General features: G+C 34.0%; 6 protein-coding genes across 7 annotated transcripts in view; 5 read left to right on the top strand and 1 right to left on the bottom strand.

Annotated features, from left to right (window-relative positions):
• Positions 1 to 1,804, top strand: part of LOC146994898 (uncharacterized) — a 7,141-nt gene extending 5,337 nt beyond the window's left edge. Inside the window, exon 4 of the mRNA XM_085824625.1 lies at positions 613 to 1,804. Coding sequence (XP_085680751.1) covers positions 613 to 1,032 — 420 coding nt within the window. The 3' untranslated portion in view covers positions 1,033 to 1,804. The remainder of the gene's footprint in view (positions 1 to 612) is intronic.
• Positions 1,805 to 20,509: 18,705 nt separating this feature from the next.
• On the bottom strand, positions 20,510 to 27,843 carry LOC118192502 (uncharacterized). Its single transcript, XM_035363497.2, has 4 exons — positions 27,801 to 27,843; positions 23,307 to 23,381; positions 23,157 to 23,194; positions 20,510 to 21,354 (listed from the first exon to the last, which is right to left on the bottom strand). Exons 2-4 carry the CDS (start codon positions 23,323 to 23,325, stop codon positions 20,959 to 20,961), a joined length of 453 nt encoding a protein of 150 aa, XP_035219388.1. The 5' UTR covers positions 23,326 to 23,381; positions 27,801 to 27,843; the 3' UTR covers positions 20,510 to 20,958.
• Positions 27,844 to 39,297: 11,454 nt separating this feature from the next.
• Positions 39,298 to 46,111, top strand: LOC118192503 (uncharacterized). Its single transcript, XM_035363498.2, has 4 exons — positions 39,298 to 39,345; positions 43,018 to 43,107; positions 43,225 to 43,262; positions 45,329 to 46,111. Exons 2-4 carry the CDS (start codon positions 43,089 to 43,091, stop codon positions 45,746 to 45,748), a joined length of 477 nt encoding a protein of 158 aa, XP_035219389.2. The 5' UTR covers positions 39,298 to 39,345; positions 43,018 to 43,088; the 3' UTR covers positions 45,749 to 46,111.
• Positions 46,112 to 70,126: 24,015 nt separating this feature from the next.
• Positions 70,127 to 77,852, top strand: LOC118197504 (uncharacterized). Its single transcript, XM_035369018.2, has 4 exons — positions 70,127 to 70,169; positions 73,708 to 73,756; positions 73,867 to 73,904; positions 75,976 to 77,852. Exons 2-4 carry the CDS (start codon positions 73,738 to 73,740, stop codon positions 76,375 to 76,377), a joined length of 459 nt encoding a protein of 152 aa, XP_035224909.1. The 5' UTR covers positions 70,127 to 70,169; positions 73,708 to 73,737; the 3' UTR covers positions 76,378 to 77,852.
• Positions 77,853 to 80,020: 2,168 nt separating this feature from the next.
• Positions 80,021 to 124,764, top strand: LOC118197505 (uncharacterized). The gene is made up of 4 exons (XM_085826098.1): positions 80,021 to 80,029; positions 97,432 to 97,555; positions 100,900 to 100,937; positions 121,532 to 124,764. The coding sequence occupies exons 1-4, from the start codon at positions 80,021 to 80,023 to the stop codon at positions 121,928 to 121,930; spliced, it is 570 nt and encodes a 189-aa protein (XP_085682224.1). The 3' UTR covers positions 121,931 to 124,764.
• A 3,307-nt stretch (positions 124,765 to 128,071) lies between these two features.
• On the top strand, positions 128,072 to 139,372 carry LOC118197503 (uncharacterized). 2 transcript variants are annotated; one of them, XM_035369015.2, is made up of 4 exons: positions 128,072 to 128,129; positions 134,873 to 134,924; positions 135,067 to 135,104; positions 138,295 to 139,372. In XM_035369015.2, the coding sequence occupies exons 2-4, from the start codon at positions 134,906 to 134,908 to the stop codon at positions 138,679 to 138,681; spliced, it is 444 nt and encodes a 147-aa protein (XP_035224906.1). In that variant the 5' UTR covers positions 128,072 to 128,129; positions 134,873 to 134,905; the 3' UTR covers positions 138,682 to 139,372. The 2 variants fall into 2 exon arrangements, with proteins under 2 accessions (XP_035224906.1, XP_035224908.1); XM_035369017.1 differs by lacking the exon at positions 128,072 to 128,129 and adding an exon at positions 128,319 to 128,342.
• The last annotated feature ends 4,807 nt before the right edge of the window (positions 139,373 to 144,179 follow it).

The raw sequence follows: 144,179 nt of genomic DNA, 5'->3' as shown, positions 1-144,179 counted from the left end.
GTTACTCGCTTTGAAATCGTTGAGTTTTAAATCAAAAATTCGTCAAACATTTACAAAATTTGAAATAGATAATAACAAAAATTCGAAATTAAAAATTTAGGCTTCCAAGTGCCCGTGTTCGGTTGGAAGACTTTTCAAAATTTGAAGGCTCGAGGTACCGTCGTTTTTTCAGAACCTGAGCCACAATTTTTATACAATCCGCATTCATACAGATTTTTCATTATTTAATTTCTTTAAATATAACACATGGCGAAAATATTTGGTTGCAACAGTTTGAAAAATGAACGGACGCGAAATGCCGTTTTGAAATTGATAGCCCTTCGGGAAAAACAAATGGAACGCAGAAGATCTAAAATACGGCAACAAGTTAATTTTTTATATACATTCAATTATAAGAGTCAATCTAATCAAAATATTTCAGTGTAATCTCTTTTAGAAAATTTAAAGGATCCTTCGGACTTTTGCAGGATTTTAAAGAATATCAGCACATAACTTATTAGTTTTCAGTCATTCATTTCAATTTGTAATAAAAATTATAATACTTAGGAAATTTATAGTTCCATATAATTAGTAGTCTTGCCAAGTAATGAGAATTTAACTCTTCTTTTCCAGAGAGCAAAGCGTGAGGCATATGCCCTCCCTGATGGTGCAGATATTTTGGTAGGCCCAATTAAAACAACATTCTATTGCTCCAACGATGGCTATTACGCCGATGTAGACAACAACTGCCAAGTCTTCCACGTCTGCCACACTGTCGAGAGAGATGATGGTTCAAGGGACATTCAGCAATGGTCCTTCCTTTGCGGCAACCAAACCCTCTTCAACCAGCTCACATTAACTTGCGCTGATCCTGAAGATTCCGTGCCCTGTCCGGATGCTCCAAGCTTTTATAACATCAACGATAGGATTAACGCTGGAGATCCCAAACTCTACTTCTTGCACGAAGAAGATATTCAAAGAGCAGCACCTTTGTTGTACAGGAACAGAGGAGGTGACGTCAGTTCAATTGGCCGACCAGCCCTAAGAGGTTAAGGATATTACGGTACTCCATCGGAAATGACAGTAATAAACGGACGGACTGTACTTTTGCCTTGAGTGATGAGAAGAATAATTAAATAGTGAAAATCAAAACTATCTGGTATGGAATAAGAGTATATGGTGAATACTTCTGCAGCTACTCTAGGGGACTCATTGGATATATTTAATTTTTTCCTTTACTTGGAACATTGCATCTTAGATGAAATGCAGCCCATCCAGACCTCTGGCTGGTGTTTCTAGGCTTAGGTTTGTGTTTCGTGTACTCTTTCGTTGGGTTACTTATCTTAGGTACATCGTACTTGCAATTTTCGTTAGGGACAGGACTAATGCATATTCTGCTGCATTCCATTACTAACTTATTATGCTTCTAGAACTCTTTGTGATGGTATCTAACACTTTTTTGAACGTGAGTTATTTTCTTCATGCCAATTCTTCAAAGCCCACACCTGTGGCATTCTGGGGACTATTGCTTATTCACGAATGAAACAGATTTGGGACTTAAATTATGACAGCTTTACGAAGTTTTTTTTTTTTTTCACAACATGTGTTTTTCTCGCCACTTACTGAAATGAATTAGAGAAAATCACATTACTGCTGTTACGTGCTGTAAATGTTGGGTGCTATATGTGTTGTAGGAGGTGTGGGTGCTAGAACAAGACTGTTTAGAGTGTTACATTTGTATAGTAGTACCTGTGATACCTGAATATTCTTGTCAGAGCTTCCACCCTGTGTTATATTGTATAAATAAAACCAATTTTGCAATTTATACCTGTCGTTTTTATTACAAATGTGTTAAACTCTTATTCAATTTGCTTCACATTACCCATAAAATATTGAATGTAAAATGTTCTTAAGAACCGCTTGTCTTTTAAATTCTAAAATTTTTAAGGCAATGAATAATTAAAGGAAAAAAACTTATACACCATTTTCCACTTAAAGAAAATTAAAACACAATTAGAATTTATGGGAAAAGTTAAAAAGTAAATTAAAATAGAATTTTTAAAAAAGAAATCCAAAGAAGAAAATGTTTATTACAAAAAAAAAATGAAAAGGACAACAGTTATGACAACGTGTTAGGTTTAACCATATTTATATGTACGTTCTAGAATTGTAAATTTGGATTATTTCTAGATATATTTAAAATTATCTTGAGAAATTTTATTTTAACAGATCTAGCAACTTCGATTTTAAATATGAATTACACAGTTTGGTTTTCTTTGGTAGTGTAATTTAGTTTCAAATAATAACAGACGTTATACGAATTATCGCTATGTTTGAAAAGAACACTCACTTGAAGAGGTTTGAAACTAACCTTTTATTTAAGCATAATTTTTAACCTAGAGGCACTTGTGCTTCCACACATCAATCACCGCTTGTAGCAATATAACTATAGTAACTTTCATATTCACATTTTAAACGTATTCTAAACGTCATAGACTACATAATTAAATTTAAATCGAAGTTGGAGCTCACAAACGAAATCATTGCTGCCCAAAGATCCTGCATCTAACAGTGGATACCAACTCATGTAAATATTTTTGGTAATGAGAATGCCGATGAGCTTGGAAAGGCATCCCGTGATTTTCCTCAGCCATCCAACTGCCTAACCCTCGTTGATGCCAATGCAGTTGCCAGTCAAAGACTAATCGGTCAAGTTAAAGGAAACTCCATCCCGGCATTGAAATGTGACAGAGCCTTATCGACTATCATAACCAGACTTAGGACAAATCTCTTAAAAGATGATGAGATTAAAAGATGGATGAGGATTTCTGCAGACGGACAGCGTAGTTACACCAACATTTGTCCTCATTGCCCAGATGACATCCCACTGTCTCGCCATCCCATCTTCAGCTGCCAGCAATCCAGACCAGACTGTTTAACATCGGCATTGAAGATCCAGTGGACCTACTTTATACTGATAGAGCTGCCGAGTTTGCAAAATCTGTCTTTGACAGCTTCGGAGTTATATGATTGCACTTTGTCATAATCACGACATCATCATCATCGAAGTTGGACCAAAATTCTAACCGGCGTAACGATTTAAATGTTGGCAGCAAATAACGAAAAGCCGAATAATTGAAACCTTAACAAGAATGGCAGAACTAAAATAATGTGAGCTCGATAGACGTATTCTCTGATTGTTTACATTTATGGTGAGAAAACGGAAAGGATAAATTACAGTAAAGGCTGAAATTATAAATAACTAGTTAATGTGGACTAATAGTAACTTTACAAATTTACTCACGCAGTGAAATTAGATTCGCAATAAAAAAAATATTTCAACAAAATATTTGATATTTTTAAAATGTAACGTAAATCATTGAATATATTGTACATGCTTGCGTGAATGTACTGTAGAATTACTGAACATGTTGCAGACGCTCAATTATTGTGTGAGCAAATTCATCAAACATATTTTTCAACGATGTATTAATGTTTACAGCAAAGCCAGTAGATGGTCGTCAGTTATTTGTACATCTTTGTCTTCTCAACGACTAAATTAATATCGGCATCTTCGCAATGGCTTATTTGACAAATACTTCATCAGGTGGTCTGGTGAGAGAAAAAACGTTTAGACAGTACAGTTCGATTTTTTTCTCTAACTGCACTAAACCTGCCAACTAAGCATTTAATAAAAAGGAGATGCATAACACTATGTTTATGAGAATCCGCCGACATTTGCATCCGAAAATAATGAAAATACAACAAAACTCAACATCCTGAGCCGAGATCTAGGCCAGATACCGCTATAATCCTTTCCTATCTGCAAATGAACGGAGCAATATTTGGCAGTAAATCAGCAAAATCAAATTGTCTAAAGTACAAAAAGATATTTAACCTCAACATGTTAAAATACTGAACCTCTATGAGCTAATGCTCTGCTCAGTACAGACTACTAAGTTATTGATATAATCACAAACATTTATATCCATTAATCCCATAATATTCTAAATAAGACTAAATACATAACAAAATTATAGATCCAAAAATCAAATAATGCATAATGTGTGTGAAATAATGTGTATGCGTTCTGTCATTTATTTCTTTATATTTTTATTTGGTATATACTATATACTATATTGCTAAACAGTTATTGTTGTGTATTGTATTTGGTTTGGTTTGGTTTATTTAATTATGTGGTGTATTTAATTACGGCAAAGCACACTAGGCCTATCTGCCTAAAGGAAGGTTTGCCTTCGTGGAGGACTGTCTAAGGGAAACTGGCTCGTATACATGGGGAAAACCACGAAAACGCCCATGCAGCCAAAACGTTCGCGGAATTTGAACCTCGGACTGAACTAACAGTGTTCAGCGACGTTATCGCTCGGCCTCTGGTGGGCCCTAGTTGTGTATTGTAATCGTGTTTGTTAAATACTTTATTATTTGCTCATACAGCATTGTTCTATTCTATGCTTTATTACACCCTAAATTTATGGAAGTAATTTCAGTATTGTGTGTGCAAATTCCAAAATAAAATCTAGATATCAGGGAGCCAGTCTCATCTGCTTGATCAAATATATCCTATATAATCATCCTAAGGTACTACTCTTAACCGATAACTACCAACTACCACTACCAGATAAAAACACACACTCGGAAGGAATTGCAGATGATTAGTGTGCTAGGATAATACATTTAGGCTCTGTAGTGAAGTATGTGTGCCATTTTCAGAGATATCTGTGTCTGGTTAAGCTTTCGTTAAGAATTATGACTAAAGCATCGCTCATTCAGTTGTCTTATCACAAAAACCTTGCCTAGAGTGCACCGCAGGGTCCATTTTACACCCATAAGGAACGGAAAGCTTCGTCTAAACAATTTAGAAGGAGAAAATACTAGAGGACGGATCCCAGGGTGTTTTCCTTCCACTTTCTCCTATTACCAACATTTCTACGGGAGATTGCCTCACCAGTATCTTAATTTTCCGATGACAAAAAGCAATTGCATTTAAAAACATCCATATCTTCTTCGATATTTAAGCTGGACCCAGAGCTTTGTGCAATGCCAGCAGAACATTTGTTGAAGTGCAGTTAAACACATGCAATGGCTAACGTTGTTGCCTGTCGTATCCGTTGTTGCCGTCGTGTGTTTCTTCCTGTTCTGTTAAGCATATTTTCGTCACCCTGATAGATGTAATGGTAGCGAATGCATCTGAATGATGCGTGACATCTGTATGTAAGAACAGAATAAAATACACTTTTTTTTTTTTTTTTTCTTTTCTTTTTTTTTTTTTTTTTTTTTTTTTTTTTTGTTTTGTTTTGTTTTAAAACTGATTGCAAAATAAATTTAAAATGGATTCAAAGAAAGATTTTTTCGTGCCGTCTGTACATGCGTACGTATGTATCTCGCATACCTCAAAAACGAATTGCCATAGAACGTTGAAATTTTCCTTTCCAATTTTTTTTTTATGTGGTCACTATTTGATGCATAGTGTTTAAAGAATGTGAATGTATGTGAATTCCATTTCAATATCTGGTACGCTTAAATACCACATAGCTTTGCACTTTGCAGTTTTGAAACTGATGTATAATAAAAAGTATCTTCTTCGAAAATCAGGATATTTCATATTTTTTTAAAGCATAACATTGTTACAGGAAATGTCAAATATCTTTCGTGAACCAAAACCAGAAACGTATGTGAGCAATGGAGTAGATGCGGCACTGAAAGAGTTACGGGAAAATATTCAAGACTCTGGTCCTGGATGTTATTTGTTACATTATGCGTCCATAATCTAATTTTATTCACGTACCGATTCATATAAATGTGAGGATATTAAATGAAAGAAAAGGGAAAAGAATCCGAAGGCTTTCCGATCTTATATTACGCTCAAAGGGGCTTTTTTTAACGTTTTGTGTCTATTACTTTATTTATTAAATATCATGTTCTTCGCACTTAAACCATAAAATTCAATTCAATAGCAATATCACAAAATAATTTAAGAAGAACATATCTGCAGTATTTCCGATACACAGTCTCCCGCGCTAGAGATAAAAATGTTTTTTTTTTCGTACAGTTTTTCCATTGCTCGCTTTGAAATTTTTGAGTTTGTTAATCAAAAAGTTGTTAAATTTTTACAAAATTTGAAACAGATAATAAAACAAATTAAAAATTAAAAATACGGGCTTCCAGATGCCCATGTTCGGGTGGAAGACTACGTTATTCAAAATTGGACGGTTCTAGGTACCGTTGTTTCTTCACAATGCGAGAAACATACATACAGTCATGCATAAAAAATAAAAATACAAGAGCACGCGCATTTAATAAACATATATCTCGTAATTTATATTTAAATTGAAATAATGCAATTGTGTGTTAGCTGTAACTGTAATTCTACTCGTTTTGTTTTCCAGAAACCACGAGAAATTACGAGAAGCTTCTTGGGACCGATCAAAAAGCTTATTAAAGCCAGAGAAAAACACCTCAGTTCAGTTGTTTAGATATATGTTGTTGTTGTCTTTAGCGAATTTGTGGTAAGATCGGATTAGATTTCTCTGAGCTTTGAATTGTCTTCTATTTAACGGTTTAGTAGCTTAAAATATAACTACTGTGTTACAAAGTGATATTGTACGAATATTTGCAGAAAAGATTTCAGCATTTTGTTTTATTTCTTGTTACAAGAATATAAATTTTATTAACTTTTCATGAAACTTGTGCATTCAATCTATTACGAACCCTTACGCAACAATATCTACAATTTAAACTTAAGTTATTAAGCAAAAGTTTCTTCGCACTTATGCCTCACAAAATTTAACAACAGCAAAGTCACAAAGTTCCTAAATGCAGGATATCTTTAGATTTCCGAATTGAGATTTTGTGCCAATAATTTAGATAATAACGAAAGCATATATTCAACAAAAACAGACTCAATCAATCACAATATACGTTTCCTCTGCTTTATTTTACAGTCATTAATTTCATAATTGCTTAGACACGGTAAATAGCGAACGTTATTAATCATAATAATTTCCATAACTGACACAAATACGAGTCTATTTAACGAATGAATTAGTAACGCACTACCATTTCAAAGGAATTAGTATCTGAATTACCAGTTCATTACAAACTACACTGATTAAACTAACACGCATGTTAGAGAGACAGAAAGAGTATATTAAAACATAGATTAAAAAATATTAACACAGATTCGTTATTATTATGTTGATATTTTGAATTATTCAGAAATATCAAAATTAAAATTATACAATACCATGAAAAATCAGTGAATGAAGCATATTCTCAAAGAGTTACCTGAAATATTTTATTTCCAATGGTTAGGCAAAGGCTTTAAAGAACTAAAATCTTATAAACAGTGATTGCAAACAATAGAGCTAAGAACAAAAAGACCGAAGTCATTGCCTAAAGAGTGTCCTGGCGTCCCAGTATCTCGACTCGTCTTTAAGACCACGAAGAGCCATTTCGGAGCAGATGGTTCCCTGTTCATTTTTTCTCCAGAATCACACAGAATTATAGGAATTGTTTTATTTCCAATGGCTAGTTAAAAAGCTAGAAAGGACTAAAATCTTATAAACAGAGGTTACAAATAATAGAATTGTTACGAAATGTACAGGGGCGGTGAGATGGCTTCCCCACAAAGCAGTTTTAGGGTTGCCATAAAATGGAGAGGGAAGACAGGGTTGCCACATTTGGTGAGAAATCGTGCATTTGGCGACAAAATTGGCGATATCCCATGGACGGATGGAGAAAATTCTGGAACATATTCTTACTATTAGCCCAGAATGTTCTCGAACACAAGCCGAAAGCTATATAAACTTAGCTGGTCCGCAGTCAGTTAGTGTGCCTCGTCGAGAGGGCGAGTATGTTCTCCTCGTCTAGAGTGCGAGCTAGTTAGTATCGAGTGCGTGTTTCGTCTAGCGAGTCAGTCCGTGGGGAGTCGACTGAGTTGATAGCTGGGCAGCGAGTGCCGAGAGGGTCGTCGAGTGCACAGAAGGAGTCTGTTAGTGTATCGCGGTTAGTGTATCGCCAAAAGAACGTGTTGAGCTCCGGGAAAGACTGAACCGAATAGTCGGGAGCTACTCTGGTGCTTTGCAGGAAGCTGTCTCCACCGTAATTGCCTGACAGTGTGAAGGCTGTGTCGCTGATTGTTCCAGCGTGTTAAAGTAGATCTTCGACGACTATAAAAAGTGTTATTGGAGCTGTCTTGACAAATAAATAAATACTGTATACTTGACAAATAAATAAACTGGCAAATAAAGTGTGTTTCGATACTTCATCAAGTATTCTCGTCATTATTCACTCCAAATCCATACTAAAGTGAAGGAAGAAAATAACGTAACAACTGGTGTCAGAAGAAGAAAAACACAACAGAACTAAGAACAAAAAGACCTTTGCCTAAAGAACGTTCTTGGCTCCCAGTATCTCGACCTCTTCTGTAAGTCCACGAAGAGCCTCAAATCGGAGCTGGTGGTTACCTGTCCATTTCTTCTTCAGAATCACAAAGTGGGCAAATAGGATCGCTTAAAGTGCCTGTGCGGTGCAGGAATGTGACAGGGCAATCATATCCTGAAGACAGACGGAAAGCCGCAACTGCGTTGCGTCTTGGATTATCGGGAATAAGAGGAGAATGAAATTCAAAACAATGAGGTCCAGCATACACTGACTTGTTAGTAAGATACCTTTATAGAGAATAGCCGCTACGCGGCCAGCCTTCGTCTGGCTTTTAAATTTACCGGAAAAATGCCTGAGGGAAACACCAAACATTAAATTTAAAAACTTCCCAGAATATTAGTCTGCAGGACAACTTTATCAAAAAAAATCAATAAAAATGTATTATATAGATATAAAAATGACAATGAAATATGTCAATCTCTTAAAAACATTGACAAGAAATTCGATGGAGAATTGTTGGCAAACCCATATTTCTAAAAGAATGAAACTATTCAAAATGATGCAATTTCATCAAGTTCGCAAAATAGCTAACTGCCTACGTTTCATGACGATGTGAAAATGGAGTGTGTAGAGTAAAATCTCGCTTTCCTATAGCCTATTATTTCTCAAAATGACGCGATTTCGTCACAAAACATAAATTTAAAAAAATTATAATTCGAATTTCGAAAAAATCGCTTCGAGGTGCACTGGCTTTTTTCTACATGCACCTATATACCAAATTTCGTTGCCGTGGGTCTATTAGCTTACGCGCAGCGCGAACGAAAGACGCACGCACACACACACACACACACAGACAGACAGACACTTTCTTTTATTATATATAGAGGTAACATTTTTAATGAGAAAAGATTTAAGATATAAAAAACCGTACATACTAAATTTTATACAAAAATAAAATTTCTCTTTGGATTCCAAACTTTTACCTTTAATAATACATCATCAAAACCATTTACTTACAAGTTTGCGCTAAAGTTCTAGCTCTGTCTCAACTGAGGAATCTGCATATATGTATGTATATTTCTCGAACTGTTGAAAATGACAGCACTGCACGAGCCTTCACACTTGGAATACACATTATCCTCTCTTCGAAGTTTTGCAGCTCGAAGCCCCAACTTTGAATTCCGAATCTGCCTTTTATACATTTTGTGCGCATTTTGTGCGAATTTAATGAATGTTTAATCAATTATAGTGTTTCTCCCTTTTATTCTACTAAACTAAGTGTTGAGGAACTTAGTGAACAGCTAAGCGAATACTGTCTTAAATCCAAGAACAGAAATGTAAACTCAAGAACGGTTATTACCTTTATTTGCTCCAAATAAAAATTCACGGTCAGCAACTTTCTCAGTGAGTACAACAAGGCCTCCACTTCGGCTTAACTTAAAATGTAAGAATAAGAACTAACTGATGACTAACTAAAGATATTTAGACGTCTAACCTAGTTGGCATGTAATATTAAACTAGCCAGCGAAGATATCAAAAGCCACTTAATACGGCCGAGAGTACTAAAAGGTAGAGAGACGTAGCCAAAAGGGAACGCGCGCTATTCAGGAATTCTAACTCTCTCGAAGTCAGTGGAACTTTGACTTAAATACTTTCTACAGCTCATTTGCATTTCTAAAATCTCATCGATTCTAAAAACTCATTATGGTAAGAAATTGTAAGAAGCTAGATGAGATAGGAAAGGTTCATAAATTTCAAAAATCTGTTATCAAATTAGGGTATGCTTTACACAATAAACTCCGCTTTATGAAGTTGACCAATATCAATACTGCTGAAAATTAAACATTTTTATCTCCAACTCGCCAGACTATTGCCACTCGGTAAAATATAAGATAGTTAGTTATTTTTGAATTTAAATCAAAAATTTGTACATTTAAAAAAATTTTCTCTTACTGCCTGTAGTAAAATACTTTCAACTTCTATATGCCAGCGTGTTGCCATTAAGCATAAAATATTTAATTTTCAGATTGAATTCCCCTCATACTGCGTGAAAAACAAGCGATTTAAAATCAAGAAACCGAATTTCTTAAAAATACTGTTCCCATTTTTATTATCAGAGTGATTTAAATAAAAACGCATTTAAATCATGAGATGTCTATTTAGAAACAGTGAACATTTTTATGAAATGACACTACATGGACTCATTAGAATCATTATTAGCCCAGAAGTGTTATAAATTTCGATTTGGCATTTCTTGGCGTTTTCAATATAAAAGGCGTTTCACTTTTCAAGTTGCTGCCACTAAACATTATCGCCTTGTATTATATTTAAAGAAATTAAATAACAAAAAATCTGCATAAATTGTATGTATGTTTCTCGCACTGTGATGAAACAACGATACCTAGATTTTGAATGAAGAATTTTGAAAACATACGTCTCCAACCGAATACGGGCATCTGGAAGCGCAAACTTGAAATTTGGAATACTTTTTTTCTTACCTATTTAATATTTTGTAAAACATTAACGAATTTTTGATGAAAAAACTCAACGATTTTAAAGCGAGCAATGGCAAAACTGTACGAAAAAAAAAATATCTCCAGTGCGTAAGACTGCGTATCGTAAAGTCTAATGATATCCTCTTTTTAAATTACTTTGTGCTATTGCAGTTAAATAAAATTTCAGGGTTTATGTACGAAGACGACAATATTTAACAAATAAAGCTAACACAAAAGACGTTAAAAAGTGCCCCTTTGGGCTTAATATAAAATATGAAAGCTTTCTGATTTTTTTTTAATATTTTTTTTCCATTTTATAATCATTTGTTTAAGCGACTGGCTACACATGCGACTAGTCATATACGTAGGAAAAGGGACACATGCAACCTATGTCCGCACAACGTAATTTGTAATAAATTGCTAATTTCTCTCTTAAGCAGTTATGATTCTGATAATAAACGCTAGATAGACAGAAGTATAATTTTTCAGTTTTCGCTCATCTTAATTTAGACTTAAAATTGAGACATTAGGATTTTCTTTGAAAGCCAAAAAATATGAAAAATAGCAAACGCCTTCGCCGGGAGTCGAACTACGGACCTCTGGAATACCGGCCCAGCGTGCTACCGTTACACCACGAAGGCACGTTAGGGAAGTGGGAGAAATACCTTATAATGTTACTCTTTAGGAATGCATTCTGATCTTCCTTCTTTTATTGTAATATTAATGTCTTTGTTTGCATATTCAATACAAGTTATATCATAAAAATAATTGTAAATATGCACTATTTCATACGCATCAAAACATTACATGTTTCTGATGATAAATTGCGCACATAGACCGTTTATTTAATAAATTACAAAAATCGAACTGTGAGTAAAAGGAACAAGTTAATAAACAAATACACCTCCAATTGGATTTCAGGTCTGCTTTAATTAAGCCCTTGACTACAAATTGAAAATAAAAACACTTATCCCGTTTTTTATCCGTTAAATATTTTTGGTAATGAGAATGCCGATGAGCTTGGAAAGGCATCCCGTGATTTTCCTCAGCCATCCAACTGCCTAACCCTCGTTGATGCCAATGCAGTTGCCAGCCAAAGACTAATCGGTCAAGTTAAAGGAAACTCCATCCCGGCATTGAAATGTGACAGAGCCTTATCGACTATCATAACCAGACTTAGGACAAATCTCTTAAAAGGGATGAGGATTTCTGCAGACGGACAGCGTAGTTACACCAACATTTGTCCTCATTGCCCAGATGACATCCCACTGTCTCGCCATCTCATCTTCAGCTGCCAGCAATCCAGGCCAGACTGTTTAACATCGGCATTGAAGATCCAGTGGACCTACTTTATACTGATAGAGCTGCCGAGTTTGCAAAATCTGTCTTTGACAGCTTCGGAGTTATATGATTGCACTTTGTCATAATCACGACATCATCATCATCGAAGTTGGACCAAAATTCTAACCGGCGTAACGATTTAAATGTTGGCAGCAAATAACGAAAAGCCGAATAATTGAAACCTTAACAAGAATGGCAGAACTAAAATAATGTGAGCTCGATAGACGTATTCTCTGATTGTTTACATTTATGGTGAGAAAACGGAAAGGATAAATTACAGTAAAGGCTGAAATTATAAATAATTAGTTAATGTAGACTAATAGTAACTTTACAAATTTACTCACGCAGTGAAATTAGATTCGCAATAAAAAAATATTTCAACAAAATATTTGATATTTTTTAAATGTAACGTAAATCATTGAATATATTGTACATGCTTGCGTGAATGTATAGAATTACTGAACATGTTGCAGACGCTCACATATTGTGTGAGCAAATTCATCAAACATATTCTTCAACGATGTATTAATGTTTACAGCAAAGCCAGTAGATGGTCGGCAGTTATTTGTACATCTTTGTAATGATGACAGTCTTCTCAATGACTAAATTAATATCGGCATCTTCGCAATGGCTAAATTGACCAATACTTCATCAGGTAGTCTGGTGAGAGAAAAAACGTTTAGACAGTACAGTTCGATTTTTTTCTCTAACTGCACTAAACTTGCCAACTAAGCATTTAATTAAAGGAGATGCATAACACTATGTTTATGAGAATCCGCCGACATTTGCATCCTAAAATAATGAAAATACAACAAAACTCAACATCCTGAGCCGAGATCTAGGCCAGATGCCGCTATAATCCTTTCTTATCTGCAAACGAACGGAGCAATATTTGGCAGTAAATCAGCAAAATCAAATTGTCTAAAGTACAAAAAGATATTTAACCTCAACATGTTAAAATACTCAACTGAACCTTTATGCGCTAGTGCTCTGCTCAGTACAAACTACTAAGTTATTGATATAATCACAAACATTTATATCCATTAATCCCATAATATTCTAAATAAGACTAAATACATAACAAAATTATAGATCCAAAAATTAAATAATGTATAATGTGTATGTACACTGTCATTTATATCTTTATGTTTTTATTAGGTATATACTATATACTATATTGCTAAACAGTTATTGTTGTATATTGTATTTGGTTTGGTTTGGTTTGGTTTATTTAATTATGGCAAAGCACACTAGGGCTATCTGCCTAAGGGAAGGGATGCCTTCATGGAAGACGAAGGGAAAACTAAGTGAAACTGGCTTGTATACACGTTACACATGGGGAAAACCACGAAAACGTCCATTAAGCGAACCCGTTCGCGGAATTTGAACCTCCGACCGAACTACCAGTGTTCAGCGACTTTACCGCTCGGCCGCTGGTGGGCCCTAGTTGTGTATTGTAATCGTGTTTTTAAATACATTATTATTTGCTCATACAGTATTGTTCTATTCTGTGCTGTGTTATACCCTAAATTTATGGAAGTAATTTCAGTATTCTGTGTTCAAGTTCCCAAATGAAATCTAGGTATCAGAGAAACAGACTTCTCTGGTTGATCAAATATATCCTATATAGTCATCCCAAGGTACTACTCTTAACCGATAAACACCAAATACCACTACCAGATAAAAACACACACTCGGAATCAATTCCAGACGATTAGTGTGCTAGGATTATACTTTTAGGCTCTGTAGCCAGTATCTGTGCCATTTTCAGAAATATTTGTGTCTGGTTAAGATTTCGTTAAGAATTATGACTAAAGCATCGCTCATTTAGTTGTCTTATCACAAAAACCTTGCCTAGAGTGCACCGCAGGACCGACCCATTTTAACCCATAAGAAACGGAATGTTTCGTCTATACAATTTAGAAGGAGAAAATACTGGATGACGGATTTCAGGGTGTTTTTCTTCCACTTTCTCCTATTACAACTTCTCTACAGGAGATTGCCTCAACATTATCTTAATTTTCCGATGACAAAAAGGAATTGCATTTAAAAACATCCATATCTTCTTCGATATTTATGCTGGACCCAGAGCTTCGTGCAATGCCAGCAGAACATTTGTTCAAGTGCAGTTAAACACATGCATTGGCTAACGTTGTTGCCTGTCGTATCCGTTGTTGCCGTCGTGTGTTTCTTCCTTCTCTGTTAAGCATATGTTCGTCACCCTGATAAATGTAATGGTAGCGAATGCGTCTGAATGATGTTTTTGCGTGACATCTGTATGTAAAGACAGAATAAAGGACACTTCGTTTCTTGGTTTCAAAACGGATTGCAAAATAGATTTAAAATGGATTAAAAAAAATCTGATGTGTACACCACATGACTTCCTTGTACGGAATATTAAATTATACCGGCCGTAGGTTTTAATTGCGAAATGCATATGTCCCACACGTAGCGGTCCACATACCATAAGTACAACTATTATTCTGGAAAACTTTTTTATATGAAATTGATTTTGCATCGTATGATACAGGACAAAACATTGTTTGAATAACACAGCATAGCATATTGGACAACTCATAGTTGTTCTTTTACCTTTGTTCATTTGTTTACAACGAGCACAGCGGCATCTTGATTTTCCTACTATTGGATGATGATCCCCAACATTCAGGAGATTCTAAGGACTTTTTAACACAGCAGTGATTTTTGAACTTTAAGTGGGACACATATGTCCCATTAGTAGTCAAAGGGTTAAGGTGCATTATTGAAATAATTCAGACTGGCAGCAACGTTTGACACTCTTTCACCAAATAGCATTTTGAAAGGCCTCAAGAACTCACAATTATACGTTTGGTGTTATAGACGTATAAACGCACTTCATTATTAAAATCGCTCCAAAGGTGGTGTCCTTTCAACAGTCAATATAGATATACTTTCATCAAATATATATCATCAATATTTCATCAATATTTTGCATTTGAAAAGCCATGTTTCTCAGCTTGATAATGAATACATATTACTAACGTTCTTAGGGACTACGAAATTTCATTAGAAAAGGCAAATGCACCGCTCGAAGAAAATCACGTAATCCCTTTATAATATATATTTTAATTTTCCATTGACGCAGTTCTTTCTCCAAATTCTCTTACAGCATATTTTATTTATCTAATGAAAAAATTCTCGATAAAACTTCTGTTCTTGTTGCCCTCAATTTTAGTTATTTGTTTAAAAGGTCATATTACTTTAGAAAGAAATTTCAAATTACGTAAAACAGAAAGAGTACACCTGACTTTTATTCGTGCAAATATTTACTGTTTCATACCTAGTTAGGAATTTTATTTTTAATGCCAGCTTGTTTCCAATATGATTGTTTCTCTTTCTCGCCGTTAGATGGCGATACAAGTGACAATGTTTACGTTTTTGATTTGTGTTGCAATCATAGGACCTACCTACACTGCTATTTGTCAAAAAAACACGTCGTAGAACTGATACCACCAAACAATGGACATTAGTTATAGGCATACGATAAGAACGATTATACGCACATTTTGATAATTATATAATAATGAATTTAGAGAATTAAAACCCATTTTTTCCCGACAGACCACAGACTCTGGGTAGACGTGAAATGACAAGGCATGCAATAGACATTGCATTGTATAACTAAAGATCTCGAATATCCGGATTATCCATGCGTAGCGGCGACTCTCTGGGTAAGAGTGTGTAAAAAACTAACGCGTGCAACTTAAGCTGCTCTTAAAATTGCTACAACCAAACTTAAAAAAGCGAATTCTATCTTTAAGTTTAGTTTCAATGATTACCTCCTACAATTCTGCATGTGCAGAGTCGAAGGCATCGTTTCAGTTGATCACGATTTTTTTTTTTTTTTTTTTTTTTTTTAACGGACGTATTTTGGTGCATGTTTTCTTCTTATTCATTTAAAAAAAATGATTTAAACTTTTAGAACTAAAAATGAATAAATAACATTCTGCATGTATTAAGCACAAAAGCTCGTTTTAACAGTAAAACAAGAACTTAATGAGTCGAAAAATTTAACGGTGACGAATCGATAAAAAAGCTCGCCAAAGAATATGGAATTTGCGTGCAAATTTTTCGTCAAATTATAATAATAATAAAAGAAGCTAGAGGCTTTTCACAAGAGAGCGGGATTACGCAGTAGATCTTTCTAGCTGAAAAGGTATGATGTGGTGTGTATTTAATTATGGCAAAGCACACTAGGGCTATCTGCCTAAGGGAAGGGATGCCTTCATGGAGGACTTTCTAAGGAAAACTGGCTCTTATACACGTTACACATGAGGAAATCCACGAAAACACCCATGCAGCCATCCCGTTCGCGGGATTCGAACCTCTGACCGAACTCCCAGTGTTCAGCGACTTTACCGCTCGGCCGCTGGTGGGCTGAAATGGTATGAAATGTTTAGGTAAAACTCGAAAATTTTTATTCAGCTGTTTTGACAGAGTTAACCAGAAGTGAGCAAAATCGCCAATCAGCGGTCAAATCTGCATGGAAAAATCTAATTTTTACTTTCTTGCACAAACCAAAGGAAGTACTGCAATCGGGAAAATTTTGGGGTACCACGTTTTAATGGAAATATCTATTTTGAAAGTTCCCGAACCCATTTTTGACAATTTTTCTGATTGACATCTGTATGTACGGACAAAATAAAGCAGGTTTGGTTTTAAACAGATTGGAAAATTTGGTTTTAAACAGATTGGAAAATTGGTTTGTTTTTAAACAGATTGGAATTTTTCGTGACGATCCTACGTATGTATCTCTCATAACTAAAAAACGATTAGCCGTACAACATTCGAATTTGGTATATGAGACTGATGTAACATCTAGTTGTACAATTCCTTTTTTTTTTTTTTTTTTTCTTTTTGCAATCGGCAGTACCAAACGACAATGTAATACGTAAGATAAAAAAATACGTAAACATACATATAATTTAAATTAGCAATAGCCCCTTAATGCTTAATGTTAATTTACTTATTTCCTCTCCCTGTTCTACAAATAGTACACTTTTTTACACTGCATCACTTCAAGACTGATGTCATGACTCTGACGTAACGCAGGTGATGTAAATGGAACTAAAACAACCAATAATAATTTTTCAGCAGTATTTATGATCCAATCAAATGCATCGAGAACAAAACTAGCTCATTTTGAATTAAGATTTTCCCCGAACACAAGTTATATGCTTTCTACACTTCGGTCAAACTAGACTGCCGCTTGCTGCTCGTTTCTTACAGCAAAACTATCAAAAATATAAACGTTTAGAAATAGGCACGAGTAATGCGCAAGCTGTTCATGGCCGCAATATGTTTCTTAAAATAAAGATGAATATTTAATCTGCCTTGGCTATCCAATTTGCTCATCATAATGGATCAACAACATTTTTTTTTCTAAGCCCCTTGCTTTCATCACACACACACGTATGTATATATCCATATATCCATATGGGAAAAGAACTGAATTTTATATTTTATCAGACTTTTAAAATAAATTCTGTTTGAAAATAAGTTGGATTAATGTTAAGTGGTTTAAAGTCTCAGGGAATTCAATGGAACGAAACATTTTTTCGTCACTCACTAATCAACTTGGTTTAAGGGGGCTCATACACCTTAAACCCCTTATGTGCTTCGCATTATGTGACTGTTGCAAGAATTGAGATAGTTTATTTATTTTAAAAGTAATTACCTCCAACTTTTTACAGCTGACTACATAATATAGCTGCTTTGGAAACTAGTAACCAGAAAGTTTGTGTTGCCACAAATATTTTTTTTAAATTTAATCAGCTTTGTGATAAAATTTTTCGTCATGTTTCCACCTTGCGCGCATGGTATTTTAGAAATGGCTAATGGTACATACTTGAAATTGGATGGAATTCTTTATATGGGCACTATTTTCTAACTGAAGCAAAAATCTGACGAACATTTTAATATTAAAAAAATTTATGCACGAAAACATTACAGATTTTTTTATTAAAATACATTTTACAAACTCTACTCCAAATAAAATAAAACTTTAACATGAAATTCTCAGTTTTTTGGTTTACAGTAGTTTCCAAATGTTATAAACCTATATATAAACTATGGAATTAAATAATGCAACAGATAATTTTAAACTGTGCGCGCAAGGTGGAAACATGACGAAAATTTTTGTCACAAAGCGGATTAAATTATAAAACTATTTGTGGCAACACAAACTTTCTAATAACGATTTCAGAAAGCAGCTATATTATGTAGTCAGCCATAAAAAGTTGGAAGTAATTTCTTTTAAAATAAATAAGTTATCCCAATTCTTGCAACAGTCACATATTCGAAGATCATAAGGGGTTTAACGTGTATGGAGCCCACTTAAGGCTTCAAAACACTTTCCCCTTGACAAGTTCTGTTTGAAGCGTTAAACAAAAAGAGGATAAACATTTGTTTTTGTTGTTTTATATACAAATTTTATGTTTCTATATAAAATTCCTCCTTGAAGTGAACATTTTTTTATTACAATTTCGTAATTTTCTTTAATTTGCCTTTTAACAGTTTATAATGTAACTCGGAGAATTTAGGAAGTACCTTCAAAATATTTAATAAATAATTTTATTCTTTTTCTTTCCAATTTTTTTGAATTATTTTTATATACATGTACAGACACACGCTGGTGTATCATGTTTTTTTCTGCCATTTGAAATAAAAAAAAGACATGTGCACAACTAGATGTTATGGTTATAACAGTCCCATATACAAAATTTCAACGTTATGCGATTAATCGTTTTTGAATTATGCGAGATATATAAATACATACGTACGAGAACGGATGTCATGAAAAATAAATCCCTTTTGAATCCATTTTAAATTCATTTTACAATCTGTTTTGGTTTTTACATTTGAAAACTCTCAGTTGAATTCTTGTATTTTTGGTCACTTTGAGCGTTAACTTTCAAATTTGTGAATGGAAAATTTTGTTTTTTTTACTCGCTGGACAAATTGCTTGCGTTTGTGTAGAAATTTTAATTGTAAAAGATTTTAACTGCATTTAGTGCTTTAGAGTTTTCTGTATTTTACAATTTTTATCGAAGTTGTTTGGAGATTTTATGACTATTTGCCTTGCCACGAAGTGAGAACTGATTTGATTGAATGAAAAATATGAAGGGCAACAAAAAATGTGTATAATTTATTAGGCCGCACAGATGGTGTTCACATCAGATATTTTATACAATCTTCAAGATCAACCCATGCTTTCTTACACCTTTTACAATAAACATTTTGTTCTGCCTTTAGACTGTGTCGGGACAAAGGTATAAAAAATAGCATGAAGCAGTAGAACTATGAACGCTTGAACCTTGAGTTGTGAAATATTTGCTTCGGTTTTCATAGCCCCTGGTTAAAGCAGAAATTACTAAAAACATGTTAAGTGCCGTTCATAAAATTTTGTTTTGTTCTGTTAATTTTCTTGGATTATACTTTACATTAATGATCATTCCCATCAATTTGAGTGTTCTATGAAAGTTGGATTCGCTCTCCCAATTGAACCATGAAATCTCTTGAACCACCAAATCATCATACAGATTTCTTTTTCCATATTTCCGCTCACCAGGGGACGAGCGGTAAAGTCGCTGAACACTGCTAGTTCGGTCCGAAATTCGAATCCCGCGTATAATATTTGATTTCCATTATTACAACTCGGAATATAAAATAAACAGAAAGAAAATTTCATGAAAAATGTTGTATGCTTTAACAATAGATTGTTAAATTATTAAGAATATTATTACGAATTTCGAATTTTACTGAATCTAAATTTTTGTTTAATGTCTCTATCAAAAGCTTTAAACCCACCAGCGGATCGAGCGGTAAAGTCGCTGAACACTGGTAGTTAGGTCTGCGGCTCGAATCCCGCGATTATGTTGGCTGCATGGGCGTTTTCGTGGTTTTTCCCATGTGTAACGTGTATACGAGCCAATTTCCCTTAGAAAGTCCTCCAGAAATTCAACCCTCCCCTTAGGCAGATAGCCTTCGAGGCTTTTCCATAATCCCACACACATACATTTTCCATGTTTCCTTTTCTATGCATTATATCATTAATTTTCTTAATAACTTTTCTTTGAGTTACAGCTTTACTTTTATGCCAAGAAACTGGCAATGCTCTACAAATGTTAAAATTTCTTACAATTTTGTAATTATTGAAAAAGCTGCAATTTTCAAGCATATTTCACCTAAGAGACTTAATAATAGTAATTAAGAGATGGTTGAATCATAAACTTTAGAAGAGACAAAACAAATAGTAATTGCAAATATAGTTTTATTTATAGACTATAACATAGGATGGAAGGACTGACAAGAATGCTTAATTATCAAAAGCACTGTAACAATGAATGTAACAGTACAAATGAAACAGTACAAATGTATGTAATGTCAAAAGTATAAATGTAGCAGTAAAAACAATCTTGTTGTAGCACCCACGTCTTCCACAACACATATAGGTGACAAACCTTCTATGGATAATACAAATTTGATATTTAAAATTACAAATAAACGAGTAACAGAAACGTAACAAAAAAGTTCTTCAGATAACTGTAGAAAGATGCACAAGATCATACAATACAATATTCATGTATCTCTGCTTTTCAAGCACCCTTCTGCTCAACATTTAGTTCCAAAGTACAGTCCGTCCGTCTATTACTAGGATAAGCACCCCACAGTTCCTTTAACCCCTTAGTACTTGAAGTTCCTAAACCACTCGGACGTCAGCTGTGTTCCTGTACAATAAAGGTGCTGCTCTTTCAATGTCTTCTTCTGTCAAAAAGTTGAGTTTGGGATCTCCAGCGTAGATTCTTTCATTGATGCTATAGAAGCTAGTAGCCTGTGGACAGGGCACGGCATCTTCGGGATCAGAGCAAGATAATGTTAGCTGGTTGAAGACAGTCTGATTGCTGCAGAGGAAAGACCATTGCTGAGTATTCCTTGAACCATCCTCCGTCTCGACAGAATGGCAGACGTGGAAGATTTGGCAGTTGTTGTCTACATCGGCATAATAGCCATCGTTGAAGCAAGAGAATGTTGTTTTAACTGGCCCAATTAAGAGGTCGGCACCGTCAGGGAGAGCATATGCCTCACGTTTTGCTCGCTGGAAAAGAAGAGTCCAATTCCCATTACTTTGCAAGAGTACTTACTCATTGCACGGAATTACAAATTTTGTAAATCCTTTCATTTTTGTAGAATATTTTTAATAACTAAATGAGAAATAATAGTTTCTATGCCTATTTTATTCAATTTTATGCCGAAGCTGAAGCATATTTACCCCAAAGGGCGTTAGCCCAGAAGGGCTATTAATTTCAAAACGTCATTTTGCGTTCCATTCACTTTTCAAACTGTTGCCAACAAATTTTATCGAAATAATAAAGAAATTATTAATAATCGATTAATAACTAAATAGTAATGGAATCGGAAATATTTAACGTATGTTTAACACAAAACGTTGCAAGTACAAAATAAAACTGTCTACAAAAGTTCTTAAAATTCGGGAAATGTTTGAAACAAACTTAGTTTCAGTTACAAATTTAGAATATATGTGCATGAACATGTAATAAATATATGTATATAGCATATATAATATATATAAATATATGTAATAAATTGAAAAAGAACGCAGATAAATGTGGAATACATAGATCCATGATGAGGAAAAACTGTCAGCCTTGTCACAGACATAAAACACAGACGTTGTAGATTTAAACAGTATTTATCCCAAAGGGTGTTAGCCCAGAAAGGCTATTAATTTCGTTTTGGGATTTTGTGGGGTTTCGCTATAAACAGCATTTCACTTTTCAAATTGTTGCCACCAAATATTAGAACCATGTAATTATATTTAAAAGAATTAAATAATGAATCTGCATGAATGTATGTATGTTTCTCGCACTGTGAAAACACAACGGTACCTAGAGACATCTAATTTTGAATAACGTTCGAATAATACATTCGAATAAGGGCATCTGGAAGCGCTAATGTGGAATTTTAAACTTGTTTTATTATCGATTTCATATTTTGTAACACTTTAAAGAATTTTTGATTAACAAACTCAACGATTTCAAAGCGAGCAATTCCAACACTGTACTAAAAAAAAAACATTTTTATCGCCAGCGCGCGAGACTGTGTATCGGAAATTCTAAAGCTATGCTGCTTTTAAATATTTTGTGATATTGCAGATGAATTGAACTTTATGTGGTTTAAGTGCGATATTTTACGTGGTTTAAGAGCATGGTATTTAATAAAAAAGAGGTTACACACAAAACGTTAAAAAACGTCCTGTTGTGCATAATATAAAATCTGAAAGCTTTGAGATTTTCGCTTTTTATGTATTATTGCATTATTTTATTTTTCTTTTATTTTAGTCAAACATTTGTGGCCACATATAACTTTGCACACTAACTGCGACTGCTTCAAACGTTTATTGGTTAATAATTTTGGAAGCAATGCGGTAAGAATAGAAGCAGCAGACTAACTTGGCCGTGGAGCAGAAACGAAATGCGTTGTATTAAAGGGCAAATTTCAAATGCCTTAATTTCGATATAATTTTTATCGGCTAATTAATAAAGCTCCGAAATTATTATTCGTTGTTCTAGTTTTAGTTCGCAAACCCATTTACAACACCAAAGCTATGAATTAAATGATGCAGTCCAGAAACGTTTATTATAAGCAATTACTATTTTTAGAATAGAAAGAGGAAATACATAAATTAAAATGACTAGCTAAGGAACTATTTCAAATTTAAGTTGAATTCTAATTTACGTATTTTTTAACTTACTATATAATATTTTTAATGATTAAATTTGTTAAATGACTATATTCCAATAGTCTTTTCGTTATGTTAATGATTTTTGAGATATTTTCAAACTATACTTGACCTGTATTTTAAGGTATACACCTTACCTTGGGGGCTGCATATGATGCAGCTAGGATCATAGCACCTGTAACAAAACGAAATAATCATTTAATTCATTCAAACATAATTCTAAATCTGTGTCTGCTAGCCTACTCGTTATAAATCAAAATAATGTTGTGCATAAATAATCAACTTACTTAAAACAAGAAGCTTCATGATAATGCCTTTTGTCTAAAATTGAGAGAGCTGTAACGTAAAAGAAGATTCTGGAACTGCAGAGAAATATGATTTATTTGTTAATATTTTTAGTATTTATTTAATTAAGGTTAATACAGTTTCAAATTTTAGATCATGGGTAATGTCTAATATGGTGCAAAAAATATAACAAATTGTAATAGCCTATTATTTGTAATTTAATTATGCTAAACAGAACTAAATAGAAATATGAGCAAATGGAAATTAAAATACATAGGCAAACTGAAATTCTTTGCTTCCCGTTTTCGGAAACATAAGGTAAAAGGCAGCGGATACGTCTTCAAGAATGTCAATTATATATTGAAATTTGAAGTTCAAAATTCCAACCAAATTTCTTTTGAATAATACTAATTTTATTTTTCCGAAATGCCCAGCTGCGAGAAGATAACTTCTCTGCAAAGCGAAGATAGGGTTGCCAGATGTGGCAGAAAATTGCCCATTTGGCGGCAAAATCGGCGATCTGCCATAGACGAAGCGAGAACATTCTAGAATGAATTCTTACTGGTTTTCCCGAGAATGTTCTCGAAGGCAGGTCAAAAGCTATAAATACCCTGCCGGTACGCGGAATACAGTATGTTACTTTAGTAGTAGTATCTCGTGTGCAGAGATTAGGTCTAGAGTAATCGACCGAGTCGGAAGCTGTACTTTCGTGCTTTGCCGTAAAGCTGTCTTCACCGTTACAACCTGATAGCTGAAAGCTGTGTTGCTGATTGTTTCAGCGTGTTTACTGTAGTTTTTCGACGGCTGTAAACGTGTCTTTGGAAATGGCGTGTGTAATACTGACGAATAAATTGCGTTTTGATTTTTCATCAAGTGTTGTCATCAATCACTATAAATCCACGAACCCGTAGAATGCAGCAATATTAAGCCTTTTTTCACTATTTCCTTGCATAATTTCGAATGAATGTAAAAACAAAATTCAAAAACAATTTAAACTCACACTAACTCCTTACGTAATGATAATGCAATGCGTTATGCTTGATCATAAGTTTTGTTGGAAAAATCATATTATGTATTTATCCAATAAGTGTGAAAATACACTTAGAGGACTTAATGTCTCCTGCAATACTTTTGGCTTAAAATCTAATGTTATTGATATGATTTATAAGCAGGGTATTGTCCCCTTTATTTGTTATGCTTCTAGTGTGTGGGAAACAGCTTTAGAAAAGAAGATTAATTCTCGTATACTTCGCAGAATTCAAAGAAAAATTTTACTAAGAGTTGTGCGTGGCTACAGAACAATTAGTTATGAAGCCTGTTTCGCAATTTCAGGATTTCCTCCGATTGACCTTCATGTTTTAAATGACAAAAAGTTTAAGGATACCATCAGCAAATTTATGTTCGATACCAAGGTGTTGTTTGAAGATCTTCCTCATCCTGCCAATCGTTTGCTAATTCGAACTATCATTTATGACAGTTCTGTTGATGATAATTTCCCTGTTGTGTGTTATACAGATGGCAGTAAAATTAATAATCGAGTTGGATTAGCTCATGTCGTTTTTCATCATGGTTCTAAACTGGAATACAAACTCTTTAGAATTCCCAAAGAATGCAGTGTTTTCCAAGCCAAATTACTGTGCATTAGTGAGTCAATTAAGTGAATATCTAAAAACTGTTCGCTAAGTGCTAAATTTCTTATTCGCACTGATTCTCTTTCATCCTTATATTCTCTTAGGAATATCTTCTCATACAATAAATTAATTGTCACTTCCCATGCCCTTCTTAAAGACCTTAACAATAAAGGTTTTGATGTTATCTTTTCTCATGTACGTGGCCACACTGGCAATCTAGGAAATGAAAGGGCTGATTGGTTGGGAAAACAAGCTACACATCTTCAAGTAATTACTCCAATGATACTTCCCAAGTCATTTTACGAGAACAAAAATAGGTATGATACAATACTCAAGTAAAATGAACTATACAGGAATTCTACTACTGCCTCTTTGGCTAAACTATTTTTTCCTTTCATTCCTCACACACCGAATAATAAACGCTTTTTCTGCAATTTTGAAGTTACTCAATTTCTAACTGGACATAGTAAATTCAATTCATATCTCAAGAGATTTAGATTATCTAGTACAGACTTGTGTTCATGCAGTTTCGGGGGAGGGTGCAAAATGTCGAGCATTTGTTGTTCTATTGTTCAAAGCTCAAGGAAGGACGAAAGGAACTCATTTCTAGGTTAAACTCTGTGAATATTATATTTCCTCCCCCTCTTCACGTATTTGTCTAACATAAAATGGCTTTGTCTTTCTTTCTTCTGTAAATTTATCTCTTACGTGTCATCTCTGAATTTGTAAGTTTATTTTATTTTGTCTTGTGTTTTTGTATTTTTTTTTTACTTATCTCTGTAAGCCTTGTGTAATACTATGTGGTGCAAAAGGATTTAAAATTTTCAGTTAAAAAAATGCATATTTATTAATTTGAAAAGCGAATATTTTAATTTGAGAATTTTCTTATACTTCACAAACTTTGTTTTCGCTCTTTTCGACTCGAGGTTTATGAGATATAGCTAATAATCTACAACTTCGAGATACTCAGAAGCGAATAAACATTGGAAGAATAACCAGCAGTGTAAAAATCAAAACTGCGGCAGATGTATTTGTAAAAAGTACTTGCATTTTTTATCCAGTGCGTATTTTTACAGCAGAACATAATAAACCTTTTAGATTCCTTGCACGCTGTGATGATGTGATAATTTCATGAAATATGCGTTGTTTTATAAGCAGGCGAATAAACGTGCGCGGCTTTTTAAGCAGCATATTTATGTGAATATCTCTTTTTGTGCAAAGATATCCACATCTTGTCTAGCAGATTCTAAAACTGTTTTAAGATTATTTACGATCAAATACTAATCTACAATAAAAATTGCAGAAATAAATATATTTTTTTAAAAGAAGAAAGTAATGAAAGGAAAGTACAATCAAAACAACAGATTAAATTCTCTAATGATAATTGTCTTAATATCACCTTAAAGATGTTTTTGTGTTCATTATAAAAACACATCAAAAATTCTGATCCAAGGTTATTCGTGAGCAAACTAGTATTTTTTGTCACAGAAAAGATGGTAGTTAAGTAAGAAGATAGAAATCGATAAAAGGATACAGTGTTGCTCTTTTAAATAGTAGAAGGTTATAAACATTTAATTAACCAACATAACGTAACAGAATACATTATAGTACAAAATTAAACTAAAAAAAACTTTATAACTCAATATATAAAGAAGGGTTTACATAAGCTGTGACCACATTCACACAAATATTACAAAATACGAGAAAGTTTTATTTCAGGCATATATGCTAGTAAAACAGATCGTATAAATCCCACAGAAATACGCTACGGAATTAAAATCCATTTCTAATCGATTAACCAACAAATGAAATCAACTGTATTTCTGATATATTTGCGTAATTCTTCTTTCTCAGCGAATTCAGAGAAAGAGCTATCCTTAATTTTAAAAAATGGAAATGTTCACGTAGTGATTGTTTTAGGCTTATTAGCAAAGAACCTGCGAGGTTCCCGTCGAAATTTTTTCTTCTAATTGTTGAACGTTACGCCCACCTAACACGACAACAGACCCATCACAGCGACGCAAACGCGAACTGATTTCGCTGTACTATTTTGTCGAGTCAGATGCGCATTTACGTTATCTAATTATTTATACATGATTTGAGGCCTAAAGAGTAGCAGAGACAACAATAAAATGGGCAAGATTCGAGTAAAAGGAAGCAGAAATTTAGATATTGTAATGTTAATATGACTATGTCTTCTTATCGGAATGTAAATTTCTTTTAAAGAAATAATATTGTGATAGTTACTGATAGTTTATGCATGACCATTTTTCATTCGTTATATTCTTCTTGCGTTCTTCGGAAATTCAGTTATTCACGTAAATTCCTTCTACCAATTTCTGAACGATAAAATTAGGAAAAAAAAGACGAAAATTACGTGAGTTAATACGCTACTTGTGATATCATTGTTAAGTTATTTTTTCCCTTCTTTCTGCATGCCTTCGTGGTGTAACGGTAGCACCCTCCGAGGGCATTCAAGAGCTCCAGGTTCGAGTCCCGACGAGGACATTGCTCAGTTTTCCTGTTTTCTACTTCAAAAATAATCTAAAGTCTTTACAATATTGGTAAGAAATCTCTAGGTTAAACACACTACAGATAAAATGGCACTCATAAATCGAAAAACTAAGTTTATATTAACAATTGCGCAAAACAAAGAACTTTTCAAAACGTACGTGCTGGTTGAATGTTGTGAAAACCACAATCGTTCTTCAGAAGATTAAACTACGGTATTCAGTTAATGTTTTCCGATTAACGTTTCTATGATATGAGAACTACCAACTCTGTTAGAAATTGAGTAGCTGAAGCAAATCTACAACAGAAATGCTGAAGACTACAACATTTCAAACAATAGGAAAGATATCTTACCTTAACTCTGCTTCTTGAGAGTGAGAATGGATTGTTGGTGCAGAACTTACTTCGTTTATATACCTTCCTCAGCTGCTTTTCTTCACGTACCGCACATGAAGGTCAAGGACGGTGAATCGTAAATTTTTTCTTCACTGTTGTGACAGGAATTAGAAAAAAATGTGTGGAAACCCCTAATTAATATGCAAATATGTCGGAATGTAAGCTTGTCATGTAAAGCAACCTTTGAGTCTCATCAAAAGTATGACAGATTAAAGATGCGTTGCGACATTTGGCATTGCTGTAAAATCACGTTTCCTTTTCAGCGAAAAATCTCCAGTTCGATAGAAAATTATGCTACCTAAAACAAAATCTCATGTGATGAAAAATAAATGTGTATTAATTTTCATCATTAATGTATTAATAATTGTGAACACTTTTAGAATTATAACAGATTTTTTTATTGATTGATTCTAAATTTTAAATTTTAAATTGATTTTAAATGATTTTGAATTGATTTTTATTTGATTTGATTTTTTCATTCATCAATTTTATTTCCTTTGATTTTTTTTATTCATTGATTTTACAACTTATTTTTATTTAATTTGATTTTTATTGATTTATTTTATAATTTATTTGATTTGATTTTTTATTGATTTATTTTATAATTCATTTGATTTGAATTTTTATTTTTTGATTTTACAATAGATTTTTATTAGTCCAAAGAAGCTTTGTCCCTGAAGGTCAATTGTTTTCGTTTTGCGATTTTGCACTATAAATGTCCGTTTCACTTTTCAAACTGTTGCCACAGAGTCCTGCATTATATTTCAAGAAATTAAATAATGAAAAATCTGCATAAATATATTTCTCGAATTGTGATAAAACAACGGTACATAGAGCCATCAAAATTTGAATAACGTAATCTTCCATATAATATGGGTAGGTGGAAACCCTAATTTAAATATGAAATATAATATGAATATTTTATGGTTTAAGTGCGAAGAACGTGATATTTCATAAATAAAAGTAACAGACAAGATCTTAAAACAAAAGCCTCTTTGGACGTAATTTAAAATCTGAAACCTTTCAGATTTTTTTTTTTTCTTTTTTTAAAATTCATTTTGAAAATAATTTTTAATTTAAACCCTATAATTACATTGTCATTTTATATTTACACATTTATTACGAGTTAGGTGGAAAAACTATTATCAATCTTAATCACTGGTGGGAAAATATTTTTAACCGCAGGCCAAAAAGGTCTTTTTAACGATCTTGGAAGTGACAATCATCTGCGATGCTTCTATTGTTTTTAGCACGCGATGAGAGTGGAAACACGCCTCCTCGTTAGAATTATTTTAAAAATTTGCTATTATAACTAAAAAAAATCTTATGTGGACACCACATGACTTCCTGATACGGCCTATTAGATTATGCACACTACGTTACATTTAAGCCTATTTCCTCGAATTTAGTTGGATATATATTTCTCATTTATTGAATTCATTTCTCATTTCGCGGCAAGGGAAAATACATCTGAATATCTAAAACCTCAAAATGTCTTCATTAAAATTTGAAAAATATAGAAAAATATAAAACACCAAGTACAGTTAAAACAATTAAAAAAAAAAAAAAACAATTTTTACAATTCAAGTTTCTATGCAAAAACAAGCAATTCAGCCAACGGGCAAGAAGTCGAATTATTCGGTGAACAAAATTGAAAGTTTACTTTTGGTCCCACTCGGCAAAAAGACACTAAAAGTGCAGAAACCGACGTAATTCACTCTTTAGCTAAGAGTCAGATGAAAATTTAATAGTATGGATGACTCGTACACAATTTCATTTTCAAATAAAAATTTAGAGTTGAATTGTTTCCTTGTTAAAAATATTCATACTCTATGTTTAATTTCTGAATTACAGCTGCTAAAAATGAAAGGCATATATTTTTCGACGAATGCACATGCTTTCCAGCACATCTAGTATTCTCAATTTAAATTGATCGCTTATTTAAATCAGGCGTATACAAGCGCACGTACACTGTAACAGTAAATACGCATTCGATGCTGTTGAACTCGGTAGTTTGTCGGCACATTCGGCTAAGAAATACACGTAACCGTCCTTACACATTTCATTAAGGAGAGATTTTGCGATCAAGTCTTCATTCGCTCCCCGTGCCATCCTTTACCCCCCCCCCCCGATATTGACCAAAGGTTCCCAAAATAATTAAATTTAATTTTACTGTTTTGAAACTATAGTGCACTGTCGGCCTAAATTTAAAAATAATATAAAATATCTCCATGGCTTCCTTGTTCAGCAATACATTCTTTGTAGCACTTTATTCAAACTTATTTCCTCGGATAATTGTAACTGACTTAACCGATCCCTTTTGGCAAGTTCAGAGTGTCGTCAAAAATTGCAAAATCTAAAAATGAAGTATCCCGGTCAATTTCTGTCATACGGAAGTTAAGAAGCTTATAATTTATTTTTTCATAACGAGTTTCATCTTTTTCAAATAAGTACAGGAACCAGGAGATCGCATTTAAAGTTAGATTTCGTTAATTGTCCAAATTAACTTCAAAAAAATTAGAATAACCCAAACGTGAATATTTTCGTCATTTAAAAGAAATTAAACATTCTATAATGGGTGTACGTGATTACCACCAAGATTGTGAAAGGTTAGGTTAGGTTATTTATTTACGGCAAAGCCTCGAGAGCTATCTGCCTAAGGGGAGGGATGCCTTCGTGGAGGACTTTCTAAAGGAAACTGGCTCGTATACACGTTACACATGGGGAAAACCACGAAAACACCCATGCAGTCAGCCCGTTCGCGGAATTCGAACCTCGGACCGAACTACCAGGGTTCAGCCACTTTACCGCTCGGCCGCTGCTGGGCCCAAGATTGTGAAAACAAAGGCCGGGTAAATTTCGGTATACTCCCACACTTTTATCCGGTTTAAAAGTCCTTATATGTGTACATATATGAGTCTTACCCAGATATATATATATGTTTCGAATTGCATATTGTAATAAAAGAAAGAGGGGTACTTTTCCGTTTCGCCGGCGCAAATCTCGCCAAGCAGACTTTGTTGGCGACAACATAGAATATACAGATAAAAAATGTTAACAAATATTAGTTCTAAAAATTTTTTATTTTGAGGGCATAAACATTCTAATATGGTTTATAATTTTGTAAAAAGCCAATAAATAAAGACAACAAAGACATTAATTAAGACAGTAAATAAAGACAATAAAAGACATTAAGAATTTACTATGCTATCATGGTTCAATATCCTGATTCGCCGGTTCGTATCACGTGACCCTAAGTGATCTCATCTCACGTAAACTACGCTACAAAAATCTAATTCTCTCAGTAATTATCTACATTAATTTCAAGTTAAATCTTAATTTGGAATATAAGTTTAAATGCAAGAATTATTTCAATTCGTACGAATAATTATGCCAAACCGTAGTGCTTTACTTCGCTAGTGCATTCTCATTAGAATTCATGAATTTAACCCTTGATTTTTGCCTTTTCTATATTTTCGTCTTCGGGTGAGCGGTGTGATTGCATCCTAATTTACTTAATTACCGCGAATGATCTTGAGGCATAAAATTTAATTATCTTTGTAAATATTCTATGTAATTGTATGCCAGTATTGAAAGAAACAATCAATCCGGTTAGAAATGGCTGCGACTTGTTTTGAAAACGAGGCATAAAAGGTTATCAGAGAAGAATATTCCGTTTGGCATCAGTTGTACCATTATTGGCGACTTTATCGTTTGCGCCGGCAAAACGGAAAAGTACCGAAAGAGGTTCAAAACTACATGTTAAACAGTCCTATATATAAAATTTCAAAATTTATCAGACATTTGAACCCCATTGACCAGAAAGACTTTAAAACTGGTGCACCAAATTTACTTAAACTACCTTAATACGAATTCATTCAATTGTAAATAAACGGCATCCATTAGGCTTAACGCCTCACTGTGAATTTTTCAAAGTTAAAATCTCATAAAATATTCAGTAAATCTTAAAACAAGCAGCAAAATTATAAATCGGAATACAAACTAAAGCTTATTCATATAAAATACAGCAGAAAACAAGTCTTAAAACCATTTAAAAAGAATAAAAACTTACATATCGTATGCAAATGAGCACGACCAAGCATGAAAATCCTAAGTTTCCTTACATCTTCAAAAATAAAGCACATTACTTGAAAATAAGCACCAATATCTTGACCGGAACTTTCAAAGATCACAAATAACACACTTGCACACACAATAAACCAATATTTACAATAGCATAAGCATATTTTCAGAGAGCCGAATCGCTACCACACAACATAGATGCCTGCATGCATTAACCATTAACCAGTATTAAAGCCACTTATATGTTACATGTCGTCGAACTGTATTAACCAGTATTAAAGCCACTTATATGTTACATGTCGATTGCTTACCAATTTATTTTATTACAGTATTTTCAAAATAAAGAAATTATCTCGATCTACGTACGATTCTATGGGAGTTTTTCGGAAAAATGAAGGATTGCGTCTCTGCAGACTGTTTGCACATTTTTAAACGACTTGCATTGTAATTACAAAAATATTTTATGCTTTAAATATTCTATTTATTTATTCGGTACTATTCGGTTTTGAGGACCGTAAAAAATCGCCAAACTATTGATGTAAGTGCTGCCAAAAATAATTGCGGCAACCCTAACGCAAGAAAAGAAGTCTAATAGTAAATAACTAAGATTGATGTTTTAATTTAGATGAAAGGTTAATTTCATATAATACTTTTTTATTATTATAATTTATATGAAAAAAGCTAAACGTGACTGAATGGAAGCATAAGAGTAAATAACTATTTCAAATCATTATTATAATTTATATAAAAATTGCTAAACATAACTCAATGGATGCCTGCATCGCTATTTCGCTACCGAGTTATCGCTAAAGCATAGTTTCATCTCATTGGTTGTTGAAACATAATTTTCTATAATGAATGATGCCTTTTCTATGGAAAAAATTGTCGGTAAAGTGCAGAATCGTCCACGTATTTGTTTCCGCTTTTTACAAGGGTAAAAACAATTGGATTTTTGTCAATTTTCTTTTATTTTTGAGTGAAAATAGGTCGATGTGTACATAGATAAAGCCAAGGGTGTGCGCAGTGCCATTTTTGTGAAATGCTGGGATTTTTTTCAAAGTGAAAATAGGTCGATGTGCACTTGGATACGGAGTATGTGCAATTCTTAAAAACGCGTCAAGCAGTGGGTGATTCTGCACTTTATCCAAAATTCTATTGCCGACCTTTCGTCATGGGCAATTCCCAAATTGTTAAATACATAGGATATTATAAAAAGAAAGGATTTAAAATCAAAAAAGGATTTAAAAATTAAACTAGTATTTCAATGGCGTCCTTAGAAATATAGAACTATATGAACTGAAACAATCTGAAATCAGCGTGAACGCGAGATTTGGCGCGCTGTTAAATGGGTAACGTTAGCTAGCTTAGTTTGGCGCTTTTGCCCGTACATTTTCGCTGAAATTTTTTACAGTCCTCAAAACGGAATAGTACCATTTATTCGTATTATTCGCTATCTTTATGTGCCTTAATCTGCAAGGAAATAAAACCTCCTGTACCATTAGCAAGACGTATTTTATCCCATTGCTCCCGAACAGCTTTCCGAAGTGTAAGAAAGTTGTAGGTCGAAGTTTGATCAACCCGCTTTTTAAAGTCCAAAAGCAGAAAAATACATTGATGATAGGTCAGGAGATTGCCCGTTGTTGTTGTTGCGTATATGCTCACATGTCTGACGTAGTCAGCCCAAGCCCACATAATTCCTCGTGGCAAGGAGCGCAAAATTACGCCTGCCGTTGACAACAGCCATTTTTGTTAAATTGGCCATTTTCGATGTACTTTTTCTCAAAATCTGCTGTAGATACGAGCTTGAAATTTTTTCTGTAATTAAAGTATACCTATCTGATTATACTGAAATGAGCTTTTAAAACATTTTGAATTTTAGAGTAAATTACAGAATATTTTGTTAGGCATAGTAAAATTTAGCACTTCTCTCACACACAAAAAAAATATTTTTTTCTAAGTTTATTACAAAAAGCCCATTTCAGTAGATATTAGGGAACCTAATAAATACGCCATAAAAAGTTTAGATACCTGTGAACAGTAGTTCCTGAGAAAAGGTACATCGAGTATAAAAAATCACGTTTGGAGAAAAACGCGTTTTTATGTAAAAATCCTCATTGATCAAAGCAGTAAATGGCAAATTAAAACTATATTTTTTTACAGTTCTAATTTTCATATATATTAAAGAATGGTATTTTTAGAAAGGTAAATGTGTAGAGAATTTGAAAATGCAAAAATCCGAAATCACAATTTTTTGAAGATTTTGGGGTTCCAACACCCCCTTAATTTCCTGGAAAAAAAATGGAACAAGAAACGGGTATCAAGGGCATACCTTTCTCTCATATTCCATATAAAACTCCTGCCTTCCGATCGGTATAGTGGTTAGCGTCGCTGACTGCTGTGCCGAAGTGCCCGGGAAGTGCACATATCAGGTGCGATTTGGCTAAGTTTCGCCCCCTCTCAAATTTGATGGAGAGCACTCCGGGAGGTTACGGGTCCGAGGGTATCCCATCCCTCTCCCCTTCCAACAAAACCACACAAAAAAGCTTTCAGCTCACCGCATATCTTAAGTGCCACAATGCCGCACCGACACTACATACATTTACAAACATCCATGCCTTCTCCGGGATTCAAACCCGGGCCCTTCGGCACGGCAGTCAGCGACGCTAACCACTATACCGATTGGAAGGCAAGAGTTTGTTCACAGGTATCTAAACTTTTTATGGCGTATTTATTAGGTTCCCTAATATCTACTGAAATGAGCTTTTTGTAATAAACTTAGAAATTTTTTTTTTTTTTTTTTTTTTTTTGTGTGAGAGAAGTGCTAAATTTTACTATGCCTAACAAAATATTCTGTAATTTACTCTAAAATTCAAAATGTTTCAAAAGCTCATTTCAGTATAATCAGATAGGTATACTTTAATTACAGAAAAAATTTCAAGCTCGTATCTACAGCAGATTTTGAGAAAACGTACATCGAAAATGGCTAATTTAACATTGTCGGTATAGGGGTTTCTGATACCCCTTAACAGTAGATTTAGATGTGTCGCTTCTCGCTTTGTCTTGATGCAGTTTTACTGATTGGTCTCACTGTATGTAAAGCAAAGTTATTTCATATTTAAAAACTGGATATAAAATATGTTTTAGATAATATGTGGAGTTGATCTTAACATTTTTCTCCCCTGTGTTTATTTTTAATTTGCCGTTATATAAAAAACTAGCAACAGTCATAAATAGGTTAGAAAAGCTTTCTTTCAATTTCTTGATCATTTTGTTTTAAGATCATTTTCTCCTTTTTGATGGTAATAAATGGATCCATTTTTATTGCAGTCATTTAAGTGCACCCAAGATTCGTCTATTGTGATAATATTTTTCTATTTTGGTCCGGATAAATGATTCTCATAAAGAATTCTGCAGCGCATTCTGAGTTCGGCGATATATCATGGAGAAGGACGATGCACATTATGTTTTTTAGTCTTTCTAAGGTTCAAATCGGCATTAATCACTTTGTCAGTTGACACTGAACACTTTATTGATTATGCAACTGTCCTTTGATTTGGCGGATGTTTGTTTAACATTACAACCCTTACTTTTGCAACATTCGAAACATTCTGTTTTTCCCTTGGATACGTATGTGGAACAATGTTTCCACTTGGAGCTAAATTTTGACGTTATTTTCCTTTGTTGTTGACAACATTACTTATCGTAGCTTTAGATATCGAAAAACTAACGTTTTTTAGTAACTAGATACGAATAAATTTCTTCGGAAAGAACGCAAAGATACCCTTCCATCCACTGCTTCTTTAAAAGCGCAATTTTGCATTAAAACAAAACTAGCAAGTAGCTGACAATATTTTACACTTTCAAAAACATAGCTAACATATATATGCTTATATGTTTATATGTCACACATATTAACATACACATATTCACTTTTTTATCTTATGCATTATTTTTGCATACTTCTCCTTTATCTTACATATTCGCCTTTCATACGTCATAAACATATATATTAATTTAGAAGTCAAACAACAAAAATCAGCGTAATATTTTTCAAATTTTCACAGGACTAGTTTCGATGGTTTTACAGAACCATCATCTTCAGCTGCAAAAGCGCAAATGAACGAGATAAGATATAATGTTTAGATAAGATAAGAAAGCCTGGACAGGAGAAAAGCTACTGGCGCCATCTGTTGATGAAACCAGAACTAAAACATAATTTATTTGAAGGCTGAATGCAAAGATGGATTGGAATTAGGGTCGTTAAGTAGAACAGAAAGATTTTTTTAATGTGAAATGCCTCTATAAAATCCAGTTTATCAATGGAAGGTGTTTTTTGAATAATTTTGGCAACAGAAAAATTGAAAGTGTGATTTTCGGACCAACAATGTTGGACAACAGAAGACTTCTGTGTTTCCTTTTTTCTAACATATGTCTCATGTACATTAACGAGAAATTTTAAGGCCTAGTTTGCCAATGTAAATTAAGCCACACTGGCAAGGAATCCTGTAAATACCCCAGGAATTCATATCCGGAATGGGGGTCTTTGTGTATGGAACTCGGAATTTTATTGATGGGAGAATAAACGACCCGAAAGTTAAATTTCTGCAAAATACATGCAAATTTATAGCTAATTGATGGAAAAAAGGGATTGACAACAGAATTTTTATAATCTCCTAAAACAAGAGTGTGTCTTTTGGTGTGTTGAGATGAGAATTTTTAACTGCTTTATTAAAAATGTTGGGTGAAATGCCCCTGTCAATAGCTATTGCTTTTAAATAATTTAGTACTTCATCAAGGGATAGTTTGGAGAAGCAAACTTGAAGAGCACGGAAAACATAGGAATAAAATGAAGCTAACTTTTGTTTAGTCGGATGACATGATTTGAAGAGTGGTGAAAGGCAAACCGATGAAAATTTACGGTAAACCGTAGTACTGAAGTTGGATGTGTTACGTGTGACCAGAATGTCGAGAAACGGAAGAGAATTGCAAGTCTCAAGTTCAAACGTGAACCGAATAGCAGGATCAATGGAATTCACTGTCGAAAGAACTTTACCCAAATCATCTTTATTATCTTCAAACGGGGTAAAAGTATCGTCTACGTAGCGGAACCATACCGGGAAGTATCAAACAATTTAGATTCATAATAATGCATGTAGATATCAGTCAGAATGGGACTGAGGAGGCTTCCCATGGCTAATCCCTCTATTTGCTTGTAATATGTATTTTGGAAAACAAAATGCGTTTGTTTCAGAGTTGAGTGAGAGAAATTAACTCATTAATTTCGATGCAAAAAAAATGAAATTCACGAAGTCTGGTTTCTAGACATATATATGTAAGATAAAAAAATATGCAAATCAACTTTATAATTTAATTTAGTAATAATTCCTCATTTTTAGTTTGTGTAATTCCTTTCTGTATTCTAAAAATAGTAATACCTTTTCTGGACCGTCCATTTTTAGATTAATCTATGTCACATAGCTTGCGTAAACTAATAACGTAGCTAATTCGGAACTTGAACTCTAAGTTTTGAGAACTAAAACCTTTTTAACCTAAACCAAGACCTTCTGTTGGCGAGCTTCCATACTGAATAATTGCGTACTTAGCCTCTGCCTCTCTTCCTGTAATGACGCTGTTTCGCTGTGCTCACTTCCTACCGCAACGCTTTCAAAAATATAAATGTTCTTGAATAGGCACCATTAGAGTGTCAAGTAAATTGTGGCCGCAAATGTCAATTGAAATAAAAATGAATATTTAATCTCACACGGCTGCCAAGTTTTTTAGTCATTACAGATTCAATATTTTAGTATTCTGCACAATCAGAATTCCTCTTCTTCAGTATGGATCTACGTTCTACGCCATTACCATTGGTACGTACTTTTCTCTTTTCATTACACATATTAATTTTTTATCTTATATACTTATTTTGTATACTTCATGTGTAAAGGTATATAGCCTTCTTCCCACCAATGCCACTACCAAAAGAAAAACAAGTTCATAAGCAATTGCAAAAGTCTAGTATAAATAAATTTTCTTTAAGTTGGTATCTGACAGTAAATTTATGCAGTCAAATTACATCTTCATAAATAGGTATGATGTCAAATTAAAACATAATAGCAGTTATACTAAAATACCATTGATTTTCTTTAGATATATTCGAATGCAACTCAAAATTTATTCTAAAGTTCATCTGATGAAATTATATATTTTCATTCTTTAATCATGGTAGAATTACAGAGTATATGCAGTTGTTATTCCTAATGATTTTCCTTCAGTTCTTCACAACTTAAATGTGATCTCGAATGTGTGTGTGTGTGATTATAGCAAAGCCTCGAGAGCTATCTGCCTGGGCTAATTAAGGGGAGGGATGCCTTCGTGGAGGACTTTCTAAGGAAAACTGGCTCGTATACACGTTACACATGGGGAAACCCACGAAAACGCCCATGCAGGAAGCCCGTTCGAACCTCGGACCAAACTACTAGTGTTCAGCGACTTTACCGCTCGGCCGCTAGTGGGCTCTGTGATCTCGAATCTCGAATTGCGAATTTCAATTCGTAAAACACTGATTTTAGTGCTTTAGAGTTATTCTTTTTGTGGCAACAATTATACCCACAAATATAATCCATCTAAGCCTATATTTCGAATTCAAAGTTTCCTGAAATTTAGTGTTCTTTCATTCAGTTTTGGGTTATACAATACAAGGCAGAACGAGTTGAGATTTTCGCACGCGGCTCACGAGCAGTGACTGGTTTCTGCTGTACGTTCCATAGCCACACAAGAGCTGTTTTGACAAAATTGCTTCAAATGTATTTGTGATCTTTGATTTTGAATCATTTTGTCTGAATTCAAATAAAATCTGATTATTCAACTGCATCATGTTCTTATAAACCAAAAATTTAACATTGTATTAATCATACCCATAAAAGAAAAAAAATATGGAAATTAATGTTAAAAGCTCAAAAATAACATTCCAAGAAATCATACGAAGGTCAATTGTAATTCCAGAAGCTTCAGCTACAATTAATGCATCATCACCGAAACTGACGTACATTTCCTGTTCTTTATCCGAGATTCTGTTTTAGATATCGTAATCCTGAATTTTTTTTTTCCACTGGATACAAAACGTGATTTTTTTAGCATATGCTGCAAATGTCGTAACTTATCTTTAATCTGTCACACGTTTGATGAGGGTCAAAGTTTATTTTGCGCGACAAGGTTACGTTCCGACGCATGCACCCACTTGATTGCATTGTAATTAGCTGGCTTACCACTATTCCCCTTTATACACATTTGAGGAAAAATTTATGGTTTGACCTCGCTGACCCTCTTGTGCAGCTGGTGAGGAATTAAAGCAGCTGCTGGAGATATAAAAGGCCGGGACATCTCTGACTATTCATCCAAACCCTCAACAAGAAGAGTAAAGGTAAGTAACATCTTCCATTCTCATAGATATTGCAGTATTAGAATATACTAACTTAAACCAAGCCATTCTAGTATACTAACTTCAGAACTTCTTGTCGTTTTGCTTTAAAGACTGTCAAGTTCTATCAGACTTCAAAGATCATAAATATATTATTCCGAATGATTTTACTGAATATTAAATTTAATATCTTAAAATCATATTGCAGTTTCAGTCAGTGAAGTCTAGGCAGCATTTATATATGGTAGCTTTAAAGATTATTTAATTTCTAATCTAAACAATATAATCAGTTTCTTTCATGGTAACGTTGCTGTATTTGCCAATGCCACTTAGCAATTTCTAACTGAATAATATAAGGCCCAACAGCAGCCGAACGGTAAACTCGCTGAACACTGGTAGTTCCAACGGCCTGAATTCTATTTCAGACGAAGGAGCTGGTCGCATGGTCATTTTTGTGATGTGTAACATGCATACGAGCATTCCACGAGGTCTTTCACGAGGGTATCTCTGCCCCTTAGGCAAATAGCTCTAGTTTGCTTTAACGTAATCTCAATAAGTCCAACCAAAACCGAATAATTAATAAATAATATGGAGCAATCATTTGCCAGACTCTGTTATTGTGAACTATGCTTTAATTTCATAATGTAGCATTCTTTTTCTATAAGGGAGATTCTTGTTGGCGAATCGAATAGGTCTGCCATTAAGATAGTTTTGCAATATCTACACAAGAGCGGCTGCATGTTTTGCAAAATTCTTTCCTTAAAATTTGGCAATATAAAATGCATTTAATTATCTTTATTAACAATCTCAAATTCTATGAGGCTGTGTTGGTTAACCAGAAGTATTATGTATTTAAATCTTTGACTGCTAACGGGGCATACATGTCGCATTAAAAGTTTAAAAATTACTGCTGGGTTAAAAAGTCCTTAGAATCTCCTGAATGTTGCAGATCCTCTTCCAATAGCTGGAAAATCAAGACGCCGTTGTACACAAACGAACATTTGAAAAGAACAAATGTGAGTTGTCCAATGTTGAACGTAGGGGTATGCAAAGAATACTTTACCCTGTACCGTACGATGTAAATCTATTTCATATTAATAAAGTTTGTCAGAATAAAATAGGTGTGCTTCTAGCAAGTCGATCGCTACGCGTGGGAAATATGTATCCTACCATTAGCTACTGCTTGAAAACCATTTGTCAAAGATATTCCAAATGCTAAATTTATCTTTTTTATGATACATTTTTTTTTCATTTGGATAGAAAGAGGGGTAATGTTTCTTAAATTCGCAGTCAAAGTGTTAAGAAACAGGTTCAACACTCACATGGTCACCGGTTTAGCTTTCATAGCATTATACTTTTTTCTTCCTTTTCATAGCAAAGAATGTTAGTTAGAGATGAATAAGCATGTATCCTAATTGCCTTTGAATATTTTATGCATATAAAGAACATCTTTGGATTTAATGCAATTTGAGGGGTACCTTAAAATACTGTTAAATCTTATTAACCTTTATAGATTTTAATTGTCATTAAGAATGGAATGGTGTGTGAATAGTGCTATTATTCTGGACGCAAAACTAAGTTGCGTATTGTAATATGAAAAATATAATTATTTGCTTACTATTATTTAAAATAAATCTACTTAATGGTGGGGCTATACCTCTTGACCATTAGTAACGATGATGTGTGCCCATAGATCGTCAACTGAATTGAACTGCCAAAGGCTCTTTACATAAGCCATTCAAAATTCTCAATTCGGTCACTCTCAATTCATTTATTTCCTCGAGAAATAGGAATATAGGTTCGAATAAATAAAAGTGCGTTAATTAACATAAAATACCTTATAAACTGCTATACATTTCGATGCCACAGCATTCTGTTAGGGTTTGTGGGATTAATTTTACAGATTTTGAGGATTACAGATTTTACAGATGTATGTTTCTTGCATAGCGAAAAACAACGTACCTAAAGCCATCCAAATTTAAATAACGTAATCCTATACCCGAATGTAGGCACCTGAAAGCCCAAATTTTGAATTTAGAATTTGTTTTATTACCTATTTCATATTTTGTCATCAAACTTTAACGAATTTTCTATTAATAAACTCAAAGATTTCAAAGCGAGCATTGGCAGCACTGTACCGGGCTAAAATTCCATAAGCGGGGTAAGTTGGCGCCAAACTATTTTGGCCTTCAAAATTTGGCGAATTTTTTAAGCAAACTAAATGAAAGCACTAAAATGTGATTTTTAAACGTAAAAAGAATAGTAACTTTTAAGTTTTGCAGTAGTGAAACGCCGTTATTTTATGTAAATAGAATAAATACTAGATGAGTAAAATGAGATGATAAAATACTAGATGAGTAAAACAAAGTCCAACAGCTTTGCAAGTAAAAGCATAGTCCTATATATATGTAATTCATCATAAAATAGTAGAATGGACAATTCTTGTAAATAATTATTGAGTAAATAAATGTATACACTTATCAGATAAGAGCACTGCGAAATCAGTTTTAAACGTAAACATAATAGCAAATTATGCGTATTCAGCATCATAAACTAACTAAAATATTCAAGTTACTATCGTCGTGGAATTCAACACAATAAACAACTTTCGTTCAAAGCTTTAGATATTTCACATCTTTCGATTGCCACATGCAAGAAACAAAACTAAAAAAAAAGTTAACTAAATAAAATTAAATGAAAACATTCATAAATTAGAAACTTCATGTCATATGAAATCCAACATTCTCCCACCAACAACAGCTTAACCTTCTGCAAATATTCATATAAATATAATATTAAACATATATATAACAATAATATTAAACAATAAAACTTTAAAAAACAAAACATAGTATTTCAAAATTAAATTTAAAAAAAAATCTGGCTGCACTAAATTCGCGCTCTTACAGTTACCGAAATAAAGCTCTAGGTTTGCCACAAGAAAACATACAGCCGGAAAACACAACCAATTAAAATCGCGCCAAATAAAAAACTCTCGCCAAGCTTGGCGGTCTCTCCGATTATGGAATTTTAACCCTGTACCGCATAAAACATTTTTATCTCCACTACGCGAGACTGTCTATCGGAAATTCTAAAGAATACGGTTTTTAAAATATTTTATGATTTTGCCGCTGAATAGAAGTTTATGTGGCGTTAGCTTCAAGAACATGATATTTAATAAGTAAAGTAAAGCTACAAAACGTTAATAATATAAAGACAAAAAAAGTTTTGAAAGAAAACTGAACATTGATAAGATGAAATGAGAAAAGACTCAGAAAATGTGTGCGAACATTTAACGCTGCAACGGGAATGCTAAGCGTATACTGCTATGCTTTGTAATACCTTAAAAACGTTTATAATTTTGATGTTGAATTGTATACTGTGTAAGTGCGAAGAAAATTATTCTTAATAATAAAGCTAAGTGGTAGAATGCAAGCTCAGGGACAGCGTAAGAAACCTTAACAAACCCTTTTGGGCGAAAGTTAAAATCTGAAACTTTTCAGATTTTTTTTCATTTTATTATTTTATCTTTTACCATATAATAATTTATTTTGAAATTATATCATTTCGTTCTTTTATAGCGTTTTTCAAAACTCCAGTTATGAACTAGCATGGTAATAAATTGTTTTTCTTCCTAAAAAATAAAATCTTTTTTTTTTTTTTTTTCGTTTTCAGTACCTTTCAGTACCTTTCGTTTTCAGTTTCTTCACTACAGCATTTTCCCTTTTTGGATAAAAGGCATAATCATGAAAGTCCTTATTTTAAGTAAGTTAATTATTCATATTTCATAGATATAAAAGAATTGCTTTCCTTTATACAATATAAGGTAACAAGTGTAAATTCAAAATTATTTTTAATGAAATGTTTATTTTCCTGTTATAGGTGTTATGATCCTGGCTGTAACATATGCAGTTGCAAAGGTAAATCTATTTAAATTCCCACTTCAAATATAGTTTATAATTAAATTGTTATTAAGTATAGTGAAGCGTGTATTATTTTGACATAATCACTTAATTGTGCTTATAAAGTTTAGAAATATAATCTTTATTTAATTCTTTGACTATTAATAGGACCTATATCTCCCACTAAAAGTTTAAAAATTACTGCTAGGTTAAAAAGTCTCTTTAGAATCTCCTAAATGTGAGCGATCATCTTCCAATAGTTGGAAAATCCTCACGCCGCTGTACTGAAAAGAACAAATATGAATTGCATTATGTTGCAATGTTGGGTCATGCAAAGTATGCTTTACCGTGTATCATACGATGTACAATCTATTTCATATAAACAAGTTTTCCAGAATAATAGATATGCTTATAGTAAGCCAATCGCTACGTGTGGGACACACGTATTTTACTATTAACTACGGATGGGACATATGTGTCTCAACCTTTGGCTTGAGAACCGTTTGTCAAAAAAACTCCCAAATGCTAAATTTACCTTATTTATGACATATTTCTTTCCCATGGATAGAAAACGAGGTAATGTTTTTTAATTCGTAGTCAAAGGTTATAATAAATATAGCAAAAATATTAATCGTAGTTCAATTGTGCATGTATTTTATATTTTTGATTGAAAATTGTCGCTCCAGAAGCTTTGAGACTGAGCAATTTTAATTTATTTTTGCTCTACGAAGCGGAGTCGTTATAAATATGTAAACGCAATTTACGCATTATTTTCCAAAAGATATTTTTTATTTACGAATTTTAGAAGCATTAGTTTTCGACAATTTCTCCGTAAATCCTTTTTAGAAACTTCATTTTATTGGAGATCACTGCAGTAACTTAGTGTACATGTGTGATCAAATGCGAAGGTAGGTATTTTGTATCTGAGCACAAATACTATATAAAGAACATCAAATTCTAGAATATCAATTACTGGAGGTCAATTGCAATATATTAATTACAGTAGATCAATTATATTATATCAACTATAGTAGATCAATTATATTATATCAATTACAGTAGATCAATTATATTATATCAATTACAGTAGATCAATTATAATATATCAATTATAGTAGAGCAATTATAATATATCAATTACAGTAGATCAATTATAATATATCAATTACAGTAGATCAATTATAATATATCAATTATAGTAGAGCAATTATAATATATCAATTACAGTAGATCAATTATAATATATCAATTATAGTAGAGCAATTATAATATATCAATTACAGTAGATCAATTATAATATATCAATTACAGTAGATCAATTATATTATATCAATTACAATAGATCAATTATAATATATCAATTACAGAAGATCAATTGCAATATATCAATTACAGTAGATCAATTGCAATATATCAGTTACAGTAGATCAATTGCAATATATCAATTACAGTGGATCAATTGCAAGTATATCAATTACAGTTGATCAATTATAATATATGAATTACAATACATCAATTTCAGTATCACAATAATAGAACATCAATTACTGCATAACAAACACTAGTTTCTGAAATATAATAGAACAATTTCGTTCAAAGCAATTACCCGCGAGGTAAATCGATTAGCAAACCGTAACTGCTTCTGCTTTTTCTGAGTTTTTATACGAAATTTAGTTTTAATGAATATAAATGGCTTATACTCGTATAATAGATACAGCATTTTTTCCTAACATTAGAAATTTATTTAAATACTATGGTACTAACAATTTAATTTACAGTGTTTGCAACCTGTAATTGTACACAAAATTAAAAAATGTGTAAGACTAATATAAAGCAGGAATATTATGAAAGAAAGAGGAGAAATAAAGTTTTTTTCACAGACTTAGATTTTTGGTCGTCAATATTTCTCGGTCATTTATCTAGAAAATTTCTTAAATGTGCTCGGCTTTTGCAAGATATTTAAGTACCTCATCCTAGAATTTATTACTTTTCACTTATGCGTTAAAAATTTCTGTCAAAATTACAGTTTTTAAAAAAATGTGTAAAACTATTAGTGTTGCAATTAAAGGAATTTCTTTTTTCAGAGGGCAAAACGTGAGGCATATGCCCTCCCTGATGGTGCTGACCTTTTAGTAGGTCCCGTAAAAACAACATTTTCTTGCTTCAACGACGGTTACTACGCCGACGTAGACAATAACTGCCAAATTTTCCACGTCTGCCATTCTATTGAGACAGAGGACGGTTCTAGGGAGACTCAACAATGGTCTTTCCTCTGCGGAAATCAAACTGTCTTCAACCAGCTCACATTATCTTGCGCCGATCCTGACGATGTTGTACCCTGTGCACAAGCTCCTGAATTCTTCGGTATCAATGACAGGATTAACTCCGATGACCCCAAACTTGAATTTTTAACCGATGAAGACATTGCAAAAGCAGAACCTCTGCTGTACAGGAACAGAGGAGAGGATGTCCTTCAGCTCGGCCATCAAGGACAAAGGGGTTAAATAATACGGTACTTCATCGAGAACAAAGGTGATGGATGGACGAACTGTGCTTTGGACTTGATTGAAAGGAAGCCTAGGAGCAGAGACACTGCATTTCGATCTAGATTATCTTGTGTATGCTTCTGCAATGATCTCAGGAACTTCTTTTTTTTTAATATTTTACTTATTTGTTTACTAGTAACTTTGAATATCGAAATTTCGTTGTACGTTGTAATGCTTGACAGCTATATGTGTTGTGTGAAATGTAATTGAAGGCAAGATTGTTTATGTCGTAACATTTGTGAAGTACTTCTGCTACCTGAACATTCTTGTCAGTTTTCACTCAGTGCCGCATGCTAAAAATAAATCTATATTTGCAATATATATATGTTTTCTTTTTGATACATTTTAAGAAACACATTTCTTACACATACTGTTGTTAAATTTACATGAATTGCATTTATTTACGGTTTTTAGCCCAAAGAGGCAATTTGCCCAGAAGATCTATTAATTTAGTTTTAGCATTGTGCGTCGGTTCACTATAAATGTCGGTTCACTTTTCAACTTGTTGCCACCAAATATTATACCCCGCATTATATTTAAAGAAATTAAATAATAAAGAATCTGCATAAATGTATGTATGTTTCTCGCATTGCGATAAAACAACGGTACATAGAGCCATCCAATTTTGAATAACGTATTTTTCCACCCGAATATGGGCATCTGGAAGCCAAAATTTGGAATTTGTTTTATTATCTATTTCATATTTTGTAAAACTTTAACGAATTTTGAATTAGTAAACTGAACGATTTCAAAGCGAGTCATGGCAACACTGTACGAAAAAAAAAAACAACATTTTTATCTCCAGCGCGCGAGACTGTGTATCGGAAATTCTAAAGATATGCTCTTTTTAAATTATTTTGCGATATTGCTGTTAAATCGAATTTTATGGTTTAAGTGAGAAGAACATAATACTTAATAAATAAAGTTAACACACAAAACGTTAAAAAAAATGCCCCTTTGGGTGTAATATAAAATCTGAAATCTTTCGGGTTTTTTATTTTATTTTATTATTTTTATTTTAAATATTTTTAAAAACTGTATTTTGCGCTAATTTTAAGATATTTGAGAAATTCAAATTACTAACTAAGTAAACGACCAGACATTACATAGCATTTTCAGTTCGCGGAAAAAGAAAATACTATTAGTGTTCATAGAAAAGCAAAGAATAATTCTTGTGTAAAATTACCGACAAATCTATGGCAGATCCCGAGGACTAAAATAAATGATATAACAAATGAATTTCAATCATTTCATTTATGTTAGGTGTTTTAGATGAGATATGTTAAATGATATATCAGATGTTATGATATGTTAGATAAGAATATGAAACGACTCTGTATATTTGAAACTCATATAAGCTGAAAAAAAGGAGCTAACTGTTATCAGAGAAACATTTTCGTAAAATATAATAATAATGATAACAAACATATTAGAGATGAATGGAAAACATAAGTTAATATTTTTACGCTAATGTTACATGTCTGTTTTAAAAAATTATTAAATTGCATTCTGTAGGATATTAATCCCCAAAGAAATTTTTTTTTATAATAAAAGCTTATTTGTTATCCTAAAGTATTTAAAAAATTTGCTTATTATTGCTAAAAAAACATAAGATGTTTTAATTTCCATTGTGCAATATCATAACATTCGAGATTTTAGAAAATGGCGAAACACAGATCATCGACTTCTATATAATAAAGACATACTGGGACGCGTGTTAGCACAGCTACCAATATAGCATTCATTGTCTAATCACATTCAAACTTAGATTCTTGAATAAAAAAAAAATCTGATGTGTACACCACATGACTTCCTTGCACGGTATATTAAAATATAAGCATTTTTTCCTGCATTTAATTAAAGCTTAATTCCTTGAATTTCGTTAGAGATATATTTCTCATTCAATTAATTCGGTTCTCACTTTGCGGCAAGGCAAAAACACATAAAAACTCACAATATTTTCAAAAAAATTGAAAGATATAGAAAAATATAAAACATCAAATACAGTTAAAAGAATTTTTGCAATTAAAATTTCAGTTTCTACTCAAAAAAAGCAATTCGGCCAGGTACATTTTTTGGTGCACAAAACTAAGTTTCCTTTTGGTCCTATTCGGCAAATGATACTGAGGATCCAGAAAGACTTAATTCACTATTCTGTTTAGGTTTCAAATGTCAACAAACATATCTGATATGGTAAAAAAAATTAAGCTTAGACGCACTTAAACAATTGTTAAGTTGGGGATAATTCTACAACTATTGCATGCAGATTCACTAAACGCATAAAACCGCTAACCGAAAGATAAGAACAACATAATTCAAGGCAAAAAATGCACAATTTACAATATGTAAAAATAAAAAAAATTGAGCTCACAGAGCTGAGTAACAGAGTGGGTATGTATATGTGTATATATATATTTTATTTACTAAAATATTGATTATATTATCTCCTAATATAAATTTAGTAGAATGTATCAAAATGAGGGATATGTTATAACAGTCCTATATACAAAATTTCAACCTTCTGAGGCTACACGTTTTTGAGTTATGCTAGATACATACTTACATACGTATAGCCGTCAGGAGAGAAACTCTTCTGAATCCATTTTAAATCAATTTTATAATTCATTTGTGGAAAAAGAGTCCTCTATTCTGTCCTTACGTACAGATGTCAAGCGAAAACATCGCTAAATTACATTCGATAGCGGTCAAATGACCATTTTCGTTGAAATATGCTATGCGAAAATTTTCGCGATTACAATAGTTCCTTTACTTCGTACAAGGATGTAATAAGATTTATTTCAAGATTTATTTCAAGCTGGCGGGTTACAGCCAAAGCAAAATTTATACGTTCTTTGTACACATGAAAGAAAATATATAAAAGCATTTCAATATGAATGAAATCAGGTCATTCTTTCTTAGCAACAACCAATTTGCAAATAGTATTTTGTTGCCCAACCAGGAAACAAAACTTTTGACAGTTCCGGTTAATACGTATACGTATGACGTCATGATTTTAATTTAAACTCATATAATAACATTTTTTCAATATAGATAAAAGAATTAACGTGACAATAACGTATCGTGTCAGTTATCCTAACCTGAAATAAAAAAGTTTCCAACAGCAACTAATAGGGGGACCGGAACGTAATGTCGTTTCTGCGCATGTCGACAACAACATGCTAAGGGCAGAAGTGGAAGCAAATCCATGTCAAACACTCTTAACCAACCTTGGTCGACCATCCAAGAACATTTAAAGGGTGTTGGAACCCCAAAATCTTTAAAAAAATTGTGATTTCGGATTTTTGCATTTTCAAATTCTCTATACTTTTATCTTTCTAAAAAGTCCATTCTTTAATCTCTATGACAATTAGAACTGTAAAAAAAATCTAGTTTTAATTTGTCATTTACTGCTTTGATCAATGAGGATTTTTACATTAAAACGCGTTTTTCTCCAAACGTGATTTTTTTATACTCGATGTACCTTTTCTCAGGAACTACTGCTCACAGGTATCTATAAACTTTTTATTTAGCACTTTTCTCTTATTTATTAGGTTCCCTAATATTTACTAAAATGAGCTTTTTGTAATAAACTTAGAAAAAAAATTAATTTTTTAGTGTGAGAAAAGTGCTAAATTTTACTGTGCCTAACAAAATATTCTGTAATTTACTCTAAAATTCAAAATGCTTCAAAAGCTCATTTCATTATAATCAGATAGGTATACTTTAATTACAGAAACAATTTCAAGCTTGTATCTACAGCAGATTTTGAGAAAAGGTACATCGAAAATGGCCAATTTAACATTGTCGGTATAGGGGTTTCTGATACCCCTTAAAGCAGAATGGAAAAATAAGCAAAGCAGGTGTTTGAGTCTCCCATAATCTGTCCGAAGAGAGAAGAAAGCCAACCGTTCTATTACTTGCAACGTATTGCTTCAACGGAACCGTTTTTTGATTGTTTGATGAGTGGAGACTAAAAAAATAAGTCTTATATGATAATCCAAAACTCAAAAGGCAGTTTTAATAGGGGTTACAAAGGGTTTACATCCCGAAAAGGCGCTTCTGGGTGTTCGATGGAGTATTCGCGGAATTGTTCATTTTGAATTGCTGAAACCTGGACAAACTGTTAATGCAGACCTTTATTGTGAACAATTGGATGGAGTGAACAAATCTTGAATCGAAAAATATCAATTGTCAACAGAAAGGACGTCATTATGCAACACGACAATGCAAGACCGCACTGTGCAAGACGAACACTGTAAAAAATTAATGAATCGGGGTAGGAGGTATTGCCATACTCACCCACCATACTCGGCCGATATCGCAGCATTGGATTTCCATTTATTCGGATCCCTACATCATTTTATTAGTGGCAAAAAAAAAAAAAAATTGAAAATATGGATGATGTCCAAAATGTCCTCTCGAGATATTTTCCTCAAAAACCAATTGATTTTTATCGATCCGGGATTGAAAATCTGCACATTAGATGGCAAAAGGTTGTTGATAACGAGGGTGATTATATTATTGATTAAAAATAAAAACTTGTTAAAAATGTATTCGTTTGAATTTAATGTAAGAAAGCGACATTACTTTCAGGTCACCCTATTATTTATTTAAAATGCTGACACTAACGAAACATTTTGAACATGCAACGATGTCACATACAAAAGCGTGTTTTCTTCGACGTCAGAATATAACTTATATAATAATAACATATTTAATGTTTCGCAATTCTATTTTTAGTCAAAAGGGAACATTTGCCCAGAAGGACAATTAATTTCGTTTTGGCATTTTGCGTTGATTCAATATAAATGTCGTTTCCCTTTTTAAATTGTTGCCACCAAATGTTAGAGCCCTGTATTATATTTAAAGAAATTAAACAATGAAGAATCTGTATAAATGCATGTATGTTTCTCGCATTGTGATAAAACAAAGGTACCCAGAGCCATCCAATTTTCAATAACGAATGTTTCCACCCGAATATGGGCACCTGGAAGTCCAAATTTAGAATTTGTTTTATTATCTATTTCATATTTTGTATAACGTTAAAGAAATTTTTATTAACAACTCAACGATTGCAACTGTATGGGGAAAAAATATCACCGGTACGCGAGACTGCGTATCGAAAATTTTAAACATATGCTCATAATAATGTGCTTTTTATTTGGCATTGCTACTTTTAGTTCATGTTTGATCAACAAACTCTACGAGCGCGCAGTAGCAAAACTTTTCGAAAATAAAGCATTTTTTATATCCAACGCGTGAGATTGTTACCACTAGGAAAGTGAGGGCGAAAATTAGTGTTTTCAGAGTTTTTAATTCCTATATCGGCTGATTAAAGTCGTACGACGATGGGAAGAACCGAAATGGCTGCCCACGAATTTTTTTGGAATCGGAAATAATATATTTAAATGTTTGAGAATGCTATTTTTATTTCATATCTTGTAAAACTTAGAAATTTTTTATTTACAAACTCTACAATTTTAAATCGAGCTGTGGCAAAACGTTTCGAAATAAAGCATTTTTATCTCCAACACGCGAGAGTGTTGCCGCTCGGAAAAATGAGTCCGAAAATTAGTGTTTTCAGAGCTTTTAACTGATATCTCGGCTGATTCAAGTCAAATATGGGAACAATCGAAATATCTTCCCACGGATTCGTTAAATCCGGGAATACCTGTCTCGAAATTCAACTCCCTGCCATTCCGGAGGAGATAATGCCACAAACAGACAAATGCGGGGAGATTTTAATAGTACAGATCAGCGATTGTTAACCCTTACCCTTAGAACTTCACGAACCACTATACATATATAATTTTATATTTGGCGGACCATTAATATTAATTATTAAAAAAATAAATTAATAAAAAAATAAAAATCTGAAAGGTTTCAAATTTTAAATTACGTCCAAGGGACGTTTTTTAAAATTTTGTCTGTTACCTTTATTTATTAAATATCACGTTCTTCGCACTTAAACGATAAAATTCAGTTCAAGAGCAATATCTCAAAATAGTTTTAAATTGAGCATATCTTTAGAATTTCTGATACAGAGTCTCGCGCGCTGGAGATTAAACTGTTTTTTTCTGTACAACCTTACCATAGCTCGCTTTGAAATCGTTGAGTTTGTTAATCAAAAATTCATTAAAGTTTTGAAAAATAGAAAAACGATCATAAACAAATTCCAAATTTCAAATTTGGGCTTCCACATGCCCATATTCGCAGTAGGATGACGCCATTCAAAATCCGATGGCTCTAGGTATCGTTGTTTTATCACAATGCGAGAAATATACATACATTTATGCAGATTTTTCAATCTTTAATTTCTTTAAATATAATGCAAGGCTCTAACATCTGGTGGCAACAGTATGAAAAGTGAAACGGATATTTGTAGTGAACCAACGCAAAATCTCAAAACGAAAACAATAGTTCTTCAGGAACAAAGCCCCTTTGGACTAAAAAAGAACTTAAATCACACCTTAAAAACAACATTTTATCAAGCAAAAACAATATTCAGCTTTCAAATGCAAGTAATTCTAATTTTCCTTTGTTAATATACTTTTCGAAGTATTTGGTGTTCAGCAGCATGCCTTTAAGGAAATTCAGGCTACGCCCCTGATTATGAGTAACTATTAAAACACTATTAACATCTCATACACATATTTCGTTCACATTGAAAATTTACATAAAAAGTATCTTCTTGTAAAGAAAGCTTCACATTTTCATATCACTGAAAAGGAACTTCACGAAAAGCAAGAACCAGCAAGCGTAAAGCAATACCAATAAACTGAAAGTGTTATGCCGCCAATTTTACTTCCCTATACGAAGTAAAAAGGAAATACTGTAATCGCGAAAAGTTTCAGGCAGCATATTCCAACGAAAATATCCATTTTGACTGATTTCGAATGCAATTTAACGATGTTTTTGCGTGATATCTGTACGTAAAGACAGAATAAAAGACAAGTTTCCTCCAAAAAAATTATAAAACTGCTTTAAAATTAATTCTGAAGAGAATTTTTCATGGCGTCTGTACGAACGTATGTACGTACCTCGCATAACTCAAAAACGAATAGCTTTAGAACGTTGAAATTTTGTATATAGGATTACTATAACCTGTAGATGTGCGTATTTTGGTTGCAATCGGCCGCACCAAACGTATATAAATATATTTATATACACTGACTACCAATAAGTATTTGAACACCTGTGATAGAAAGGAAAAACTAACTTTATTCAAAATCAATAGTAGGTAGAGCCCCCACGAGAGGTAATTACAGCGTGGACCCTCCGGGGCATACTTTCCACAAGTCTTCCACAGCTAGTGGTATTTTATTCCACTCGGCTTGGAGAAGAACATAGATGTTCCTTCACCGATTTTGCACGGGTAGTGCACCCATGAATTCGGCGATGCAACTCGTGCCAGGGGTTCTCGATAGGGTTCAGGTCTGGACTCTGGGCAGGTCAGTCCATTCGATGAACTCCATTGGCACCATACCAAGCCTTGGTTAACGTCGAAACATGACAACTGGCATTGTCGTTCTGAAAGTAACAGGGATCCAACCTGTAAAACTGCCACAACGTAGGAAGAACATTACCATCCAAAATAGTACAGCAGGCATCGAAGTGGAGCTTACCATGAATGGGGACCAAGGGTCCCAGCCCATACTAGGAGAAACACCCCCAGACAACCTCAGCCGAACTTGACTGTTGGCACAATGCATTCTGGCAGAAGACCTTCTCCAGGTAGACGCCAGACCCAGACACTGCCATCCGAACGTTAAAGGGTGGACCTTGATTCGTCACTCCAAAGAACCCGTTTCCACTGATCTACGGTCCAATTTCGAGGTGCTTTGCACCACATTAACCGAGCAGCGTGGTTAGACTTTCTGATCAAAGGCTTATGGGCAGCAGCACGACCATGAAAACCAAGCAGATGTGCTTCCTTACGGATGGTATTCATTGAAACAATACTCTCGGATGCCTGTTGAAACTCCTCGCGGATGAGGGCCATCGGTTGGGTGCGGTTCTTCCGAATTTCTCTGGACAGCACTCGTCGGTCTCTATTTCCCAGTTTCGCTGGTCTGCCGACTCGGGGCACATTCCGACAATCACCGCTCACCTTCCACTTCTTAATCACATAGGCCACTGTCGATTTTCGGTACTTCAGATTGTTAGATATGTCCCTTAAGGATCGGCCACATTTGTGATACCCGATAATTATACCTTTCTCGAAATCAGAGAGCTCCGAACTGCGAGGCATCTTGCATGCGACTAAAGCCGATGCTGTTTCCTACACGATATATACCGATGGAGTCCGTGACGTACCTTAAGACCGCAGATATCGTCATTTGCATAGGTGTCCAAATACTTATTGGTAGTCAGTGTATATATCCACTCTGTTACCCGGCTCAATGATTTCAGTTTCTTTACTCTTATATGCTTGTAAATTCTACATTTTTTGCTTTAAAAATGATTGAATTATGTTGTTCTTATCTTCCGGTTAAGGTTTTTATGCCTTTAGTAAATCTGTATGCAATATTTTTAGAATTATCAACAATTTTAAAGTTGTTTAAGTGCCGCTAAGCCTAATAATTTTTTTGATGGCGGCCACTGCTTGTTTTCATTTGAAACAGCAGAGTAGTGGACTTGTTGCCAATCTAGAGAAACGTAGCTTCGCAACAACAAAAATAAAGCCTTCATTTATTATTGCGAATTAAATCATGCTTAATCCTTTCTGGAATTTTTCGAGGAAATAAGTGTTTAAGATCTACTTCGTAATTTTTAATACAGATATTTTGAGTTTTTATGTATTTTTGCCTTGTCGCAATGTCAGAACTGAATTAATTGAATGAGAAATACTCAATCGTCTGTGAAAAACTGTTTCTTTTTTGTTTTGTTTTCTTAATTTCTTTTATACATCATTCTAGCTTTATTATAGTATTTGAATAGAACATGTGGCAACGATTAGATAATTCTATTCTTTAAATGATAGAAATTTTGTACATTCTGAGTTTTAATATGAACGATATATAATACTGTTAAGTGAACCTAGCGCCAGAGTGTCGCTATGGTAAACAAATAGAGTGAATTTTAAAGAATGTATTTATTATATTGTGGTTTATGCGCTGTGGGCGAAGTAGATTTAATTCAATCCAGTAAGTTTCCCAATCCAGTGTCCCAATGTTTCTGCGGACAATCAAAAAGTTTTTACGGACCACCAGTGGTCCATGGACCACGGTTGGCGACCGCTGATATAGATTATCTTTGCAAATATTTCGTCAGATCAAACATCATTGAAGTTATGTATACATTTATACACACATTAAATTCCATGTACATTTTAAACAGATTTTCCATAAATGGATGTGTTTCCTTGAAATTTAACATAAGTATTAATTTAGCGTATTGAAAGTGCTTATGAAAAGGAATAACTTCGAATAATTTTCCTATGATGATATTAAAGTTTTGTAATGATCCTCATTTTTTTTATGGAATTTCAGTTTTAATTTAGAGGACTTACTGTTCTCATGAGAACTAATCAACAAGTGTCCACTAAATGACCGGAAGGCAATTAACAAAGGAAACAAAACGATGAGTTAAACAGTAGGTGCATAAAACGAGTTACGCATAAATATATAAAGTAGCGAATCTTTCTCTGGTTATATTATTTTATATTCATTACGTTTTTATACAAACACACCGAGTGGTAGGAAAAGCACTAATATTAAACGAAACCAATTTAGAAAAATAATGCAAGCAGAATTGTTTTAAATATGGTGAAATGAAGTGTGAAAACATACACATTATAACCGCACTGCTTTCAACTTGTTCAATGTCTTTCTGTTCTTAGAAAATTTCTAAATGAGATATTACTAGCTGCACGCAAACGTAACATTAAACAACATCTACTCGTTTTATGATCTTCTTAAATATTAGTATTGTCTCTTGGGAGAGGGAGTATCCTTAGTTAAGGACTTTCTAAAAGAAAACCGTTGATATTCCAGTTACACTTGAGAAAAGGTAGAGAATATGTAAGCTCTTGTAGCCATTGCCATCAACAATCATGATCCAAAACGAAGAGAGGAGCATCGTTATTGCTTTACGGCTTTAACACCGGCTTTATCATCGAATGCTTTGATGAATGAGGATTTTTACATAAAAATGTGTTTTTCTCCAAATGTGATTTTTTATACTCTGTGTACCTTTTCTCAGGAACTGCCTCTCATAGGTACGTAATTTTTTATGGCTTATTTATTATGTTTCCTAATACATACTTAAATAAGCTTTTCGTGGTGGAGAGTCTTAAATTTTACTATACCTAACACAATGTTCTATAAATTACTGCAAAACTCAAAATGTTCCATTTCAGTATAATCAGATAGGTGTACTTTAATTACACAAAAAACTTCAATCTTGTATCTACAATAGATTTTGATAAAAGGTACATCGAAAATGACCAATTTAACGTTGTCGGTGGCTATCATCATAGCAACTTTCAATACCAGCTTCTTCTACACTTTAAGGGGAATCATACACCTTAAAACCCATAAGATCTTCGAATATGTGACTGTTGCAAGAATTGGGATAACTTATTTATTTTAAAAGCAATTACTTCCAAATTTTTACAGCTGACTGCATAATATAGCTGCTTTCTGAAATAGTAATCTGGAAGTTTGTGTTGCCAAAAATATTTTTATAATTTAATCCGCTATGTGACAAAATGTTTCGTCAAGTTTCCACCTTGCGCGCACAGTTTAAAACATTTTGTTGCATAATTTAATTTCATATTTAATATATAGCTTTTATAACATTTGGAAACTACCGTGAACCTAAAATTCTAAGAATTTCATGTTAATTTTTTATTTTATTTGGAGTTGAGATTATAAAATGTATTTTATTAAAAAAATCTGTAATGTTTCCATGCATAACTTTTTTTAATACTACAATATTCATCAAAGTTTTGGTTCAGTTAGAAAATAGTGCCCATATAAAGACTTCCATTGAATTTTAAGTATGTACCGTTAGCCATTTTTAAAATATCATGCACGCAAAGTTGGAAACATGACGAAAACTTTTGTCCCAAAGCGGATTAAATTACAAAACTATATGTGGCAACACAAACTTTCTGGTTACTAGTTTCTAAAGCAGCTATATTATGTAGTCAGCTGTAAAAAGTTGGAAGTAACTGCTTTTAAAATAAATGAATTATCCCAATTCTTGCAACAGTCACATATTAGAAGATCGTAAGGTGTTTAAGGTGTATGAGCCTCCTTAAGCTACGCATCAATTCTGTTCCGCTGTTCAGTTAGGCATTTAAGTTATCACGTTCAGATTCGCGATACACTATATGTCTTAACCATATTCAAATGAAAAGGTTCATAATTTTTAAAAGTATGTAAGTATGTTTGAGCATAATAAAGAATTACAGTAGCCTTCTGCATGAAATCATGGACACAACCTCTTCTGACTTCCTTTATCTTCATTGAGTAGGTTCATCCTATTGACCTTCATAATTGCGACTGCGTTGTGAAAACACAAGAGAATGCGTTGATTTCGGATTCCGTATTCCTGTCAGTTTACGCTTTTAGAATAAAATATTTCATTATCGCCTTTCTTATCACGTTCTGATCCATCTGCAAAAGGATGTGTGTATAGAAGAAATTAGTCATTCGTGAGTGAGTGAGTGAGTGAGTGATTATGGCGCAAAAACCAGAGATGATTATGACGCGCCAAACAAAAGATGAGATGATTACAATTGATGACATTAAAATTCAATAAATAAAAACAAGTAGATAAATGTACCAAATCCAGAGGATGAAGTCATATAAAAACAAGTTAAAAGCACATGTTAACATTCAAGACACAGTCTTCAAAACAAATTACATTTGGTAATAAAAGCCAATCTCTTTTAAATAATAAAATAAATTAGAATTGACCTCTCTTCCGATTAAACGGTCGAGAGGTAAGTCACAGCTATTAAAATATTTCTGGCGAAGACTATTAAAACATTGACACTCAATTAAAATATGACGAACAGATAAACAAACATTACAATTAAAACAAACAGGCTCATTTTCAGCTTTAAGAAGATAGCTATGTGTGACTCTGGTATGACCAATTCTGAGTCGAGTCAAAAGAACGTCCTCTTTACGATTTCCAGCAAAATCCCAATGCTCAATTCTAGGTTTGATGTTTCTCAACTTGTTGTGATGCTGAACATCCCAAATTTGCTGCCATTTTTTTCGTATCTTTCCCTTGATGACACAGCAGATGTCTCTAAAAGGGATAAGGCGATTGGACAGTTCGACAGCAGATTTTGCCGCGATGTCTGCAAGCTCGTTTCCCTTTATTCCCGTATGCCCGGGAACCCAGCAGTACAGGATTTCATATCCTCGTATCATTAAATTTCTATGAATTTTGAGAACATCCACTACCACAGGATTCTGAGCGTTGGGAAAAGCTTCCAAGGATTTAAGAGCACTATACGAGTCTGTGTAAACTATGAACTTTTTGTGGCAGAGCTTTGAGATGTACAAAAGAGCATAATATATTGCAGTTAGTTCAGATGTTAGGACAGAGAAAGCATGGTGCAGGCATCTGCCCTCTATGTAATTTTCAAATACAAAAGCCATCCCGACATGATCATTTGACTTTGATCCATCTGTGTATATCGGATAATAACTGCTATATTTGTGCCTGTGCTCAGCGAAAATTTGTCTGTAAACGATCTCGTTAGTGCTCGCCTTTACGTGATGTTTAAAAACATCAAGAAGCTGGATCCGTGAATTTTCCCAAGGTGGAATTTCAAAATTCTGTACTGCTTGGGGGTGCATATCAGAGAGGGAGAGTTCCTCAATGACAGGGCGAACTCTTAAAGGGAAAGTAGGAACACAGGATGGACGTGTTTCAAATAATGTGTTACACTCATTATCAAGTAAGCACAGCTTATTGGGATGTTCAGGTTGTGATAGAGTATTAAAATATTGCAAAAGGGACAATTGCTCACGCCTCAGATAAAGTGATGGTTCGTTACAGTCAACATATAGGCTCTGCACAGGAGAAGTCCTGAAAGCTCCTGAACAAATCCGCAGACCTTGATGGTGAACAGGATCCAGTTTTAACAAAACAGATGACCGAGCGGATCCATAAACAACTGAGCCATAGTCCAGTTTAGAGCGGATAAGCGCTCTGTAAATGCGAAGCATGGAGCAACGCTCTGCACCCCAGGAGGTGTTCGCCAACACTTTTAAAATATTTAGTGTTTTTAGACACTTCTTTCTCAGGTTTAAAACATGAGAAAGGAAAGTCAATTTTCGGTCGAAAGTCACTCCTAAAAATTTTACTTCAGGCGCAACTGGAATAATTGTACCATTCAAATATAACTCAGGTTCAGGATGGAGACCTCGCTTCCTACAAAAGTGCACGCACACAGTTTTCTGTTTCGAAAATGTAAATCCCTGTTTGTCTGACCATTCTTGGATCTTATTCAGAGCCATCTGCAGTTGCCTCTCTACATATCTCATGTCTGCTCCTCGACAGCTAATCTGCAGATCATCAACATATAGAGATCCCAAGATGGTGGGAGGAAGTTCTTTTAGTACAGAATTTATTTTTAAACTAAACAGGGTTACACTGAGCACACAGCCTTGAGGCACACCCTCTTCCTGTTTAAAAACATCCGAAAAAACAGAGCCAATTCTTACTTGAAAAGTTCTAGTGTTCAAGAAATTTTGAATGAAAATTGGTAGGTTGCCGCGCAAGCCACTCTCGTGAAGATCCCGGAGTATACCGTATCTCCATGCCTTATCATAAGCTTTTTCAATGTCGAAGAATATCGAGACAAGGTGGCTTCTTCTTACAAATGCTTTTCGAATAGATGTCTCTAAGAGGAGCATGTTATCTACAGTTGTTCTTCCCTTTCGAAAACCACTCTGATAAGGCGATATAATATCATTCTTTTCCAAGAAGTAGACTAGGCGGCTGTTTACCATCTTTTCAAACAGTTTGCAGAGGCAACTCGTAAGGGCAATTGGCCGATAGTTGGAGGGATTCCTTGGATCTTTCCCTGGCTTAGGAATAGGAATGACAATAGCTCTCCTCCATGCACTGGGAAAGGCATGCTCCTTCCACACCCTATTGTAAAGAGTGAGAAGGGCATTCAGTGACTTACAGGACAGATGCTTTAGCATTTCATAATTCACTCCATCAAGACCCGGAGAAGACCTATGTGTCTGCAATAAAGCACTCCTTAATTCAAGCATAGTAAAGTCTCTATTGTAAGGCTCAGATTTGGAAGAGTTGAATGCGATGGGATTTATTTCAGAGTGCTGCTTCATAGAAAGAAATGCAGGTGTATAGTTTCTGCTGGAAGAAACGGAAGCAAATGTCTCACCGATAGTATTCGCAATTTCTTCTATGGAGCTAATCACTCGGCCATCTTTTTCCAAAAAGGAAAGTGAGTGGTCTTTATATATGCCGCATGCTTTTCGAACTCTTTCCCAAACCCGCTTGCTAGGCGTGGAGGATGTTATTGACGACACATATGAAATCCAGGAATCCCTCTGGCTCTGCCTTCTTACTTTTCGTGCATTTGCTTTGGCTCTTTTAAAGGCTATGAGGTTTCGCAGAGTAGGATATCTACGAAAAATACCCCATGCTTTTTTCTGTTTTTTCAGTGCTTCATGACAGTCGCGATTCCACCATGGTTTTGAATATTTTAGTAGTTTTCCTGATGTTCTAGGAATGGAGAGCATAGCTGCCTGAATAATAGTATTAGTAACAGCTTCAACAGCGTCATCGATATGCGCATCTTCTACCATTTCATCTGTGAGCTCTGCAATGGAAGAGAAGAGTTCCCAGTCTGCCCTGTCCAGTATGAATCGAGGGGATCTCGACATGGGGTTTGCTCCTCTTCGTGCAAGAGACACAAGAATGGGATAATGATCACTGTTGTAAAGATCTTTACCCACATTAAAAGTGCAAAAAGGCAACAGAGATGGTGAACAGATGGCAAGGTCGAGAGCATGGAATGTTTTTGAAGGCTCATGGAAGTAAGTATCTTGCCCATTATTGAGGAGACAAAGGCTATGATCTTCGATCATCTGCTCAATTTGTCTTCCTCGGCAATTAGTATCCTTACTACCCCAGAGCGGACTATGGCCGTTAAAATCTCCTATTATGATGAAAGGCTCAGGCAGCTGCTCTAAAAGACCATTTAAATCTTGCTGATCAATATGCTCATTTGGAGGCAAATACAGAGAAACGACTGTAGCAACAAAATCAAAATTTGTTTGAGTAGCGACAACTTGGAGGGATGTCGTCAAAGAAAGCACATTTGAGGGATAATCCAGTGAGGTGAGGAGACCTACACCTCCACTGGCACGCTCACCTGCAATGTTGTCTTTCCTGACGAAAGAAAACCTCCGAAGTTTTGCTTGTTGTTCCGGTTTTAGATTTGTTTCCTGTATTGCGAAGCATAAAGGTTGATGAACATTGATTATAGCTTTGATGTCGAGCAGATTTCGGTGGAAACCACGACAGTTCCATGATACGAGGGTGGCCATTATGAATAGTTTTTGTTCTTTCTGTGCTCTTGTTTGGTTTTTCGTGGAAGTAGATGCTTGGGAACTTCCAGACCCTCTTCTACTTCCATACCGTCTGAATCCGCAGATTCAGAAACCATTCCATCAAGAGAGCTATTGCTGGAACTTCTATTTTTATTTGTTTCTTTTCGTGTGGTAGTTTTGGGTTTGCTTTGAATTACTATTTCTTTATTTTGTACTGTATGGGTTGGGTTTTCTTTCTTCTTGTTGTTTGTAGTCTGTTGAGTTTTGTTTGGTGGCGTCTGCATACTAACTGATGTTTGGGTAGCAACTGAGCGAGATTTTTTAAGAGCATTGGCGTAAGATGTATTTGGTCGTAGCTGTGTGCTTTGGACTAATCTTCTGGCTTCGGCATATGAGATGTTCCTCGTAACCTTTGCAGTCTGCACTTCTTTTTCCAATTTCCATTTTGGACAGAGGCGTGAAAATGCTGGGTGCTCACCCTTGCAATTTATACAAAGAGGCGCAGCGGTACAATTTTCAGAATCGTGGCCAATCTGTGAGCATCGGGCGCATGTGAGGCTGCCACGACAAGACGTCTTAGAATGCCCGAAACGCTGGCATTGGAAGCATCGCATAGGGTTGGGAATATAGGGTCTTACGGGACAATTTAAATATCCGGCCTTAATATTCTTAGGCAGATCAGGCGTGTTGAAGGTAAGGATCACGTGTTTCGTATCGATCAACTTACCTTCCTTACGCATCTTGATCCGCCTAGCACCGCAGACATTTTGGTCGGATAGCTCGGAAGCGATCTCTTCTTCAGGAACATACAGAAGGTCGAATTCCGATATAACGCCACGACAATAATTCAGTGTCTTATGTGCTGTTACATTGACATTCGCTTGCCCAAGTTTAGTTATTTGAAGTAAAGAAGCAGACTGGGTGGCTGAGATTGTATCAATAAGGAAGTCTCCGGAGCGGAGACGCTTTATATTTCTCGGCTCACCAATACAAGACTGGATGTATTTGTTAATCACGAAAGGAGACATCTTATGCATTTCGCCAGAAGGACTAGAGATGACTAGGAAACGGGGACTATTGTTATGATTTTTTTTATTTGCATCTGTCCGTAATTTTTTTGCAGAATTTTCAGAACTAGATTGAGTGACTGGTTTAGTAGTAGACTTTTCAGAACTAGGTTGAATGATTGGTTTATTAGTAGGTGGTTCAGAGCTAGGTTGAGTGACTGGTTTAGTAGTGGACGTTTCAGAACTAGGTTGAGAGACTGGAGTGACTTCGAAGTCTTTGATGAGAAAAATTTGAGAATTAGCCATATTGAAATAAGAAAAGATTCGGGTCCGACGGCCCCGCCCACCACGGAGCCCAACAAGGGAACACAGATTCCTGTGTTAGGGCTAGCCGGACCTATACGCAAACTGAAGCCCCACAGTCGGCTTTCCCGAAAGCAGGTACTCCCGAGAGCTTGACCCCAAGCCACTGACACAAGGACTAGTGACCAGCCGATTGACACCCGTGAGGACGACTAAGGTGCCTCCCGTTTAGCTGAAGCAGAGGCCAAAGTAGTGTGTTGGGGACAGTACCTCGCCCCTCAACTACCAGGACCCTCCTTTCCAGCGACACGGGTCTCCACGCACGGCAAACACGTGGGCAGTTTTCTCGCCACTCGAAGACTAGAGACAAGGGCTGTTCCAGTCTCTCGTGACGAGCCCCAAACTCCGTAGAGAGAAACCACGAGGGAGAAGAGAAGGGAAAAAGTTCCAGCAAAGAGGAGAGGAGACGGAAAAGAGGATAGATCACTGGGGCTCCAGGATCGTGACGCCCGTCTCATCAAGAAGATGATCCCCTGAAGGGCTAGGGTACCTCGGGATTGCCACACCCGTACTCACAGAAGTGAGCCCCCTGAGGGGAATTAGTCATTCGTACTGTTCTTATTATTGCTGTTTTCCGTACCTTTATCTACGATATGCTTCTTGCCAAAGCAAAATTTGTAAGTCGTGTGTACCCATGAAAAAGCAAATGTGAGACAACGTTGCAGCATCAAAGAAATTACTTCATTAATTTCCAAGCAACAACCAATTTGTGCATAATTTTTTTGTTGCCGAACCAGTGAACAAAAAGGTTTGATTCCTCAAGTTTACACGCGTGACGTCTTGATATAAATTTAATGTAATATAACAATATTTTCTCAATATTAATTAAAGAATTACCCCAGAAATAATACATTGTGTCAATTGTACTAACCTGAAACAAAAATGTTGCCAACAGCAGCTATTTACTAATTCAGAAGTCAAACAACAAAAATCAGCGTTATATTTTCCAAATTTTCACAGGACTAGTTTCGATGGTTTTGCCGAACCACCATCCTCAGCTGCAAAACCGCAAATGAACAAGATAGGAAATAATGATTAGATAAGATAAGAAAGCCTGGACAAGGCTAAGCAAGTGGCGCCATCTGTTGATGAAACCAGAACTAAAACATAATTTCTTTAAAGGCCGAAGGCAAAGATGGATTGGAATTAGGATCGTTAACTAGAACAGAAAGAATTAGGATCGTTAACTAGAACAGAATTCCAATCCATCTTTGCCTTCGGCCTTTAAAGAAATTATGTTTTAAGTTCCGGTTTCATCAACAGATGGCGACACTTGCTTATTCTTGTCCAGGCTTTCTTATCTTAACTAATAATTATTTCCTATCTGGTTCATTAGCGGTTTTGCAGCTGAGGATGGTGGTTCGGTAAAGCCATCGAAACTAGTCCTGTGAAAATTTTGAAAATATAAAGCTGATTTTTGTTGTTTGACTTCTGAATTAGTATTTATTCGGCGTGTTATTGTGTCTTAAGCAGTTATTTATTTAGAATGCTGACATGAACGAACAATTTTCGACATACAATAACGTCACACGCAAGCGCGTGCTTATTTCAACGTCAGGATGTGACTTTATATATTAACAATATGTTTATTTCATATTTTGTAAAACTTACCAATTTTTGATTAACAAACTCTACGGATCAAAAGTGAGCAGTAGCAAGACTTTTCGAAAATATAGCATTTTTTTTTATTTCAAACGCGCGAGAGTGTTACCACTAGGAAAGTGAGGAGGGAACTAACAAATTTTACGATTTGAAAGCGAGGAGTGGCAACACTTTTCGAAATAAAGCACATTATTTTTATCTCTAGTGTTCAAGACTGTAGCCACTCGGAAAAAGGAGGATGAAAATTAGTTTAAAATTATTATTAAAAATTAATATTAATTAAAAATATTAATTAAAAAATTAAAAAAGTTTTAAATAATATACGTACAAGTACAATAATATAGGTATTAATATACGTACAAGTTAATTAAAAAATTTAAAAAGTTTTTAATTAATATCTCTGTTGATTAAAGTCGTACGAAGACGAGAATGGTCGAAATGCCTTTCCACGAATTTTTGGAATCTGGGGGTGTACCTCTCTCGAAACTCAACTCCCTACTTCTCCAGAGGAGATAATGTTACAAACAAACAATCAAACGCGAACAGATTTTAATTGTAGAGATACCGCTGAATAATATTAGTTTTCTGAAAACATGTCATTACAAATACGGAATTTGTGCAAAGTTTCGTGATTTTGTGTATTAGAAAAGTAGTCAATTAATAATATCTTATTGTATTCTACTTCTCTGACCTATTATTTGTATTAGCTACTAAAGTACCTTTATGGCTTTTCGTGTATACCAGTTATACTTTCACCATTTCACATTTCCTCTAACTTTCTAAAACTCTGTCTCCTTTATATTAATATACGTACAAGCCAGTAAAATTAAAGCTATATACCTGTTCAGGTGGCGATGTTGAACTGTCACCGACTGCCATGTTGGAGCTTCATAACAACTATGGTTTAAACTGGCTTATTATATGTAACTATTATAAGGTATTTCTCCTACTTCCCTAGCGTGCCTTCGTGGTGTAACGGTAGAACGTTCGGCCGGTATTCCAGAGGTCCGTGGTTCGATTCCCGACGAAGGTGATTGCTTTTTTTTTCATCTTGTCGGCTTCCAATTAATCTAATGTCTCTACAAGTGGCACCCGAACTAAACGGGTTGTGATGATGAGGATTTGGCCACTAGGTCCCCTAAGAACACTAGTCGACCTTTAAAAAGGGGAGTATATAAGGCATTTCTCCCACTTCCCTAGCGTGCCTTCGTGGTGTAACAGTAGCACGCAGGGCCGGTATTCCAGAGGTCCGTGGTTCGATTCCCGACGAAGGTGATTGCTTTTTTTTTCATCTTGTTCGCTTCCAATTAATCTAATGTATCTACAAGTGGCGCCCGAACTAAAAGGGTTGTGATGATGAGGATTTGGCGACTAGGTCTCCTAAGAACACTAGTCGACCTTTAAAAAGGGGAGTATATAAGGTATTTCTCCCAGTTTCCTAGCGTCCGTCGCGGTGTAGTGGTTCAGCACGCTGGGCCGGTATTCCAGAGAGCTCCGTGGTTCGATTCTCGGCGAAGGCGGTTGCATATTTTTCATCTCTCCGGTCTCAAAAAAAAAAAAAAAAAAAAAAAAAAAAAAACCCTAATTAATGACTCTACAAGTGGCGCCCGAACTAAAAAGGGTTGTGGATGATGATTCTCCGCACCCAGGGTTTGGCGACTAGGTCCCCTAAAACCCTAGTCGCCCTTTAAAAAGGGGAGTATATAAGGTATTTCTCCCCTTCCCTAGCGTGCCTTCGTGGTGTAACGGTAGCACGCTGGGCCGGTATTCCAGAGGTCCGTGCTTCCATTCGCGGAGAAGGCGGTTGCATATTTTTCATCTTTCCTGCTTCCAATTAGCCTAATGAATCTATACTATATATTTCTTACTGTAAAACTTTATAGTTGAAAATACTATCTTACAGTCATAATAAGTATTTTACTATTTGATAAGGAATTATACTGTGGCTCATTTACGAGATGCTCGGTAAGAGTTGCCAGATGGAAAATCTGCTTTAAGTGTAACGACAGAAACCAATTATCAACAAATACAAGTATACTGAATGAAAATTTTACATAGAACAGAAAAAGCCAAAACAAAAAACAACGAGAAAGAAAAGAAATTCTGAAAGATTTCAGATTTTAACGTCAGTCCAAAATTGTTTGTTAAGGTTTTTACGCTCTCGCTTACTTCCTGGTCTACAACTTTGCTGTTACACTCACTCCTACTAAACAATTTTTATCTTTTTAGCCTTATTATTAAGCATCATTTTCTTCGCATTTACGCCAATTTTATAAGCATCATATGCTTAGAATTCCCTATGCAATGTTATGTGTTGGTATAACGATTTTCGGTTTTTTTAAAGTCTTTACTCAGTTCATCATATCAATGTTCAGCTTTCTAACTAATATGGATTTAAACCATTTTTTCGTCTACTTATTATTAATGTGTTAGGTGTTTACTTTATTCATTAAACTAGCCGCTTCGCTGCCATCCTTCGTCCGGCTTTTAAATGTACCGGAAAAATGGCTGAAGGAAACACCAAACGTTAAATTTTAAAACTGCGTTGAATTTTACTCTGCAGAAAAAATTCATAAAAAAATTATTACGTATAACAAAATTACAATGAAATAAGCGATATCCCTTAATACAAATATTACTTAGCCTAATAAATAAATTAACTAACTTCCCTATGCCAAATATTAAGAACTGAAATGGTATAAAGGAGGTTAAGAACTTTGTTTCCTAAAAAAACACTCAAAACCTTTCAATATCTTAAAAACAGTGAAATGAGCAATAAATAATATAAAAGAATACAAAAAAAGTTTGAAACGCAAAGTATAATTAATGATATTTTATCTTACATTTTCAAGAGAAAAAAAATTACAATGGAATAAGCTATATCCCTTAATGCAAATATTAATTATTCTAATAAAAAAATTAACCAACTTTCCGTTGAAGAAAAAAAATCATGCAAAACCTTTCAATATCTTACAAACAGTGAAATAAGCAAAAAATAACATGAAAGCAACTCAAAAAACATAAAATTCTGCGCAGAATTTTACTCTACGGAACAACTTTATCAAAAAAATCAATAAAAATGTATTACATATATATATATAAATGACAATGAAATATGCCAATCTCTTAAAAACGGTGACATATGAAATACGATTAAAAATTGTTGCCAAACCCATATTTCTAAAAGAATGAAACTATTCAAAATGATGCGATTTCATCAAAAATTTATCAACAACAATAAGAAAGGAAAATTGTTGCCAAAATCACATTTTGAAAGATGTGAGAAATGTACTCGGGAGCATTTAAATTTTTTTTTAAATACAAAATATTATCATTTTTCCAAAATTCTTTTTGTAAAAGCAATCGCAAGGATGAAAGTTTAACGTGTCCAAAACTCAAAGAAAAATAAACTGTACATTTTTAAAAATAAACATTTTTAGAAAAAATCCCGTTGAAAAGGTGTTAAGCTCCCTTTGTTAAATAAATTCGTATTGAATCGATTTATTGAAACACGAAATTTATTTTATATTCGTAAAATAGCTAACTGACTACGTTTCATGACGATGTGAAAATGGAGTATGTAGAGTCAATTCCCGCTTTCCTATAGCCCATTATGTCTCAAAATGACGCGATTTCGTTACAAAACATAAAATAATAATTAAAAAAAAAAAAAAAAAAATTATTCGAATTTTGAAAAAATCGCTTCGAGGTGCACTGGCTCTTGTCTAGATGCACCTAAGTACCAAATTTCGTAGCTGTGGGTCTGTTAGCTTACGCGCAGCACACACACACACAGAGATAAACTCTTTCTTTTATTATATGTAGAGATATCACGTTCTTCGCACTTACGCCACAATTTAACAGCAAAATAAAGAAATATTTAGAAACAGGGTATCTTTAGAATTTCCGATAGACTGTCTCGCATGCTGGAGATAAAAATGTTTTATTGAAAGTCCTGGAGATAAAAATGTTTTATTCAAAGTGCTGGAGATAAAGATGTTCATGGTTATTGCCACTGCTCACTTTGAAATCGTTGAGTTGGTTAATCAAAAACTCATTAAAGTTTTACAAAATAATAAACAGATAATGATATAAATTCGAAATTCAAAATCCGGGCTTCCATGTACCCATGTTCGGGTGGACGAGTACGTTATTAAAAACTGAATAGCTTTAGTACCGTTGTTTTTCGCACTGCGAGGGAAATACATATATACATACATATTCTTCATTATTGTATCTCTTTAAATATAGTACAGGGTAATTGGCAACAGTTTGGAAATTGTTAAACCGTTTTCAGTGACTCATTGCAAAATGCAGCTTTGAGACTAATATCTCATTCGAAATTAACACCTCTTTTGGGCTATAAACGTGAAGAAAATCTGAAAGGTTTCAGATTTAAACGGTTACCCAAATTCCTAAGGTTCTTTCGCAGGAAGAGTTGAAGGAGGTACATCTTAAAGAAGTCCATTTGAAATCAATTTTCCTTCTCTTGTTAGATGACTAATTTTTTGCAAACTAATGATAAATTCATACGTGGGCATGAAGTCAGCTGACAACGGAATGGCAAACATAAAAATGCAAATGGGATTTCTTCAGGTACATTCAAGTGCAGGTTGAATTTTGAAATACATTTCAAAATTCATACTAGAAATTTATGCATCTTTACCCTTATCTGATTCATCTTGATGGAGTTTCAAAGTAAACTCATTTGAGCTTTTTTAACTTTAATTCTGAATGTTTTCCAACTTTTGAAACACTACTTTTTATTCTTTTTGTTATTACAGACGCATGTTCTAATTAAATCAGAAACTATGTTCACAAGTTAGGTTATTACGTTAGGTTATTTAATTACAGCAAAGCCTCGAGGGCTATCTGCCTAAGGGGAGGGATGCCTTCGTGGAGAACTTTCTAAGGGAAACTGACTCGTATACACGTTACTCAAGGGCAAAACCACGAAAACACCCATGCAGTCAGTCCGTTCGCGGGATTCGAACCTCGGACCGAACTACCAGTGTTCAGCGACTTTACCGCTCGGCCGCTTGTGGGCAAAGAATGTACACGAAAATTTAAACCCAGTTTTAATTTTCGAATTCAAAGCCCCTTCATTTTTTCCATTTTCTGTCAGACGACGCTAATTGAATTAAGAGTGATGTCTGTATGCAGCACTTGTATACTTCAGAGCAATACTCATGATTATTGCTTAGATATTGCTGTAAATCGTTGTGTACTTTTGAAATATTTTGATGAATTAAAACGTATTTATCAAAATACTTAATTAAGTTAATTTAAATAAATTAATTAATTTGATCATGCCAGTTATAAACATAAAAGAAATTATAGTAATATTTAGGCTAAATATACCTATATTTTTTTTTCAAATACTTTTAAGAAAGTAAGTTGTAATTCTAGCAGGATTATCCATTTCGACCGAAACTAGAGTACATTTCCTGCAATTTATTCGGGTTTTCGTTTAGATACCTTACATCAACAACCGCCCTGAAATTCCCTGAATTTTTTTTTTTCTATGGAATTGAAATGTGAATTTATAGGATAAATGCCAAATACCTTAACTCGTCTTTAGTCTACCACAAGTTTAACGACGGATAAAGGTTACTTTCCACGACAAGGTTACATTCCGACACATTTGCACATCCGATTGCATTACAATTAGCTGGTTTGACATACATTTTTTTAACTTTCTTCACTCACGTCCACAGTAGAGGAAATATGTACTATTCGGTCTCCTTCACCCTCTAGTGTGGCACGTGAATAATTAAAGCTGTTGTAGGAGGTATAAAAAGGGAGGACAACTCTCACTATACACATTCACTACACATCAGAACAGCAAAGGTAAGACACTTTTCTGAAGTTTTAGAAATTACTGTCTTTTAGTGTCTTAATATTAGAACAAGAGTTCGCAATCTGTGTTATGGGGCCTCCTAAGGGCTCCTTGGCCGCTTCCATGAAATGAAATGTTTAAAAAATGAATGAAATTAAGAACAAAAAACGAAACGTAAAATCAAAAGCTAAAACTGAGATATGTTTCGAAGATAGAAATTCGTTGAATTGAATTGTGTTTCTTCTAGCAAAGGATGATAAGTCATTATTTGTAACTGCACATTGTCTAGCTCATTAAGCATATCTTGCTCATTGTCTTTCCTTAGAGAATTCTAGGAATCCGATCAAAGCTGCTCGAAACTTAATACCATACCACAGATATAAATACCATACCATATCATAGATCCGCGCACAAATACCGGTGGCTTGTCGATTTTGAACTCAATTCAGAGTAAAAGTTAAAAGGTGTTTCTCCCACTTCCCTAGTGTGCCTTCGTGGTGTAACGGTAGCACGTTGGGCCGGAATTCCAGAGGACCGTGGTTCGATTCCCGGAGAAGGCGGTTGCTAATTTTTCATCTTTTCTGCTTCCAAAAATACCTAATGTCTCTACAAGTGGCGCCCGAACTAAAAGGGTTGTGGATGATGATTCTCCGCACCCAGGATTTGGCGACTAGGTCCCCTAAAACCCTAGTCGCCCTTTAAAAAAGGGGAGTACATAAGATATTTCTCCCACTTCCCTAGCGTGCCTTCGTGGTGTAACGGTAGCACGCTGGGCTACCGTTCCAGAGGTATTCCAGAGATTCGTGCCCCGATTCCCGGCGAAGGCGGTTGCTAATTTTTCATCTCTCCGACTTTTCCAATTAACCTAATGTGTCTACAAAGTTCCTAACGATATATTCATTATTTCCTAGTTACACTTCCAAGAGTTTTCCGACTATTTGTTTCCTCTAAGATCTTAGTTAGATATGTAACTAGTAAGTATTCATTATCCCTTTCCAGGCGGCGCGTTTATGTTTACGACGTTTTCTTGGGATGGAGGAGAGTCGAAAGGAATACTTCCACAGGACGGGGAATATTGCGTCCCTAATATTAACTTTAAGAAAAAATAATTCAAATAAGTTCAAGTTGTAACGTCTTACATTTTGGTACCATTTTAGATTATTACTTAAGCTATCATATACTTTAAAATTAACATTTAATAGTCTCTTTTCTTTAATTTAAATGAAAATATTAAAAACATTCCTTACTTTAAATTAAGTTTTAATTGACAAAACGCATTAATAAACACCAAAATTAATTTTTGAGTGAAACGAAGTTTGAAAAGTGATACGCCGTTTTTAGTGGTTTTTTTAAACAATTACCATATTCCCTTTCAGAAACACGCTTTTAATGTAAAATATAAATACTTCCCTCGTATTAAATTGGTCGAGTTTTCTAGTCTTCCGCCTTTAAACTATTTGTGTAAAACTTGTTGCTGAAATTTAACAGCTACAAGTTAATCATAACTTCTTGGAAATTAAAATTACTAAAATGGAATTTGTTAATTATCAGAACGACTCGGGATTCATGTAGCATGCGATAAACCACTTTTAGTTATTTATTTATTTTTTAGATGGTGGCATTAAAATCATGTTTCAAACATAAGATAAAATAAAGATAAAATAAATTTGATAATTTAAGAATATTTGAAAAAAAAAATCTGAAAACTTTCAGATTTTACATTATAAAGTATTTCTCCCGCTTTCCAAGCTTCCTTCGTGGTGTAGTGGTTCTGCACGCTAGGCTGGTATTCCGGAGGTCCGTGGTTCGATTCCCGGCGAAGGCGTTGTTAAATTTCATCTGTCCGGCTTCCAAAAAAATATCCTAATGTCTCTACAACTGGCGCCCGAACTAAAAGGGTTGTGGATGATGATTCACCGCACCCAGGATTTGGCGACTAGGTCCCCTAAAACCCTAGTCGCGCTATAAAAAGGGGAGTATATTAGGTATTTCTCCCACTTTCCTAGCGTCCTTCGTGGTGCAGTGGTTCTGCACGCTGGGCCGGTATTCCAGAGATCCGTCGTTCGATTCCCGGCAAAGGCGGTTGCTTCTTTTTCATCTTGTCTGCTTCTAATTAACCTAATGACTCTGTTACCGTGAAAGACCGAAATTGGAGAATGTCGACTTTCACCGGAAAATGTCAACATTCACCAAATACGTCGGTGAAAGATCGAATATTTCTTTACATTCTTGTACATTCGGACCCTCACCAGTGTATATCGACAATCACAGATATGCTCTGGTGTAGGTCGAAACGAGAAGAGTATATGTACATGCTGCCATTCCAAAAGGAAGTGTTCCACAAATAAATGCAGATGTAAAAGGAAGGGCCTCTTGTGCAATTCAAAGTGTCAGAATAGTTTAAGTTGTTGCAATAAATAAGATTTGAATCACATAATTTGGTAACTTTATAACTTCTGTTATTTTCCTTTCTCATTTTGAATGTACTGTGTGTTTTAAGTTCTTATGTTCTTACGTTCTTATTCTGAGTCTCAAGTGCGTTTTTTCGCGACTGAATTACGGAGAAAGAAATATAATATTCTTATATGTTCAACATTCACCATTAGTACATGGTGAATGTCGACATTCACCATGTCAGAAATAAGAGCATTTGGAAAATATTTCGGACATACACCAAGCGACTATATGAATGTTGACATTCACCGGTGAAAGTCGACATTCTCCAGATTTCGGTGTTTACAACTCTACAACATTACGCCCAATGGGTCATTTTTTTCACGTTTTGTGTGTTACCTTTATTTATTAAATATCATGTGCTTCTCACTTAAACCATAAAAATTCAATTTAACAGGAATATCGCAAAATGATTTTAAAATGACCATATCTTTAGAATTTTCGATGCATAGTCCCGCGCGTTCGAGATAAAAAGGTTTTCTTCTTGGAGGGGGCATTCCTTACTTTCAAATCGTTGAGTTTCCTAATCAAAAATTCTTTAATATCTGACAAAATATGAAATCGATAATAAAACAAATTTCAAATTCCAACTTAGGGTTTTCAGATGCTCATATTCGCTGGAGGATTAGGTTATTCAAAATTGGATTCAAAATTGTACTGTTGTTTTATCACGGTGCGAGAAACATACATACATTTATGTAGATTCTTCATTATTTCATTTCTTTAAAATATAACACAGCGCTGTAATAGTTGGTGGCAACAGTTTCAAAAGTAAATCAACACAGAAAGTGAATCGACGCAAAATGCCAAAACGAAATTAATATCTCTTCTGAGCTAACTCAATTTGGGTTAAAAATATATGACTTAAAACAACAAATATTTAGTGCCGCCATTAAATTTTTATCGGGATTATCTTTTCGATTCACTTGAGATTTTAAAGAGAGAGGACTATGTATATACGCATGAAATGATACTTGATATCGCTAGCAAAACTTGGCATCAGTTTCCTTCGATATTTTAACTCGAAATTTCAGAATTATTAGAAAATAAAAGATATTTTTCTATGATTTTAATAGCTCTTTCTTTTTTTTACAGCTTTTCCATTCTTTGACAAAAGGCGTAATCATGAAATTTCTTCTTTTAAGTAAGTTAATTATTCAGGAATAATAAAATATTACTTTCGTTTATAAATTATAAGATAACAAAAGTTTCAGCGTTATTTTTGAATGAATTTAATATCTTATTTCTTTACAGGTATTGTGCTATTTGCTGCAGCATATGCAACACCAAAGGTAAATATGTGGTAATAATAATTTGGAAAATTATTGTTACGTTATTTTCTTCCTTTACGTTCGGTACGGGGTTCGTGTGGATTTGGAGTGAATAATGACGACACTTAATGAAGTATCGAAACACACTTTATTAGTCAGTATTGTCAGGACAGCTCCAAAACCCGTTTTACAGTCGCAGAAGATCTACTATAAACACGCTGATACTATCAGCGACACAGCCTTCAGGTTATCAGGCTTTCACGGTGGAGACAGCTTCCTGCAAAGCACCCGACTCTGCTTTTCGGAGTACAGCCTCCGACTCTGCTTGGTCGTTCCCGGAACTCCACGTACTCTCGAGACTCTCCACGCCACAACTCGCGATGCACTTGACGACACACGAGCACAGCTCCTGACTCTTCGGTTCAGTCGTTTTCGGAGCTCAACACGCTCTCTCGACGATGCACTAACCGCGATACACTAACAGACACCTTCGGTGGACTTGACAACCCACTCGGCACTCGCTGCCTGGCTGTCAACTGAGTGGACTCCGCAGAGATTGACTCGCTAGACGAGGCTCACACACACTCGATTACAGACACACTGACTGCAGACCAGCACGGTTTATATAGTTTTCGGCTTGAGTTCGAGAAAATTCTGGACTAAACCGGTAAGAATCCGTTCAGAAGGTTCTCCAACCGTCCATATCGCCAATTTTGTCGCCAAATGTGGAAACCCTGCCTTCCTTTGCCATTTTATGGCAACCCTAAAACTGCTTTGCGGGGAAGCCATCTTACCGCGCCTGCTCATTTCGTAACAATATAATGTGCGAAAAGTTTCAAGAAGAGAAGGGAATTATCACTATGTCTTGTAAACGTACCAAAGAGACTGAGAAAGGGTGTTAAGAAACCCTTTATTTAACTCAAATAAAAGTTACAGATGGCACTACTTCTGCTTACAGAATATAGCCAGCAGTTAAGGCTTAAATCAAAAATACTTAAATTTACTTAGCTAAGTAAAGTAAGTTAGCATAGAGGTTACAAAATTACACTTATGCGCAAACTAGCTTTGCCCTAAAATTTGGCACAAAAAGCCTAATGGCAAGAATAATGGAACGCCGCAAAATACTACTTTCAGGAGAATCGAAATTAGCAACGTGGCTTTCAGCAAGTGGAACACGCTTTAATTCTACCCTCTAAAACCTTCCTTTAAATACTTCCAGAAATTTACATTCTCACCAGGAAAATGGAAAAGAGGAGGATAGGAAAATTCACTAATATAAATAACTGGTTAGAAACTAAATGAAATTTACAGTGCAATACAAATGAAAGCAGAAACTGGAACAAGGAGAAAGATGGAATTCGCTTTTAAGCCCCTATTAGTTTCGTTTTGGCATTTTGTGGCGTTTTATTTTTCAAATTGTTCTCACAGATATCATAGCCGTTGCATTATATTTAGAGAAATTAAATAATGAAGAACCTGCAAAATTATTTGCATGTTTCTCGCATTGCGTTAAAACAACGGTACTTAGAGCCATCCAAATTTGAATAACGTAGTCCTGTACTCGAATGTGGGCATCTGGAAGCCGAAATTTGGAATTTGTTTTTTATCTATTTCATATTTTGTAAACGTTTATGAGATTTTGATTAACAACCTCAACGATTTCAAACGAGCAATGGTAACACTGTACCCCCTCCCCAAATATTTTTTTTTTTTTTTTATCTAGCGCGCGATACTGAGACTGTATATCGGAAATTCTAAAGATATTTTCTTTTTAAATTATTTTAGATATTGCTGTTGAATTGAATTTTATGGTTTAAGTACGAAGAACATGATATTTAATAAATAAAAGTAACACAGAAAACGTTAAAAAAAGATTTTGGGGCGAAATATTTAAGTTAATGGTTGGTTAGTGGTTAATTTTTCGATGCAATTTCTTTAAAAAACTTTTAATATCAGGAATAAAAGTAAATCAACGAAGAAATCATTTCTCAATTATTTCTTATGTATTTTCTATAAAAGTTAAAAGACCTGAGAAATCTTTGGTTCCTTATTATTCTAATTACCTTGCGAAGTAAAGAAAATTCTTTTTCAGAGAGGAAAACGCGAGGCCTTTGCCCTTCCTGACAGTGCTGACATTTTAGTGGGTCCAGTTAAAACAACATTCTCTTGCTTCTACGATGGTTACTACGCTGATGTAGACAACGAGTGTCAAATCTTCCACGTGTGTCACACTGTCGAGAGTGAGGATGGCTCAAGGAACATTCAGCAATGGTCCTTCCTTTGCGGCAACCAAACCATCTTTAACCAGCTCACATTATCTTGCTCCGATCCTGAAGATGCTGTGCCCTGTTCCGAGGCTACCAACTTCTATAGCATCAATGACAGGATTAATGCTGAAGATACCGAACTCAACTTTTTGGACGAAGAAGACATACAAAGAGCAGCGCCTTTGTTGTTGAAGAACACACGAGAAGGCATCAATCGAATGGGTTGAAGAGACAACTTAAACCCCTCATGATCTTCGAATATGTGACTGTTGCAAGAATTGGGATATTTTATTTATTTTAATAGCAATTGCTTCCAACCTTTTACAACTGACTGCATAACATAGCTGCTCTGAAAACTAGTAACCAGAAAGTTTGTGTTGCCACAAATATTTTTGCAATTTAATCCTCTTTGTGACAAAATATTTCGCTATGTTTCCACCTTGCGCGCATGATATTTTAAAAATGGCCTAATGGTACATACTTGAAATTTTATGGAATTCTTTATATGGGCACTATTTTCTAACTGAACCAACAATCTGATGAATATTTTAATACTGAAAAATTTTATGGACGAAAACATTACAAATTTTTTTAATAAAATACATTTTATAAATTCAACTCGAAATAAAATAAAAATTTAACATGAAATTTTTAGAATTTTAGGTTCACGGTAGTTTCCAAATGTTATAAAAGCTATATATTATATATGGAATTAAATTATGAAACAGAATGTTTTAAACTGTGCGAGCAAGTTGGAAACATGACGAAAACTGTTGTCACAAAGCGGATTAAATTATAAAAATATTTGTGGCAACACAAACTTTCTCATTACTATTTCAGAAAGCAGCTATATTATGTAGTCAGCTGTAAAAAGTTGGTAGTAATTACGTTTAAAATAAATAAATTATCCCAATTCTTGCAACAGTCACCTATTCGAACATCTTATGGGTTTTAAGGTATATGAGTCCCCTTAAGAAAATTACGACACTCTATCACAGATTATGAATATAGACAGATTATGGACTGGAACGAAAAGAATAATGATGTTTGATCAGGGAATGCTTCTGTATCCATTTCAGAGATTTGTCTGTAAATATTTCATTCTTTTGCTTAACCAGAATTTTGAATCTTCTCAAAACTTAAATCCATCTAGACTTTAGGATGTCTTGTTCTACGGTTAGGCTATTTATATCAGATACAGTTTCTTAATTTCTTTTGCCATTTTTCTTAGAAAGAGAACTAATGCATATTCTTCTGCGCTTAAATTTAAACTTATCATGCTTTTGAAACTGTTTGTGACGTTATACAGATTGTATTTTGGAATTTTGAATGTTTATTTCACTCTCCTTATTTCCTCATACTAATTCTTCAAGGAAAATACTTCATTTTGCAACATGAAGCTGTGGGCTTTTGTGGAACATCATGGTAGCACAACGAATTTTTTTGTTCTTCACTATACATTCGTGCCATTTATTGAAACAAATTAGGGAAAATTATCTTATTTATGTTGCGTACTGTAAATTTTATACGATACATGTTTTGTAGAAGGTGTGAGTGTGAAAAAAAGATTGTCTATATTATTACATTTCTAAAACAGCACCTATGATAGTAGAATACGTTTGTCAGAGTTTTTTACTCCAGCTTGTGTTATATATATTATTTTTATTATATTGTCTCTAAATAAAACTATTTATGCAATTTACGTCTGTTTCGTTCTTTGTGTTAAACTTTGTGTAAATGATTTAACAACCTGACTGCAGTATGCGCCTTACCTTACATACAAAAAAGTGGGGCAGTTCTATATCTTCCGTTCTACTGGGCCGATTGATAAAATTTGACTTGGGGGTTTTCATGTTTCGAAAGCACGACCCAAGATACATATTAGAATTACAACTAACATTATTCTAACATGGGTATTGTGGCTAAAAAATCAGACATTTTGTGGAACGACATATCGATTTATTTTCATAGTTCGATCCTACGACTCAAGTTATGCCAAAATGCCTAGATTTGTAAAAATTTCACTAGTAGTTTAGCTGTCAAAATTTTAGTTCCTCAGTTTTAATTGAGTTTGACATATATTTATTAATATTTCTCATTTTATTAAACTTACCTTATTCCTTCTTTCACAGTTCGAAATTTAGATTGAATCCAAGTAAAATTAGCAGATATTTTCTAATTTATTTTAAAAGTTGTATGTTTTAGTAATTTTTATAAATTTTCGAAAACATTTTAAAACTATAACCTATAAAACTTTTACCATCACCTTAAAGTAGATCTATGTTTAGGGACACCTGCAAACTTTGTAGCTTTTTATTAAAAATTTTCCGAGATATAAGTAAATTCATATGCCACCCACTCGTTATAGTGGTCAGGAAAGCTGACTGCGATGCCGAAGACTCTGGGTTCGAATCCCGGATAAGGCATGTTATGTTATGTTATGTAGAATTGAGGGAGCCACCTAATATTTACCCTAAGTAAGCAGGTATTAGCGTCACACAGTAACTAAAAAACTGACAACATTCTGGCATCATTCCTCCAGTCGTGATGGAAAATGTGACTCCAGTGAGTACTATAAGTACTGCCACCGGCGGCGGCATCAACGGTACTCCTTCCTTTCAGCGTTAAATTAGCTCAAGTAAAAGGATTGAATTACATGATAGACATTGAGAAATACATAGTTGTGCAGGTGCATATTTTGAAGATGTTATCTGTTAGTGGGTACAGGCAATATGTTTCCAGGACATTATACTCGTATATTGCATTAGAAACAGGCGGGATGTTCCCACGTTACAAATCATTTTTGTAAACATAATCTGTTTACTATCAGAATTAATTAAGAACTATAAAATTGTTTACAAAGCTTACATTTAAGTACTGTTGTCAAGTTGTGCTGAAACTTTAACAGCTCAATTTTGACGATTCATTATGTGCTGTTTGTTACGTATGTTTTTAGTGTTAATTGATGTTCAGAAATTACATTATTGTCTAGCAGTACATTGTTATTTGCATGTAAAAATTGATCATGACATTATAAATTGATGTGGCTAGAGGCAACTTATTTCTAGTATATAGATTATGCCTACAATCATGACTTGTTTACATATTTTTTTTTACAAACAGCTGTCAAAAATAGAAAATATAAAATAATAAAAAAGACATAAATAAATAAGTCTGAAAACAAAAGAAAAAAATAGCTTCATCTGCATACGTATACGTACTCTTAGTTATATCTGCATACATTTTACCAATACATTGCCAACTTATTTTTGACAGTTCATTGTATGCAATTACGTGTGTTTTTACAATAATTAGTTTACATGAATTACATACTATGATACATTACATTGTTGATACTTTACCAAATGAATGCTGGTTATTTATTACTAGAAGGCCAGGCGGTCAAACGAAATGACCGCTGTTTTAGATATTATAAATTGCAATTAAAATGATTTGTGCAAAGGTGTCTGCTCATTTAAACTGAATTACCTAGGGCAGGCGGCGAGGACGTCCCTTTGCTTACTGCCCCACGGGGTTTTTCCCTTCTACTTCCTTAATTGTTTAAAGTAGAGTGCAATAAAGGAAACCATTGGCGGTATATTTCTTAAGAGCCACCGCTAGCTCAATACATAAAGGTGATTTAAATAATAAAATGTTAATTCACGTGTCAAAGATCTCTTTGTACACAACATTTCTTGTGTAGATCTTTCCATCCTTTTTAAGCTCGCCTTGCAGAGGGCAATAAATTATTTTTAATTTTACGTCCATTCTTTCACGAACTCTTGAACAGGCAACATAAAGTTGATCGTGTCCAAATGCAGGCTCCGGTAAAAAAACGCCAACACTCTTAAGCGTTTGACCCTGAGACTTATGGCAAAGGTAAGTTTTACAGGACATTGTCTACTTCTCAACTGAAACGGCAACTCTGTGTCGTGGCAACTTCACCCCATTGGCTAGTACAGTTACGCAAGCAACCAATAAACTATCGGCGACAAACAGACACTTAAGCCGCATATATATATATATATATATATATGGGTCAAGTAACATCATCTCCTCCGAAACGGCTGGCTCCTGGGCTTTGCGAAGCACACCGTTGGATTCCGAAGGTCCGCACCACGCCATTTTGACCCTTCGCGTCTTCTTGGGACTTTAATTAGCCGAGATATTAATTAACAACTAATTTTCCCCTACGTTTTCCACTTTCGTTCTTGGGTTTTCCCTATTAGAGGGATTTGGCTACGTGCCGAATTCTATTTTCTCGAATATCTACGGAACGGCGCCGAGTTAAAATCCCAGACGCATATCCTCGGATTCCAAAAAATTCTCCGAATTCATCGATACCGTTCTCATCTTCGTACGACTTTAATCGGCTGAGATATTATTTGAAAACTGCGGAAACGTTAATTTCCGCGCTCATTTTTCCGAGTGGCAATAGTAAACTAACGGCGACACACACTTTAGCCGCATATATATATAAAGATATGCGTTCACTTATCAGTGGCTGTAACTGTCCGTCGCTTCATAGAAAAAGCTATGATGGCCCACCTATTAGGTGCCTCCATAACAAAGAGACCACCACATCTGGCCTTGTAAACATTAATGGACTGGGTTATATTTGTAATTGTTCATAATCTGTCATTTGAAAAAAAAAGTAAATTCACATAATGGTGCATTTTGAAATTTGACATAATCGGTATAACTCAGAATGCCAAATGTGATTTAAATACTTTGCTAAAATTATTTGAAAAAATGAACGATGAATCTTTTTGTGCACATTATTCTTGGTGCAAACTAAAAAAAACATAGGCTAAAATAATTTTTTTTTAATTCTCGACACACTTTTCACCAAATTTTACAAAATGTAACATTTACGCATAATTTCAGTCGTAGAATTGAAATATGGAAAAAAATTGGCATGCCATTTCAGAAAAAGTCCGATTTTCTGTCAACGCACCTATTTTAGAATAATGTTATGTAAAAACCTAAGTGAAACTTTCAATAATTTTAAAATGATAAGGAAACAAATAAGTAACTAAGCGAAACAAGAGCAATTAACATTCCCCTTTCGAAGAAAAGGAAAATGATATTTGATCTTAGACTATTAGAATTGACAGAGAAGGAAATCTGAAGAAAGAACTGTTTAGCAAAAACGGTTACAGAATTTTTAAGGATGGTTAAATAAAAAAATCTGATGTGTACACCACGTGACTTCCTTGTACGGAATATTAAATTATACGCATTTTTCTTGCATTTCATTTAAACTTATTGGACCGAATTAAATCTACTTCGCCGACAGCGCATAAACCACAATAGAATAAATGCATTCTTTAAAATTCATTCTATTTGTTTATCATAGCAACATTCATATTATAATTCATATTATAATTCAGAATGCGAAAAATTTATATCATTTGAAGAATAGTATTATCTAATCGTTGCCACATGTTCTATTCAAATACTATAATAAAGCTAGAACGATATATAAAAGAAATTAAGCAAACAAAACAAAAAAGTAAAAGTTTTTCACAGACGACTTAGTATTTCTCATTCAATTAATTCAGTTCTCACTTCGCGAGAAGGTAAAAATACATAAAAACTCAAAATATTTATATTAAAAATTACGAAGTAAATCTTAAACATTTATTTCGTCGAAAAAATTCCAGAAAGGATTAAGCATGATTTAATTGGCAATATTAAATGAAGGCGTTATCTTTGTTGTTGCGAAGCTACGTTTCTCTGGATCGGCAACAAATCCACTAGTCAGCTGTTTCATATGTAAGCAAACAATGGCCACCATCAAGAAAAGGATTAGGCTTAGCGGCACTTAAACAACTTTAAAATTCTAATTCAGAAGTCAAACAACAAAAATCAGCGTTATATTTACAAAATTTTCACAGACTAGTTTCGATGGTTTTACCGAACCATCATCTTCAGCTGCAAAACCGCAAAAATTTTTGCGGTTTTGTCATTTTTGCGGTTTTGCAGCTGAAGATGATGGTTCGGTAAAACCATCGAAACTAGTCTGTGAAAATTTTGTAAATATAACGCTGATATTTGTTGTTTGACTTCTGAATTAGTATTTATTCGGCGTGTTATTGTCTCTTAACTTTAAAATTGTTGCTAATTATAAAAATATTGCATAGAGATTTACTAAAGGCATAAAAACCTTAACCAGAAGATAAAAACAATATAATTCAATCATTTTTAAAGCAAAAAATGTACAATTTACAAACATATAAGAGTAAAGAAACTGAGATCACTGACCCAGGTAACAGAGTGGATATATATATAAATATATTTATTTCATAAGAAGAAATTGAATTTAAATACAAATTTAATTAAATAACTCTTTGCGCCTTTGCTGCAAGGAATGAAATTTAAATTTAAATTTTAACAAACGCGTATTAAAGTAAAAAAACAAATTTAAAATCAAATAAAAAAAACAAATTTAAAGCCAAAATAATTTTTAAAAAAATATTTTAAATTTAAAAAAATGTGCAAACATATAAAAGATTTAATTCTCGAACTAATCTACAATATGAATATTTTAATATTTCTGAATTTAAATAAATTCAGAAACATAAGCAAATCAAGTGCAAAACCAATTCATGAAAATAAATTCACTAATTTAGTAAATTAAAATTAATCCAAACGATTTTTTTAAAAATGCATAAGTGAATGACTGTTGAGCAGGCAGGAGACAGAATTATCAAGGGGAAGTTGCCTCCAAACCTAACTCTCCAATCATTCAATTCGTGTTTCGTCATTCATGCAGGCAAGGGTAAAAGTCAAAACCAAAAGTAAAAAGTGAAGAATGTCCAAAAAGAAATACCGATAAAGTGGTACCCTTAGAAATTAGCATTTAAGAATTAAAGTTCTAAAAGGAAAATACTAATGAAGTCTTTGAGAAACAAGCAAGTAAAGTCAAGTATTAAATTAAACTTTTTTTTAAATTAAATTTTTAAAGAAATTTTTTATAAAAAATAATCTAGAAACCAATGTATTGTTTTTTACTTTAATACGTGTTTGTTCAAATTTAAATTTGTTTAAATATAAATATATTTATGTACTTTTGGTGCGGCCGATTGCAACCAAAATACGAGGTGCACATCTACATGTTATAGCAGTCTTATGCACAAAATTTCAACGTTCTGAGGCTGCTCGTTTTTGAGTTATGCGAGATATGCCCGTACATACGTACGTACAGACGCCACGAAAAATTCTCTTCAGAATTAATTTTAAAGCAGTTTTATAATTTTTTGGGAGGAAACGAGTCTTTTATTCTGTCCTTACGTACAGATATCACGCAAAAACATCGTTAAATTGCATTCGATAGCGGTCAAAATGGATATTTTCGTTGAAATATGCTGCCTGAAACTTTTCGCGAGTACAATACTTCCTTTTTACTTCGTACAAGGAAGTAAAAATAACTTATTTTTTAAAATTATTTCCATAGCTTACTTTCAAATCTGAAATAATTCTATTATAGGTTAGATGAATTCATATGTACCTATTTCATTATAACTATTTAAATAAATAATTCCTAGCGCACATATTTTTTATATTATTATATAGTATTTCGTATATCATAACTAAAGTTTCTATATTAACAGCCTATATTCGCTGTAAATTATTTAAAATTTTTGTCTACTATTTTTAGGAAAATTGCATTTATTTTTACAAATTTAAGATATACAATTTTCTGTTATGCAATATCATAAATCATTAACATTAGAAAAATAAAGTTCTGATGTGAACCCCACATGACATCCTTGTACGGCCTATTAAATTACACACACCTTTCGCTACACTTCATTCAAACTTATTTCCTCGAATTTTATTAGAGATTTATTTCTCATTCAATCAATTCTGGTCTTACTTCGCTTAAGACAAAAGTACACAAAACTCAAAATAGCTTCATTTAAAATTGTAAAATTCAAAAAAAGTGCTAAAAAACCAAATACATTTAAAATTAATAAAAAAAAAAAAGTCCTGAAAATTAACTTTTGGTTCTACTGGGCAATTGACACTGCAGTTGATTCACCAACAGACTTAATTCCCTGTTCTACTGAGAATTTAATATGCGAATAAATGGCGTCTTCGTTAGGCTTAGTAGTGTTTAAACAACTTTTAAATTGCTGATAATTATACAACTACTGAATGCAGATTAACTAAAGGCATGAAACCTTAACCGAAACAAATGAACAACATATTTTAATCTCTTTTAGTAAGAATCTATTCAATCTTTAAGTAAGAATTAAACAATTTACCAACATATAAGAATAAAAACTGAGCTCACCAGGCCGGGTAACAGAGTGGCGATATCTATATATATGTTACCGTGAAAGACCGGAATTGGAGAATGTCGACTTTCACCGGAGAATATCAACATTCACCAAATACGTCGGTGAAAGACCGAATACTTCACTACATTCTTGTATATTCGGACCCTCACCGGTGTATGTTGATAATCACAGATATGCTCTGTTGAAAGTCGAAAAGAGATGTCATAAAGTGACATAATAGTTTAAGTTGTTGCAATAAATAAGATTTGAATGACATAATTTAGTAAGTTTTTTATTACTGTTATTTTATTTTCTCATTTAGAACGTACTGTATAATTAAGAAAGTTTTTAACTGCTATTATTTTCCTTTCTCATTTCGAATGTATTGTGTGTTTTAGGTTCTCATGTTCTTAAGTTCTTATTTCAAATCTCAAGTGCGTTTATTCGCGACTGAATTACGGAGAAGAAAATATAATATTGTTATATGTTCAACATTCACCATTAGTACATGGTGAATGTCGACATAGACCGGTGTAAGTCAGAAATAAGAGTATTTGGAAAATATTTCGGACATACACCAAGAGACTATGTGAATGTTGACATTCACCGGTGAAAGTCGACATTCTCCAGATTTCGGTGTTTCACCGTAACATATGTACTGTATTTTCTGGTGTATAACGGGTACCGGTATATAACGTGCACCGGTATATAACGTGCATCTATAATTTCAAGCTATATTTTTTTTTAATTTTTAGGTATATTTGCCGTACAACGCGCACCCAACTCTTCACAAAGAAACCTAAAAGATACATGTGCAATGCTCTTATTTGAATATTTATCCTAGTCTTTGGAACAATGGTAAGCCGCACTGACATGCGATAAGGGGAACAATATGTGCGGGGTTTAAATGCTTGAGAATGTAAATATTTCGGCAAAGAAGGTGGATTGTATTCAATGCAGATGTCTAAAAGAATGCTATTACAGAGCACTTCCAACCTGAGTTGGCAATATTCGTGTCGTTATTTCTGCCAGACGAATTATCGAAGAAAGTTGGTTTTTGTCCCGGAGGATACGTGTATTAGGAGAGAATGCCAGGCCGCCGTCAAAGAAGGCACTTCCAGCAGATAGACGATTTTACGAGGGGTATGGTGATCAGACTGAGAAGGGAGGGTTGGTCCTTACGTCAAATCGCAGCTGATACCCACATGGATGCGAGCACGGTGCATCGGCTATGGCGAACATGGTTGGAACAAGGAAATGTGGGAACAAGGACGGGTGCAGATGCAGCCAGAGTGACTTTAGCACGCGTGGATCGACGCATCCGCCAACAGGCTGTGGCGGTCCCGCAAGTCACTTGTGCCGCGATTCTGCAGCACGTGCAAGATACCCTGGATATTCCCGTATCGACCAGAACCTTTTCTCATCTATTGGTTGAACGTGGCCTGCACTCACAGCGTCCGTTAAGAAGACTGCCATTGACCCCACAGCATAGATGTGGATGACAGAATGGCGAAACGTCGTGTTCTGAGATGAGTCACGCTTCTGTTTATCCAATGACAGTCGCCGCATACGTGTGTGGCGTCGACATGGAGACAGATCTACAGTAACTTTGGAACGCCCCACCGCGCTACAACGTGGCATAATGGTTTGGAGCGCTATTGCCTACGATTCCAGGTCACCTCTAGTTCGTATTCAGGACACTATGACGGCCCAACGATACTTGGATAATGTACAGCGACCGGTGGCAATCCCCTACCTTCAGGGGCTGCCTAATGCAGTTTTTCAGCAGGATAACGCCCGACCACACAGTGCTCGAATCTGCCAACATGCTCTGCAAGGTATACAGATGCTTCCCTGGCCACCGTACTCTCCTGACCTGTCACTAATCGAACATGTGTGGGATGTGATAGGACACCGTTTGCAGACTCTGGCCCTGCCTTGTTCAAAAGACGAACTGTGGAAAATGGTTGAAAGGGAATGGAGAGCCATCCCTCAGAACAGTATCCGCACTCTTATTGACTCACACCTAGACGTGTTTCTTCATGTATCGCTGTCCCTGCTGGTTTTATATTCTACTGAGCCGACGCCGTTCTCGCTCTGTATTCTGACTATCATGTTGAAATAAAGATCATTTATTGCTGCTTGCTGTCTCTGTCTTTTTCCAAATTTCATCATTTTCTGACCACTCCTTCTTGGTGTTGCATTTTCAATGTCGAGCAGTGTATATATATAACCAAAAGTCATTAGTCAAAGCTTCCTTAAAATATTTCAAAATCAAAGTTTAAAAATTAAGGTACAATCTGCGCACTTGCTGCAGTTTCGGGAAAGAAATGGAATTTTTTTATAAGAAAAGAAAAGGTTAAAGCTTTAATGCTAGTTTACAATTTTTATCGCATGAAGGTCTTAACCATATTCAAACCTCGAAGAAAGTCGTACCCATAGGTAGTACAAGAACATTCAAAAATTGTAAAGCAATACATATAAAAAACGAGCAAAATTAAATATTGATCTCCCCAGTTCAACTCTTCAAACAGAACTTATCAAGGGAAAAGTGTTTTGAACCCCTGATCCAAGTTGATCAATGAGTTCCGAGTACAAGTTTCGTTTCGCTGAGACATTTGAGATAAAGGACCGTTACTTTAGAAATAAACTTTCAATTTGAAATAACTTTCAATGGTTTTCAAATGCTCAGACCTTTTCCCGACCTGCATTCGTAACTCATAAGACATCAAATTAACAAAACTAGAGCATAAAATTGCAATACTGAAGCAGAAACAAAAAATTACGAAAGATGCAAAAATACATGAAAAAGATTCAAATAAAAACCGTTAAACAAGATAGTATTTAGGCAATAAACTGAAAAACCTACCTGTAAAAACAGGATCGGCACGCTGCTCTAGGCGTCTCCAGACACGTCTTCGATGATCGTCACGACGCAATCGGAAGCGGGATTTGTCGCTAAAGGCTATATGTCCCCAGTCAGCATCATTTTAACATCATGAAGCCAAGCACTACTGTAATCTGCGCAGGCGTGAATGGCAGGTGACGTAACGGTCGGTTTGAAAGTAGATTTCACTCTATCAGCCGTGTCAGTATGGTCATGGTGGACACTCGTGTGCAGGTCACACGTCTGATGGTTGACAGCGATGAATCAGGCTCTGTGACAACTGATCTGACAATCTCGCTATTCTTCCGATCTGTTGTTGTCTTAGGTCGACCGCTACCATCATGACGCTGAAATCCACTACTGTCCACCCATTCATGTCAACATCTTCTAATCGCTGCATCGCTTCGACTCATATGACCAGCGATTTTACGATTTGCACAACCTGCCTCTTTCAATCCAACAGTACGACCTCTTTCAGACTCTGCAAGAACGGACGAATGGATGAACATTATGAACACTGCAATATCAAGTTTGAAAAGCAATAATATTTTAAATAAATATAATTATTAAAAAAATGTGGCAAATGTGAAGGTGTTTAGATTTTAACGTTGTTCCAGAGAATGTTTTGAGGTTTTTTTTGACTCTCTTTGATCATTGCAGGTTACCAATTTGCTCGTGAATGCAATCTTTAAAACAATATTTTTTTTTGTCTTTTTAGCTTTATTATTAAGGATCATTTTCTTCGCGCTAACGCCAAACAGAATTCGACATCACAAAATAAAAAAAAATTAAGGCAGCATGCATATTTTTCAATCAACTCGAAAAAAACTTTTGGCGTCTTTTCGAGTGATATTTTACAGCTTAAAATGAAAAGAAAGAAAAAAAGAAATGTGAAAGGTTTTAAATGTTAACGTCGCACCAAAGGATTTGTTCATGTTTTTTATGCTCTCGGCTGAGTATCGCACTTTACCAATCTGCTTTTGAAATCACTCATGCTAACACAAATCATTTGTCTTTTTAGCTTTGTAATTAAGCATTCGTCGAAACTGCGCCACATAAAATTCAAGATAAAATTAAAATATTTAAAAATAGCATGTCTTTAGAATTCCAGACAGATTGTTAGGGGTTGGCATACAGTAATGTAAAGTCATATGTAATGTTGTAGTGAATTACGTAACATAACATAGAAAATACTTACAGTACCGCATTATATGCAAACATTGTCATAAATAAGTATCTACAGGGTTTGGACAAAAATATGGAAACACCTTTAAAAAAAAATGTTTCTTTGCTTAATATGGTATAGGAAACCCGTTGGCATCCAAAACAGCTTGCAGTATTCTCGGAATGGATAAATACAGCTCCTGTATGTTTGCCAAGGGAATATTATACCATTCTTCCTGCAAAACGGTGGCAAGTTCAGATAACGATGTTGGTGGTGGATAACCAGAACGCACTTTCCGTTCCAATGTAGACCACAAAGGTTCGATAATATTCAGGTTTGGTGACTGTGGTGGCCAGGGGAGATGGGACAACTCCTCCTCGTGCTCAGAAAACCAGTCCTGGACAATGTGAGCTGTGTGAACAGGGGCTTTGTCGTCTTGGAAGACACCATCACCATCGGGGAACAAAGTGTGTACTATGGGATGAACTTGATCGGCCAAAATGTTCACATAAGTCTTGGCAGTCATGTGCCCTGACACAATTATCATGGGGCTAGCAGATAACCACGATATGGCTGCCCAAATCATAACAGAACCCCCGCCATGTTTCACTCTTGGCAACAAGCAGTCTGTATTATAGGCTTGAGATGGCGTTCTCCAGACGTAAACTCGGCCAGAAGTGGGAAACAATGTGAAAGAAGACTCGTCAGACCATATTACTCGCTTCCGCTGCTCTATAGTCCAGGCTTTATGACTTAAACACCACATTTTCCTGTTACGGGCATTAGCATCACTGATGAGTAGCTTCTCAATTGCAGCATGGCCGGCAATTCCCTGTTTATGAAGCTCCCTTCTAATTGTTTTGGTACTCACAGGGTTCGGTAACACAACATTCATTTCAGCAGTAACTTTTGCAGCTGCGGTCTTCTTATTTTTCGTCACAATTGCTTTTAATGATCGTCTGTCACGATCACTCAGGACACACTTTCGTCCGCGCTGTGATTTAGCAGATGATGTTTTTCCCCTTTTCAAATATGCGGAATAAATCTTCGATACAGTACCTCTTGAAACACTAAACACCTCGGCTACCTTGCTTACGGAAGCACATACCATACGTGCTCCAACAATTTGCCCACGTTCGAAGTCTGTTAACTCTGACATAATGCAATGACAACCTCACATAACAGTACTCCGACAACAACTGAACTGTTAAGCACATTTACGAAGTTGTATAGGTGGCGTCAGTGGTCAAAAACGGTAGCGCCACCTACATATTTCATTAAAATCAATCTTTCTTTTCAAACATGCATTTCACAAGGTGTTTCCACATTTTTGTCCATCCACTGTATGTGTCTGTACAAAAATCTAACAGGTACAGCAGGACCTCAGATCTAGCTGCCTTGAACACCTATAATGTCTATATATCAGGTTCGCCTGTACGCCATCCTAAAGCTCAATCACATAAAAGCAAGAGCAAATATAGCGTTATAAATACGTTCTATATGCAATGTTACTCCTGGCAATGTATTTACAGAGTTGAATTTGCATAATGTAATTCGTAAATGTAATGTCAATAATGGTAATGTAATACGACTATTATATCATATATAATATCAAATCTCATATATAATGCCAATGCTGTATCGCATAGTGTATATATAAGACATGCAATGTCATAATTATGTAAATATGTATATGCACAGCACTATTTATACGTGAACTGCAGTAATTTAGTTGCAACCGCACATGTAGTGTATATGTACAAGCCCCGCATGAAAGCTCCTCCAAGCTCACTTGCGTAATTACAGGAGTAATTATTATGTTCTATACGTAGGTATATGCAATGTCACTTCCGACAAAGTAAATACAATGTTCAATATGCATAATGTAATTGTAAATGTAATGTCAATTAATGTTAAGTATAATTCCTTAATTGCCTCATAAACTGTAATATTAATGTCAATTTTGTATCGTATAATGTACGTGCGTGCGTATAATGTATGATGTATGATGTTGATGTATGATGTATGATGTATGATGTTGATGTATGATGTATGATGTATGATGTATGATGTTTTCGTATAATGTATTGTAAGGATCTTAAGTTTTACTAACGTTTATTTTATTTTAAATCTTTACTATCACTTCTTATTTTCTACTTCCGGCCAGAATTATAAGCGTGAAGGAGTTTATGCAAAGTTGTCTGGCGAACGCCAAGTATTTAAGTGTGGCCTTTTTGCCAAGCAGAAGAGAGGAAACCGTGAGTTCGAAGCAGGCCGCTTACCTTAGAAGTTACGCAGTTGCTACTTTGCCTTCCAGGCCAGAGGTTTTAATCCTCTTGATAAATTAAACGTATTGTAGTGTTCACAGTCTCTGTGCTACATACGCTTTCTGTTATTATAAGGCCAATCTTATTCTAAAGTTAAATTAGAGTTTAGTTTTATTTTGATATCTTTTAAGTTAGACCCCGAGTGGAGGGTCATTGTATTCCGAAGTACGGAAGTCATTGTATATAAAGAAAAAAATAAAGGGTTTTGTATACCCTTCGTCTCTATCCTGTCTACTTATTACAATTAGTGAACATAGCTTTAGTAAGCTCTCTGTTCTAGTCAGGTCATTGTATGTTTCCGAAGAAGGTTAGAAGAAACATTGAACCTGATAGTGGCGCCCGACGAAGAATAACCATGGCCGAGTTTCAAGAAGAACCTGTGCTGCCTGCAGAAACAGCTCAGAATCCAGAAATGCCAGCTGCCGCCCTGGAAGGATTTGGGTATATTGTCCAGACCATGCGCGCTTCGATGAAACCAGAAGCAACGTTTAATGGAAACTCACAAGTAACCAGTTTTTTGGAAAAATTGGATGACCACTTCATGCTCTACCCCGTGCACGAGTTTCAAAAAGTTACCTTAGCTACCAGCGCTTTGAGGGGCCAAGCGCTTAACTGGTTCAAATGTATCGGCAGAAGTCTCTTGGGTCAAGCAGGAAGTCCCACCTATACCTACGAAAATTTCAAGACTGCCCTACTAAAAGCCTTCCCTGTTGTAAGGGATCGTGCGAAATTAGAAACAGAACTTTTCAGTATATATCAACAAAGAATGGAAAACATCTCGAGTTTTATTTTAAGAAAAATTCACGTTTTCAAGCTCTTGTATGGAAACCGTCCGGATCCTGAAATAATTCAAGTGATTTTGCCGAGGTTACTACCCCAAGTGCAAGACTTTATTGAATTGAGAAATCCGACTACACTGGAAAAATTATTTGAGCTAGCAATCCAGTTTGAAAGTAGAAGAACGGCGGACGTCGAAAGAAGACGCCAATATCAACAGCGAAACCAATTTGGTACGCCAAGACTACAGCAAACTCAAGCACATGGCTACGGAGAAAAAGCGAATCAGTGGGCAAGGAAACCCGAGCATTCAAAAACAGCCGGCGAACGTCGACAGTTCAATAGCAACCCAGGAAAAAAGTCTCAAGGCCAGTGGAGAAAGAAGGAAAGCACCGAAAGGAAAAATAATTTAAACTAAAACGGATTTCTGCTGACGAGAGGGTGCGGAAATCCGAAGGCCACGAAAACCCCTCTTCCTACAAGTTAAATACAGTAATGGTGAAAAATTTAACTCTTCCGAAGATTGAAGTCTTGGTAAATAATATCCCGGCCACCGCACTCCTGGATACCGGCGCGCAGTGTTCCTGTGTGGCAGAAGTCTTTTTTAGAAAGTATTTTCGCAAATACCGCATATATAATGCGGATAATACAACAGTATTAGCGGCGCAAGGAGAACAATGTAAGTGCGTAGGTAAAGTACCTTTGTACATCCGTATCAAGGACGAACAAGTAAAGGTGATGTTTTTTATAGTAAAGAATTTGCAAGCACACTTAATACTAGGAATAGACTTTCTTTCAGACGCACAAGCTACACTGGATTTTAATGAAGCGTCTCTTAAGCTGACGATGAAACCAGTGCGTGTAGAAAAGGTTGAACCGCCAAGGTTAAATCTCGACCACCTGCCTAATGACGAGCAAGATAGAATCCGACAAGTGATCTTTTGCAGGATCCGGTACGGCAGACACCGCAGGTACAAGTTCCAGAGGTGGGAAAACGACAAGTACAAGGGCAAGCCAATGAGAGACAGAAGCAAGTGAAAAGAAAATTGCCCCGCGGAAAAATTGAATGTACAAAGAAAAAGAAGCCGTTCCACCGTCCAAAAAACAGAGTTCACGAACACCCCCAGAATGAAGAAGGGAGAAGGACGACGTATGTGGAAAAGACCGGGAGAAAGGACGGCAACTATAACCCGGCTGTGAAACGGAAGATTGACTCATCCGACAGAACTCTCCGCAGCAAAAGTCGCCGAACTGCGGAAGGGCCATCAGCGGCGGAGGAAAAAGTACACGAAAAATTTGAACGGCCAACAACGAGGTCCAAGCAGGATCACGACAGAAGTTTCCCGGTTCCACCAAGACCAGCTGCCTTCAAACGGCCAAGACCACAAGCAGAGGACAGAAGGAAGATGTTCAAGGGTGGCCGTAGTGGTGAAAAACGGAAGCTTCCAGAGGAAAGCACTGAAGGGCGAGCCCGTACAAGAAGGAGGATCAACCAAGCTACGGTCTGCAGCACCTTTAAAGACTGGGCCCAGAAAAGGATGTCTGAATATTACAAAGATAAGTAAAATTTTATGTTACTTTACAAACTTAAGTTAATCTTTCATTCTTACTGCAAGTGGCAGATTTCAAGAAGTTTTACCTCATGCGAGGTCTACCTTTATCGCCAAAAGGGCGAGAAATGAGTTGTGACCGATTTTCTTATTATGTTTTTCAATTACTCGCGCGTAAAACTAAAGTTGATGTATAATAGCGTTGTATAAAGACTTAAATATTGTAAAAAGTTATTGTATAAATTTTATTTAAAACATTCTAACAAGAAAGAAGTTTTAGTCTGAAAGACTTTTTGAAATGTAGTATTATTTCAATGTACAAAGAATTGGCACTTGCTTTGAAAAGAATAGAAGTTAACAATGTACTACTAATGTATGTTTTCAAATGTGTAAAATTAACGGCATCTTGATATGTTCTTGTATACATGTGAACTGTTATTTTGAATGTTTAGAAATAACGTGATATGGTAAAAGTGAAAGTAATGTTAAAAAAATTTGTTATTCGTGTGACTGTAAAGATTAAATCATGGTGAATATGTGTTAAAGGTTGAATGATGTAGTTAGGCTCTCTGACGCTACACTTTAGAGTTAGCCACTTTCAGAATAGTACCTCAGGGTCTAGAGTTGAAATTAGGGTGTGTTAAGAGGTCTCGTATGTTGAATTTTAACACATTAGTGTTTTGATTGTAGGAGGAAGTGTTGAACACATAGACAGAAACACATTCGTGTTTGGTGTTTTTACAACACATGTCAGAGAGCACGGGGAGAGATAATTAAAATAGTCATGAATGAAATAAGAATGTTAAGAAAAGTATATTCTATATGTTATTTGCAATGTCATTCTGTAACATTTCATTAAACTAGTTTTCCTTCCAGATCTCTGGAAGGAACCAGAATTGAATAAAGCTCCTGTTTTGATGCAGTACAGATGAAAAAGAAAAAAGATTGTTGTATATTCCGGGAGCTGCTATTTGTAACAAATTTCTTTCTTTTAAAATTTTCTAGTTTCTAGCTAAGTTATGATTGTAAAAGTTTGGCCTCGCGTTAGTTTCTAGAGCTAAAAGTTTTCAACAAGGTAGTTTTAGACCTCAGTTTCAAACTAATTAACTCTGGCGGGAAGTATGTAAGGATCTTAAGTTTTACTAACGTTTATTTTATTTTAAATCTTTACTATCACTTCTTATTTTCTACTTCCGGCCAGAATTATAAGCGTGAAGGAGTTTATGCAAAGTTGTCTGGCGAACGCCAAGTATTTAAGTGTGGCCTTTTTGCCAAGCAGAAGAGAGGAAGCCGTGATTTCGAAGCAGGCCGCTTACCTTAGAAGTTACGCAGTTGCTACTTTGCCTTCCAGGCCAGAGGTTTTAATCCTCTTGATAAATTAAACGTATTGTAGTGTTCACAGTCTCTGTGCTACATACGCTTTCTGTTATTATAAGGCCAATCTTATTCTAAAGTTAAATTAGAGTTTAGTTTTATTTTGATATCTTTTAAGTTAGACCCCGAGTGGAGGGTCATTGTATTCCGAAGTACGGAAGTCATTGTATATAAAGAAAAAAATAAAGGGTTTTGTATACCCTTCGTCTGTATCCTGTCTACTTACTACAATTAGTGAACATAGCTTTAGTAAGCTCTCTGTTCTAGTCAGGTCATTGTATGTTTCCGAAGAAGGTTAGAAGAAACATTGAACCTGATAGTATGATGTTGCGTGCGTACGGATTCGTTACGAAATGAATGCACAAGTCCGATGAAAAATCAACAAAAATTTATTATTATCACAACAAAAATGCTTAAATTTTTGTCAAATTATCATGCAGTATTACAATATCTCACAGTAGTTATCTTTTAACTACTCAAATGTCCAATTGAACGTAATTCAAAACAGCTAAAGAAAGCTAATCCGCGAATTCGCTACAATCAACAAGAGCAGTTTTCTAAACAACAACAAACTAAGCAACTACTACGAACTGAGATGTTTTCCTCCTTTTATAAGATTTTAAAAATCACGCGCTAGAATTTTCTAGTACTTTTTCGAAATCAAAGAGAGATATTTATTTATTTAATGCACGCGCTCTTGCATTTTCAGTTTTCCGGCTTAGCTTTCTTTTAATATTCGTCACGCGCTGCACTGCGCGAGAAATAAAACCATTTAATTTATAATTGAACTAACATTAGCTTTTTAAATGCCAAATTCGTAACAATATTGTAGAACTTATAGACCGCACCGAATCATAATAGGTAAAGTCAAGAATAGGCAAATATGCATATGTATAGCATATATCATATACTTGATGCAGCAATTTAGATGTAGCCGCCCTTTGAACACCAGTAGTGTACATGTACAAGCCCCTGCAAGTAAGCCCTCCCAAGCTCTCTGGCAAATTTGCCGGAACATTCATAATGTTCTAATACGTAACCTAGCAAACTCACTCCTGACAAAGTCATATCAGTGAGGAATATGCGCAATGCATTAATTTCAAATGTAACGTCGAATAATGTTAAGTGTGATAACATTCTTTTCCCATTAACTGATAGATGATATGCCCATGTCGTATAATGTATATGGTACGGTGAAACACCGAAATCTGGAGAATGTCGACTTTCACCGGTGAATGTCAACATTCACATAGTCGCTTGGTGTATGTCCGAAATATTTTCCAAATACTCTTATTTCTGACTTACACCGGTGAATGTCGATATTCACCATGTACTAATGGTGAATGTTGAATATATAAGAATATTATATTTCCTTCTTCGTAATTCATTCGCAAAAAAACGCACTTGAGACTCAGAATAAGAACTTAAGAATATAAGAACTTAAAACACACAGTACGTTCAAAATGAGAAAGGAAAATAATAGAAGTTATAAACTTACCAAATTATGTGATTCAAATCTTATTTACTGCAACAACTTAAACTATTATGACACTTTGAATTGCACAAGAGGCCCTTGCTTTGACAACTGCATTTATTTGTAGAACACTTCCTTTTGGAATGGCAGCGTGTACATATACTCCTCTCTTTTCGACCTACACCAGAGCATATCTGTGATTGTTGACATACACCGGTGAGGGTCCGAATATACAAGAATGTAAAGAAATATTCGATCTTTCACCGACGTATTTGGTGAATGTTGACACTCTCCGCTGAAAGTAGACATTCTCTAATTTCGTTCTTTCACGGTAACATTGTATATATTACCAAATTATAGACCGTATCGAATAAAAATTTACAATGTCATAAATAAGTAATATATAGCTAAAATCATACGTGTAGTGCAGAAATTTAGTTATAGCTGCCTTCTGAACACTTGTAGTGTATAAATGCTTACGCCCCAGCAGGTTAACCCTCACAAACACATTCGCATAATTGCCGGAGCAATTATAATGTTCCAATACGCAGCTTTATGTAAAGTCATTCCCAACAATGTAAACACAGATAGAATTTGTGTACAGTTTTATTTGTTAATGTATTACCAAGTAATATCAAGTACAATGAGGCTCCTTTCTAGTGAACTTTAGATAAAGGTGGACGTGGTGCTGTACTGATTAATCTTTACGGCAAAGGGAAAGTGCCCACGTCCACCGTCACTTATCACGTATCTTTCAGCATTCCCTATATTATTTCTTTGAAAACTAGCTGCTAGATACAAGCCAAACTTTCTACTTGCATGATTTTTTTTTAAATTTAAATTCCTCTTTTAAGAAACTCATAAGGCTAATAATGCAAAATTTTGATTTTTAATTTCGGAAACAAACATCAGATCTGTTATAATTTCAGAAGCATTCTCTAATATGAATACATCATGGCCAAACATTGAATACATTTCCTTTGTTTCATCAGCTTTTCTATTTTAGGTAACGAAACTCAATAACGGGTATGAAATTGTTTTTTACTGAAATAAGGAAAGTGATTATAAAATCAAATCATAAACACAAAAGTGTTCTCGCAAAGGTCATCTTTAAGCTGAGACAAGATTGATGTGGATCTGAAGTTGCTTTGTGTGACAAGGTTACATTTCGTCAAATTTACACATAGGATTGCATTGCGATTAGCTGGTGTGCGAGTCGCTAACCGGCCTGAGGTTTTTTGTTACTGAAGGCAAAACGTGATTTTATAGCCTAATGCCAAATATCTTAACTCAAATCATTCACACGTTTAATGAGGGTCAAAGATTACTTAGCACGATAAGGTAACGTTCCAACACATTTGCACATTTTATCTCGCTTATAATTAGCTGGTTTGAAACTTTCTTTCTCTCCTCTTCTCAGACGTTTTGAGAATTGAAAGCAAAATTTACTAATCGGTTCCTCTGGAACTTCTTGCGCGGTATTAGAATTAAAGCATTGTGGGAGGTATAAAAAGCGAAAATTACTTTCATTATATATTCTCACCTTCAACAAGAAGAATAAAGGTAAGATATCCTTCTTATGGTTTCAGGAATTACAGTCTTAAAATGCCGGAAATTCCTTAGAATAAGCAACCAATGTGTATTAAATTCAGAATAGTTCTTGTTCAAACGCATCTGTAGCTGTCAACTACAAAAAAGAATGGAGAAACTGGACATCTCACGTTCTAACCAAATTTATTTCGAATGCGTTTCTTTTTCTGAATATCGTTTTTAATGCATTAGTTAGAATGTGAATTTTAAAAGATTCTTTGGTTTGTAAAGTATAAAATGTACTCATTATTACTTTTTAGTACAAAGTAAAGAAAGTATTGTATTTGCAAAAAATTTCGGGATCATATTTCAACGAAAATATCCATTTTGGCCCCATTCGAATCCATTTGAACGATGTTTTTGCGTGATACTCGTACGAACGGACTCCCCCCCCGGGGGTCGACGTAGAGTATTCTGCGAAGTACTGGCTAGGATCTGTCCCTAGGCAGTCTCAGCCACGGGGGTATAAAATTTATGAACGTGGCCGTTCCCGATGGTCCATGAGGTGGGTCTATACTTGCTCTTCATGGGCCGGGAGGTGTTAGTCCCCTCCACCAGGGTATTGGTAGCCAAATGGGAAACTGGACCATTGAGTGTGTGTGTGTATTTAATTATGGCAAAGCACACTAGGGCTATCTGCCTAAGGGGAGGGATGCCTTCGTGGAGGACTTTCTAAGGGAAACTGGCTCGTATACACGTTACACATGGGGAAAACCACGAAAACACCCATGCAGACAGCCCGTTCGCGGGATTCGAACCTCGGACCGAACTACCAGTGTTCAGCGACTTTACCGCTCGGCCGCTGGTGGGCGCCTGGACCATTGAGAGTCTGGTCAGTGCTGTCCTTGGTATTCCATGTACAGCCCGTGTAGTGCTGGTAGGTAGCCTCAATCAACGGCCAGTCATCGCTCCAAGTTGTCATCGCCCACCCCACCGTGGTCTCGGTCCGGCCGAAACGGTGGTCTTGACTGGTCCGTGTTTAGCGGTGGGTTGGCTGAACGTTGAGCGTTCAGCAGAGGGACTTTATAAAATTGTTGGTGTCTCGAGGATGTGGGACCTCGGGCCCGCAGGTGTGTAATTGTCATCGTTAGGGTGATGCTCAATCCCCGAGTGTTCTTGATTGAATGAACGGTGGTAGAAAGTTTAGTTAGTTAATACGAACGGACAACATAAAGGACACGATTTTCCAAACAGATTGTTAAATGATTTAAAATTGATTTTCTCATGAAATCTGTTCGTACGACGGTATCTCGTATAACTCAAAAACGAGTAGCTGCAGAAAGTTTAAATTTTGAAATGGGACTGCTATAACATGTAGTTGTACACCTCCCTTTTTACTTGCTATCGGCCACACCAAACATATCAATATAATTGCATCTCCCCTCTGTTACCCAGATCCATGAGCTCAGTATTTTTATTCATATATATTGCATGTGAATTAATTTTTTTCTTTAAAAGTGGTTGAATCATGCTGTTCATATGTTCCAATTAAGGGTTACGATTTTTATGCCTTTAGTTCAGGGTTTCTTAAATTGGGGGTTGCGGGAGCTGCAGCAGGGGGTTGCCAAAACTTTTAGCAGTTTTGACATTTCTTTAACTTATTATAACAATTTTACAATTACCAAATATTTTTACACAATGTATCAGGAAATGAATAAAGATGAGAAAATACAGACAAAGAGAAAAACGTTTCGACGCATTCTCTCTGTAATATAAACGTTCCATTTCCTTGCTTTGCACGTGACGCTGCCATTTCGTCTGTTACTTATTTAAAATTTTCACATTGTTCTATGTCTTAAAATTAGAAATTAAAGTTAATGACCTAAATCTGCAGTCGTATATTACAACCGTATAAGTGAAAAAATTGTAGTTTCCCTCACTCGAGTATCGGATTTACGCGATACTTATGGGGTCCCGGAATTTTTTAAAAAATATTATGGGGTCCTAGGGGTCGTGAAAAAGTTTCAGCGATAAAAAGTGGTCGCGACTGAAAACCGTACTTTTGTTTATCTACATGTAAGATTTGTAGAATAATCAACAATTCAAAAGTTTAAGTGGCGTTGCGCTTAATGAGGTCATCATTTGTTTACATATGAAAGTCAGTAGAATAGTGAATTAAGCCTGTTGGTGCAGCGACATTAGTGTTTTTTTGCAGAATGGGACCAAACATTATGCTTCAATTTTGTGCATCCAAACGTTTGTCTTCCTACCCGTTCTACAAAGTGCTTTTTTTTTTGCGTAGAAACTCTAATTTGAACTGTAAAAATAATTTTTTAAACTGTTTTTGGTATTTTATGTTTTTCTATATCTTTCAATTTTTAATGAAAATATATCTTGAGTTTTTAATCTATCTTTGATTTGTTTCGAAATGAAAACTGAATTGATTAAATGAAAATTATATCTCAAACGAAATCAGAAGAAATAAGTTTAAATGAAATGCAGAAAAAACTGTGTATAATTTAATAAACAGTACAACGCCTATTAAATCCGTACAAGCTCTGTTAATTTGTAGAGACATTAGGTATGTTTTGGAAGCCTAAGAGATGAAAAATTAGCAAACGCCTTCACCGAGAATCAAACCACGGACCTCTGAAATACCGACGCATTGTGCTGACCATTACACCACGAAGGCACGCTAGGAAGGCAGGAGAAATACCTTATAAATTAAGGCCAAAAATGCGTACATGTTTATTTTATGACTAAAGTTTGTTACTTTATTTACCATTGTTATGGCATTTCTAATGGATAATATTATACTATTCAGATTTAAATTCATGTCATACCACAGTAGGATCTACATATTATGGTTATTTTGCTAGAGCATGGTAAAAAGCTGCGTTATAAAGGAAATTGGTAATGTTTACATACATACGCCTGCGATTTCTCTACCTTTTTGTAAATTCTTGAGCTGTAATTTTTACAGTAAATTTAATACTGTGTCTGCGGAAATACGCTCTTTAATTTTAAATAAATTTCTAAAAATAACAAAATAAAAATTTTAAATATCAGATATTTTGAAGCATATTACCATCTAGGCAGGATAAGAAATCACAAACTTTTTTAAAGGTAATTAGTAAAATAATATCAGAAGTGTTAACAAATGAAACATTTTTCTGTTGACATTCAGTATTTTCCTTCTTCCTTGCAGGTTTCCCTTATCTTGTCAATAGCCATAATCATGAAGTTCCTTATTTTAAGTACGTTAACTATTCATGTAAAATAAAATCGTAATTTGGTTTATAAATTAAAAGTTAACGAGTTTATGCTCAATATTATTTTCATTAAATTCTTAATTTTTTTGTTTGTTTTTATTTTAGGTGTTTTCTTCCTTTCTGCAGCAGGCGAAGCATCAAAGGTAAACTAACTTAAAACGCAATTCAAATGCAATTTAACTTAAACGGCATTAACTAGTATTCAATTCAAATGCAATGTAACTTAAATGCCATTAACTAGTATTCAATTCAAATGTAATTTAACTTAAATAGCATTAACTAGTATCCCGAAATGTAAACTTTTACAAACTGGCCCCTTATTATCTTCAGTAACATTAAATATACAGTTTTAAATACGTACTTATCTGATACACCGCCTCCAAAGAGGCCTTACCCACCTTTAGCTTCGCAACCGTTGATGGAAGACATACACTCAATATTATAAAAATGTTCTTAAAGACGGAAAAATACATGATTTTATATTTTTATATTTAAAAACTTAGTTTTGTATAAAATACTCAAAATCTAAGCTTTTTACACCTTCCACCAATCCCTATACTTAGAAAAGTTTTTTTTTTTTTACTTATTATAAAAAGTAAACCGAAAAACTAACCGAGGTATTTAGTGCCCAAGTCGCGGATCATATTGAGGGATCGTACATATATCGAATAGTGGAATGTTTGCCCGCGTGCGTAACTAAAAATAAAAAATGGCTTTTGATGTTCTGAGCATTCTTATATAGATTACGTTGAAAAATGTTGATCAATATAATTTTTTCAAAGAATTCAGAATTTTATAGAATTCCCGTTCTAGAAAATCCTGGCAATCAGCGAACTGGTAATATTATTTGCATAAATTAAAAATGAAAATCATTTTTAGCTTAAGGAATTTTTTTGTTTTGATTATCAGATTAGTACAGTTCTAGAGTAATGAAGCGTTATGAAAGTATCAATAACGTACTTTCAGACTTCGAAATCTTCTAAGCTACTTATTTGAAAACTTTTCGGTATAAAAAATTTAATAAGATTAGAAATTGATGACAATAATAAATCTAAAAAACATATCATTGAATGGTATTTAAGGGGAAAAATTTCAAGCTCGAATTATCCTAATGTATTTATCAACCGATTCTTAAATGCAAATTGAATATGACATCAAAACCCTCAGATTTTGAAATTCAATATCTTGGACTAAGGCGAGTCAAACGTTTTGTGATTTATTTTTACTAGCAGCTTCGCTGCCAGCCTTCGTCTGGCTTTTAAATGTACCGAAAAAATGCCTGAAGGGAACACCAAACGTTAAATTTAAAAACTGCGTAGAATTTTACTCTGCAGAACAACTTCATAAAAAAAGTTATTACGTATAAGAAAATTATAATGAAATAAGCAATATCCCTTAATACAAATATTAATTATCCTAATAAATAAATTAACCAACTTCCCTTTGAAAAATCTTAAGAACTCAAATGGTATAAAGCAGGTTAAGAACTTTGTTTCCTAAAACAATCACTCAAAACTTTTCAATATCTTAAAAACAGTGAAATGAGCAATAAATAACATAGAAAAATACAAAAAACAAAAGACTCGGAAAAGCAAAGTATAATTATTGATATTTTATCTTATATTTTCATGAAAAAATTACAATGAAATAAGCTATATCCCTTAATACAAATATTAATTATCCTAATAAAAAATTAACCAACTTTCCGTTGAAGAAAAAAAATCATGCAAAATTTTCAATATCTTACAAACAGTGAAATAAGCAAAAAATAACATGAAAGCAACTCAAAAAATATAAAATTCCTCGCAGATTTTTACTCTGCAGAACAACTTTATAAAAAAAAAATCAATAAAAACATATTATATATATATATATATAAATGACAATGAAATATGCCAATCTTTTAAAAACAGTGACATAAGAAATACGATGAAAAACCCATATTTCTAAAAGAATGAAACTATTCAAAATGATGCTATTTCATCAAAAATCTATCAACAAGAATAAGATAGGAAAATTGTTGCCAAAATCACATTTTTAAAGATGCGAGATGTGAGAAGTGTACTCGGAAGCTTCATTTAAATTAAAAAAAAAAAATACAAAATATTATCATTTTTAAAAATTCTTTTTGTGAAAGCAGTCGCAAGGATAAAAGTTTAACGTGTCCCAAAATAAAAAAAAATAAATAAATAAAAAATAAATAAATAAAATAAAATAAAATAAAATAAAAATAAATAAAATAAAATAAAATAAAATAAAAATAAATAAATAAAATAAAATAAAATAAAATAAACTGTACACTTTTAAACATAAACCTTTTTAGAAAAATCCCGTTGAAAAGGTGTTAAGCTCCCTTTGTTAAATAAATTCGTATTTAATCGATTTATTGAAACACGAAATTTATTTTATATTCGTAAAATAGCTAACTGACTACGTTTCATGACGATGTGAAAATGGAGTGTGTAGAATAAAATCTCGCTTTCCTATAGCCCATTATGTCTCAAAATGACGCCATTTCGTCACATAACATAAAAGGAAAAAATACTAATTCTAATTTCGAAAACATCGCTTCGAGGTGGACTGGCTCTTGTCTAGATGCACCTATGTACCAAATTTCGTAGCCGTGGGTCTATTAGCTTACGCGCAACGCGAACGAAACACACACACACACAGACAAACTCTTTCTTTTATTATATGTAGAGATAATGATTTTTGTGTTTTATATTTTATAACCGATATCAATGCAAACTGAAGGTGACGTCAATAACTGCAAATTCTAATTCAGTCTTGGTCAGTTCTTGTGACACAACAGTCAAACTTCTATGATTTTTTTAATGCACAGAATATTCTTAAATATGTGTATAGGGAGCGGAAAGACGTTGAAAAGGTAAGTTTTGGAAATTTAAGAATGCCAAAATTTAAACCTTTGCGTCATTTAAATTATTTTTGCAATTGGATCAAAAACAATTTAAGATCTTTAGTGGGCACGGTTTACAAATACATATATCGGAAATCAAAATCAAACTTGATATGACATAAATTTTAAGACTGTGAATGAAAACAAAATTGTTTGAGATTTTGTCTAAATATTAAGAACTTTTACTTCAACTGTTCGCACATTTTCATTGTATTTACAAAAATAGTTTACCCAAAATTTTTGGGCTTTCAGTTCTCCCTTTAATAACTCTTATTCTTCACTATCTTACCATACCGTAATTTCCAAGACGATAAAGCTTTCTTTAGTAGCATAAGAGATATTTTATGCAATTCCTCTTGAACAGCTTTTTCAAGTCCAATGACAGCGGCCTAGCGGTAAAGTCACTGAACACTGATAGTTCGGTCAGAGATTCGAATCCCGCGAACAGGCTGGCTGCATAGGCGTTTACCCCATGTGTAAAGTGTATACGAGCCAGTTTCCCTTAGAAAGTCCTCCACGAAAGCATCCCTCCCCTTAGGCAGATAGCCCTCGAGGCTTTGTCATAATCACACACATACGCATCCAAGTCCAATGAGGGCTGTAGATCGAAGTCTGGACAATCCGCTTTTTAAAAGTTCAGAAGCACAAAAATCCATGGACGATACATCAGAAAATTTTTAGGGATAGGAGCGAAGGGTTATGTCCTTGATACCACGATTCTTGTCCCACTTTTTCCAGGAAATTAACAGTTGATTTTAAAATGCGGCTGCTTGCTTTGTCTTGATGCAATTCTACTGCTTGATTGCACTGTGAGTAAAGAGAAGGTATTCATATTTGAAAATTGGGTGTTAAATATGTTCTTGATAATATGTGGAGTTGACCTTAACAGTTTTCTGCACTCTCTTTAAGGAGACTCATACACATTAAAACCCATAAGATCTTCGAATAGGTGACTGTTACAAGAATTGGGATAACTTACTTATTTTGAACGTTTTACAGCTGACTACATAATATAGCTGCTTTCTGAAATAGTCATCAGAAAGTTTGTGTTGTCACAGATATTTTTATAATTTAATCCGCTTTGTGACAACATTTTTCTTCATGTTTCCAACTTGCGCGCACAGTTTAAAACATACTGTTTCATAATTTAATTCCATAATTAATATATAGCTTTTATAACATTTGGAAACTACTGTGAACATAAAATTCTAAAAATTCCTTGTTAAATTTTTATTTTATTTGGAGTTGAGTTTATAAAATGCATTTTATTAAAAAAATTTGTAATATTTTCATCCATAAAATTTTTCAGTATTAAAATATTTATCAGATTTTTGGTTCAGTTAGAAAATAATGCCCATATAAAGAATTCCATCCAATTTCAAGTATGTACCATAAGCCATTTTTAAAATATCGTGCGCGCAAGGAGGAAACATGGCGAAATATTTTGTCACTAAGAGGATTAAATTACAAAAATATTTGTGGTAACACAAACTTTCTGGTTACTAGTTTCCGAAGCAGCTATATTATGTAGTCAGCTGTAAAAGGTTGGAAGTAATTGCTTTTAAAATAAATAAAATATCCCAATTCTTGCAACAGTCCCATATACGAAGATCATGAGAGGTTTAAGGTGTATGAGTCCCCTTAATTTTATAGAGACATTAGGTTATTTGGAAGCAGCAGACAACATGTCAAAATGGGCCAATGTCCTTGCCGGGACTCGAACCTCGGACCTCTCGAATACGCGCCGAGCGTGCTGACCATGACACCACGAAGAAGGCGGAAGAAATAATTTATAATTTTTATTCGTGTTTATATCAAAAACAAGCAACAGTCATAAATCCCATTGAGAAACTTTGTTTGGATTCTTTCAACGATGTTCTAAGTTTTTTTTCTAAGTAAAGATGACTCGAGCTACTGATAAAAATCCCGCCTAAAAATTACTCACAAAAATTTCAAGATGACCATATTAAGGCTTTCATAGCAGAAACCACACCTAACCCCTCAAGACTGCTTTGTTTGAATTCATTCCCCCAATTGACAAGTGACAAGTGACGGAGGACGCGGGTACTGTCCCTTTACCATTAGGTTAATCGGTATAGCACCGCGTCCACCCCTGTCTAGAGACAACACCAAAAAGAGGAGATCTACACATGTGAGCCCCCCGGCGTCGAAGCCCAACGTCGGATCCAGGCCCCCGTGCCGTTCGCCACCAAAAGAGCCACTGGGAATTTATTAAAAATCAAATAAAAATTACATGTCTAAACAAGGGTAATAATGACAAAATAATAAACATAAATATTATATTAGATAATATTAAATATGCTTAAGTTAGCCAGATATAATAAGAAATGTTTTAAATAGTAAGTAACTATATGATAATAATTAAATACAATAACAATGGAAGTATGAATAAATATGGAGTACAAGAAGAATTATAATAACATAAAGGTTTTAACATAGGGGAACGCTACAAATAGCGTTACAAGTATTGAAGTACCAAGGACATTAAAGGTTGGAAATTAACATTCCAAGTGGGTAGGCGGTTTGTTAAAATGCAATATATAAAAGATACACATTACTATAAGTACAATACAGATAGTATATATCGACGATATACTTTCAACTCCAACAATGCAATAGAAATAATAAATTAAAAATACAATGCAGTTAATGTGTGAATTAGAACAAAAATTTCAATGTATAATCATAGTGAGGATATATTTAAAATTGTAAGTACAAGACCATGTACAAGACCATGTTGATGTAATTCATTTCCCCAAAACATCGGAAATAGAAAACATATACAACAGATGTTTTCTTCTAAGATAGATGTTGTGATGCGTAATAGCATGAGATCGCTAAAGGCGCAATGTTCCCGCTAATGGAACACCCCGTTTTATTCAATGATTCTGCACATGCTTTTTGTATGAAAAATGTAAAAAAAATAGATAAATAATATAGAGTACAGCCATCAAAATTATACAGAAATTGTTTTTCAAACAAATATTTTTGTATCACCAAAAAATATAGAAAATTACTAGAAAATAAGTGTATTTTAATAACACATCATAAATGAAAATTCTGGGTCTCCTTGTGATATGCTGCCATCGACTATTTAAAAAGAGAAGTTCGAAGTATATTATAAAGGCATTTTTACCCATTTACGGTTGAATTTAACGGTTTCAGAAGCGATTGAAGTTGGGTGTTCCATGGAGTGGAACCCTGAGCAACAAAGGGTTAATGATAATAAATGGATCACTTTTTATTGCAGTCATTTAAATATACCCAAGATTCATCTATTGTGACAACAGTTTTCCATTTTTATTCTAATAACTGTTTCTTGGAGAATTCTGCAGCGCGTTCTGCTTTCGGCGATATTATGTCGTAGGAAGAGACGATACACATTACGTTTTTGTCGCCTTTCTAAGATTCAAATCAGCTTTAATCATTTTGTTTCTAGTTAACACTGAGCATTTTAATGATTATGCAACTGTTCTTTGACTTCGAAGATTTTCTTTTACCATTAAAGTTCTTACCATTACAACGTTTGATACATTCCGTGTTTTTCTTGGATATGCAACGTGAACAATTTTTCTTCTTGAAACCATCAAAGTTTGACGTTTTTTCCCTTTCTTATTGAGCCTATTATCTGTCGTTGCTGTAGATACCAAAAAATCATGGTTTTACAACATTTAGTAGTAACTATATACGAATAACTTTCTTCGGAGAAAGCACAAACATGGCTTTCCATCCACTGTTCCTTTAAAAACGCCATTTTGCATGAAAACAAATTTATCAACTAGCAGACAATCATTTACGCTTTCAAAAATATAACTGCAGTTAAAAAAAAATTCCAAGTCTGTAATTTTTTACCGCAAAACAAAATCGTCTAAAATTGTGCGAACAGCCTCTACGTGGATAGTTTTGTTTTATCGTTGCAAGAAACAATTTATTGAAATTAATTAGTCTTACCAGATGCTAAGTGGAATAATTATAGCAAAGTATTTTAAAAGTTTTGCGGTATTAAGAGGTATTTCTCCCACTTTCCTAGCGTGGCTTCGTGGTGTAGTGGTTCTGCACGCTCGGCCGGTATTCCAGAGATCCGCGGTTCGATTCCCGGCGAAGGCGTTTGCTCATTTTCCATTTCTACGGCCTTCAAATAATCCTAATGTCTCTACAGTGGCGCCCGAACTAAAAGGGTGTTGGATGAGGATTTTCCACACCCAGGATTTGGCGATTGGGTTACCTAAAAACCCCAGTCACCCTTTAAGTCACCCTTTAAAAAGAGGATTATATAAGGTATTTCTCCCACTTTCTTAGCGTGCCTTCGTGGTGTAGCGGTTCTGCACGCTGGGCCGGTATTTCAGAGGTCCGTGGTTCGATTCCCGGCGAAGGCGTTTGCTAGTTTTCCATTTCTCCGGCCTCCAAAAAAATCCTAATGTCTGTACAGTATTTCTCAGAAGAAACTCCCTTTGCAATATTTTTAGCTGTATCTCGGCCTAAATGTTTTACAGAAACTTTGTTTTAGCATATATCATGAAAAGTCTCATCCTCTGTGGTAATGTAAACTAAGTGAGAACTCTGTTAGACTTCAGAGATTTATCGCTATGTCTTGGAAATTGCAACAAAAACTTGGAAAAAGTATAAAAGGCCCTTTTATGAACTCAGACAAATTTAACAGAAGGCACTGCACTTGCTTACAGAAACAGCCAGTATTTATGGCGTAACTCAAACTTAAAGAATTTAACATCAATAGGTAAATCACAAGTTAGCTCTGAAGCGCCATTTGCACTTCGAAAGCAAGTTAGTATCATAATTCTCGCCGTAGACACGGTTCAAGAAATTGCTTCAATGTGTGAATAAATCAACACACGAACTAACTGTTTACAAAGTTTATTTACAACATGTTAGTTATTTTAAAACATGTTAGTTATTTTACTCTAAAAATGACATTTCGAAATTATTATTATCCCCAACTCAGTCCGTTCTAGAAATAATTCTAAAAGCAAAATGCAACAAGGGTTGCCTCAAAAATAAGCAAAATACCAGCACGCACTTAGCGCTACCTAAGGCCAAATCGGCAGTCACAGCAAGCTCCAAGGCTATACAGACAGAATACGAATAAATTGGCTCACACCTAATATTTGCGTGACAAGCTTACTGGCGAGAATAATGCGGCGCGGCAGATCCTTCAGCAGGCGGAACACTCCCTGATTCTGCAATCTAAAACCTTCCTTTAAATACTATCTCTTTCTACCTCATTTGAACACACGTGAACTAGAAATTGGCATTCTGGCCGGGAAACGGAAAGCGGAAAAGACAGTAAAGAAAATTAAAATAAGTGGTTAGCAAAACTAAATAAATACTTACAATGAATGCAATATTTCTGAGTATATATATCTACACTGAAGAATAGCTGTAAATTTCGGAAATAAATAGAGCCATTTAATCCAAAGTATGTAATGTGAGATACCTAATTGCATTAGGAAATCTAAGTTGCTTCTAGTTATCCCGAGGTTTCCTAAGAATATTAAATCAAATGAATGAAAATGTTTTACATAACGCAAGTATTGTTTCTCTAAGATCAGCAAATGTGTTCACCAGCCAGACAGTAATTTAGGGTTGATATTTTTGTAATTCTATTTTATAATTATACGCCAAAGTTAGGAAATACTTAAAAAACAATAGAAAAGGGCAAGTTTAACAAAGTGTTGTGCGAGTACGGGTTCGTAATAGATTGAATGCACAAGTCCGATAATAAACTAATAAAAATGTATTTTTATCAAGAGAAATAATTCCGAACTCTAGAATTTTTCACAGAAATATTCGTAATCACACAGTATAATCATTAATTACACTTCAAACAATTAAGGACGTTAAAAACAACGCAATACAAAAGGCATCTAAAGAGAAAGCTAACTCGAATATCTCAGTTCACGAGGAACTAAAAACAACTGTTGTTGTTGCTAATTAGCAACAACAGTAACTAAGCAAATTTCTCGAAATTTCTAAAAAGCAAGGTGCTACTTTGGTAGACGATCGCGCGGATTTTTGGCGATTTACGTTGGCGCAATTGTTGGCGCGGTTTTTACAGTCGTCAGCCATCTTGAAAAATGCTGTTTTTACGTATTTCACTCATAGTAAAGTACTCGAAACTTTAAAAAAATAAATATCGTTAAAAATAGTGGATTAATTTTTTGTTGAAAACGTTGTTTTTTAAGATGGCTGGCAAATACAAATAAATACATTTACTAAAAGTATAAAATGCTAAAGTAAGGTTAAATTATTACTTTCCTATAATAGAATAAAAAAAATGGTATACAAACTTTGCGCCATTTAATTGGAATAAAATAATTTTTAAATTGAATATTGAATTCAAAACATCATACCAACGTTTAAAAGAATTAAAATTTTTCAATTACTTTAATTCAAATTCCTTAAAATAAGTTTAAAGGATATAATTCTTTAACATTAAAACATATGTGGCAATAAATATCTCAGGAATTTTTGAAAACAGTGTATTAATTTTTTAATAAAAATTGAAGTATACAACTATAAAGTAAAAGAAAAGTATGTACTTACATTTTTTAAAGTATTTTACCTGTCGCATATTGATAAGTACCAGGGGGGGAAAAATCTTCATCTGTGATCCACATCTCTCGCACTTCATTGAAGAAGCAATTAGCGAGGTTTCCTCCGAAAATTTAAAATAAATTTCCTGTGACCCTTGTAACAATAAATAAATCTTTGATTAGGAAAGCCACGTTGGCCAAAATAAGGTCTCAAAGGGCAATTTTTTTTATTCCGATTCCAATAATTCTTGTTAATTACCAATAACAACATTAAGCTTCGACACGGACATATCCATTCGCTTTGAAATCTGAGGAATTCGAAGAGATGAATAATAAAATTTTAAAATGGCGCGGTAATGCACAAATATTCAGTAACCAATCAGAGAGCTGATTACATAACGCATAGAATTAAAATTATTTAAATAATCATTCATAATAAATCATTTTTTAAAAATACAAAATTAAATTCTGTTTTAATATTTAACAGCCATAAATAATGTTTAAAACATTAGGTTAAATTTATAGATATTAAAACCAATTACCTTTAAAATAATGTGACGTCATTCATTACATCATTCACAACATAAAATTCCATAAAATATTGTTGCGTGCGTACGGGTTCGTTATGAAATGAATGCAGAAGTCCGATAAAAAAAATGAACAAAAATTTATTATTATCACAACAAAAATGCTTAAATTTTCTCAAATTATCACGCAGTATTACAATATCTCACAGTAGTTTTCTTTTAACTACTCAAATGTCCAATAGAACGTAATTCTAAAACAGCTAAAGAAAGCTAATCCGCGAATTCGCTACAATCAACAACAGTAGTTTTCTAAACAACAACAAACTAAGCAACTACTACAAACTGAGATGTTTTCCTCCTTTTATAAGATTTTAAAATCACGCGCTAGAATTTTCCAGTACTTTCTCGAAATCAAAAAGAGATATTTATTTATTTAATGCACGCGCTCTTGTATTTTAAATTTTCCGGCTTAGCTTTCTTTTAATATTCGTCACGCGCTGCACTGTGCGAGAAATAAAACCATTTAATATATAATTGAACTAACATTAGCTTTTTAAATACCAAATTCGTTGGACAGGAAGCTAAACTTACAATTGTGGCATAAATGCATTAATAAGCATTACATTACAATAATAAACAACATGAACAATAAATGCAATACATAAAACAAATCAAATGCTATCAAATACAAATCAAATACACATTTAAAAACAAAATGGACCATGGTCTTATACTATTTACAATTATTTACATTATGTACTATGGCCATAGTAATGAGCTAACCTGTCGTAATGAACGACTTTAGGTTTAGAGTTCGAAGACTTACGAATCCGAACCACGACGTCATTCAGCCTGTTTAGGACTGTGTACGGCCCATCCCAAGGTGACTGTAATTTCGGACAAAGTCCTTTCCGTCGAGTCGGATTCCACAACCACACCTTGTATCCTTCGTGGAATTGATGTTCAGTAGCTCTTGTGTCGTATCGGGTCTTCATCTTCTCCGTCGCCAAGTTGACTCGCTCTCGTGCAAAATTGTGCATCACTTCAAACTGGGCCTGGAGATCTTGAATATATTCCTCAGACGATGAAGGAGCATCCGGAGGGCGGCCAAACAATAGATCACAAGGCAGACGAAGGTCACGACCGAAGAGCACCTGTGATGGAGAATAGCCGGTAGTCTCGTGGACAGCACTTCGGTAAGCCAGTAAAAAGAGTGGTAATTTCTTGTCCCAGTTCTGTTGGTTTCTGGAAACCACTAATGAGAGGTTATTAAGGATGGTTCGATTGAACCTCTCTACTATGCCGTCCGACTGGGGATGCAATGGCGTCGTTTGAGTTTTGTCAATGCCAAGTAGTTTGCATAGTTCTTTGATTACTGCCGAGGCAAAATTCCTTCCCTGATCGGAATGTAACTGAAGAGGCACTCCGAACCTGGAAATCCAGTGCTGTATCATTACCTCAACTACTGTGACTGCCTCTTGATCAGGAATAGGATAAGCTTCAGGCCACTTGGTGAAGTAATCAATGACAACGAGTATGTATTTGTTGCCATCAGCAGTTCGTGGCATAGGTCCCAGGATGTCAAAGGCGATACGTTCAAAAGGCGCACCTACGTTGTAACGTTGCAGTCTGCCTCGGCTGCGTTTCTTCGGTCCTTTCCGACCTGCACAGGCATCACAAGATCGGCACCACTTTTGCACGTCATTCTTTGCATTATTCCAGTAAAAGCGCTCACGAACTCTCTGTAAGGTCTTCATAATTCCAAAGTGACCTCCTGTAGGGCTGTTATGTAGTTCTTTGAGGACATCAGGAATCCGGGATCTTGGAAGTATCAGTTGCCATCGGAACATCTTTCCATCATCCGATTCGAATTTCCGGTATAAGACGCCGTTTCGAATGTGAAGTGAATCCCAGAGTGCCCAGTATTGTTTTGTTGTAGGACTACAGATAGAAATGTCCTGCCATGTAGGTTTTCTGTTTGATGACTCTATTAAATCAAGTATGGGTTTAATGTCGCGGTCTTCCAGCTGGTCTTTCCTGACTTCATCATCACTCCACGGGTCTCGATCAGCCGATGTTGATGTTGTAATTTGTCTTGCGACCGGTGTCAGCAGCTCGTATTTCGCTTCCACCCTGGAACAATATCGGCAGCTTTCTTGGCAAGGTCTTCTAGACAGGGCGTCGGCGTTTCCGTGTGATGATCCCTTACGATGACGGATAGTGATGTCATATTCTTGGAGTCTCTGTATCCACCTGGCTATTTGACCCTCAGGATTTTTGAAATTTAAAAGCCAGGCCAATGAGGCATGGTCCGTGCGGAGGAGGAATTTTCTCGCGTATAGATAATGATGGAAATGTTCTACAGCTTTGACTATGGCGAGCAACTCTTTCCTTGTGACACAGTAATTCCTCTCTGGTTTAGACAGGCACTTGCTCCAGTAAGCTACTACACGTTCTTGGCCGTCTATTTCTTGGGACAAAACAGCACCGACACTTTCATTGCTCGCGTCGGTGTCGAGAATAAATGGTCTGTCGAGCTGAGGATACGTCAGGATTGGAGATGTTAAAGCTTCCTTTAAGTTGTTAAATGCATCCTCGCATTCCTTTGTCCACAAGAATCTTTGCTTGCTCTCTGTCAGCTTGTGAAGTGGTCTTGCGATGGAAGAAAAGTTCTTCACGAATCTCCTATAGTAGGTGCAAAGCCCTAGGAAGCTTCTCAGCTGATGGACATTTTCGGGACGCGTCCAGGATTTAACCGCTGATACCTTTTCAGGATCCGTGCGCACACCTTCTGCAGAGATGACATGTCCCAGGTAAGTCACTTCCTTTCGAAACAATTTGCATTTAGCGGGAGTCAGCTTCAGATTGGCCTCTTTCAGTTTCTGAAGCACCTTTCTAAGATTTTCTAGATGCTCTTGAAAACTCTTTCCGACGATGATGATATCGTCCAGGTATATCAGACAGGCTTCGTAGGAAAGGCCTTTCAAAACAGTCTCCATAAGACGTTCGAATGTTGCCGGCGCATTACACAGTCCAAACGGCATCACTTTGAACTGCCAAAGTCCTTGTCCCGTAGTAAATGTCGTCTTTTCTCGGTCATCAGGATGGATTTCTACCTGCCAATACTCACTCTTTAAATCAAGTGTTGAGAACCACTTGCTTCCAGAAAGAGTGTCTAGAATGTCATCAATTCTAGGAAGAGGGTAACTGTCTTTCTTCGTAACCTCATTCAACCGGCGATAGTCAACGCAAAATCTTGTTGAGCCGTCTTTCTTTCTGACGAGAACGATGGGAGATGCCCATGGACTCGCTGAAGGCTCGATGACATCGCCTTCTTCCATATCTTTTAACAGTGTTCGCACCTCTTCCTGTTTAGCAAACGGTAGACGTCTTGGATGTTGCTTGATCGGGGGATGATCGCCAGTATCTATTCTATGTTGTGTCAAACTAGTTCGACCCACGTCAGAAGACGAGCGGGAGAAAACAACTTGAAGATCTTTAATGACGCGATCGGCAGCATTTTTCTCTTTATCGTTTAATTGTGCATTCTGCAATAACTCCGATGTAATGCTCTCTGAGGACACGGATTCTGGGATGTTACTCTTTCTTTCAACCACTTCACCTTTCTTAATAACTCTCGACTTTTCAGTTACATTGGCGACTCTCACCGGGATAACCGTTCTGGATAGATCGACGAGTGTTGAGGCTACTAGTACTCCTTTTGGGATATTACAGTTATTGGGATATTCTATGATGCCGTAGCGGAAATTTCTATTTTCGACTATGGATCCAGGAAGTAAAATTTCTGTTCTTGCCGGTATTGTGATATAGTCTTGTGCTATGATTTTATGGACAGATTTAACTTCTTCATCATTAACGAGAAATAAGGCTATGTCCTCAGATGTAGAATGCAATTCGTTATTTTTAAAATCCAAGGAAAAATTGTATTTCCTTAGAAAGTCCAATCCGAGTATGCAAGAATCAGTGATCTCTGCTACATATGCCGTGTGATGGTAAGCGGCACTTCCAAACGTGATGTTAACATTTACTTTTCCGTCGATGTCGATCTTCTCACCGGACACAGTCTGGAGGGTAACGCAGGGCGGCGTCCAGATAAGTTTGTTTCCTAGTTGTTGAGCCAAATCTTTTCGGATGATGGTGACGTTGGCTCCTGTATCTATAGTCATATTGCACGGAACTCCATTAATATGTTCTATTATGAAAAGTCCATTACTGCCGCCTTTCACTGCAGAAATCTGAAGCGCTTTAAACGGGGGCTTTTCATTATCTGGCAACCTCCGCCCCGCGAGATGGCCACAATTAGTGGCCATCTCGCTTGTAATGGAGTTTTCCTGCTGTAATGGAGTTTCCCTGCTGCTTGTTAGAAGTGGTCTTAACATCAGTACCCTGGGGTGTTTTGCAGTTTCGTCGTATGTGTCCTTCAGCACCGCAGTTCCAGCACTTAACGGTCGGTTTCTTCTCACCAATATTCCGTCTCAAGGCGTTCAGTTGTCTAGTTAAATCGTCAAGTCGAGCGGTGATTTGATCCCCTGGCTCCTGGACTTGAGCAGCTCTGACTGGGTGGCGGTCTCGACGAGTGGCTTGCTGGGCTGCCTCAAATTTCATGGCGTACACTAGAGCACTTTTTAAATCTTTTACATCCGCCATTCGTAGAGCTTTCTGTATTTCAGTATCTCGGATGCCGTCGATAAAGTATTGCAAGGACAGGATTTCCCTTGTTTCTGTCGGGCATTCCGAAAAGGCGAGATGGGACAGCCTTTCAACATCCGCGGCGAGCTCCTGAAGTGTTTCGGTAGGCTTCTGTTGACGAGATTTTAATTGGAGCCTGCTGTAGTCTTTTAATAACTTCTCCCCAAAGCGCAACTCCAAGGCGCCGGACAGAGCTTCGAAATCTAACCTTTTGTTTTCGGGAAGAGTCTGAAGGATATCCGCTGCGTCGGCTCTTAGAGAAGCGGCGAGATGACAGGCCTTAGCTTCGGAATCCCATCCATTCGCATCCGCCACTATAGAAAATTGTGTCTTATACACCTGCCAGGAGGTCTCCCCATCATATGTGGATAGCTTCAGAGGTGGACGAGCAGGCACTGGTAAGAATTTAAAATCATCACTCCAGCTCCCTGCCGACGCCACGAATTTCTTTAAAGTATCCATTTCTTTGGCAACTGCAGAAACTCTCTCATCAATTTGTTGTTCGATTTGGTGTTGGACGGCACAAACTCTTCCTTCAATTCGTTCCTCCAGAGCAGAAACTCTCCCTTCTATATGTTCTTTTACAGAAGAAACTCTTTCTTCTATTTCCTCTTTCACCGAAGAAACTCTTTTTTCAATATGATCTTTTACGGAAGAAACTTTTTTTTCAATATGTCCAACTTTATTTTCAACTGCGTCAATTCTGCCTTCCATAGCTTCAAATTTATTTTCTATTATGCATGTAATTTCTCTTTTTATTTCTTCTTGACCAGCTTGAACGGCTTTCATTTCGTCCTTAACGGATTCCTGGCCCAATTTCATTTCTTCCTTAACGGATTCCTGGCCCAATTTCATTTCCTCTTTAATTTCTTCTTTAAATGAGGCAAAGGCTGATATTAACTGCCTTAATTGCTCTTCCATCGCTCTTGTTATTGGCATTCAAATCTCACTTCTGACACCAAAAATTGTTGCGTGCGTACGGGTTCGTTATGAAATGAATGCACAAGTCCGATAAAAAAAATGAACAAAAATTTATTATTATCACAACAAGAATGCTTAAATTTTCTCAAATTATCACGCAGTATTACAATATCTCACAGTAGTTTTCTTTTAACTACTCAAATGTCCAATAGAACGTAATTCAAAACAGCTAAAGAACGCTAATCCGCGAATTCGCTACAATCAACAACAGTAGTTTTCTAAACAACAACAAACTAAGCAACTACTACAAACTGAGATGTTTTCCTCCTTTTATAAGATTTTAAAATCACGCGCTAGAATTTTCCAGTACTTTCTCGAAATCAAAAAGAGATATTTATTTATTTAATGCACGCGCTCTTGTATTTTCAATTTTCCGACTTAGGTTTCTTTTAATATTCGTCACGCGCTGCACTGCGCGAGAAATAAAACCATTTAATTTATAATTGAACTAACATTAGCTTTTTAAATACCAAATTCGTAACAATATCATAAACAATAAAATTTGTATTTCAAATAAAAAGCAAAATTAAATCCATTTTTAATATTTAGAAGCCATTAATAATATTTAAAAGACGGAATTTATGCATAATAAAATGCATTATTTTTTAAATAAAATGACAACAATGTATCAGTTACCATAAATAACTTGTCCAGCAATGGATTTACCATAAATCGTATCGCTCTCCAAAAAAAGTCGCCAAAAATCGCCAAAATTCGGGCAACCGTCTACCAAAGTAGCACCAAAAGCAATAAGAGTGTGGAATTACAGTTACGGCTAATATAGTGGTCAATTGCATTTATTCAATTCCAATACATATTACGGTTATACATGAACAGGAGTAAAATGTCGCCAAATTTAGCACCTTTGGGCGACTTATCGCCAAATTACCGAGATACTCATTTGTCCAATGCTAAATGCACTTGCCCCTGTATTCTTACTTTTCCGACATAGCTTTCGCTTAAAATTGGTCTCGTTTTACATTACATAGATAAGTAAAACAATTTTACTTATAATTATACTAAAATTACGTATCTAAGTACAAAATTCGTAACAAAAGGGAAAGAAGGAATTTAATAGGTACTTTCCCGTTTGGCCGGCGCAAATCACGCCAAGCAGACTTTATTGGCGACAACACACAGTATACACATAAATAACAAACGTTAGTTTTGTGGTCTAGGAATTTTTTATTTTGAAAGCATAAACATTTTAATATCATTTAAAATTTTGTAAAAAGACAATAAATAAAAGCAATAAATTCGTAAAAGGACATTAATTTAAGAATTTACTATGATCTCATGGTTCAACATCCTGATTCACCGGTTCGTATCACATGCCCCCCAAGTGATCTCATCTCACGTAAAATACGCTATAAAAATCTTAATTCCGTCAGTAATTATTTACATTCATTTCAAGTTAAATCTTAAATTAAATCTTATGGAATACAAGTTTAAATGCAAGAACTATTTCAATTCGTACGAATAGCTTATTAAGAAATTATGTAAAACCGCAGTGCTTTACTTCATTAGAGCATTCTCATTAGAATGGATGAATTTAACCCTTGACTTCGCTTTTTCTATATTTTCGCCTTCGAGTGAGCGGTGTGATTGCATCCTAATTGGCTTAATTACCGCGAAAGACCTTAGTTATAGAAATTACTTAAATGGCAGATATATTTTGAAAATATAGTAGAGAGAAATAAGTAAACCAAAAGTGTACATTACATATTTATTTACTCGGTTAACTAAACATGTAACGAGCATCTGTAGTTTGCTTATTTCTTGCTACTATATTTTCAAAATATATCTGCCATTTAAGTAATTTCTATCCGTTATCAGCACGATATCCTCTAAAGAAGTTTATTTAGCAGAAACGAAGAAATTGTGATTTTTCCGAAAGAAAAAGAAGCAACTTCCGCAACTCCGGCGAATCTAAGCCTAACCCGTTGAAAGTAATTTCTATCACTTAGAGCATAAAATTGAACTATCTGGTAAAAGTTCTATCTAGTTTTATGCCATTTTTGAAAGAAACAATGAATCTGATAAGAAATTGCTGCTACTTGTTTTGAAAATCAAGCGTAAAAGGTTACCAGCGAAAATAATCCGTTTGGCATCGACAGACCATTTTTGGCAACTTTATCGCCTGCGCCGGAAAAGTACCATTTAATATTATAACTGTTTCATAAGAATAAATTGAGTTTAATTAAAAAAAATTAAATTTAAATACATATTTAATTAAATATTCTTTGCGCCATTGCTGCAAGGAATGAAATTTAAATTTAAACAAATTTAAATTCTTAACAAATACGTATTAAAGTAAAAAATTGTTTTTTATTTCTTATTGGTTTATATGGATTATGTATAGTTCTTTTATAGTTTCTTTTTATTGATATGCATATTCGAGTAGGGGAAGTTTGTGTAGACAAGGATTTCTAAAATACATTGGTTTCTAGATTTTTTTTATTATTTTGTAAAAAATTAATTTTTAAAAAATTTAATTTTTTAAGAAATAGTTTAATTCTTGAGTTACTTGCTTGTTTCTCAAAAGACTTAATTAGTACTTTCCTTTTTGAACTTTAATTCTTAAATGTTAATACTTACATGTTAATTTCTAAGGGTACCACTTTATTGGACTTACTTTTGGTTTTGACTTTTACCTTTGCCTGCATGAATGACGAAACACGAATTGAATGATTGGAGAGTTAGGTTTGGAGGCAACTTCCCCTTGATAAGTCTGTCTCCTGCCTACTCTACGATCATTCACATATGCATTTTTAAAAAAAATTCTTTAATTTAATTTTAATTTATTAAATTAGTAAATTTATTTTCATGGATAGATTTTGCACTTGATTTGCTTATGCTTCTGAATTTAAATGATATTGTAGATTAGTTCGAGAATTAAATCTTTTACATGTTTGCATATTTTTAAATTAATTTAAATTATTTTGGTTTTTTCCTTTTTTTAGAATTTTTTTTACTTTAATACGTATTTTTTAAGAATTTAAATTTGTTTAAATTTAATATTATAACATACTTTTTACTTATAGTGATAAATACTTCAATGTAATTCCATCTAAAAATTTAAAAAGTACTTCAGTATCTACAAGATAATTAAGTAATTCAGCTTCGAATTTGTTATTTTTCAGTTATTCACTACAAATTTTCTACAAGTACACGAACTTGTAATTCTATATAATTATTTGTATTTGTATTTGTATTTAATATTATAGCATACTTTTATTTATAGTGATAAATACTTCAATGTAATTCCATCTAAAAATTTAAAAAGTACCTCAGTATCTACAAGATAATTAAGTAATTCAGTTTCGAATTTGCTATTTTTCAGTTATTCACTACAAATTTTCTAAAAGTACATGATTTTGTAATTCTATATAATTATTTGTATTTGTATTTGTATTTAATATTATAGCATAGCTTTATTTATAGTGATAAATACTTCAATGTAATTCCTTCTAAAAATTTAAAAAGTACCTCAGTATCTACAAGATAATTGAGTAATTCAGTTTCGAATTTGTTATTTTTCAGTTATTCACTACAAATTTTCTACAAGTACACGAACTTGTAATTCTATATAATTATTTGTATTTGTATTTGTATTTAATATTACAGCATACTTTTATTTATAGTGATAAATACTTCAATGTAATTCCATCTAAAAATTTAAAAAGTACCTCAGTATCTACAAGATACTTAATTAATTCAGCTTCGAACTTGTTATTTTTCAGTTATTCACTACAAATTTTCTACAAGTACAGGAACTTGTAATTCTATATAATTATTTGTATTTGTATTTAATATTATAGCATACTTTTATTTATAGTGATAAATACTTCAATGTAATTCCATCTAAAAATTTAAAAAGTACCTCAGTATCTACAAGATAATTAAGTAATTCAGTTTCGAATTTGCTATTTTTCAGTTATTCACTACAAATTTTCTACAAATACACGATTTTGTAATTCTATATAATTATTTGTATTTGTATTTGTATTTAATATTATAGCATACTTTTATTTATAGTGATAAATACTTCAATGTAATTCCTTCTAAAAATTTAAAAAGTACCTCAGTATCTACAAGATAATTGAGTAATTCAGCTTCGAATTTGTTATTTTTCAGTTATTCACTACAAATTTTCTACAAGTACACGAACTTGTAATTCTATATAATTATTTGTATGTGTATTTGTATTTAATATTATAGCATACTTTTATTTATAGTGATAAATACTTCAATGTAATTCCATCTAAAAATTTAAAAAGTACCTCAGTATCTACAAGATAATTAAGTAATTCAGTTTCGAATTTGCTATTTTTCAGTTATTCACTACAAATTTTCTACAAGTACACGAACTTGTAATTCTATATAATTATTTGTATTTGTATTTGTATTTAATATTACAGCATACTTTTATTTATAGTGATAAATACTTCAATGTAATTCCATCTAAAAATTTAAAAAGTACCTCAGTATCTACAAGATACTTAATTAATTCAGCTTCGAACTTGTTATTTTTCAGTTATTCATTACAAATTTTCTACAAGTACAGGAACTTGTAATTCTATATAATTATTTGTATTTGTATTTAATATTATAGCATACTTTTATTTATAGTGATAAATACTTCAATGTAATTCCATCTATAAATTTAAAAAGTACCTCAGTATCTACAAGATAATTAAGTAATTCAGTTTCGAATTTGCTATTTTTCAGTTATTCACTACAAATTTTCTACAAGTACACGAACTTGTAATTCTATATAATTATTTGTATTTGTATTTGTATTTAATATTATAGCATACTTTTATTTATAGTGATAAATACTTCAATGTAATTCCTTCTAAAAATTTAAAAAGTACCACAGTATCTACAAGATAATTGAGTAATTCAGCTTCGAATTTGTTATTTTTCAGTTATTCACTACAAATTTTCTACAAGTACACGAACTTGTAATTCTATATAATTATTTGTCTATAATATTCTGATTAAAGCATAAGAGTTTCACTTTTTAGGGAGCAAAACGAAAGGCGTATGCCCTCCCTGCTGGCTTTCACATTTTTGTAGTTCCGGTTAAAACAACATTCTCTTGCTTCAACGATGGTTACTATGCCGATGTAGACAACGGCTGCGCAATCTTCCACGTCTGCCACTCTGTCGAAAGAGAGGATGGTTCTAAAGAGACTCGACAATGGTCTTTCATTTGTGATAACCAAAACCAGCTCACGTTATCTTGCTCTGATCCGGAAGGTGGCGTATCCTGTTCAGAAGCTACTACCTTCTACAACACCAGTGACAGATTTACCGCTGAAGATCCCGAACTCAACTTGGTAGATGAAGAAGTAGAAAAAGCATCACCTTCGCATACAGGACAGGACATCAGTCAAATGGATCAACCATCACAACGAAGTTAAGAAAATTATGGCACTCGAACTTAGACTGTACAAACAGATGAGCGGGTACAAACAGTTTGGACTTGATTGATAATCCATGTTTCGTCACCATTGTTCTAACATGATTTTTTTCACACAAAATCCGACTTTTTCTGAGAACACATACCTATTTCTTTTTCAATGTTTCGATTCTATGACTCAGATTATGCCTAAATATTAAATTGCGTAAAATTTGGTGAAACACGTACTGAGAAATTTAAAAATTCATTTTGGCGCGCTTTTATACAGTTTGCGCCGAGAATAATTCGCTTGGCGAAATACTTAATTTATAGTAACCTATTTTCCTTTCCCTTTTTTCACTATGCACGAGCGAAAAAAAATAATAAAAAGTATATCGATCATTCTTTCAAATAATTTTAACAAACAGCATAAAACACATTTGATATTATTATCGTTTTTAATAATGATACCAAATTTCAAAACGTGCCATCATATAAATTCACTTTAATGTTTTGCTGGTAGGATCAAAAATACATCTATTTTAGGGTGATGGTAAAAATTTTACAGGTTAGAATTCAAAACGTTTTTCGAAAACTTTATAAAAATTACTAAAAAATACAAATTTTGAAAAAAAATTAGAAAATACACGCGAGTTTTGTTTGGATGGAACCTAAAAAACCTAAAATTAAAGAATTATGAAAGAAGGAATTAAATTCGTTTAATAAAAATCTGATTTGTACACCACGTGACTTCCTTGTACGGAATATTAAATTACACGCATTATTTCTTGCATTTTGTTTAAACTTACTGTATTTAATTATATCTACTTCGATACTTCCTTTTACAATACTTCCTTTTTACTTCGTACAAGGAAGTAAAAAAAGGAGATATTAGTGAATGTAGAAGCAAACTAAATTAACACTGAGGAACTAAAATTTTGAGAGTTTACGTTTAAAAATGAACTCGTGCGATTTTTACAAAACTTGGCACAATTTGAATGATAGAATCAAAATATGGGAGAAAAATGTATACGTCGTTTCAGAGAAACGTGTCATTTTGTATCATCGTGAGATTTTGTGTCAAAATACCCATGTTTAAACAATGCTATCCATAAGATATATTCCGAGTATATATAAGATATATTCTGAGTTTTTCATGTCTGGGAAGGCATGAAAAACCCAAGCTAGGCTTTTGCTTTTTACTTCCCTGCACGAAGTAAAGGAAGTATTATAATCGAGAAAATTTTCGGGCATCATATTTCAATCAAAATATCCATTTTTAACAGTTATCGAATGAAATTTAACGATGTTTGTGCTTGTCATCTGTACGTAAGGACAGAATAAAGGTCTCTTTTTCCCAAAACAAGCTGCATGAAAATGATTTAAAATGGATACAGAAGACATTTTTTCGTGATGTCTCTACGTATGCATATATGTATCTTGAATAACTCAACTGTATGTATCTGCCTCAGAATGTTGAAATTTAAAATATAGGACTGCAAAAACATGTAGTTGTGCACCTCCCTTTTGGGTTGCAAGTGACCGCACCGAAGGGCTGTGTGTGTATATATAATATACCCACTTTGTTACTCGGCTCCGTGAGTTCAGTTTTTTATTCTTATATGCTGGTAAATTGTATATTTTTTGGTTTATAAACGATTGCATTATGTTGCTCTTATCTTCCGGTTAAGGGTTTTATGCATTTGGTTAACCTGCATGTTATAGCTGCAGAATTATCAACAATTTAAAAGTGCGCCTATGCTTCATTTTTTGTTTTACCACAGCAGCCGTATTTGTTTACATTTGAAACTTAGCAGAATAGTGAATGAATTCAGTTTCTGCACCTTCAGTGTCTTTTTGCCGAGTGGGATCATTAGGAAACTTTTGAGTTTTGTGCACTGAAAATTTGGTCTTCCGGCCCTTTGGCGGAATTGCTTGTTTTTGTTAGAAAATCTAATTTTAGTTTTAAAAATTGTTTTTAATTATTCTAACTGAATTTGGTCTTTTATATTTTTTTTATTTTTAATAAAAATGTTTTGAGGTATTATATATTTTTGCCTTGTTACAATGAGAACTGAATTAATTGAATGAGAAATACATCTCTAATGAATTTCGAGGAAATACGTTTAAATGAAATTCAGCAAAAAATGCTTATAATTTAATATTCCGAACAAGGAAGTCATTTGCTGGACACATCAGATTTTTTTCTTCAGTATTTCTGCGAATAATATTCGATCAATAAATATTACAGAAAATGTACATATTTTGTGATTGCTCCCTAAGGTTTGGTTTACTGGTTTCTGCAATAAATGCGTATCCTATTTAGTTACAATTATATGTAGGCCCACCAGCGGCCGAGCCGTAAAGACGCTGAACTCTGGTAGTTCGGTCCGAGGTTCGAATCCCGCGAACGGGCTGGCTGCATGGGAGTTTTCGTGGTTTTCCCCATGTGTAGCGTGTTATACGAGCCAGTTTCCCTTAGAAAGTCTTCCACTAAGGCATCCCTCTCTTTAGGCAGATAGCCCTCGTGTACTTTGCCATAACTGAATAATCCAATTTAATCCAAAATTATGTGTATAATACGAAAAAATACACTGGCATTTTGTTAATATGCTAAACAATTGGCATTACGCTAAATATGCTAAAAACTGGTCATATTGGCATATGCTAAATATTGCTAATTAATAACACAAGCCAATTTGCATATCCCTTTTAGCCAACGCATAACCTATTTAGAAATCTTTTGCCAAAGTAGCTCATCGAAAAATAGCTTAAGTTTTATAGCATTAAACTTCTGATTTATGCTTCTGCATGCTGTTCATTTCTTAATGTGTTGTAATAAAAAATTAATTTTGACCTTTGAGTGTAATTTTATTATTCAGATTTTAGCTTGCTTTTAAATTTTGATTTTCTTTTTTTTGTGAAATACAGTTACATAATGCTACTACCAAAAGCAAAGAGTATATCGGGAAATTATCATTATTCAGAAATAAAGAGTTAATAAACAAGTTTCACAACAACATGTATAGATCATTTTTCAATCGAAGAGGGAATCAACGGGAACTTGAATACTTATCCCAATTAATAACAGCAGTTTATGTTTCCCAGATGACTTTGACCTCTGACCCATGTTTGGATTATAAAAAGAGAATAATTTAAGCATAAGCCAATAAAAAATTCTAGCTGAGGTGGTCAAGCTGCTGGCTGCTGCAACGAAATCATGCCTGACCTATTCATAATTGAAGCAAAATCCCTTCAAGAAATATTTAAATACTTTTTTCCGACGCTTTAAAAAAACCACGGTTTTTTAAAAGACAAACTCACTTAGCCACCATTTCGGGCCACTCGATGTTAAACGCAACCGTTTTTACGGAGACACTCGTTTTTCACGGTGGACTGATAGATTCGATCAAAACAGTATTTCCTTATATATGTTACGGTGAAACACCGAAATCTGGAGAATGTCGACTTTCACTGGTGGATGTCAACATTCACATAGTCGCTTGCTGCATGTCCGAAATATTTTCCAAATACTCTTATTTCTGACTTTCAGGTCAATGTCCGGTCAATGTCGACATTCACCATGTACTAATGGTGAATGTTGAACATATAAGAATATTGTATTTTCTTCTCTGTAATTCAGTCGCGAAAAAACGCACTTCAGACTTAAAATAAGAACATAAGAACTTAAAACACACAGTACATTCAAAATGAGAAAAGAAAATAATAGAAGTTAAAAACTTACTAAATTATGTGATTCAAATCTTATTTATTGCAACGATTTATTAGGACTATTAGGACACTTTGAATTGCGCAAGAGGCCCTTGCTTTTACAACTGCATTTATTTGTGGAACACTTCTTTTTGCAATGACAGCATATACATATACTCCTCTCTCTTCGACCTACACCAGAGCATATCTGTGATTGTCGATATACACCGGTGAGGGTCCGTATGTACAAGAATGTAATGCAATACTCGATCTTTCACCGACGTATTTGGTGAATGTTGATATTCTCCGGTGAAAGCCGACATTCTCCAATTTCGGTCTTTCACGGTAACATATACATACCATTTTGCGGATGCTTAAAATACAGACGATTTCTACCATTTGCTTTAGTCAGTGGCGTAGCTAGGGAGGGGCAAGGGGGACATCTGTCCCCGGACGCAGCATCCAAGGGGCGCCAAATTGATTTTACGAAATTTTTTAATGAAATATTTTCCATTTTTGGCACACAGAAAGAGACGCGAATTCTTCAGTTGTTCCCGGGCGCTGGACACTCTAGCTACGCCCCTGGCTTTAGTGAAGACAAACGCATTTGCAAATAGACTATGTTATCTAAGAAAAAGTTATTCTTCTTACCACAGAAAAATACAAATGCATGTTTGACAAACTCTCCGTCAGAAATGTATGAAAGAAATGTATTTTCAGAAATATTGAGGGGGAAATTTATATTTCATCTGAATTACTCTAACTATTGTTTTGAATTTAATTAAACATAATTCCCCAAGTTTCAAATTTACTGAATTGACCAGTAATGAATTGAATGAATCAAACTACCTTTGATTTTGCAAATTAACGTAATCTTGTGTGTGAAGTTTCATATAATGGTTTTATTTTTAACTTCCTTTACATTCTGAGTATCTGAAATGAATCTAAAAGCATTATGCATTATATAGATTATTATGGAGAATAATCCCATGAAACAAATTATTAATTAAAATTAGAAATGTCTCCAAGAAGTTTCTGACATCATTAAATAAACTATATTAAGGATCTAATTCTGATAAATTCAATATGTTGATATTTAAAAATCTCTCCAAGAACTCGCTGGAATCGCAGAAAAAAATAAATATTAAGATTGAATTTTATATTGCAGAAGAATAACTTATTGAGATTTTTCATTTTGCCTTACAGTACTTTAGTTACCGTAAGTACTGAAAGTGCTGTTAGAAAGTTAGATTACGCCGAAAGACGATTTTTTAACGTTTTGTAGATTAAATTTATTTTTTAAATATTACGTTCTTTGCACTTAAACTATAAAATTTTTTTCGACAGCAATATCGTAAAATAATTTCAAAATCAGCATATCTTTAGAATTTCCAATATACAGTCCCGCGCCGTGGATATAATTTTTCCCCGTAGAGTGTTGCCATTTCCCGCTTTGAAATAATTGTGTTTGTTAATCAAAAATTCGTTAAAGTTTTACAAAATATAAAATAGGTAATAAAACTAATTCCAAAGTTGGGCTTCCAGATGCCCATAACATTTGCATTCCTGTAGCAATTTTCGTTTCAAAAACTTTATTATAAAATTTCTTTTTTACTTTTTTTCCTTCAAAGGTACCTTTGATAAGTTTTTAAGCATAATGATATGCGCATTTGGCAGTTCTGTGATTAATTGTGTGCATTTGGCAGTTCTGTCTGTGATGCTATTCTGTGATTAGGTTTCTTTATTTAGGCGCTGGTGTTCTTAGGTGGAGACGTATGTTATTCAAAACTGGATGACTCTAAGTACCGTTGTTTTATCACAATACGAGAAACATACATACATTTATGCCGATTCTACACTCTTTTATTTCTTTAATTAAAATACAGGGCGATACTACAATTTCAAAAGGGATTCAGACTTTTAAAGTTTTCGACGCAAAATGCCAAAACGAAATTAATACCCCTTCTAGGCTAACGCCGTTTGGGCTAATAAAATACTCACTTTAATTTGTAAAAATAATAGGAGAATACTGGTAAATTCTACAGTTTCAAACAAAGCGTTATTTTTACCAATCACAAGCAACTCTATTTCCGTGACCAAAAATGGCGCGATCTCTGTTCCCAGTTTCAGTTTTTATTTTAAAGTCTTACTCACTACCAACTTGCTAATTTTTTGCAAAAATAAAAAAAGAAAGCATGAATTTATAGAATGTATGCTAAATACCGTAGCTCATCCTCAATCTATCACAAATTTTCTGAGGGTCAGAGGTTATTTTATACGACAAGGTTACGTTCCTCTTTTATTGAACACATTTGCACATTCGATTGCCTTATGATTAGATAAATGCATCTTTCCTTTTTTTTTACATCCACTGGAGGAAAATTTACATTGCAGCTTGCTTCTTATGACCCTTTTGTTCAGCACGTGGAGAATTAAAGCTGCCGGGGAGGTATAAAAGCAAGAACAATCCTCACCAGTCATTCTCACCTTCAAACTGCAGAAGCACAAAGGTAAGACACCATTTTTATTGTTTTGAAGATTCAGCCATTTATCTTTAGGAATTCTTGTTAGTTTACTTGCACAGCAGAAGAATTTGCATTTCAGCTGAAGAATTTTGCTGTCGAAGGAAATTTCAATTTTAAATTACTTTTCTCACAGTCATTCAATTGCACTGCAGTATTCTCTACTGAACAGCGAGATAAATTTAAACAAGTAAAACCGAGGTAAATTTGAATTTAATGTTTAGGTAAAAAAATTAAAGATATATTCTAAACTTACCATTTTGAATTTTAGCGTAAAAGACATAGAAGTGATTTTGTTAAATGTCATTTTTTATAATTAATACTCTTATGATTTATTCCATTTTAGAATAATGTTAAATAGCAGGGTTCGTAAAATGCACTTTCTTTCAAATATGGTATTAGAAACATATTCTAAACTATATTTATAATTTGCTGAAGACATTTTTCAAACATTAATAAGTTACTGTACTCGACTGATTTTGTATTGCAAATATTTAATTTAAATAAATGCTGATTTGAACTTTTATAGATAAAGAAGATGTTAATTTTGTCAAAAGGTAAAATAACGTTTAACTCTAATAAGTTTAATCCGGCCCTAATAGGTAACTTTGGAGATTATTGTCGTAATACAGCTCGTTCTTCTAATTATGAACTGCAAGTTCTAGATGAATGCAACCTTTTTTTAATAAAAAGATAGTCCCATGCATTTTACACGAAGAATCCATAAGCATTCCTTAAGTGAGAAATCCTTTCCACAGAGTCCGAGACTTAAAATTTTCAAGTAATGCTTACTCACTTTCCTCTTTCAATATTAATTCTAATTAAACATGTCAGGTTTAAATATGTTACGGATAATTCAAATGAATATATAAAGAGTTTATCAAATTATGAGTTGCATTAATATTTTGCATTAACTGCAATAATTTTCGTTTCAGAACTTTTCATGTGTGTGTCATGTTCGATGTAAGATCATTATCTTATGTAAAATATTTGTCACATATTTTTTATATTGTTTCAGCATTTTACGTTTTGCATCATACGCACACAAATTTGTTTGCATTATTGGTAATAATAATTTAATAAATAACCTAGATATTGCATGTCCTTTATGGAAGTTTAAAATAAGTATAATTTTACCATTTTGCAGAACTTCAGCAAATAGTTATAATTATTGGTTATATTTATTCGTTCAATTCTATAGATTAATTAATCTATAGAATTATTTTCCTTTCCTGATAAAAGTGAAATTTCCAGTATCGCATTTCGAATGGTTTTACAAAGCCTTTTATTTGGACAGCCTTTTAGTTTTATTCTGCCCTCTCAAAACTTCGAAACATTAATTTTACTTGCAGAAATAAAATAAAGCATTTCAATTTATCTTTGGTCACCTAAAATATTTAATAATTATTTTATCCGATTTGCTGTTTCTGCTTCTAAATTGTCTGTTCATTGCATAATCTTGCACGCAATTAAAAGCAACCTTATGCTTATACGAATATTGTTATTGTAATAGCAGGCGAAAAACAAATTATTACATTTAGGAAATGATCTCCACTCTTCTTGAAATGATTTAACCAAATCTCAGAAATCAAGGAATTATATCTCCACATAAGTTAAATTAACCATTAACGTATGAAGAAAAGAAAAATTGATTTGGTCCCGCATTTTATTAAAATATAACAGATCAAATTAAATTTTATTGTAGCATGTATTATTTCTCTGCTATAAACAAATTAAGCAGATAAATAAGCGCGACAAAATTATTAATTTACTTTATATTTTTAGCCGAAAAGGGGCGTTAGACACAAAGGGCTATTACTCTCAAAACAGCATTCTGCGTCATTTCATTATCTGCGTTGATTTACTTTTCAAACTATTGCCGCCAAATATTATCACTCTGTATTATATTTAAAGAAATTAAATAGTGAAGAATCTGCCTGAATGTATGTTTGTTTTTCACATTGTGAAGAAACAACGGTACCTAGAGCCGTCCAATTTTGAATAACGTAGTCTTCCAGCCGAACATGGGCATCTGGAAACCCGTATTTATAATTTTGAATTTGTTTTATTATCTATTTCAAATTTTATAAACCTTTAACGACTTTTTGATTAACAAACTCAAAAATTTCAAAGCGAGCAATGGCGACACTGTACGGGGGGGGGAAAGATTATCCCCACCGCGCGAGATTGTGCAATTCTAAAGATAGGCTGTTTTGCTGTTTTTCAATATTTTCTGACATTGCTATTGAATTTAATTTTATGTCGTTTAAGTGAGAACATAATATTTAATAGATAAAAAAAATCAAAATCTGAAAGCTTTGAGATTTTAAATTACGTCCAAAGGGGCGTTTTTTAACATTTTGTGTGTTACCTTTATTTATTAAATATCACGTTCTTCGCACTTACACCATAAAATTCAGTTTGAGAGCAATATCGCAAAAATAGTTTTAAATTGAGCATACCTTTAGAATTTCCGATACAGAGTCTCGCGCGTTGGATAGATAAATAAATAAAATAAATGTTTAAAAATGTTATAAATAAGATAAAAAAAAATTTCTGTACAACGTTTCCATTGCTAGCTTTGAAATCCTTGAGTTTGTTAATCAAAAATTCGTTAAAGTTTTACAAAATATGAAATCGATCATAAAACAAATTCCAAATTTCAAATTTGGGCTTCCACATGCCCGTATTCGCAGTAGGATTACGTCATTCAAGTGCTTCAGGTACAAAGCCCCTCTAAACTAAGAAATAAATTGGGCATAATACAAAACCTGAAAGCTTTCAGATTTTTTTTTTTTTTTTGAATTTTTTTATACTTTTTTTTTTCGTAAACATTTTAAGGTTTCACCAAAACTTCTCCAGTAGTACCTTCTTCCTTTTACAAAGTATAGAAAGAAACATTGTAAGAATAATAAGAATTAATACTAATGCAAAACTCAATTCAAATATTTTAATATTTTCTTAGTCTTCTTACTTATGAATGTACTTTATCTGAAGTAGATTTAAATAGCTTTTTACAGTGCATGCATTATAAGTGTATATATATATATATATATGATGTACCAGCTTTTGTCCGGAATAAATAGATTGGTGAAGAATCATAGATGCAGTCGTAGCTTAAAATATCAGACGATAAGTTTAAAAGACAGGATCCATTTACTATTGGTCAGGAGAAACAGCAGTTACAAAAATCATATTTCCGAAGTAAATAAAAAAGAACTACTAATAACTTTTTGTATGAAGTTTACTGAATCGTTACATTAAAGAAAAGGCCCCGATATTCCTTTGCGAGTTCTTTTATAGCCTTTGGAAAGGCGGAGCTTCCAAGAAATGACGTTAGCCTCGTCAGCCATTCCAGTTCGCTTTAAATATCTCCAGAGCATTCTGTAACTGTACGTGTAGAAAAGGCGGAAAAAACAACTTGACTACGGGGCTGTGGATTTAATTCCACGTACTTTCAAATAAGAGACCGTCGCCATTAAAAAATGAAAAGAACATACAGTTTAAATTTTAAGTGTGTTCTTGACTATGGAATTTTATCATTACATATATATATATATATAATACATATAGTACTTTTTAATTTCATAATAGTACTGCTTTAATGTTTTCTCTGTTAAATCATTTTTATATAATACTAGGAGGAATACCAATAATTTTACATCAGTCTTTAACTTTATTGCCGCATCTACATTAAATAGCATTTTTGTACGTCTTCTGAATACTGTTGGTGTTGGTGTATTTAATTATGGCAAAGCACACTAGGGCTATCGGCCTAAGAGGAGGGATGCCTTCCGTGGAGGACTTTCTAAGGGAAACTGGCTCGTATACACGTTACACATGGGGAAAACCACGAAAACACCCATGCAGCCAGCCCGTTCACGGGATTCGAACCTCGGACCGAACTACCAGTGTTCAGCGACTTTACCGCTCGGCCGCTGGTGGGCCGTCTTCTGAATACAAAACGAAGAGAACTAACTATAGCAATATTTAATTATTATTGGAAATAGATTAAAGTACTGCTGCTTTAAATTAATTGTTGTTAAAAAATTTCAGATTACAATATCATGTTTTAACCTTTCTTACTGAAATTATTAATTAGCTCATTTTACCTTTGATAAAATTCACAAAGCATATTTACAAGTATTCTTTGGCCTTAAGCTTGCGACTTGTGAAAGGACGCAAAAGAATTCATCTCCGTGTGGTCTTCTGCAGTGTGTTTAAGCGGACTTGGCAGCTACACTAGTAAAATCTGTAGGCCTCTGTCTGTTTGTTTGTGGCCTTATCTTCCCCGATTTCGAAAAAGATGTTGCCATTGATCGCTTTCAAATCGTAAAGTTTGTTAATAAAAAATGTGTAAGTTTTATAAGATCTGAAATTGCCAAATTAAATTATTAAATCATTAAATATGTTATTATTATATAAATTCACATTCTGACATTGAAGAAAGCATGAGATTGCATGTGACGTCATTGCATGTCGAAAAGTTTTCCTTTAATGTCAATATTTTAAATAAATAGCTGCTGTTGGCAACCTTTTTGTTTCAGGTTAATTGGGACGGTATCTTTTATTGCCACGTTAATTCTTTTATCAATATTGAAAAAACGTTGTTATATTATTACATTAAATCTAAATCATGACGTCATACATATTAACCAGAAGTTGCAAAAGTTTTTGTTTCCTGGTTTGGCAACAAAAAAATTATTTACGAATTGGTTGTTGCTTGGAAAGAATGAACTAATTTCCTCCATTCGTACTGAAATGTTTTTATGCATTTTCGTTTCAGGTGTACATAGAACTTTTGAGTTTTGCTTTGTCCGCAGCTCGCCAGTATTTTATTAGTTTGGGAAATCGTTATATTAGATATTACATTATTGAACACTCTATATTATAACTGGAACCGAGACGCAATATTTCTCAAACTAATAAAATTTCCCAAACTAATAAGTATTGCTGCTTTAAACTAAGTGCTGTTAAAAAATTTCAGGATTAAAATGTCATGTTTTAACTTTTATTACTGAAATCATTAGCTAGTTCATTTTACTTTTGATAAATTTCACAAAATATATTTGCAAGTATATTTTGGCCTTAAGCTTGCGACCTGGGAAAAGTTGCAAAAGAATTCATCACCGTGTGGTCTGCTGCAATGTCTTTAAGCGGACTTGGAATTTTCACATAAAGTTGGAAAGCCTTTGCAATTCATTAGAATCTTTCAAAATTATAATCATCGGAAGGGGGGCATTAATTTTATCTAAAGGTAAATTAAATTCCAAAGACATTAATCATCGTAATATATGCGTACCTTGTAATAATATTAACAGATGAAAATTGCATTTATTCTTTATTTGTTTAAATATGTAATTGCTGGGTGAAAGTTTGCAATTGGGTACCCCTGTTTCTTGACGATTCGTTTTTGACGCCAAGATCGGCGCCAGGAAGGCACGATTGCAAGATGGCCGCTTCACAAAACCAAACTAAGAAGTCAAATATTTGCACAGACTCGACTCTGTGCCCATGTACACATCGATCTGTTTTCACTTAAACAAAAAGACATCCTAGGATTGCACAAACTAGGCATTGCGCACTGCCTTAAATTTGTCCATGTACACATCAATCTATTTTCATTTAAATCAAATCAGAAAGCTAAAACAAAGTTAAAACTATCATGGTAACCAGAAGTGAGATTTCATCACCAAAATTTTAAAACAAATTGTTGCTAATCGAAGGGGCACCCAATTCTACACGAGAGCCAATTGCTGTACACTACTGCAATATAATAAAAAAAAAGAAAATTTTCATCTCTCCATATAATCTTATATGCTTCATAACAATTCTAACTTTTTTCTTTCAAAAATTACATTTACGGCTTAGTTGTTTACCAATATTACATTGTAGAGTTCCTCACTTTGGAATTCTAAGTTAATGTTGGAAGTGAAGAATCTAAGAACTAATAAGCGAATAATCGTTTGAGTTCGGTGACAAGAAATAACAAGATAGAAGGGTAACTAACCCTTTATTATTCCAATAAGATTTAACAAAACTGCGCCTGGAAGTGTACAAGCAAAGCCCGCACTTGGACTTGAACATAAAAGACTAAGAATTAAACTAAGATTAACTAAAAGAAGTATAGCCGAAGCTATCAAGGCTCAAATCGAGTTGGCCCCTTAACTTATTTGACTACAAAGCGTAGCAAGGGCCTGAGTACGGCCGAGCGTAATAATAGCTTAGAGAGAGAAAGAGAGTGGCCAAAAAGGCAGACGCGCGTAAATCAGAAACTCTGATTCTCTCTCACTCAGTAAGTAACTTTGTGGTTTAAATACCGCTCCTCCACATTAAATATTCAGCAAGATTCCAAAACTACGTTCTGGCCGGAAGTAGTAAGTTGAAGTTAAGAATTTGACAGGAAAGGAACTTAAAATTTAACTGTTAATAAAATTAACATAATCCTTACACCATATTTCATTACATTCCATATTACATTATATTAGATATTACATTATTGAACACTCTATATTATAACTGGAACCGAGACGCAATAAAAGCTAAAACTTCACACCTTTTGATGAAATGTTTATTTTATTACAAATTTGGTATTTAAGAATTTAAAAATTAAAGTTTAAAATTCTGTATAAAATTTACCTATTAAACTTCAACTGTTGTTAAATAACTTCTGTGTATGTAGCAGAAGGATTCGACTTTCAATGTAACTTTAATATTTTGTTTTATTACAGTTTGAATAGTCTTCAAAACGCAGGAAGTAGATCATGAAATTCCTCATTTTATGTAAGTTAAAAATTTTACTATGTAAAATACTGGCGTTGATTCTATATCATTTTTACCGATAATTTTTTTTTATTTGAATTAAAATTCATTATACTGATGTCATATTTAAATTAATTATCTAATCCATATTACAATTTTATAGGTTCTCTTCTTTTCTCTGCTGTGCTTGCAGCTCCAAAGGTAAATCCGTAAATCATTAAATTTAAAGAAATACATATTTATATTCATTAAATTTTAGTATTTCTTACAGCAAAGTGTCAAATATTGGTAATTATGTTAACATATTTAGTGAAATTTGTTTAATTTCTGTATTCATTTAAGCTTTGACTGACTTCGAATCAGAAGATTGCGGGTTCGAGTCCTGTCACGGACGTCAAATGTTATAAAATCAGCTGTAAATATCAATAAGAGAATAAGTAAATATCAATAATAAGAACAGGTCGGTCTGTTGTATCCATTGTGTGTCTTTGATTCGAAAGAATCCTGTCAGTGACGCTAAATGTTATAAAATCAACTCTTCGAATTGAAAAATAAATAAATAAATAAATAAAATAGAATATTTACAGCTACATAAACAAAGTTAAAGTTAAATTTCTGATGTTAAACTACATAAGTTTAACATCAGAAATACAAGTTCTAAATAAAATGGTTAGTGGCGTCTCAAACAAAAAAAGAGCTATCAGCTAAACTCAATGTTCTAAAAACAAAACATTATTTTCATTGCCAAATTCATTGGATTTCTATTCTCAAATTCTCAGAGAAGGCTTTTAGAAATAGCATTTCTAGCATACTCCCGCCTTTCTAAAGTGAGAGCTTTACAAACGTTAAACAAAACAAAATGTCCAAAAGTGAAAAGTCTTCAAGTTTTCGTTTCGGTCAAACTGACTCTCCCGGGTTTGTACGGGATGTTTCTCAAATTCAGCTTCAGAAAGTTTTCTCCTTTCAAAATACTGAGATCCTTGGATAAAGGTTCCCTTTCTTTGTTATATCCTTCAATCTGCTATTAATTTCTAATGGATAGAATCTTCGATACAGTCTTTTTTAATAGATACAGTCTTTCTAATGGATACAGTCTTTCGGTACTTTTGTTTCGAGGGCCGTAAAAAAATTACAGTGAAAATGCATGCGCAAAAGCGCCAAATCTAGCAAACGCGCCCATTTATAAGCGCCAAATCTAGCGTACGCGCCGATTTCAGATTGCGTAAGTTTAGTTCTATATTTTTTAAGACGCCATTGAAATACTAGTTTAATTTTTAAATCCTTTTTTTGATATCCTATGGATTTAACAATTTGGGAATTGCCCATGATGGAAAGTCGGCAATAGAATTTTGGGTAAAGTGCAGAATTTCTCACTGCTTGACGCGATTTTAAGAATTTGCACATACTCGGTATCCATGTGCACATCGACCTATTTTCACTTTAAAAAAAAATCCTAGAATTGCACAAAAATAGCACTGCGCACACCCTTGACTTTATCTATGTACACATCGACCTATTTTCACTTAAAAAGTAAAAGAAAATTGACAAAAATCCAATTGTTTCTACCCTTGCAAAAGTGGGCAAACAAATAAGTGAGCGATTCTGCACTTTACCGAGAATATTTTCAAAGAAAAGGCATCATTCATTATAGAAAATTACGTTTGAACAACCAACGAGATGAAATTATGCTTTAGCGGTAAGTCGGTAGCGAAACAGCGATGCAGGCATTCATTCAGTTATGTTTAGCAATTTTTATGTAAATTATAATAATGATCTGAAATAGTTATTTACTCTTATGTTTCCATTTCGTCATGTTTAGCTTTTTTCATATAAATTATAATAATAAAATGTATTATATGAAACTAACCTTTCATCTAAATTAAAACATCAATCTTAAATAGTTATTTTCTATTATACTTCTTTCTTGACGCAATTATTAGGGTTGCCGCAATTATTTTTGGCAGCATTGGCATCAAGAATAGTTTGGCGATTTTTTACGGCCCTCGAAACAGAATAGTCTTTCTAATGGATACAGTCTTTCTAATGCTGCGCCCGTATAAAACAAAACAAAACAGTCTTTCTAATGGATGCAGTTTTTCTACTGGATACAGTACTTCAAATTCAGTACTTTTAATTTGTTAAATGGTGTTGCTTATAAGAAGAATGTATTTTTTTTTAAACTTTCATTTCTGGTCATTTGATCAGTTTAAAGCATTATCAGGTAGCAAAAGGTGTACTCCCGATTTAGGTATATATATTTTTTTCATTTGTGACAAATCTATTAATATTATTTCTTAGGGCAGCGCTGTTGGAAAAATATGTTCGGAACACAGTTAATTTAAGTATTCTCATAGCACTAAGAAAGATAAATATCTGATTCTCCAATTTTTCCGTCTGATAACAGATAGCGAAAACTATATCCAAGCCTATGCCAAATTTATGAATTCTCAATAATATCCTTCTTTGTGTCTTTGTCATAATTATTTAGTCACTAATGCAATTGATATAAACTATATCGATGAAGAAGAGCTTTCTTTATGAGAACTGTTTAGACTCAAAATAACTCAAATTTTGCAAATGTCTAGAAAAGGCAATGGAAATATCTAGATGGAAACGTTCTTCTAAAAACTACACAAATTGAAATCTATTAGTTACCAGTACCAAAATGAGAGGCCTCTAGTGATAAGGTTTGGTTTTTTTTTTGGTTTGGTTTGGTTTGGTTTGGTTTATCTGACTACGGCAAACCACACAATTTATTATCGCATAAACAGAATCAGGAGCTAATTAATCGTTATCAAGCAAATAAAAATGTTTAAGATAATTATTTTACATATTTTGATTTAAAATAAAGACAATATTTTAAAGTGATTTTTGTAGAAACTTTTTAAATTTATAAATGAATTTGTTAACGTGAGTATAAGTTATACACTCTCTATTAGGAACACAATGATCTAATAGCTCAGGTAAAATGTACGGTTTCTAAAATATATATTTCATTCTTATATCCGTATAAAAATTAATCCTGTGATGTAGCCGTTCCTCAATAGACACTAATGCCGGCTAGCTTTAAATGGATTTATTAACCGAGCACACAGGAACGGTTACAAACAAAAGAAATATACATAAAAATGAAACATATACCAAATGGAACATCAAACATTTGAATAACAGAGACGTAGTAAACTATCATCATGGCGGCTGGAGGTCGACTGACGTTTTTTCATATCGCCACTAGATGGCGTTTAAATAAAATAGTTCGGTTACACTTCATGAGTTCATGGCGTTGAATAAAATAGTTCAGTTACACTTAAATAGTTCTGTTACAATCCAGAATTATTTTAGTAAATGTTTTTAACCAGTCTTAAATTTGTCCTTTCCATTTTATTTACAGAGAGCCAAGCGTGAAGCTTATGCTCTTCCCGATGGTGCTGATATTTTAGTCGGAAATGTTAAAACAACATTTTCCTGCTCCAATGATGGTTACTACGCCGATGTAGACAACAACTGCAGGATCTTTCATGTCTGCCATTCTGGCGCTAGAGGCACTCAACAATGGTCTTTCCTTTGCGGCAATCAAACCTTGTTCAATCAACTCACTCTAACTTGCGCTAGTCCAGAAGATGCCATACCTTGTCCAGAAGCCCCCAGCTTCTACTATGTCAATGACAAGCTAAACGCTGGAGATCCTACACTTTACTTTTTGAATGATGACGACATCCAAAGAGCAGCACCCCTACTGCGCAGAGCCAGACGAGATGCTCTTAACCGTAAAAGTTAAATGAATTGGAACTGTCTCCGAAATATAAGAATTTTCTTGTAGTAATCAACGGACTGTGCTTTTGGACTTGATTGATGTAAAGTTATTATTTAAAAAGCAAAAATGTCTGGCGCGACTTGAAATCTGTTTTCGCAGTACTTCGGGGGACTTTTAATCTTCACATAAGCTTGCTATTTTCTTCCTGTGTGGGACTTGCGGCCTTTATAAAAATTTACTTCAAGTGAATGCATTCACTGCTGATATACATTCCTTGGTTCGTTAGGCTAGTAAAGCTGGTGCTATTTCCTATCACTCCCATTGAAGAAGGATTGTTCTTTTCCTTTCAGATTTCTTAGGTGTTAAAGTATGTATCATGCTACTATAAGAACGCTTTATATAGGGGCTTAAGCATACTCTTCTTTACCTATCAATTTACAAGAGTATAGGAAGTTTTGCTTACTAACCAATAAAATATTTGGAATTCCTATCCCACAAAAAAGCTACATATTTTTAAGACTTCTCTCTTTCCGCTTGTTATAAAAGAAACAGAAAAAATATGTTTTGTGCTTGAGTGCTATATGTGATTTAGTAGGTGTAGGGACAATCGCGAAATATTGTACAATGTTTTACGGTCAAAAACGCACCTGTGATACCTGTGTATTATTGTTAGAGCTTTCATATCCTATAAATAAATTTATTGTTGCAAGTTTGATTCTCTTATTTTATTTTCCTTGAAGAACAAATCTTACAGGTAATCTGAAACATCGCAAAACCTTAGCTAATTTTTTAAGTGCAATAACAATAATCATATCTTAAAATACATATTTTGACATGAGAGAAAATAAAAAATAAAAAACTGGAGTTTTTTTAAAAATCCAAATGAGTTTGTATACACCGAAGTTGACTGTTAAATCTAAAGCACATACAGTATGTAGTTTACAGCAGAAATGAAAATCGTACATTTCTAAGAAAGGAATTTCATACAATAAGTGTGCTCAAGTGTGTGAAAAAATTATGCATTATCCAGTAAGTGTATGTCTGCAAAATGAGTTGGAATACGTTATCAACAATTTATAATTAAAATTTATTTCGTACTTAATTTTGTAAATAGCATGGAAAACGTAAGGATCTTACCTGGAATGAATATTTAATAGTACTTGCTTAGAATATACATGCTATCCGTTTTTCGGTAAAAGTTTACAATTGGGTGCCCCTTGTTTTTTGGCGATTCTTTTTTGACGCCAAGAAGACAATTTCAAGATGGCCGCTACACAAAACCAAAATAAAAAGTCAAAGAATTACATAAACTCTCTGTCCATGTACACATCGATCTGTTTTCACTAAAAAAAAAATAAATAAATAAATAAATAAATAAAAATCCCAGAATTGCACAAACTAGACATTGGGTACTGCTTTAAATTTATCCATGTACACATCAATCTATTTTTATTTTAAGAAAATCAGAAAGCTAAGACAAAGTTAAACTGTTATGGTAACCAGAAATGAGATTTCATCGCGAAAATTTTACAAAAAAATTGTCGCTGATCGAAGAGGCACCCAATTCTACACTAGAGCCCTTCAATTAGCGCATATTTATCCTGTTTAGTAAATTAAAATTAGCTAAAGATTATTAATGCAACTTGCATGTTTTGGTTATCTTCTATCATGGGAATAGGATTTAATGATGTTTTTGAATGCATTTATACATATATGTATGGATATATGTATTCATGTACACATGTATATTTATACGCACGTATGTATGCATGTATTCACACAAGCACATAATGACCACATATATACATACACACTGGTATACGTACATACCTTTTTGAATACGGTCCCGATACCAGAAGAATACCCAATTTTTTTCGTAAACCAATCTATAAATTTACTTTAATGATATTTTCATTTATTATCTTAAACTTTTTATATAGGAACTCAGTTAATCTTCAATAGATATTTCACCATATAAAATATTATTTATGTTAGAGAAGGTTCAGTTTATACGAAAGCTTGACATCTCATTACTTGTAATCAGTACAATGTGCATTTTTGACATTTAAACTCGTTTAATGATTAAGATACAATAACATTTGTTGTTTGACTTCTATATTCGTTTAATGATGCTTTTAAACTCTATATAAATGTTAAAAATACTTAAGTATACATCATTAAATACCCCAAATCTCCGGATTCTTCACTTAGTCCCACATCATCAAAAAATTCTTCTTCTATTTCGTTCACCTCCTTATTCGCACACATGAGTACCACGCAGACTGTCATGAAGAAACTCATCAAAGTAAAGAAAAGCACAAATGTAGTTCCATTCACAAAAGACAGGAAATCTGGCTGCAAAACACAATCCTCGGCAATAACAGACTCTTTATAGAAAATACCAAGCATGCAATTCAATATATCCATGTTTTAGTCTTCCGCTATTAATGGATTCGGCCTTTTCATGTATTTCGCACCATTTCTCTTTCAGAACTCTGCATATATTTCACAGTTTTGAATTTTTCATATCATTTACTCACTTTCATATGGCGATATTTTAAGATACTTCCCTTTGCAGCGAGATGATTTAACAGATGACATCCACTTTACATCGTTTGTAAATTTTTTTACATCAAAATATTAATTTTATACATAATGTACCATCCTGTTAATTTTATACCAAAATATTAAAATTTCAAGCAGTTAAAATAAACATCCTAATCCATACTGATGAATAAAAACCAATTCTGTTTGCGAATTTTGTTTTTAAAATTGCATCGAAAGGTCATTCATTCAATCTCGCAGATTTTAATATAGCTCATAAAACAAAACATTATTGCCAATCAACGAAACCTAATTTTTATCAGGTTTATTTTCTTTCAGCTAAAAACAAGGGTGCTACTTTGGTAGACAGTTGCACGGATTTTGGCGACTTTTTGGCGATTTTTTGGCGAGCATTACGACTTATGGTAAACCCATTGCTAGACAAGTTGTTTATGGTAACCTATACTTTGTTGTCATTTTATTTAAAAAATAATGCGTTTTATTATGCATAAATTCCGTGTTTTAAATATTATTTATGACTTCAAAATAATAAAAATTAATTTAATTTTGCATTTTTATTTGAAATAAAAATTTTCTGATATTTTATGGAATTTTATGTTGTGAATGATGTAATGAATGACGTCACATTATTTTAAAAGTAATTGGTTTTAACATCTATAAATTTAATCTAATGTTTTAAACATTATTTATGGGTGTTAAATATTAAAATACAATTTAATTTTCCTTTTTTTTAAATATGATTTTATTATGAATGATTATTTAAATAATTTTAATTCTATGCGTGATGTAGTCAGCTCCCTGATTGATTACTGAATATTTGTGCATTACCGCGCCATTTTAAAATTTTATTATTCATCTCTTCGAATTCCTCAGATTTCAAAGCGAATGGTTGTGTCCGTTTCGAATATAATTGTAATTTCTTTTTTACATCAAAATATTAATTTTATACATAATGTACCATCCTGTTAATTTTATACCAATATATTAAAATTTGAAGCAGTTAAAATAAACATCCTAATCCATACTGATGAATAAAAACCAATTCTGTTTGCGAATTTTGTTTTTAAAATTGCATCGATAGGTCATTCATTCAATCTCGCAGATTTTAATATAGCTCATAAAACAAAACTTTATTGCCAATCAACGAAACTTAATTTTTATTTGTATTTATTTTCTTTCAGTTGAAAAAAGCTGAACACAAGAAAAATTTCTTTCTCTGTTTAACTCAATGTGTATTGATTGAGTTGCATCCTCCACAATTTGCACAGAAAAGAAAAATTTAATACAAAAACAGAAACGAAGAATGTATTTTAGCAATGGCTAGAAATATTTCAAGATTTTAATTATCTGAAGTTCGAATTTACATAATTAGCCCAATGGGCATTAGCCCAGAACGTCTATTAATTTCGTTTTAGCATTTTGCGTTGAAAATTTAAAATCTCCGTTTCATTTTTCAAATTCTTGCCACCAAATACTAGCACCCGGCCTAGCAATTTAAAGAATGTTTCTGGCATTATGAAAAAACAACGGTACCTGGAGCCATTCAATTTTGAATAACGTAGTCCCTCTCAAATATGGACATCCGAAAGATCGAATTTGGAATTTGCTTTATTGTGTATTTCATATTTTGTAAAAATTTAACGAGTTTTTGCTTAACAAAGTCAACGATTTGAAAGGGTTCTATTAACATTAGCATCGTGTGCATCTTCAAACACGGATATTTTATGCGCGAACTTTCTTCACATTTCTTCCTGGCATTATGTTGGTAGCGTAGCAACGCAAAGACGTCGCAATGTCTAATGGTATTTCGCTTCGAATGACTTTGAATGTCATTTGTATCACTTTTCAATTTATATTACGCCCGCGAACGGGCTGGCTGCATGGGCGTTTTCGTGGTTTTCCCCATGTGTAACGTGTATACGAGCCAGTATCCCTTAGAAAGTCCTCCACGAAGGCATCCCTCCCCTTAGGCAGATAGCCCTCGAGGCTATACCATAATCACACACACACACACACAATTTATATTACGCTATGGGCGTTATACAAAATCTGAAAGGTTTCAGATTTTTTTTTTTTTTTTTTTTTTTTCATTACGATGAAAAACTAATTTGAATAACACACCAGAAAAATCTATAATTCGAGTTAATTAATTTAGAAGATACTCTAAATTTTATTCAAAGTTATGACGGTACAGATTTCATCAACTTTTATTCGCTCTTTTAGAAAAATAAGTACTCTCACAGTTTTTTGCAATAAGAATTTTGGTAATACATTTGCATGTGAATAGATATTTTCCATAATTAAAAATTAATAAGAAGAAAATCTGACTGACGATGCGAAACTACAATTCATGCCCAAGACAATGTATCGCCGGAAAAATTTTAAGAGAAAGCTATGCCAGAAAAGTATAAATACGGGAACACGTGCGTTTAACACTAAATAAATGGGTATCTTGGTAATCTGTATTGAAAGTGAATAAATGCTGTTTTAGCTGTAACCGTAGTTCCACCCCCGTGTTGCTTTCCAGTAATTTCGAAAAGTAGAAAGTACTAGAAATATCTCGCTGCTGGTTGTAAACTATTTAAGGCGGAAGAGAGAACATCTGCTCTCGGTGGTATAGTTTATTGCTCTTATTATTGTTGCGAGCTCAATGTGAGATAGGATTAACTTTCTCCTTAGATACGTTTTGCATTACGTTGTGTTTAACTTTCTTAGTAAATTGAAATGTATCTTCTGATTATACTGCATGATACTGTGAACACTTGTATGAATGCTTCTGTGGAAAATTCCAGAGTTCTGAAATATTTCTTTTGATAAAAATACATTTTTATTAACCTATGATCGGACTTGTGCATTCAATCGAATACGAAAACCTACGCGTGCAACAATATTTATCTGGCAACATGTTTAAATTAGAAAATGCAATCAAGAAAAATATTTTGCAGGCACTAAATATT

This window comes from Stegodyphus dumicola, chromosome 10 (genome assembly GCF_044657685.1).
Source record: "Stegodyphus dumicola isolate Sdum_Otavi_A_Nest chromosome 10, ASM4465768v1".
In the NCBI taxonomy this organism is placed as follows: domain Eukaryota; kingdom Metazoa; phylum Arthropoda; class Arachnida; order Araneae; family Eresidae; genus Stegodyphus; species Stegodyphus dumicola.
This window is presented reverse-complemented; position numbering and strand designations above follow the sequence as displayed.

Coding starts and splice junctions, on each gene's coding strand:
- LOC118197504 (XM_035369018.2), top strand. Junction 73,905..75,975: donor CAGCATATGCAACACCAAAG/GTAAATATGTGG, acceptor ATTCTTTTTCAG/AGAGGAAAACGCGAGGCCTT.
- LOC118192502 (XM_035363497.2), bottom strand. Junction 21,355..23,156: donor CATCATATGCAGCCCCCAAG/GTAAGGTGTATA, acceptor CTTCTTTTCCAG/CGAGCAAAACGTGAGGCATA.
- LOC118192503 (XM_035363498.2), top strand. Junction 43,263..45,328: donor TAACATATGCAGTTGCAAAG/GTAAATCTATTT, acceptor TTCTTTTTTCAG/AGGGCAAAACGTGAGGCATA.
- LOC118197503 (XM_035369015.2), top strand. Junction 135,105..138,294: donor CTGTGCTTGCAGCTCCAAAG/GTAAATCCGTAA, acceptor TTTTATTTACAG/AGAGCCAAGCGTGAAGCTTA.
- LOC118197505 (XM_085826098.1), top strand. Junction 97,556..100,899: donor CTTCAACAAGAAGAATAAAG/GTAAGATATCCT, acceptor TTTTTATTTTAG/GTGTTTTCTTCCTTTCTGCA. Junction 100,938..121,531: donor CAGCAGGCGAAGCATCAAAG/GTAAACTAACTT, acceptor TTCACTTTTTAG/GGAGCAAAACGAAAGGCGTA.